Source organism: Acomys minous (genome assembly GCF_964271855.1).
Source record: "Acomys minous genome assembly, chromosome: 6".
NCBI classification, from domain to species: Eukaryota; Metazoa; Chordata; class Mammalia; order Rodentia; family Muridae; genus Acomys; species Acomys minous.
This window is the reverse complement of record NC_140487.1, coordinates 14,347,896-14,465,381: the sequence shown is the minus strand read 5'-3', so window position 1 is coordinate 14,465,381 and position 117,486 is coordinate 14,347,896. Positions and strand designations below refer to the sequence as shown.

Genomic DNA, 117,486 nt, shown 5'->3' with positions numbered 1-117,486 from the left:
ATAATGGCAAGAGCAAGTGAGGCTCACAGGGGCACTAAGCTTTAATGACTCAATATTTGTGGAACCTTTTGAGCACCTCTGAAGTTATGTAAGCATAAATGAATAAGTAGAGATGTCATATACCACGGTTATTTCTGCATTAAATCTTTCCTGACAATTTTTACTACCTTATAAGATGAGTACTATATGAAAAGTTTTGGGAGAAATAAAATATGAAATAATATGTAGTAGTAGTTTCAGGAGAAATAATTATACTATCATATTAGTGAATGAGAATGAGGTCATTAATTCCCCCTCTAAAAAGTAGTTTTTCTATGCTGTAAAAACTAAGATTCTGGAATGAAAAAAAATTATATAAATATCTGTAAGACCTTGAAAAACCACGTGCTTTATTTTTCTTATGAATGAGACAAGAAGGCTGTCCCCTTTTAAGGCAGTTTTTGCCTTGAGGGAATTTTGTTTTCACTGTTTAATTGATATCTTGATTTAACTTTTATTTATTTTCCTTATGTGCCTTCCACCGTGCTTCTCTATCCATCTTCCATCATCAACACTGTCCATAACTACACAGTCTTACGGTCTCAAAAAGTGCTAGAGTTTACAGAGGGTTGAGGGATAACTGAAGTGTAGGACTCTTAGTCTATATAGCTATGGGAGAGAGATTGTTCATGCTGGCGTGAGAGGTTTTGGTGGTGTGTTTTGAGGTTGCCAGTGCTCCTGTAGGTAACCCGTTATCCATTCCTTGTGTGCAAGCCTAATAAACCCATATGATCAACAAGTTGGACTCGGGTGGGATTTTGCTTTAGTCTGCCCATTGGAGCGCTATCAGCAGTGATTAGATGTTTGCTTGTATCTCTCCAGGAAAATGTCATACAACAGGAGGGGCAGATGGGAGGACATTGATACAAAGTCTCCCTATAGTCCCAAGATATGTACAGACCTCCACAGCTACGTTCTGCCTTTTGAACCATACCATCAGTGCTTAGAATGACAATTATCTATTCCCCACCCCCCAAGTTCAATTCCCTCCCCAGCCTCTTGGGGCTCGTCCCTGGAGTCTCATGGCTAGCTTGCATGCAAGAGGGGTCTGCATACATAAATCCTAGCAATATTCAAAAAACAGCTGTTAGCATAGGTGGCCACTGATCTTGGCACTGAGGATGCCCTGCAGCCACTAGACCAAGGTCTATCTAGGATGTGGCTATAAAGGGAAATGAAGAAAGATGAATAAGTGATGAGTGTAGAGATTAGAGGCTGGATGTTAGGAACAAGCAAAAGAAACTTATTCTAAGTACCACCACGTCATTTTCAGACTCCATTTACTCATAGGGAGAAACTAAGTTCTAGGTCCCAGGCCCTAGGGGAGCTGGGGACTTCCCAGTAGCTGAACAGCTTCTGTTGTAAGGAAACAGTTGTTGCAATCCAGTCATTGCAAGGACAACTCAGTCTTGCTGACAAAATCAACTAAGCTCATGTTCCCAGGCCCAGGAACCTGCTCCTATCCTAACTGATGAAAACTCCCTTACTCAATCCCTTATGTCAAAATATGATCGAACAGTGCTACAGTCCATCCAGCTGCCCCTCTGTTTATGGTTTCATGCTTTAAATATGCTGGACAACATCCCTCCAACATCATAGTTCAGCACGGGAGTCTGTGTTGCATCCATGATCACTCAGTAATGGCTTGATTAAAATAAGTTTTGTCATCTTCATTGACCTGGTGTTTGAGTTATGTTGAATTTAAGCAGACTCCTCAACAGGTCCAGGTTCTGTCAGGAACACACTCAGTTGTAGAACAAAGGGATTGGCAGTTGTGAAACAGAGCTTGATTCCCAGATTCATGGTCATCCACAATGTTGAAGCACACACGCCAAGACTGGGTTTTGAAGTGGAGTCTCCTGTTGGGTAGAGGATTCCACGTGTGGACAATGTCAGAAGAGACACACTACAAAGCCACAGGAAAACATTTCTACTCGCCCCTACGTGTGGCTTTGTCCCACAGTCTTTTGGACAAACAGTGAAATTACTTTTGGAATTTTGTTGATTGTTATTGATCCTGTGTTCTTATAAAACTGTATTTGTTCATATGACGATAAAAGGCAAACTATTTTTACTTAATGGTTTGATGGATTATTTGAATCAGACTTGCATATAGCACTAGGCTGCTCCAAATCCTCCTGCTTCCATTTCCCAATGAATACCTCAATACCCAGCATGGTGCCTATTTCACATTCTCTTCGACTATTGTATGCTTGTCTGTTTCTCTAGTAGTGAGGATTGAAACAAGAGTCTCCCGCATGCTACTTCACCACTGAACTGTATCTTAGCCCTCCTTTCCCCTTTATTTTGAGACGCCTTCTCACTACATTGCCACGCTGCCTTTGAATTCAAGCAGGCCTTGAATTTGCAATCTTCTTGCATCGGCTCTGACCCCCCACCCTCACCCCTGTAGCTCTGATGCCAGTCTGTACCACCAGGCCCAGGACATTGTTTTATGTTCTGAAGGGCTGAACCTGATTATGGAGCAGGCATTCTTAGCTTCTCTTGATGCAGGGTTTGGTAGCAGAGAGGGGAGATTATTCCACACTGTACTATGTAAGAGGAAAGGGAGATAGAGGCATGTTACGCAACCTTTGAAGTTTCTCTATATTTTTATTTTAAAATGCATGTATTAAAGTGTGTCTCACTATCCACTGTGAGCAAAGCACTCATCTATCATAAATGAAGAGTTATTAAATTTATAATAAGCCTGTCTAGATAACTGCTTATTATGTAGACACTTGTAATGCAGTAAATTAAAAAAATCATTATGGAACTATATTTTAGGCAATAGAACTTTAGAAAGAACTCTTCATTTTTGCATGCATAATGAAATTGAGAATCAGAGCTCCAAATCTTTCGAGTTAGTCTACATCCTTAATGCTTTGGTTTTTTTTTTTTTTTTTTTTTCAATTTAGTCACTTTTACGCAAAAGCAGAATTTGACTTGTGTAGTGAGAATTTTGGAGTTTGGCTTCTTTTAAAAAACACAGAAATATTATAAGAATATGTTTTCATTTTAATCTCAGGTGTAGAGATATAGGTCTGCTCTATAGAAGATGATGTTGACTTGCCTTGTGCTCTGGTGCGGCATGATTTTGCCAGCTGCAAATAGTTTCTGTGGTTGGGTGACATTTGGTATTCTGGGCACTTTTCAGAGGATATATAAATGCTAGAGCCCCAAGAGATTGGGAGAGGGGGTTGTTGGTTGGTCAGTGGTGGTTTGTTGTACATTGCTGCTTGGTTGTTGGTTGCTGTTGGTCATGGTTTCTTAAGTAGTCATGCACAAAGAATACACAACAAGAAGAAAGTATATATCCTGATAGCAAAGATCAAACTTGTCCCAAGGAGCTCAACTCCGCTAGTGAAAAGGAGATAGTCTTAACAATGATGTTGCCCCTTTCCTCTTTATTTTTTCTCACGTCTCTTTCCTTTCCTCTTTATTTTTCTCATATATCTAGTGTAAGAGGGTTGAAAGGGTGGAAAAAGCATGGAGAAAGGTGGAAGAAAGATGAATCCACAAAGTAGCACAATGCCAGCTCCAGATGTGCATGTTGCAAAAATATGCTGCTTCAAGGACTAAATGTATAGTATAATATAATACAGTCCTGTATACACTATAAATAATTAATTTAACAGATATGAGTGTGTTATTTTGCTGTTATCTCATGGGAAATAGTGTTTAAATAATTTACCGATTTATAAGTGAGTTTTCTCTTATTATTTAATAGAAGGGTTTTAAAATATATTCTGACATAGATCTATTTTTGGTATATATGCAATGTAAATATTTCCTGTGTTTTGACTTCCTACCTCTCCGTCTTTAAATACTTTAATGAATAGAAATTCTTACTTTAATAAATTTCAACATTTCTATGGTTGCTGCATGCATATATTTTGTTGTTTTCTAGCCAAAGCTTGGTGTTTCCTTTCATGATTACAACTCTGCCTAATCTTTAAATAATTTTGTATAGAAAATGAAGGGTCTGGGTCTGTACTTTTCAAAAGTATGATTAGTCCAAGTGACTTAGCACCATGGCCGAGAAAGCTGTGATGCTTCCACTAAGCTGGGAGCCATCATACATTTGCTATGCCTTTCCATTTGTTCACTTGACTGGTCTCATAAAGAGATTTTATGTAATTAACATAACATTTTGACATTAGAATCACATTCATCTGGCAATAACATAAAATCCAACCACTGGAGTTTAACAAATAAGAATAAATTTTAATCCCTAACATTACAGAGGCTGGGAGTTTAAGTGAGCTTCTGGGATGCCATGATAAAGCCCACAGTCTGCTCTTCCTTTCTTTACATGTGCCAGGTAAGCATCCGTTTCCCATTCTCAGGCTTTCCAGCTCCTGTCCTGAATGTGGTTGCTCACAACCACGTGGCAGGAGAGACAAAAATGAAGGAGAATGAGATGGTATCTCCATGGGGAAAGCAAATGTGGTCCACGATAACTCTATGGACATCCGGCAACAGCAGTGTAATATCCTATGCCTGGACACACTGCTACATGAATAAAACCAAGGATTTGTGAGAGGGCAACAAGGGTGGAAATTGGGTAGAAACTAACAATACATGTTCAAAAATATATTAACATAGATGGACACTACTTTTTGCACACAAAAAAACCTCAATTAGTTATCAAAAGTTTCATTGCAAAATAGCAATGATTTACAGTAAAATTAATAATGTATTTTATAAATATATAATGCAAATGCATAAAGAAGAAAATAATAAATCTATAAGTACTACTAACAATGATGTAAAATAAATCACTATGCAGGTCAAATTTAAATTGTCCTAATAACAGATTACACAAAACCAGCTATCACATGGGTAGGGAAAATATTCAATATGTGGTGTGGCAAGGGTACACAAATTTGGGATACTGGATAAAACAGAAGTTTTTAAATACAACTGAAATTTAAAGGAACTTAATTGTTATCATTATTTTTCAATCTCCGTTATCATCCTGGAATATGATTTTTTAATTAGAAGTATATTCTGGGTAATGTACAATTAACAAGAGATAATGCCACATATACAAAATTGACTTTTCCTTAATGCCGCTGTTTCCATGGAAAGCTGTGGTGCAATAAGACTGTAACAGAAAATTGAGGTTAAGCTATTTGTCAGAGAACATCTATTTCTAATTTCAAAGGTTATTAAAATCATCTGAGAAGTTCTCTTTTGCCACGTCCTCTCATTCCACTTCATAGCCTTTCATTGAGCCCACAGGGCCTGGGAGCTTACGCCAAGCCTGTCCCTACACAGGAACACTTTAGTCTTTTGGCTTATTGCATAGTCATTAAGAAGACTGATAATTTTTTCTAAAGTAATTTTCACATTTCTGATTAAACCTTCCACTAACTTATTTAAAAAGTTGTGGGGCACATTGCAGATGTCTGATAAAGTAAATTAATTCTAAGTTGAAACCTCATTGCAACAACTATTTTATATTTTATTTCAATTCACTCAATTCATTAATTTAAAAATTCATTAGAATTTTCACTCTAAAGGAAATTTTTTTTTCATGCGGGTCTCTCTCCAACGCCAGCCTCAAACTCACAAACTTCCTTCCTGGGCCTCCTAATTGCTAGGAGTGCAGGTATAAACTATCATTTTCCACAAGAGGTAACATGCACACACACACACACACACACACACACACACACACACACACACACTTTTGCTTTATTTCTGTTGTTATGATGAGTACCTTCTGGAGGCCTTGACGTACACCTTCTCTATCTTGCCACAGGTTTTTTGCTTCATTCAGAGAAAATAAAAAGCCTAAGACTAGAGAGAAAAAGGAGAATATTGTTAATATGCCCATTCGTTCATTTACATTTTCAGTGCTTAATCTGGTCTTGTCTGTTGCCTGTCCTCAGTCCACCTTCTATATGTAGTTTTCTTCTTCCAGATCTTCAAGGTAGAGCTAGTAAGAATTCACTTTTATTTGGGGATGGGCCGTGTGCTTTACTTCTTGATGCTTTTTCTCTAAACCGTGTATATGGCTACAAATGCAATAATTGTCCTCAGATTCACAGCCAGCTTGTAGTACACACATGCTCCATACAAGAACCCTGCATCATGTTCCTCTTCAGGGAGGCTTGTTTTTCTTGTCTACTCTACTGGCTAAAAACCATTTAATTATACACCACACATGGAAAGCTGAAGTTCTTAATTTTCAGAGAAACACTTTTTTGTCAGATTTTCTTAAATCACAACACACACACACACACACACACACACACACACACACACACACACATGCACGAACAGTCGTTATTATAACTGCTATTATTACGTTATTTATTTAATGTTTCTTTGTCTGCATATGTGTGTGTATATGGGTCAAAGGACAGCTGTCTGGACTTGATTCTTTCCCTTCACCACGGTAAGAGTCAAGCTCAGGTCTTCAGGCTTGGTGCGAGTGCCTTTAAGATGATCCATCTCACTGACCCCTTTCAGTTATATATTAATATCCTTCTGTTGACAACATCTTTACTAACACATACTTTTTTATATAACATAGTCTATATTTTGCCATTTACAAAAAAAAATAGCTGGCTTAGCAAATTCACATAAAACCTTGAAATTTTATTGTTTTTTAATGACTTATAAAGACATTTCTTACTCTAATTTATACATTTATTGATGCCTAATTAAAAATAAAGTAAGCATTTCTCATGTGGTGAATTTTCATATTACTTTATTACTATGATAAATAACATTAAATTTTGTAGTCAACAGCCTGTTAACTTTTGTGCTTGCCCATAAAAATCTTAGCAGTAATGAAAATACGTAGTGATTACCTTGGAAAATAATCAACTCTATTAAAATTTATTTAAGACCTTTTAAAATACAAAGTAATTAATATTTTGTTACTCTAAATAGCAATTCAGTTAAGACATGTGCTCCCAAACTTCAAAAAGTTTTTTTTAACGGATCAAAGAACCCTTATCAAGCATCAAAGACATTGTTTTAACAAAATTTTAGCTTTCTAGAAAGATTGACTTAGTCTGTACTGCTATAAATTGTGTGGGGTATGTGTGTGTGTTTGTGTGTGTGTGTGTGTGTGTGTGTGTGTGTGTGTGTGTGTGTGTGTGTGTTATGCATGCAGGCATGTGTGCCACAGCATCAATGTGAAGGTCAGGGAATGACCTCAGTTTTGGACTTCCTCTTTGTTTCAAACAGGGTCTATTCTGTTCACTGTTGTGTCTGCCAAGCTAGCTGGCCTGCAAGTTTCTGATGATTTTCCTCTCTGTTTTCCTTCTCCTGTTAGGGACGTGATGGGATCACAGGTGCATTTGAGCTACCAAATCTAGCTTGTCACATGGGATCTGGAGATCAAAAGTTAGACTGTCAGGTTTGCAGGGTTTATCCACTCAATCATATCCTCAGCCCTGGCTCACTTATAAAGAACAGAAATCTATGCTTTCTCGATCCTGGAGGATAAGAGGTAAACATGATGAAGTGAACAGCTTATGGGTCTGTGGAGGAAACCCTCTACATTTCCAAGAAGCCACGTTGAGTGGTGTTCTCATCAGGAAGGAAAAAGAAAATAGACATCATCTCCATTAATTCAGCATTTTAACAGGTGAGACTCCGTTCAAGAGGACAGATCACTCAGGACATCACATCTCATTCCCCCAAAGTCCTTATTTTTTTATATTTATACATTATTTATACTATACATTTATATTGAGTATTCAGATTCAACATTAATTTTAGAAAGGAAAGGAACACTTAAATCACTTTAAAGACACAGTTTTAGAGATAAGCAATATATGTTCTATATCAGGTAATGTTCAGCCACTTGGATCCAATTTAAAGAGTACTCTATCTCATGAAGCTTGAGGGAATCTTTGAAAGCTTTCATATTTCCTTCAATGATTTAAATTCCTGTTAAAAATTCTTCTTTTATTTTTCATTTTTCAAGACAATGTTTTTCTGTGTAGCCTCTAATGTTCTAGTCTCACTTTGTAGACTAAACTGACTTCAAACTCACAGAGCTCTGCCTGCCTCTGGCCCCCTGAATGCTGAGACTACAGATGTGTACCACCTGGTCCTGTTCCTGTTAATAAATTTAACCAAACGGAAGGGGTTAGTTTACATCTTGCTTAGAATAAGCTCAGAAAAAGGATAAATGCGAATGATATCAAAGCAAATTGCAAATCCCAGAGCCCCATGTCTAGCATCTGGGACTTTAATGTAATGTTCTGGAGTCCAAAGGGTTTAATAGAACCACCACTGCAGCTCTAGTGTTTGAAACACAAGTAAAATGTGGGAAGGTTTATTACCTGAAGTAGGGAGAAGTTTCCAAATTTTCTAAGCAAAGAAGAACATAGACATTTTAAAAAAGTCTTTTGTGTATGTATTGTGTTCATGTAGGTGTGCGTGCCATGGATGACAAAGGCATCAGATCCTCAGAAGCTGGAGTAAACAGGCAGCTGTGTGCCATCCAAGTTGGATGCTGAAAACCAAACTCAGAGTGTCTAACAGAGTAGTCAGTACTCTTAACTTTCTCTAGTGTTTCAGAAACATGGGGATTTTATTTGAGGAGCCAATACATATCAATTCAGGAAAATATATAGAATCAGCAAACATTTTAACAATATCTGCAGTTTCAAAGTATAGCAAGAAGAAAACACACCACACATCAGTTTCTGGGCCTGTTCATTTTAAGTTTTCCAGACTTGCTCACAAATTTCTAGTTTAACTTCTGATGACCAGCTAGAGGCAGATGTGTAGGAAAATTTTAATCCAGCAACCTGGTTGCTCTGGCAAGATATCACATCTAAAGAAAGGCCTTCTGTGATCCAGTTGATATGCAGACATGCCCTGGATTACAATATGATCTGGCTGGAATACAGACATGTCCTTAGTACACACCTTTACTCTTAAACAATGAAAGAAAGATTAGTTTATAGATGAAAGCAGGCATGTTTGAGGGCTATATCTAATTGAGGGGCAGACAAAGTGAGGAGTCAGAAAAAGATTTGACAAAATAGTCAGAGATAGAAGACGTACAACTCTCATGAGAACAAGACGGAAAAGGGATTGGAGATTGGTACAGTTCACTTGAGTGCAGTTGCATTCAAATAGTCAGTGCAGTTCTGTTTATGGAGTTCAGAGGCTGTTTTTTTGAAGCAGAGTAATTCAGTGAGAATCTCAGAGTAGACAGTTTACATCAGTCAGCTTGGAGAGCAGTTTTGAGCCAGAACAGCTGAGTTGAACTAGCCAGTCAGAGTTCAGGAAGAACTGGAGAGGGTGAGCCTAATCAGCAATAAGTCTCAGAGACTGAAAATATTCTAGTCCTAGGTTAGCACACTGGAAGGCTGGAAGGGGAAGCTGTCAAGGTCCAGGTTTGCAAAAGATTAGACTGTATGAAGGCTGGAAGCTTCCAGGCCTAGGCCTAGGGATAATTGGATGGAAATGCTCTGGGCTATTCACACAACTTGGGTATGGCTCTCATTCCATCCCTTCCTGTGAGGGGATATAAATAACATTCATATCTGGTGCCCAACATGATTGGTGAAGGAGAACGCCCACCAACTTTGCAGGAATCAGAGAACATCTGGCAGAAATGTCAGAGAAGGCAGGAGACATCTGATAGAAAGTTGCAGAGAAGAAATTTAACTCAGATCATCTCTAGAGGAAGCATCGGTTCTAGAGTTCAGCTGGATGCCTAAGAGAGACTCAGGAGCCTCAAGCCCAGAGCAAGGAATGGCACAGGAGCCTCTGAGGGTGTGAGCTGGTGGTGGCAATGGCACAGGAGCCTCTGAGGGTGTGAGCTGGTGGTGGCAATGGATGGGCTGCTGTGGCAGAGTAGGAGAGCTTGCCCCAGTGGCCTGGGTACAGGAGAGCTGGCAGGCTGACTGGCTCAGATACCTCTCATGCCCACATCCAGCACTTTGAATGACCCACGCTAACATCTAGCCAATCAGTGAACTGCTGGAGTGTGTGAAGAAGCTGGTCCTACAGATCCCAAACTAGAGGATCTCCATGACACATGGCAACAACAGGATATCTGAGAGGAGTACCAGTGAGGGCTCAGTATGCATAGTGTAGCAGAAGCCAGGGGCCCCATATTAGACCAATGACTCAGTGCAATGAACATTTGGAAGTAAGGAAACGTGCACAAAAGGTATACTGTGGGACACACTGTGACACACTACAGTTTCCACAACAAAAATATGTTCACTGTTGGGAGGGAAATTTCAAGGGTGAAGGATGGGTATGAGGGGAAAGGGTGTTGAGTGGAACTGGGGCACATGATGCGAGATTCACAAAAGACCAATAAAAAGTTAAAATAAAAATTGAACACTAGCTTCTCTTCAGAGGAGTTAGAGTCCCAGCATGTACATGGTGACTTAGAACTGTCTGTAACTCCAGTTTCAGATAATCTGACACCCTCTTCTGTTCTCTCCAGGAACCAGGCATGCATATGGTTCATAAGCACACATACAGGCTAAATATTCTCACATAAAATATAAAATAAAATTTAGGCTTTAATACTGCAGATTTATATATTTGAATTGTAAAGGTGTTTAATATCTCATAATTACAAGTGTTAAATCTGTATATATCATTGATCCATAACATTTAAATATAAATATAGAGAGTATAAAACAAGTGTAATCGGTCTTTTAGAATTATATCAATTTTTTTCTTTTAAATTATATTGGCCTTAAATGTAAATTAGTTAATGATTTTAGGCTATTCATACTACTACTGACATACTTAGTATTTGTTTTGAAAATAAATGCTGTGGCATTGTGGTAGTTATTTATATAATTGAGGTGTTCAGCTCTTCTGCACTCCTAACTAAAGATGAATATTAGGTATCATTGAAGGAATTGGATTAATTTTTTCCTTCCTCCAGAAAAAAAGGGGTTAGAGAACTAATTAAATGTAAATTATCCAGCAAGTTGCCCCTATGACTACTCAAGCTTAGTCTTGCTGGGAAATTTACACATTGGAGAGTTATATCCTACTGGGTCTACAAGCAGGTCTAATGTATTAATTCCCTGGTATTTGTGGCCTACTGTGTACAGAAGATAGGAATTCAATTGGCAGAGGAAATCATTAGGAGAAAAAAAAAGCATTAGGAACTAAAAATTAAAGCAAATGGAACATGTTTTAAAACAATGAATGCTACACATTATGAACCCCTAGTCAATGTCATACTAAATGGAAAAAATGAAGCATTTCCTCTAAAATTTGGAACAAGTCAGAAGTGTCCACTAATCTCTTACTTGATATTGGGCCAAATCTCTTAGCCAAAATAATAACATGTGAGAAATATTTAAAAAGATAAAAATAGAAAATGAAGAAGTAAAATTACCCCCATTCAAAAATTAATGAATTATTTATTTAATAGATCTTAAATCCATAAATCTCCTAGATTTAATGAACATTTCAAGTAAGGTTGTAGGGCCCAAAATTAGTACACAAAAATCAATATAATTCATTATACCAATAACAGACTTACTAAGAACGATGTGGTCCCTAAGCTTTTGCTCCAGCTTTCATGCCCTTGCTCAGCCACCATCACTCTAACATTCTTCAATCATAAGCCCAAATAAACACTCTTCTATAAATTGCCTTGGTAATAGTGTTTTTATCAATAAGAAAGTCCAATGCAACACAACACACACATACACACACACACACACACACACACACACACACACATACACACAATCACCATCATCATCCTTATTATCAGGGAAATTAAATTTAAAACCAGCTTGAGGTTTCATGTTGTCTAGTCAGAATGGCTAAAATCAAGAAAACAGAAATTAACAAATGCTAATGAGGATATATGCAAACTTGAACCTTCATCTACACTGGGTGAGAGTATAGCCACTATGGAAATCATTATGGAGGTGCTTTAAAAAACCTGAAAGGGGATCTCATATGGTCCAGCTATAACACTTCTGGATATATACCAAAAGGCCTCCATATTCTGTCAGGCGTGGTGGCACACACTTTTAATCTCAACACTCAAGGAGGCAGAGTCAGGAGCCTGGTCTACAAAGTGAGTCCAAGACACCCAACGCTACACAGAGAAACCCTCTTTCGAAAAAAACAAAACAAAGCAAAAAACAAAAATAAAAACAAAAAATCCAAAACAAGAACAACAACAAAAGACTCCATATCCTACCACAGAGATGTTTATTGTTGGACTGCTCATAATAGGAAGAGGAAGGAACCACCTAGATGCACATCAACAGAAAAATGGGTAATGAAAGTTTGTCTCATATTCACAACAAAATTTTATCCAGCTCTTAAGAAAAAAAATTGCAAGGAGGATCATGTATATAACTCGAAAGTATTGTATGGGTTGACCTAGTCTCAGAAAGTCAAAAGTTGTCTATTTTCTCTCATTTATAGAACTTTACTTTTAATGTTTTCATGTATATAAGTCATTGAGTATAGACTGTGAAACAAGACAGGAGACCATGAAAGGGGGAAAGAAGAGTTGAGAATAGAGGAAATAAGGACACACACATAAAACTCACAAGAGACATAAAATTGGAAAAGTGTAGGAAGTCAAAAGGGAGAGTGGGAGAAAGATGGACCAGAGAAGAACAAAACAAATTTTGTTTGACAGGTATCATAAGGAAATCTGATAAACAAAAAAAATTAATTTAAAAATACTTGACATCTGGAAACAACCAAGATTCCCTTTGAAAGCTGATTATATGACATCATGTTGTATTTATAGTATGGACTACTACTCAATACTTAAAAAGATATGATCTCTCAAGTCAAGATAAGACTTGGAGACACCTCAATGGATTTTGCTCAAGCAAAGAAGGCAGTGAAAAAGCTTGCATTTCAAAAATCCCAGCTACATGATAGTTTTCAAAAGACAAACTAAAGACAATGAAAACCTTGTGAGTGTGGTGTGGGGGAAAGGATAAGTAAGTGAGTTTCAGGGGTTTTGGAGAAACGAAACTACCTTTTATGATTCTACAATGATCTTATGCATGCCATTTTTCACCTGCCAGACACCTGTGTAATACAAAGAAAGACCTTGCTGCAAACCAAAGTCTTTGGTTTGTAATAATGGATAATAGTTGTATGAAATATGCCACATGGATAGAAGACATTAGTGATAAAGACATGGGCCAAGAGTGGGGAATGAAAGTGGACTGTGTACTTGCAACCATCATGCACTCTCTGCTTTCTTGTTCTGTAAATACTCAAGTACAAAAACAAAAACAAAATGAAACTAAGCCTGAGGGCACATACCTATAGGCCCACCTACTAAGGCGACAGGAGTGGTTCTTTTATTTTTCTTTTCTTTTCTTTTCTTTTCTTTTCTTTTCTTTTCTGGCCAACAAATACTTTTTATTGTGATAAAATACACAGAACATCAAACTAATCATTTTTTTCATTGTAAAGTACACAGTTCAATGGCCTTATGGTCTTCAGTGCAACCATCACTACCATCCATCTCCAGGCTGTTTTGTGTTTTCAGCCAAACCTCTCCTTGTTTACCCTGCAGTTCCTTAAAGCCCACTACATGTTCTTCCATTATGGATCTGACAATTTCAGTTACCTTAAATTACACAGATCCACACAGTACGTTTCCTGCCAGTTGAATCATTCCACTGGAATAATGTCCTCGGGATTGTCCAGATTTTAACATATGCCAGGACTCACAACCCTGCCTTAAGGCAGGCAGTACTTCATTGTGTGCTTCGATGTGCACTTTGAACACATGCATGCACATTCACATTTTATTTATCCAATCGTCTCTCATCGAATTCTTGGCATCCATGCATATTTTGTGTATTTTAATAGTATTCCTGTGTACATGAGTGCCCAACTACCTATTCTAGTGACTGACTTTTCTTAAGGCTAAACCCAGAAATGGAATTTCTAAGTGATGTCAATTTGTCTATTAATTTCTTGGAAAACCACCAAATTACTTCTCTTCAAGGCTATGTCATTTCACGATCCTCCCATCAAATGTACAAGTTTCCAATTTTTATACTTCTTCCAATGTCTCATTACTTTTGGTTTTGTGTTGGCATTTTTTTTTACTTTGCTCATTTATTCGTTTGTTTGTTTGTTTGTTTATTCATTCATTCACTCACTTTACACCCTGGTCATAGCCCCATGCCTCTTCTCCTCCTAGTCCCTTTCCATGGGTCTAATCCCATACATTCTAAGTTCTGAGGAAGTAACACCATCATTAAATTTATGGATAAAATTACATATTGCATCTCAAAGGATAAAACACAACATCCAATCATACTGTGATTTATTTCTAGGCTAGCATTGTCACTTCTGAGGCCATTCCAAAGTTTTTCATTTTATTTTTTTAGCCTACCAGCTTTGGACTCTGAGATATATAATATGACAATTAGATACCTCATATTGTACTTGCGCCCATTAAATGAGCCTTCAATATCAGTTACAGCCCATCCTATATATAACAGCTAGTGGAAAAATCTCAGTATTTCCTTTGCCTCAGTCAGGCAGTTACAAATGTATGAGTGGCCAGAATTTTCCACTCAAACTCAGAGGAATTTCTCAGCTGAATATAACACACAGCATATGCTAGAGAACTCCCAACCCTCCTTTCATTTGTCTAAATTGAAACAGCTTTACAAGACAGAGAGGGTACTTTCCCTTCTACAGAACAAAGGTGAAATACTGAAGACAACTTTAAAGTCTTCTAGATACAACACAAGAGGAATTTACATTAGCAAGCTTTACTGGCTTGTTCTAGCTGTTATTTATTTGCCTTCTCACAAATTGCTTCCAAAGAGACTGTGTGACAGGGTAAGAGTGCAAAGATTCCTCCATCTTTTATTCCTGCTGAGGCTACTTCAGTCTTAACTAGAATCTAATCTCCTTGATGGAGAATCCCATGGAAAATTACCCAGCTTTAGTCTAAGAACCCACAGCAGGATGTCCTAGCTAATTTAGCTTAGTTTCTGTTAAGCTGCCTGTTTGTAGGGAACCCCTCCAACAGACCACCCTTATGATAGTTTCTGTTCAAACTGTTTGCTTCTGAGAAGTGCCCTGTAGCTGCCACACAAGATGCTAGGATATAGTTACTGTCTCTTAAATTTGATCCCCAAACACTGTGCTGTGGTTCTAGACAGCTGGAGTAAAGACTTTCAATTGGCTTGAAACTGTGTCTGAGTGATCATCTTGGTTGGCATCCTGTAACAACTGGTAATCTCTGTTTTTTGTCACTCTCCTGATCATGCCATTCTTTTAGAAATGGTTACGCAAACAGGAATTTAAAGCTACCTTAGGGAGCCACATATTTCCTGAATGTCACCTGCGTACATATGGGATATATGTATTAGTAAGCTGCTTCCTTTGTTCTTATTAAACTTTTGTTAACAGGGTTTCTTTTCAACTAAGTATCTATAGAGGTTGGAGAGGGGAAATCACATTTATTAAACACTCTGGTGATAACCTCCAAAACAGTTCCCATATCTTTTATTATCCTAGCCTTTTTTCCTTAAAGATATCAATTACTTCTCTCACATGAAATGAAAACTGACCTCTGTCTAGAAACTAAGAGTCAGTAATGTATCCACAGTAGCAACTGCTATCAGGCTTTTACCTAGCTGCTTTTGATTTGAGCGTTACATAAGTCAAGAGGAAACCTCAGGGACAGCTCCTGAATCTTGCTCCACAGACTCTCATAGGATATAACCAGACTTTCCGTTGTCAGCGTATGTGTTTTCTTGCTCAAGGAATTTTTTCTTGCTGCTCTACATTGTCTATATAGACTGAAATGCTAGGGACTAAATGTCTTCTGTTTTCCAAAACATCCTTCAATGGTTAGTGAGAACTTATTGATAAATTCCACTGCTGTTTCCAGTTCTAAGTAACTTTAAGGTGAAAATACAACACTGTGAGCCAAGGCTTCAGAAATTGAACAACAGTCAATTTCTTGGCCACTTTTTGGTTACTCAGAGGGTGCTTCTCAGAATCTCCTTATTATCATTTATCTGTTGTCAAATTTTTATTTTGGGGGACTACATAGAGTAGGAAGAAGTGAAATTTATATTATTGGCAGCCAAAGTAAGAGCCAAATATGGTAGTATATACTTTTACTGCAGCAGCTATATAGGAGAATGCAACCTGAAGACTACTTAAGCCTCAGAAATATAGACTTTGCATTTTTATGGTAAAAAATACTGATTATGGAAACTTAAAGTATCAGGTAACAGAATTGAATAGTTCACCAGCTTACTGCCGTCTACATCCCCTCACAATTGTCAAATAAGATAGCACACAGGTAAGAAGTGATGGATAGGTAATGTTGAAAATGGGAATAATATTTTAAAACAAATTTATTAGAATTAATTGCCTTAAGTTCTAAAAAAAAAATAGAAAAGATTGTCTTTGGCTGTTCAATTCTCCAGTCAGTTCATAATGGACACCACAAGATATTATAAAGATTTTTTCTATAAATTCACTCTGAGCTTTCTTTTTCCTGTCTTGAAATAAAAAAATACTAACAAACCCCAAAGGATGCTCCAACTAAGCATAAAAGTCAATAGGATGCCCATGTACAAGATAAAATAATTTTTAAAAAAATGACCATGCTGGAAAATTTATCTCAAATAGTGTTCTTCATTCCACACTGTCTACCATAAGGAAACAGAATAATTGTTTTCTTTGAACTATAACTTTTGACCTATAAAATTCTGTATATAATCTCTTTGTAATTGTATACCTCTGAACAATTCAGAAACTTGAAATAAACTTCCAATTTTTGTGGCTAACATTTTAAATCATAGGAGTATATGATTCTGGTAGGTTACTTCCATTCTGGTCTCAGAGCTTCTTTAGGACAAAAGTACGCATACTCTTCAACTATTCAGTGGAACCAAGAGTGATGCCCTGAAAGTTGCTCCTCCTTGGGTAACTGAGAGTCCTACTATGTTGAAGGATCCAGAGGATCCTAGAAACCTACAAGAAGAAAATTATGATAGGCAGATTTGGGCCCAGGGGTCCCGCTCAAACTAAGGCACCAGCCAAGGACAACACAGGCAGTAAACTTTAAACCCCTACCCAGATCTAGCCAATGGTCAGAACATTCTCCACTGTTGAGTGGAGAGTGGGGTATGACTTTCTCACGTACTCTGGTGCCTCATATTTGACCATGTCCCCTGGCTGGGGAGGCCTGGTGGCACTCAGAGAAAGGATAGCAGGCTACCAAGAAGAGACTTGGTAACCTAAGAGCATATACAGGGGGAAGAAGTCTCCCTCAGTCACAGTCATAGGGGAGGGGACTAAGGGGAAAATGGGAGGGAGCGAGGAATGGGAGGATACAAGGGATGGGATAACAATTGAGATGTAATATGAACAAATGAATAAAATAAAATTTAAAAAAATAAAATTTGAAAGACATAGATAAAAAATAAATAAATACATATACAAAGCAATATTTGAATCCATGAAAACTAATAGTCATATCACTTATATTATTTCTTCACTATAAAGTTTTCATCTTATAGTGTACATTTTATAGTGTAAGTTTTTATAGTGTGGTTTATAGTATGCTTTAAAACTATATGAGGATGATGATCACCTTTAAGAATGTCAAGAGATACTTTAGCTCACATAGCAATTTATTTTTTAAACCGTATATAAGTGTAGAATTTCGATAGAATGAAGTGATCTTCGACCCTTTCATGAATCCACCAGACATTTCTGATGACCATTTAAATGCAAGGTATGAAAGTTTCTAGCAGTTTATGACACAGTATAACAACAACAGCAGCATAAAATATGCTTAAGTTCAAGGACGTTAATACTTAAACTGATTCTTGGAGTCAACAAGTTCCAATAAACAAATACACTTGGACTAGGACTGAAGGCATTCACGGTGCCTTGGGCTACTTCAGTAACTCAGGAAGCATTAAGCTGAGGGGTGGTCAGTCTCCAAAGGAAGGACACTGCCCCTCGGGACATGATCTTGGAGCAGTACAGATTATGGATGCTGGCTGGCTGCCTGGAGAGCCGATGATCCTTTCGCTCTTGCAGAGCTCCTGTATCATCTTCCTGCAATAAGAGGAATTTGAGCATCCTCCTCCTAGCAGCTTCTTGGGCTTCCTGGGAGGAGTTTGCTTAAGATTTATTGAGACCTAAATAAAAAAGTTGCAGATGTTGCTACCACAGATATTCCTATCATAGCTGCTCTGAGAAATGCTTTCTACTGTCTTCTAATACCTGCCGTTCACTTGACGATGCATTCAGAATGTTTTTTTTTTTTTTTTTTTTGCTTATGTCTTGCTTTGTTAACATGATTTTCCCACCAAGAGGACAATATATTTGCAATTTTGTGTAATGTACTCACTAATGTATACTCCATAAGATAAACAATCTCCATATCCTTACTGACAAGAAATTGTCACTATTAAAGGTGAGATCTTAGTGAGGTACAAGGGTAGGAGGTCTTCTGTGGAAATCAAAATAGAAATGAGGAAGTTCAGCTTTTCTGAAGGGGAGAAAGGAGAAGAAAAAAAAAAGTAAGAACATTTGTTCTGTTTTTGCAAACACAGAGAGAGAGAGAGAGAGAGAGAGAGAGAGAGAGAGAGAGAGAGAGAGAGAGAGAAGAAAGGACAGAAAGCAACGAGAAAGTTGTAGGGATGAGATTTGTGTGCAGTGAAATGTAGACTCAGAGCCTTCAGTGGTAGAACCTCTAGACATAGTTAACAACATACATAGCTAGGTGAAGCTTAATATTAATTAAGAGTAACATAACTAAATAACAAAAGTTCTGTCCTTGCAAGTCTTATATTATTAGTTTAGTTTAAAAAAAAAAAAGAAGAGATAAGGCAATGCAATGTTGGCCTAATGTCATGAGGAAGTGAAGAAATGACAAGAAAGAAATGGTAGCAGCAACAACTGCTATCCCTTCTACCCAGTGACTTGTAGCGAGCGCTTGGTGTTGGTTTGGACTGTTTATGTGTGTACTCCAAAGACTGAGACAATAATTGACACAAAGGCTAGCAAGAGTTGTGATGAAAAGTCTGAAACTATTCTCTATTTGTTCTGTAAGCCAGAAGATATTTTATGTCAATTAATAGTGACTATCATAAATTATTAACTTTCCTGATATAATTATCATATTCTCATATTTTCAGAAGTAGAAATAAATAAATGGTCAGCCAAAGTAGCTTATGCCTATAATCCAGCACTTGAGAGACTGAGGCAGGAGGATTACCATGGGTTTTACAGAAAAACTTTCAGTGTTCAATGAAACAAAAGCTAGCCAGTATCTGAATTATATGTTCTATTTACATCAGAAATAGTACAGATCTGCTAGTGAAATGTCCCCTGAAGAAGCCACACTTGTTTGGAAGATTCTGCAATTTTTTTTGGCTAATTAGAACTCCATTATTGTGGAGGTTGGGGTGTTGCAGACTGAGAACCCAGGTTATTTTGCACTATTGGTTAGCTTGTCATTTTAGTTTTTGAAATGGAGTCTCACTTTCAAGCTCAGTTTAGCCAAGAACTCACTACTTGGGCCAGGCTAGCCAGGAAACTGAACTGGTCCTTTCACCTCAGCCTTCTGCTTTAAGAACTAGGATTGCAAGTGTGAATAACCACATCTGGCTGGGTTATAGTGATACACATTTGTGAGTCATTGCTGTATCTGACCGCATGTTCCCTTGGAGCACTAGGTAAAACATTTGCAATGTGTTCATAAATGACCACTAGCTTCCACTAAGCAAAAGTCCAAGGATGTCATCAGATAGCATCTCAAGCCTGCGGGAGCTTTCCCTGATTTGCTGTACCATGCTGTCCCCACCAGCACTCCTTTGTGAATGCATTCGTGCTTGAGTGTCTTTTGTTGTGATACGGCAAACGTTCATGCAGCTCATTCCATGGTGGAATGTGTCATTCTGGTTACCTGAATCCATAGTCCATGTCATGTTTGATCATGTATGACTCAGAACAAACCAACTATGTCTTTCTTATTCTTTTCTGTGTGAGAGCTGTGTTTGGTGTTGACACATTCACTATTTTCTAAGAAGTTTCTAAAAAACTTTTTAAGGCTTTAAAACCTAATGGCACAGATGGGGCTGATGCACAAAGAGCTTTGTATGGGAAGTAGAAATTTACCCTGTCAATGTCGGGAACATCTGGGGAGACTCAGTTGGAAACAGAATGCCACCGTCAGCTTATAACACAAGCCAGTGCAAATGGATAGAGGCGAGTCTCAAAAAGGAAACCCATTTTGAGAATAAAAGCATACTAAAAACCTACAATTTATTCCTAATGGTGCTTCATTTCTCATTTTCTCTGTGGCTGTATTCCAGCCCAGGGCAAATACTGACAGAATACTCCTTACTCCCTTCATTTTAGCTGTCCCCTTAACTATGACTCTGGGGCTGGAAAGCACAAACAGAACAATAAATCATACTGAATATAGAGAGGATATGATGAAAAAGTCCCTTTCCATGCCTCCTTAATAATTAATAAAATGTATCTTGTTTGCTGAACCCAGTAACACATTTTTCAAAGCGTATGCATTTGTCCATGGTTTTCCATGCTTCTCTGTCAGAAAAGCCAACAGTATTATTTCATAAGGTCACACTGATGTTATTTTCCGGTTCATTTGTTTAGAATGAGAATGAAGTGGATTTGGTTTTAGAAGAATTGCTGCTTGTTGTTTGCTCTGCACTCAGAAAACAACGCATGACTCGGTAGACTTGTAGCAAGTCCTACACTGTTGCATTAGTCAATAAGGGCTTGAATTTAGGGTTGCCTCCTGGACTAATCAATAACTTTTAAGATAGGTTTCACTCAACTCTGACATGTAGGTCTAGGCAGTCTGTAGCTTCTTGGATTTCTTTTGGTCAGATGTCACTTGATTTTCCTATATCTAAAGGCAAAATTGTAACCTACTTAGTTTGAAGATCTTGATTAATTTGTATTCATAATTCTAGAATAGATAAGTCTTTAGCACTTGCACAGATCCAAACAGTGCTAAGAAAAAGAGGTCACATTCAGAGAGTAAATGCAAGCAAGGTGTAGTCAGCATAATTGTCCGCACATGAGTGGGTGTTTATTCTGTTGACATCAATCTAAGATTGGACAAAGTTCATCTCCTATGACTAAAACTCAACTATTTGTACCAGAATTTGCAATCTGGTGTGTGTACATAGGTACATGGGGCACTTAAATAATGCCTGCCTTAACTGCTAGATTCAAGTCTTGCATTCATTGAAAAATGTAGACAATGTCTTTTACATAAGTCATAAGTGACCTTTAACCTAGCACTAGAACTCTATATAAAAAGTAGATTCTAGACATAAGGGCATCATTTACTATTTTTTAATTAATTAATTATGTTTTTATTCTAATTTTTACATATACATTTATATTATTACACATATATACAATAGTGTACCTATAGCAAGAAGAACTATGAAATAATCAGGAATTATATTAATGTTACATTCTTAGTGTTTTGGCTATTTGTATTTGACAGCCTTGAAAAAAACATCTTTCCTATCTTGGCGCGTCTAAAATTTTGAGTGTAAATCAATCTCCATCACATCTTGCCATTGTCAACTTAAAACATCTATCTAGACCTAAAATCATCTTAACCTCTGAACAGCTAAGCTTCATTGTAAAACTAAGCTACCGACTCAGTGTGCAGCGGACAGGTAGAGCCAAATCCTGGTGCCAGGCATAATCCATATTAGCTGCCTCCCGAGAAAGAGTGCAGAGCACCCAAACACATTTACTATTTTATTTCTAGTCTTATATATTTAAAAGTACAGTCAAATCAGGAAGAAAGTACCAGTGGGGGCTATCTAACCAAGTTTAGTGTCACAATTTGCCTGGTACTCTCTTTTCTCATGTATCAGTAACATTTATAGACCTTTGGTATGGATTAAGATTCTGTCCAACAGACAGAAGCAGAGTGGAGTTCCCTGCTGAAGGCCTTGCTACACAGTGATAGCCATTTGTTTGAGTTTCTGAAACATCAGGAGAGGGAAGGTACATGTAAGCATGCGTTTCCATGTGGTCATTCAAAAACTGTGAGATTTCATCTCACCTCAGTCAAAATAGCCAAGATCAACAAAACAACTGACAACAAGTGCTGGCAAGTGTAGAGGAATTTTAATTCAGAACATAGCTGCTCTGGCAATAGATCAAATCCAAAGATCTTCTGGGTCTATGTGATCTGGCTGGAATGTAGACATGCCTTTAATCCCAGGAGACTGAGGCAAGCAGATTTCTGAGTTCAAGGCCAGCCTGCTATAGAGCAAGTTTTAGGTAAAGAAAATTTTAGGTCGTGCCTTTAATCTCAGCACACAGGAAACAAAGGCTTGCAGATCTCTGAGTATTAGTGATTGCTGTTCAGGCAGTTCAGCTGAGTGAGGGAGCTGAGAGGCAGTGCAGCAGATTTGAGTTCATGGCAGTTCAGTTCATATAATTCAGACGCAGTTTTTACCAGGAGAGTTTTACAGAGACAAGTTGAAGAGAGGACAAGCTAGAGACAGTTAAAGACAGAAAAGTCCAGAGAATAAAAAGGAACCATAGGATTAGACCAGATTGCTAGAGTTAATTTGAGGCCAAGCAGAGCAATTCAATGAGAAGCCGAGAGAAGTGAGATTGAATCAGTCAGCTTGGAGAGGAGTTTGAGCCACATCACTAGACTTGAACCAGCCAACCAGAGTTCAGAAAGAACTAGAAAGGGTGAGCTTATTCAGCAGTAATTCTCAGAAACTGAAAACATTCTAGGCCTAGTTTAGATTGTGTGGAGGCTAGACACTTCCCAGACTAGGCCTAAGTTAGCAGGCGAATAAAATCTACCTGAACAGGCAAGGTTGTAGAAAAAGAGGTTCCTTCACTCACTACTTGGAGGATGGGCATTTGTATAGATGCTCTGGAAAGCCCACAAAAAACTAAAAATAAATCTACCATATGACCCAGCTATATCACTCCTTGTCTTATGCCCAAAAGACTCAACATCCTACCCTATAGACACTTGCTTAGCCATGTTCATTGCTGTCTTATTAACTATAGCTAGGATGTGGAAACACTTTAAATGCCCTTCAACTGCTGAATGGATGATGAAAATGGGTGTATATACACAACGGGATACTATTCAGCTATAAAGAAATGAAGTCACAAAAGTTTCCAGTGACTGGATAGAGCTAGAACAGATTATATTGAGTGAAGTAGCCCAGACCCAGCAAAATAAACATAGTATGCTGTCATCTGTTGTTTCTAGCTCCAAATCCTGAGATATGAACATATAACATTGAGTAACTTCTGCTTCTTTAATCAACTTTACTAATATCTCTATTAATATTGTAGCAGATGCATCTAAAGTAATACAAGATTTGAGAAAGAAGGAATGCATTTTTATGATCATCATCTGTTTTATTTGAACAAAGTGAACAAAAAGGTTATTTAAAAATTTTTCCTTCGTCTGTCTACATTATTTCCTTTCTGTAAGCTTTTGATCATATTCTGCAGTTGCTAAACACTTTTCTTTTTCTGTAATCAGTTTCCCCATCTCCATTCAACAATGGTTATTCTGTTTCCAGATGTGGTGCTTCTAAAGAGAATTGCTCTGACTCTCGTTTCAAGTGAAAGGGTTTATTTTTCTTTAACATTTTGAGGCAATTTCATATGAAATAGTGATGATGGGTATGGTAATAGTCAAGTGAAGCAAAAATGTTTCCTGTTTTCTCATTTATTTAAGAAGTGGTCATGATTCTGCAGAATTTAACCCGGCCTTATTTGAGTTAACGTATGGGCATTGCATTGTGTCTTTCAAGTGTTAAAAAATGGACCCAACTTCACAAGGAAGTGTGTGTTAACTCTTAAAGCACAAATGCTCTACTAACACAAGTGAAGGTTAGGACTTAAGAGCTTGACACGTCTTTTCCTGACCTTGTCTTTGGGGACGCTGACACCTGCTCTTCCCATCCTAGGGAAACACAGCTGAGGCACTCTTGAAAATCAGTCTGTAGGGCCCAGGACCAGTATGCACACATGACTGACCTCCCACACAGATGGGCTAAGCAGCACACAACAGGCACAGCCTAAAAACAGTGAGGGATCTGAAAAATATGTGTAAAGAGATTGTTTAGCCAATGTACAGAGTGAGGGATTATGGTGTACTCAGATTCAAGTGGAATGTCTTTATTACACACACACATGCACACACACACACACACACACAGAGAGAGAGAGAGAGAGAGAGAGAAAGAGAGAGAGAAAGAGAGAGACCTTCTTATGCCTCAGCTCAGGGATCTATGGAGAAGAATAGGCTGAAGGTATGGAAGAGCTAAAATACTGATACACTGAATTTACAGAGGCTGTGACAGTCCAAGTTCAGACCAGACAAAAATTCCAGTGTTGTGAAGTCAGTGAACATAAAGGCCCACCCCTAACCAAGAATCTATTTGCAATTGATACCCCTTGGGAAAGGAAAACTCTGTTTTCTCCAATGGAGTGTCACTGGGTATATAAACTCCACTTCAGGTTAAGACCATAACCAGAAGTAGTTGGCCAACACAAAATAGACGCCATGAGGTTTTTACGTGTGTGGTTTTTGTTCACTGGTACTTTATTCATAATAGCCAGAAATAGGAAACAATCTAGATGTCCCTCCACAGAAGAATGGATAAAGAAAATGTGGCAAATTTACAAAAAAGAGTATTACTCGGCTATTAATACAATGACACAATAAAATTTGCAGGCAAATGGATGGAAGTAGAAAAAAATCATCCTGAGAGATGTAACCCAGACACAGAAAGATAAATATGGTATGTAATCACATATTTTTGGATATTAATCATTAAATAAATGACAACCAAACTGTAATCTATTAATACAGAGATGTTAGGCATAGATAAGATACTGGGGGAGACACATGTGCTTCCCTGGAAGGGGGAAGAAGAATAGATTTTATGGGTGTTCCTACTGTGAGATTATGGTTGATGGCATGTCATATGATTTGCTGGCCTCTGGGAAGGTCGTTTTATTCTTGCATATTGCACATAGCCAAAATAAACATAATAGTGCATTTTGAGTCTTCTTTTCAAATACAAATGTTTGTCAATTCATATTGACACATTAATGGATCAATCCTTTTTAAAGCCTTAGAATTTTCATTGAAAGATGCTCTTCATGCTTAATAGAAAACAGTGGTTATGGTTTTACTTGTGCCCATAAGTTTATGTAAGTATAATCTTTCTTCTTGAAATGTTCAGCTATCAATTTCACTATTTGCTATAAATGAAGCCTTCAAACACTAAAACTAATGCAAACAAAATCTTCATTTTGATACCAAAGTCTGTATATTTTCTAACAATTCTCTGCTCTGATATCAGAAACATAGCTCAGTGATGCTAGTTATGATAGAAATGACAATCTACAACTGATGCCTGTCAGGTTAGGCTCACAGGAAAACCAAGTAACTAACTGATGGGTTTATAAGGAACTTCTCCTAATTTAAATTGCAAAGTTTTCAATTTTAAGACTTTTAGAAATAATGTCTAAAATTTTGAGTATAATTGTAATGGAAATTTTGGTTTCTTTAAAAACTCAGATATGCTATGAAACATGTTTTTGTTTTAAGCCCTCATGTAGGATTTTAGTTTTGGCTTTAGCTTGTCTAATAGCTGATAATTGCTTTTTCACAACCCATTTCATGAGCAGGATAGGGAAGAGTTTGCTCTCTCAGTACCTAGGTTTAACAATAGTGATCCAATAAGGAGATGCCGTTAGAGGGTGCTTCCACAGGGAATGTTAAATAGTCTAACTTTAAGTCAATATTCTGTGCAACAATCACTAAAAATAATTCATAGGAAATTTCCTCAATCTTTTATTTATCATTACATAGGTGATATTTTGTTGGCTGACTCTGATTCAGATATTTTAGAAAAAATGTTTAAAGGAAGACAAAGAATTCTGCCATGCTCTAGGTTACAGATTGCATCAGAAAAGATACAGAGAGAAGATTCTATTAACTCTTTGGACCATAAAATAAGTTTTAAAAAAAATCACAAAAGGTAAAGATCCTTAGAGATCAGTTACAAACTCTTTTTTTTTTTTTTTTTTTTTTTTTTTTTTTTTTTTTTGGTTTTTTGAGACAAGGTTTCTCTGTGTAACCTTGGCTGTCCTGGACTCACTTTGTAGACCAGGCTGGCCTCGAACTCACAGCGATCTGCCTGCCTCTGCCTCCTGAGTGCTGGGATTAAAGGCGTGCGCCACCACGCCTGGCTCAGTTACAAACTCTTAATGATTTTCAAAATTAATAGGATATATTAACTAGCTGAGGCCTACAATTGGATTAAGTACTTGTGAATTAAGTAACTTGTTTCAGATATAACAAGGATACTCAGATTTAAACAGCCCCATATGTCTAACAGCTGAAGGAGAAAAAGAGTTAATTCTGGTAGAAGAAAGACTGTAAGATGCCTATGTGGATTGAATTGATCCTAAACATGATTGCGATTTAGTTATTTTCCCTTCAACTCATTCTCCTACTGGGCTAATTACACAAAAAGAAGACAGTACTACGGAATTGATTCCTTTAGCACATAAACAAAGTAAAAATTGAAGACATAAATAGAAAAGGTTTCTGAATTAATTATAAAATATAGAGTAAGATTATGCCAACTGTCAGGAACAGACCTGGCCAAAATTGTAGTTCCTCTAACTAATGCTGAGATTATGCCATTATGGGTAATCAATGAAAATTGGCAAAGAGCTTGTAGTAACTACTAGGGAGAAATTAATAACAAATATCTTAAAAGCAAACATATACAGTTTATAAAAAGAACTAATTGGATTCGTCCACATATTGCAAAGCAAACACCATTTCTTGTGGCATCTACATACTATACTTATACAAACAAGATGGGAATGGTAGATTATAAATAAGACAAAATAAGCAAGGTGATCCACAGTCCATAGACTTCAGTTCAAAAAATCAAAGTTGTATGTAATCCTTATGGTATTATTAGATTTTCCTGAATTTCTTAAGATATTTATTGAATCTCAATATGCTGAAAGAGTACCATATAGAAACTGATGAATTTACTCCTGGTAACTCTGTTATTTATGCAGTTGCAACAGGGCCACCTGAAGTAGAAACTGTCCATCATATATTATTCATGTTCTGTCTCATACAGGTTTACCAGGTCCATTGGCACAAGGAAATAAGGAAATTGACCTGTTTACTAATAGAAAATGTGTTAGAAGCCTCAGAATTTCATGAAAAGCATCATGTTAACAGTAAAGGTTTAAAGAAACAAATCTCTATCACTTAGCAACAAGCCAAAGAAATGATTTTTTTTAAAAACTCCACCCCACAGAGACTGGACAGAAAAAGATCTAGCTAGCTTTTCTAGCCCTTGGCCAATATCCTAATTTCCTGACGACACTCAAATAATTTTTTACCCATGAATGCAAGAAATAATTTTAAGAACACCATGCCCCCTTACCCAAGGGGGTGTGGTGGGTGTTGTGGGTTATTTGGTGGGTTATGGATTGATTGTGATAAGGGAGGAAACAAAATAAAGGTCAAAATCAGGGATCTCTTTCTTTCTTTCTCCCCTCTATACTTCTTTTTCTCTTATTTTCCTCTCCTACCTAGTGTTAGGGGAAAAGATGGAAAATGGGTATAGTAAAAGAATAAAGAGGGGAAATATATGATTCTATAATAAAAGGTAGATTATTGAATCTATTAGTCTCAAATATTTTGCATTGATAGGGACTATTTGTCTTTTGATAGAAATTTAAGAATGTCTTGTTCAACTGGAGATATAGCTCAGTGGTATCTCTCCTGCCAGGAAACATGAAGCTCAAAATTCAATCTTCTCTCCTTCCCTCTCTATATTAATATAATATAAAAATGTAAGCAAACAAGTTTGGAGAGAGATTGTTCTGTAACTCCAGTTCCATTAGATTGGTTGGATTATTCTGACTTCCTTATTAATCAGGCGTCAAGGTGTACATGCTTATACACAGGCAAAGCACCAATACCCATAAAATGAAAAAAATAAATTAGTACACAATATACTACATATAAAGTAGCAAGTGAAGTCTCCTCCAGTTTTCCGTTGTCTCACAGACCTATTCTCTTGAGATAACCAATTTTAAAAGTTAGCCAGATGTCCTTTTAGATGTTGACTATGATTTTAAAAGATTGTATGTGCTTCCATATATGTAAGTGTTCACTTTCATTTTGTGACAGGTTCTCATGTAGCCTAGGCTGATATCAACTTTGTTATGAAGCTAGGAAAACATGGAATTGCCAATCCTCCTGTCTAACTCCCCAGTGCTGGGATTGTGGAATTGTAGATGTGTGCCTTCCCAACTGACTAGACAACATGTTTAAAATTAAAGCTTATTTTCACTATGTCTGAAAACTTTCACTTTATGGTTAGACATCACCTTAGCTGGCTGTGGGGCAACTAGGAGATACACCTCTGTGTGGACATGAGAGGGTGTGTCCTGGATAAACTGAGAGGAGAAGACCCTCCCCAGCAAACACAGCATCTGATAGCTGCTGGCCAGATAGAAAGAGTTCTGGAAGGAAATTAGTGTTGTATTTGCTTACTGGCCTTCTTCCTTGCTGACTAGTGTGTCTGCTCTGCCACCACTGCTGCTGTTCTCTTTTTGTTTTATATATATATATATATATATATATATATATATATATATATATATATTATAATTTATCCACACATTACATCCTGAGTGTTACTTCTTTGCTCTTATCTTCCAGTTCCCCTCTACCCCCTATTCTGCCCTATTTCCCTCCCCTAGACCTCCTACCCTACTGTCTGGCCATAGCCTATTAATTCTCATCAGGATAACCTGCATCCCCTTCATCTGTGTGCCCAATGGACATCCTGCCAAGGGGCAGTGATCAAATTGTGGACACCAGAGTGCATGTCAGAGGTTCAATGGCAGTCTACAACACCCTGCCTTGGAGAATCAGTTGTCCATTGCCTACATCTGAACTGGGGGGGTCTATGTTCTCTGCATGCATTGTCCTTGGTTGGTGCACCAGTTTGTGAATGCTCTCCTGTGTCTATATCCACTGGCCTTGATGATCTCAGTGTGGAGTTTCTGAACCCTCCCGGACCTTCCATCCCCTCATTCTTCCCTACAACTCTCAGCACTCTGCCCAGAGTCTGGCTTCAAGTCCAAGCATCTGTCCTGATCCCCGCTGAGTGGAGTCTCATAGAAGACATCTATGTTGGGTTAATATTACGTATAAGTGAGTGTAGACCATCCATGTCTTTCTGGTTCTGGGTTACCTCACTCAGGATGATGGTTTCTAGTTCCATCCATTTGCCTGCAAAGTGCAGTGTTTCCTTGTTTTTAATAGCTGAATAGTGTTCCATTGTGTAAGTGTACCAGAATTTCTTTATCCATTCTTCAGTTGAGGGACATCTAGGTTGTTTCCTTTTGGCTACTAGGAATAAAGTTGGTATGAACATAATTGAGCAAATATTCTTGTTGTATGGTGGAGGTTTTTTGGGTTTATGCCCAGGAGTGGTATACTGGGTCTTGAGGCTGCACTATTCCCAATTTACCAAGAAAGTGCCAGATTGATTTCCAGTTGGTTGTACGAGTCTTCACTCACACCAGCAATGGAGAAGTGCTCCTATTTCTCCACATCCTCACCAGCAGATGCTGTCACTTGTGTTTTTTATCTTAGCCATTCTGACAGGTGTAAGATAGAATCTCAGAGTTGTTTTGATTTGCATTTTCCTGATGACTAAGGACGTTGAGCATTTCTTTAAGTGTTTCTCAGCCATTCGATAGCTCAGAAGCTGTACTATAGAGCAACAGTAATGAAACCGGCATGGCACTGGCACAGAAATAGGATGGTTGATCAGTGGAATTAACCAGAGATAAATCCACACATGTATGGGCACTTGATTTTTGACAAAGAAGCCAAAACCATACAATATAAAAAAGACAGTATCTTCAACAAATGGTGCTAGTGTAACTGGATGTCTACATGTAGAAAAATGCGAATAGATCTATATTTATTACCCTGCACAAAACTCAAGTCCAAGTGGATCAAAGACCTCAACATAAAAACAGGAACACTAAATCTGTTAGAAGAAAAAGTGGGGAAGAACCTTGAACTCATTGGCACAGGAGAGAACTTTCTGAACAGAACACCAACAGCTCAGGCTCTAAGGTCATCAATTAATAAATGGGACCTCATGAAACTGAGAAGCTTCTGTAAGGCAAAGGGCACTGTCAGCAGAACAAAAAGATGGCTTACAGAGTAGGAAAAGGTCTTCACCAACCCTACATCTGACAAAGGGCTAATATCCAAAATATATAAAGAACTCAAGAAATTAAACACCACCAAACCAAATAACCGAATGTTAAAATGGGGTACAATATTCTTCACTAACATTGAAACCCAACTTTTTTTTTTCACTTCCAATATAGGCAAAATTCTCTCCACAAGCCCATCCAACCTCATGTCAGACGGATGCTCCCAAGCCATGCAGCCTTGTGGCCAGGTTTCCCAGCCTCTCCAGCATGTTAGCCTAAACAGATCATATTGTGTAAACCAGTCTAATAATAAATGCAACATTTATTCATTCTCTTAATTCTGCTAATCTGAAGAAACTCAGATTGATACCAAATCCTTTTCACCTAAAGTAACACAGACCTCTTTGTGTGATCAATGTAGTTTCATGTTAGTCATTATTGTATTAGATGCATTGAAATTCTATTGCTGGATACATAATTAGTTAACTATTTTTCCATTTGATGATTATTTAAAATCTTTGACTATTTGCTTGTCTATTTTCACTTTGTGCTATTTTATATTGCATTACTCTGTGTTATTTATAATAATTTATTTTTAAGTTTTCTTTATAATAAAATGGACACAATAAAGGCTGTTGGCAAAATGATTGTCATTATTATAAGAATAATAATTGAGAGAGTATTTGAATAGACATATACATATATGTAGAGAGAGTTATATCCCCAACCTTTTTTTAAAATTTGTGGTACTGGAGATTGAAGTTGGTGTTTCACACTTTATTAAAGTTTTATTTATTCTGTAAGTGGTAAAGGTTCCCACTGACAGGTCCTTCTTCATAGCACTGAACCTAAAATGGATGTGATCCTAAATTTGTCTGCAATAAAAGATTACAAATCTTGAGTTTAATTTTCAGTTGTCAATTCAAGTACTGGTAAATATTAGCCAAAGGCTTTATAATATTATGACAATTTCAACTCAAAAGACAGCTGAATAATGACACAAAATTGATCTTATAAATAGACCAGCACAGAAATTGTGATACGGCAGCCTCACTGTCCACACAATAAAACATTTCCTCATTTTTCTTTTTAAAGTAATGAGTGGCAATCACTTTAATTAATCGCAATGTGGCTTTTAAGAAGAACTTGGGGCCTAATTAGCTAGAAGTGTCTGTGTATATTTTCAGCACGGGTGTTCTGTGGGAAGTTACAAACTGGTTATTCATTTTTGCTTCAAGCATATTTGTCTTGTTAGCAGTCCCTGAAGGGGGAAGCAGAACATCTTCCTAGCAAGTTCTCCCCATGCTGCTTATAGAGCCTGCCAGAGCTGTGTCTGCACTCACAGGTTTGCAAAGGAGTTCCACAGTGGAGTGGAAATCCAACGCTTATTCATGTGGAAAGCATGGTGATGTAGAAAACATTTAGAAGCCACTGCAAGACTGGCTCAGTTGAGTAGGACCAAAAATTATCGAAAAGATTGCTTTGTATCCTTTTCCCTTCGGACCTACATGTGGAAGCTTCTGCAACCTTATTGAGCATCAGCATTTACCTGCGGTCCGTCTTCTGTCGTCACTGGCCCCGTGATCTTGATGCAACCTTATGGCTTTAGAAAACCCCACCCTCCGTGGCCAGAGCCAAGCACACAGAAGATGGACATCCTCCAAACGACCAGTTTAGGCTTCATGTTTGGGTAGTGCAAACTCTCATCTCTTACAGTTATTTTTGTTCTTTTCAGCGAGGAGCTGAAAATGATACTGTTTCAAAACATTTGCCTCTGAGCCAGAGCGTTCTCAACAGGCTGCCTCACATTTGTCTCCTCACTTCAGTGCCTCAGCCTTGAATCTTCCAAGCACACTGTTCACTACCATAAACTGCTCAGACAGCAAAACCATCTATAATAACCATCTCATCTATAATGGCAATATTTTGGTTCTATATTGATGCTTCAATATGATGAGATGGGTCTCAGATGCAATCCAAAGGAAGAATTAGCCTAGCTCAAGAAAGGGTTTAAGATTTCTCCTTTTGAATGCCTTAGTCGTCAGAAAATTTCAGGCATCAGAGGATCAGCAGGAACACTGACAAGGCACAGGGCAGTTCAACAAGGAAATGCGACATGCGTTACCCCCTCCATTAACTCAGTCAACACAAAGCCAGCTATATGAATTCACCCACAGTTCTCAGTCCCCAAGGACCCAACCTTAGTGCATGGAATATGAGGTAACATGAGAATCTGCTGTTAGCACCCATCAGAGCTGTTGTCCAGGAAATGACCTCAGCTTGAGTAACATGGGTGCAAGACAGTGAAGGAGCATTAGCTGTATGATCTGAGCTCCCACAAGAACAGAGTAAACTAGACAGAACAGCTTTGGACCACAAGAGGCAACAGTTATCTCACTGATGGTTTAGTGAGGATTATTCAATTTGACATCATCACTTTTCATATATTTCACCTATATTTTTAACAGTCCATTATTTCTTTTATTTTATTAATGGGAATTGCACTTATTTCTAACAAAAATGAAGTGATGAAAGCTAGGTACATGTCTTTGACACCTGCACATGGGAAGATGAAGCAGGAGGCTCGCCTTGAGTTCAAAGTCAGCTTGTGGGCTACACTGCAAAAACTATGTCCCAAAAATAAATAAAAGAAGCACAGTGGTGAGAAGGAGGACCCTCGGGCAAGCACTCTGCCTTATAGAAGGTGTTTTATGTGTGTTGTACATAGGGCTTGATTATAGTCTTATTTCTTAATGGCATCAGAAAATATACTCTCAGCTACCTGGACCACTGTCTCTTTTAATTGATCAACATTTCCATATTCACAGAATAAAGGGGAAAATGTATTCTTTCTAACCAAAAAACTGCTCAAGACAAAGTAAACCTCCGATGAATTGTATCTTTACTTGGTTGCAATATCCTTTTATTGACACAATGGGAAACTCCCAAGGCAAGTGCCTACAATTAGCAGCCAATCACCTGATGTAATGGAGACTTCTAGGCTTGTAAATGTTTTTCTTATTGAAAGATGTCATGTTTGCATTAAATGTTTCCTATGCTTTTATCAAAGTCCTCTTGCACTAAAGGTGCATAATATGAATTGAGGCTTTAGCACCATCTGCAGGTCAAGTCTGTTAATTTCACCTCCCTGTTGAAACTAAACAGATTCACCTGAGGAATGACAGACTTGTGTTGTGACTCTCTCTCTCTCTCTCTCTCTCTCTCTCTCTCTCTCTCTCTCTCTCTCTCTCTCTCTCTCTGTCTGTCTGTCTCTCTGTTGCTCTCTTGCCCCGTGGGCAAGCTTAGGTTTTAGGTTTTAATATTTTTAAATGAAATAAAGCACATGACGACAAATAGGCTTAAGGCCCACTAAATCTGCGCAAGTCTTACTTGCAGTTCAGTTTCACTAAATATTACCCAGGGAGCTACACAAGAAGCCTCAAGGATTTATCAACTGAACACTTGTCAGCTATGTGGACAAGCTCAGTTAGCACTCAGCTCCCAGCACTCACTTTTCTGCTTTATGTGCCAGCCCTAGTTAGCTTTTGCCACCTGGTTACCAAGAATTGACTTAAGGATTTGTGATCACAGGTCCTATCTTGTTTAAGTCAAACATTACTGACATGGTGCTTTTTAGGAGTAAATACTTAAACTTGGCAGCAAACTACCTACAAATACAGTAGGTAAAATATAAACTAAATATAGACATCTATGTGCCACTGATGCCCCAGCTTGGTTAGCATGTATTTTAGCAGTGATATTGTTTGTAACAAGAATAACATCCATATGTCAGGCTTTCTTTTTCTTAAGTGCTGAGGGTTGAAGCCAGAGCTTCATGAACATAGACCAGTGTTCCCCTCTGAGCCACACTCTTGCACCATGCTTGACCTTCGTTTGATTGCGGCATGCCACTCACTGGAAAAATGTACAATAACCTCATTTTAACTTTAAAATTACCCAGTATCCCTGTGAAATAAGCAGCTTCACCATTATTTTGCACGTGGATGGATTTGAGAGTAGAGGGAGGTGAATTTCCCTGTACAAAGGGGCATGCTTGGGACAGGTGGAGCCGGGATCTGAAGCTAAATTGCAACTACAGTGTGCTTGTCACAGGCCTCAGCTGGGAGTGTCCTCTAGTGGCCTTCCTGTCAGCTCTGTACCTGTACTGTGGTCTTAGCAATACCTCTTCAGGTGTGAAAAAGTATTCTGCATCTACCGTCGTGTACCCTTTCCAACTGCTACGGTTCTTCCCAGCAAGGTTCCCTACCAATTTTACATCTTCTTGTTTGTTTGGGATAGTCTCGTCAGGATTGCCAATGAGACCTGGGGTCTGGAGCATCCAGTGGAGCATGAGAAGACGACAGTGTTCATGTCCTCAGAAAAGAATGAGTCCCTAGCTGTCTACTGCCGTTAGCTAGTCCGGGCAGGAACTCTGGCGGACGTGAACTTGTGTAGCTTGTGTGCAGTTAACTCCAGTTGCTTTGAGTTTATGGTTGTGATGTCAATGTTGTGTCCAGAAGTCAGCATTTCAGAATAGTCCTCCCCATCCTACCACTTGTGCGTTCGCTCGACAACCTCTGCCTTGCTATTCCCTGGGGCAACTTTTTTTCCCCATTGGTTTCTATAACTATGATCCAGGATAGTCCAAAGTCTCACAGCAGTTCTGTAATACCTGATTCAGAGTAAGCTACTGTGTCTGAGAGTTAGAGCTAGAGTTTGAAGTTTCTCAAGGACTGCAACAGCAAGAACGAAGCTTCCAGAGCTTTGGTTCTCAATCTTTCTGATGCTGCAACCCTTTAATATAGTTCTTTATGTTGTGGTAAACCACCCCCCCGCCCCGCCCAAACATAAAATTATTTCACTATTTTGTAATTGTAATTTAATGATTGGCTACTTTAAAGATTCATAACTTTAAAGAGTCGTGATGTAAACATCTGATATGCAGGATATCTGATGTGCACATACTGTGAGAAAGTCATTAAAAAAGGGGTCGCGACCCCCAGGTTGAGAACCGCTTTTTGGGCCGTTCTGAGTTGGTGCTCTAGGCTGAAATGTTCAGTATCAACCTTTCGAGCCTTTCAGCAGCTGCTTTCCTAACCTCTAGACCCCCATCTTCATGCCCAGTTCTTATAGACGCCCTGACAGTCTCTAATTATGCATTACATGTTGTGTACCTGCAAGTGGCATGTCAAGTGGCATGTCATTTTGAGTGACCTCTGATACAGGCATAGTCACAGCTGGAACTGAGAAAAACACAAATTTTCAAATACAGTGAACTATCAGGAATATCAGCTTCATACATAAATATCAAACAACAGTTCAAAGTCAAATTCCAATTACTTGGAGTTTTTGCTTTTCTCTAAAACTGACAGTGTGGATCATTCCATATTTTACTAGTTTCTTTGGTCTTTATAAAATTTTTATGCAATGTTGAAATAAACTTCAAAATTTATCTTCAGCTCTTTCTGAATAAAATTTCATATCTAATGACAGAGACTTTTAAATAGTCCATGTTTTTTAATGTCGTTTCATCTGTAATAGAAAGAGAAAATCAAGTTTCAATAAGCACTAGAAACTCTTTGACCTTTATTAGTGATTTTTTTCTTTCTCTCACATGACACACACATATCCCTGTCAGTTCTGTCAGCTGCTACATTCAGCACTGTTTTCATAAAAGAGGTCTAAACAAGAGTTACTAGGGCCACTTGGGGCTGGAGCTTGTATATGGTGTGAATTTCACATTAAAATACTCACTGTCCAATAAAATTGACTTTTATAGCATTTGGGAAGGCCTACATATTTCTCTCAAGCATCATTTTCTTTCTTTACCATTCCTCACTTCTCTATTCAACGCAAACACACAGTAGCAGACTTACATAGGGCTTGCTCATATCTAACCAGCTAAGCATTGGACAACTTTGCTTTCTGAATTTCAAACCATGCATCTATTATGTTCTTGCTAATTCCAGGGTGAGATCACATCTTCTCAAGATAAAAAAAAAATGGTACAGGGAGTAAAACATACAGAAATTGACTTTTCACCCAACACAGACTAATCCAGTTTCAAGCTTCAAGAAGAAAATTTCTTAACATTTTAAGCATTATAATATTTCAGTATATTTAGATCTTCATGACCTCTGGGATATTTTGTTTTATTTTGGCATAGTGTCTCAACTACTACACACCTAAAGATGAACTTGAACCCCAGATCTTCCTACCCTCACATCGAGTGTTTACCCCTCAGGCTTTTTGAAGTACTAGGTAGTATGTGAGGATGATTTTTATATTAAAACATAGAATAAGACATGTCTGACGGGCCTGCTGCACGTGCACACATATGTGTATGGTGTGCCATCACTACACGCCTCCAGTATGTATAGGAGTCAGAACTGAACAACAGCTGGCTAGTCCAGAATTTGACTATCGACTGGGAAGGTATAGTGCAAACTTTTTTATGAAGCTTTGGAATAAACTCATTACAGCAGCTGCCTTATCATCAGTCAGGACAAGGCCATGTCTCATACAGCAAAAAAACCTTGGTTCTTTGGCTTCTGAAATACAAAGCATCCCTAATCCTAGTGAGAGGCATATTTCTTTTCCTAGGAAGGGATTTTAATAGACATCAAATAAAGAAAACATGTTTTATTCCAGGAAAAAAAAATGATGAGAACAGACTTGACTTTGTGATACATGGCCATGAAAGATGGATAGGGCTGGGCTTGAGTCACTGAGGTAGCGGCTCATTAACTTAAAGTGGTGGGTATGTTGAGAGGTGTGAGGATGGCATTTGACCAAAGCATAAAGTAATTGTGCCCTATGTCACACTGTAGAGTAGCTCCCCTCTGATGTCTTGTAATCCTGCATGCCACTGCACAGTGGGGCTACACATAAGACATCTGGGTGAGTGTAGAATAACATTAGGTTTTGATGTTGGAAGCAAACATTAATTCCATGTATGCTCTATTTTGGAAATAATATATTAAGAGCAGTTAGTAACCAAGTAGAAGACACACAGAGATGCCTATATCTATTATTTGTGCTTTCAGGTACCTGTATCTTCTTTTCGCATTTGACTCCGGAGTATCCAGTGCGGCAAGAACATACACCAGGAGATGCACATCTTCCTCCGTAAAGACATTTCTGAGTACAAATGGCTGCAACATGCAAATTATGATAGTCATCACGTCTCGGAATAGAATCCTGTAATGCACTGCATTCTACTGGCCTGAAGCCATTTTGTGATTGGAGCCTTTCTCATTAGCCATTACACCATATGATACATACATGGATTGTAACATCACAAAGAGATATGTACAGTTTCTGTGCCACTTTAAAATAAGTGAAATAAGTTATAATTAACCATAGGAAAGAAGTGCATGTGAACCAAATATGTGGTTTAAATTTCTCTGTCGTTACAGTAGAGTAGAAAGGAAGCAGGTGAAGTTAAGAATGTGTCAGTCCAGGAGCTCCACAAGAAGACCAGCAGAGCCCACTAACCAGGGCCCAGAGGAGCTGGTGGAGCCTGAAGCACCAACCAAGGACCATGTATGGACTGGACCATGGCCCACTACACAGCTACACAGATGTAGTTAATGGGTAGCGCAGGCTTCATGTGGGTCTTCTAGTAAGAGGAGTCGGGGCTGTGTGGGACATGGACTTGGTTGCCTCCTTTTTAACCCACCCCACCCCCCACCGCCAGGCGGGGCTGCCTCAGCCTCACCAGTCTACCAGGGAAGAGGATGTGCTCAGTCCTGATGTGACTTGAAGAGCTGGGGTGGGTGGAGGGACTCTGCTCTTCTGAGGAATAAGGGATGGGAAAGGGGGAGAGGGAAAGAATGAGGAAGGGAAGATGGGACAGGGAGGAGAGGAGGGAGGAGCTACGATTGGGATGTAAAGTGAATGAACAAACAAACAAATAAATAGAAAGAATCTGTCAGTGATCCATATAGGCAGCTCTAATCTATGTGCTCTCTCAACTCCAGAACCCATACTCCCAATTCAAGTGATATTTTATTAAATTAAACTAAAAGTGTATTGGTTGTGCTTTAAGTTGTTTGAAATTTATCTGTTTTTAAAGGATTTCAAAGAGATAATTTGGTACTGGCATGTATACGAAGCAATTTATATCCTGCTTTGGACAGTTGCTGGAAACTCTCTTACTTCTTTCCTTCCTTTCTGTTTTTTTTTCCCCTGGAGGCAGGATCTTGCTATTAGCCTTTGTATTTGCTCAAACCCATTGCTGTTCCCTGGCCCAACCTTTCAAGTGCTTGGATTACAAATGTGCATCACCATGCCCAGCTCACCCAGTCACTTTTAAAGCATGATTTCACTATCCATACTAGAGAGATCTTTGTGGAATGCTCTCTCAAGATGACTCTAAAATTATCTATATGTATCCAATATCTGTCTGTGTATCATCATCTATAAAAATGCTTTTAATAAAATAATCACGTGGAAGTATGTGAAATGGTCACCATAAAAGCAAAGGTTATTGAATTTATAAATACCATGCAGTGGCATTGTAGAATTTAATATTATACTTAAAATAATGTTTTAAAGACAAGTAATAGGTTTTTAAATAATACTGAGTAAAAATAAACATAACATAAAATTTTATATATGTAGTTACTTTTCATGGGAGTCACACTGTTGCAGTTTGTAAACTTTGAATGTTTATATAATTCAAGCGTTGGCAAGCCGTTTTCATCATGGCTGCTGTATGTGGTCGGGTGGGAATGTAGCACTCAAGGATTCCACACTGAGAAAAATCTCACTATCTTAGGTATCATGTATTTGAATGGCATTGCCACAGTTCCCCAGAAGATGGCATAACACTTATATTCTATTAACACTGTCAGCACATTAGACCATTTCTGGACAACTGGAAAGAACGCAGTTTAAGGAAGGCAGTTTGTTTTTTGATTCACATAAAGGTCCTGCAGTGTGCAGAAACCATCCTCCCAGCTTCAGGCTGTGCTTTGAGAATATCAGTCTACAACTATGGGAGAAACTTCCACATTCATGGAGGACCATGAAGAGCAAAGAGGACAAGGGAAGGCAGTGGAAGTGAATATGGCCAGACGTTATACATGTGTATGAAAACGTTATAATGAAACCCGTCATTTGTATGATTGGTATGCCATTTTAAAATGGAAATAAGAGAAATGAGAAAATAACGATCAAATAAACTCTCATTTCTTTCAAATGAATACAGAATTGACCAACATTTATTTTTACTTCTAGCTTTTCAGTTATTTTTATTTTGTATGTATATATTTTGTATGACACGTAGCTTTAAACGTCAAATTGGACACAACCTAGAACTCTCTGGGAATAAAGTCGAGATGACTGTTTGCTTGGATCACATTGGTGCATGAACATTTCCATGGGGCACTGTATTGGTTATGTCTTAATTGATGTGGAAACACCCAGCCTGAAAGTGGATGGCACCATTGCCAGTCATAGAGCTCCAGAGTGTGTAAGAGTGAAGAACCTATCCAAACACTGGAGTATTGCTCTCTCTTCTCTTCACTGTGTATATGATGTGGCTGGTTGCTTTGAGCTCTGGCCAGTGTGACTTGCCTGCAGAGATAAAACGTATCCTGTAATTGTAAGCTAAAGTAAATGATTTCTTCCTTAAGCTGCTTTTTGTCAGGAGATTTTATCAGAGTGACACAAGAAAATTAGGATAGTGTGTGTGTGCGGTGGTGGTGGGTAATACACATGTCATGGCTCCTATGAGGAAGTCAGAAAACATCTATGGACATGTGTGGACATCTCACCAGACTTGGTGAGAGAACACCTTTCCTCACCAAGCCATCTTCACTTGAGGGCCCATCTTTATTTACCAAGGGACCAATAATCTGAAATTTTGTCTCTCCTGTGGATTTCTTCATAAGCTACAGATGAATTGTAGCAATAGGTTCATACTCAGAAGATGAAGTAGAGAAAGACTCCTTACGTTTCTCACACTGCACCCCTTCCCAGGTGGAAGGGCAATGGCATGTGCTTGGAGCTATGCATTCACCGCCATTTTTACATTTCTGAAGACAGATTGCTGCAAATACAAAGGTAAACAAGTTACAAATTTAAACTACTAGTCAATTTTTAACATAACTCACAAAAAGAAGGGTTTTTTTTTTTAAAGGGAAAAATTTACAAGTCAAGAATTAAAACATCTTTCCTCAACCAGGAATAATGGAACACACGTGTAATCTCACTACTTTAGAGTCTAAGGCAGTGGGATCAGTAGTTCAAGTCCAGCCTCAGCTAAGTAGCTAGTTCGAGGCCAGTCTAAGTGATATGAGAACCTGTCCCATAAGTAAAATAAAATCAAATCAAAGAAACTAAAAAAATATTTTATCAACACTGTTTCCTAATATCATGCATAGTCTTGAAAACACCTCCCCAACATGTCTGCCTAAGGAGGAGCCGGACAAGGGCAAGAACAGACATGTCAAAGTGGATGGGGGAAAGGCCAGGGCCCTTAACTCTACACAAGGAACCCCAGGCACCTAAGGAATACTGAGAGCGGGACACAGTTTTCCCCAGAGAAGAGCTCACCAATTAGTCTCCAATACCAAATGTCAGCCCTGAGAGCATGCATGAAAGACATATGATATGATACAGTCTGAGTAGGTTATGTTTAGAAATCTACCAACTATGTATCTACACACACACACACACACACACACACACACACACACACACACACACACACATTCATCTAAGGATAATGAATGGAAAAAGAGGCCACGAGTTTCAAAGAGAGCAAAGAGGAGCCTATGGGAGGTTTTGTAGGGAGGAATGGGAAGGGAAAGATGACACAATTATATTTTAGTCTCAAAAACAGAGGGGAAAGGAGGAAGGATGTTATTTTATTGATATTCAGAGCACAAGGTGCATCCTGCTTCTTCCCAATTGTTGGAGTTTTACCCTGATCTTCATTTTAAGAAATATATCATAACTGCTGCTAGTTTAAAATAGTTATTTTAGCTTCCTGGGAGACAGAGTCTCATTATATAGCCCTGGCTGGACTTGAAGTCACAATGTAGACCAAGTTGGCCTTGAATTCACAGATACCTGCCTACCTTGGTTCCGAAATCCTAGCATGAAAGGCATGGACGATCAGAAGCAGATCAAATAACAAGTTAGTACAAAGAATAAGGGGAACACTTGAGTGAAGGGAGTCATCGCCGTCTCTGCGGCTAATCTGCTGGGATGGGTGGAACCTGCCCTGGAAAGACGGGAACTGATAAAACTCAGGTGGAGCCAGGGACGCAGTGAGGTATTTCTAACCTTCTTCACAAGTCAGCTTCAGGCTAGAAGTCCGCCCTGTGGCTTATGCTGGTTAGAAAACCAGAAAACTCTGTGCACTGCCTTCAGAGGCCTCTCTGCCTTTCATTATTTCAAAATGGAATCTCCTAGAGCAAAAATAAAAATGAATGAAAACAAAAAGACGCTGCTGCGCGCCCTCATCATGAAGGGAGGTGTTCATACTCCGAGAGTCACCTAGTTTTACTTACGTGTGTTACACCGTTTCCCACTCCAACCAGAAGCACAGGAGCAAATATTCGGACCCACACATCTTCCACCATTCATGCAGGTAGGCTCACAGATGCCTTAAGGGGCGGGAGGGAAAGATGGGTCAAACAGCAGATTCGGTTTTACCTGTAATGCACAAATACTTTTGTAGTGTCTTACTTGTTTGGCATCTCTTTCCGGTGTACCCACCACGACAGGTGCACACGTTATTTCTCATGCAGAGGCCACCGTTCTTACAGGGAGGGTGACAGAGAGCTAAAAGAACACATGGCAGCAATGTGTGAACAGAACATATTCAATTATTATCTATTGCACATCGCCTCATGGGCTTGCTATCTATGGTGCCATAAGATAGAGGAATGCGCTATAAAAATAATAGATCACAACTGCAAGCCATTACAGCTGTCTTTCCTAAATAATAAAACGCACTATGCAGAGCTGTTGGCTGCTAGGAGGTTAATATCATTAAAATGCCTTAGCTTTGGAGCCATCTTTATTGTCCTGCATGCATTGTGAAATTTAACTTATATTTCATCCATGTGGAAAGCAAATTGTGAAGTGATCTGAACAGAACCAAGAAAGTTAAATCAATGCCTAGCTCAAGTTAGAATAGATTTCCTCCCGTGAAAATTAGATTTATAAATGAAAATAACATTTTTTTAACATTTTTAATAAAAAATATACAATGACATGACATAATTTAATGAGTGGATAGTTTGTACTGATAATTTGTATTGATTTTAAGATTTATAAATGAAAATATCATTTTCAATACAAAATATACAACTGGGTATTTTAATGAGTAGATAGCTTATACTGCTAGATTGAACCTCTTCTGGTTCGTGCTGAGTCTCCTTTTTGGGGTGTGTGGGGGGGTGTGTGTGCCCATGTGCTGAGAGGCATGCAGATCAGAAAAGACACTTTCAGTAGGCAGTTCTCTCCTTCCCCCATATAGATCTGCAGGTAGAACTTTGAAAATTGATAGCAGGCATTTGTACCTTGTGAACCATCTCATCAGCCCTGCTAATAGATTTTTTTTCTAAATATGTAGCACACATAGTTTCTTAATCACGGAAAAGAAAATTATAAGGCGTGTAACACATGTGTGGTGTGTGAATGAGAACGGCCCCCATTTGGATGCTTAGTCACCAGAGAGCAAAACTCTGATAGGATTAGAAGGATTAGGAAGCATGGCCTTGCTGGAGGAAATGAGTCACTGGGAGTGGACTTCAAGGTTTCAGAAGCCCATGCATGCCAGACCTAGTCTCTGTCTCTTTCTGTCTGTCCTCTCCCTCACTCAATCTCTCTCTCTCTCTCTCTCTCTCTCTCTCTCTCTCTCTCTCTCTCTGTGTGTGTGTGTGTGTGTGTGTGTGTGTGTTTGTGTGTCTGTCTCTCTCTTAGATAAGGTTTCTCTGTGTAGCCTTGCCTGTCCTCTGGAACTCACTATGAAAACCAGGCTGGCTTTTAACTCTCTCTCTCTCTCTCTCTCTCTCTCTCTCTCTCTCTCTCTCTCTCTCTCTCTCACATACACACACACACACACACACACACACACACACACACACAACTCTCTCTTTTTAACTTTACAGGTATTTGGCATCTATGTTGTGGTGCCCATTTTGTTGTTGTTGTTGTTGTTTGTAATGGGATTTCTGTGTTCGTGAATGAATGTGTATGTCTCTGCATTTATATATTTTTTGTGCTTTTTCTTTAGATCTTTTCCTTCTGTTTCCCTGTTTGCTTTGTCCTGTTCAGGTATGTTTTTATATTATATTATAATATAAAATTATTATATTATATTATATTATATTATAATTTTTAGATGTCTGCCTGTTTTCTAATTGGAGGGAGAAAGAAAGGGTGTGAACTTAGGGGAGAGATAAGGGGGAGAGATCAGGAGAAGTTAGGGGAAGGAAACTATAACCAGTTTCCAGTTTATATATTGTATATAAAAATATAATGTATGAAAGTGTATATTGTATGAAAATGCTTTCAATAAAAAATCAAAATGTATTACATAAGAGTGGTAATTTTAGAAATTTAATTATGAAGTTTTCAAACATATTCTAAAACTATGTTTGGTATAAATCTAAGAAGAAACATGTAGAAAATATTTCATGCATTTAATTTACTGACAGTAGTTCATAGTTTCTACCAATGTGCTCATGCCTGAGATGTTTTGTTACTATTGATTGGAAGAAAAAGGGTTTTAACACCATGAGAAAAGGTATTAAAACATGGTACAGAAAAGAAAACTGATTCTTATGTCTCTACGTCATCTTGCATGGAGTTGTATATAGATGCACTTCACAAACATTTAATGAATGCAAAGTCAGGAGAGATAACAGGCAAGCTTTAGTTATTAGATAGATCATCTGTCATAAGTTATTGGGTTGGAAGCAATGGAAACACCACCATACATCATGAACATCAGTAAAAGGATGTACATTTCTTTCCCATCTTGTCTTGACAGCACTTCACAGACCATGCCCAGGTCGTTAACCTAACATATGCTGAATAATTAGCAAATCTGGTACAGTTGTGAAAGCTAGTGTTTATGGCCATATCTACATAATGTGAGGAAACAGGGAAGGAACAGAGTCTCTGTCCATCTGAAACTCAACATATGCTACTGCAAAACTCACTTTCCTGAATTTTATTGCGAGTTTTCCACTTGCCTTTTTTGCTTATGCAGAAGGAACGCTTACCATTCTGGCAATGTGTACCGAAGAATCCATCAGGGCAGAGGCAAGAGTTTGGCCTATAGCAGGAACCACCATTGAGGCAAATGGGATCACACAGAGCTAATGAACAACAGCAGAGAAAGAGATCACAACTTGCTGTTATTTTACAACTGACCATGGCACAAATGTACACAAGGAAGCACTATGTCATATTTTAACTTGCACTGAGAATGCAAAAATGGCCTTCAATATTTTAGACTTTACCAAACAAAAGGAAGCAAAACAGCTTTCTAATTACTTGAACATATGTTTATTGGTGTATTAATAATGTTAATAATAAAGCTAAGAATGTAAAGTAAGTGCAATTGAAGTTCAGAATGCTTTTGATTGCAGGCTAAGAAAGGCCAATTCAACTAAACAAGACTGACAAACGAATGTGGCTATGCAAACGTCTTTATCACTTTGCAAATAAAACAGCGACACTTCATTCATACCCTTTTATGCCCGAATGGCTGATGTTTCTTAGCCTTTGTTTTGCTTTGAAAGCACTTCTAATTCTACTCTCAGCTTAGATTTTATCCTGTCTCCAAGGTGTGCTACAGATACAGTTTTCTTCCAAACTCCACTTGCCGGAATTAATTAATGTCCTTGTTTGTAATATGTGATTTGTTTTTATTTCTTATCATAAACCAACTTGCTTCACAGTCATATTTTTAAAAATGCATCCCTTGTTTCTTTCACTAATGATATGAGACTGGAAATAAGGGCAAGAATCAACTTGATTTTTGTTTTCCTTTGCAGTGGGCTCCACATATAGCCAGCACATTATAAATGGTAGGTTAGATTTTTCTTGAGAAAAGTCATTAGAAGACAGTAAATTAGATTAAACAGATGAACTGCAACCATGTCTGCTAAAAAAAAATTAGATGTGATCCTGATAAGTAAATGGATTGGCATGACAGCTATGCCTAACATCCAGAATTGAACAAATATTTAATAAAGTAGGATATCTATGTCCTGGTTAGAAAAAGAAAGAAACTTAAATGGAGAAGTTGCAACTAACGCAGGTGTTCTGAGTCCATCACATGTAAGTGAATGATGGAAACACGAAGACAAGAAGGTGTCGATTAGATGGCATAACGTGTAAGGCAGCATAAGGTTCAAGATAACAGGAAAACATGAAAGGTAAGAATTTTTTAAATGTGTTATACACAACCACCTCATATCTAGCCTGTCGGCTCAGTTTTGTCTCTTAGGGACATTTGGAGTTTCTTTTCGTTGATAACATTTATTGTACATCGTTCTGTTTTTACCTGTACTGCAGGTGGGTCCGTACCAGCCAGGCTTGCACTGGCAGATATCTGGTTCAACACATTCACCTCCATTTTCACAGTGCCTGTTACAGACCACTATACAGACCACAGAACAAAAACAAACAAAAGGCAGGCTGAGCTCATAACTGTCAAATACGTCTAGTAATGAACCTGGTCCCAGAGAAAGACCAGGATGTTCATGCTCGGGCTCAGGTGTCCTCCAGTTCTTATATTCAGTTCTGTTCTTGCTGATAGAGATGGAGAAAGTAGAAAATTCTTAGCACTGAACACGCGTTAGTTACTTGGGGGAAATTATTAGTAACTGGTGAACATAATCAGAGATAAATGAAATTAAAACAAACTTATAAGCAAATTAATACGTCTGACTTCCACTTATTTCTAAGAATGAAATGGAACTACTCGGGAGTAAACGTCTTTATCTATTTTTTCCTTGAGATGGGGTTTCACTATATCTCTATAACTCAGATTACTCAACTCCCAATTCTCCTCTCTTAGCCTCCCAAATACTTGGATTACAGCCACACCCACCTTAGCTCTTTACCTCAATTCTGAGACCCCCCTGGTTTCTTAAATGCAATGATGTGATTTAGGGATGGGTTTGTTTTACTTAGCATGAAAGCCATCAACTCACCAAGGAGATGTTTCTCATAGAAGATTGCAAGAGAGCTTTACTTACTTGTTTCACACCTTGGTCCTACAAAACCATAAGCACAAGTGCAGAGATTGCCTGGCAAGCACGTGCCTCCATGTTGGCAAGGGGGGCTACAGTGCTCTGAAAACACAGATGTTAAGTCAGGTTTCAATAATCGGTATACATGCGTATGCTTATCTATGTGTACATAGATGCAATAAAGTCCCATTGTAAGTACAATTTAGGGTAAAACTCAGCTCCCTTTACTGCATCTCCCATTCTCTGTGGACCCACTACAGGAACTCTCAGTTCCAAAGCACTCAGCACTTAGCACCATGTTCTGGCTTAGACATGTAAACTACAAAACACAGTGTAGGTGTGTGAAAGGTTTTTAAAAATGTTGGTTAATTGGATTAAAATGTTTGACCATCAGGGTCTCTAATACGCACTTAGACTTACGAATTCCTGTCCAGAAAAAATAGATTTTTATATTTCCATAGCTATTTTCATTTGCTATTAGGGTTAAGGATTTCTTTTAGTTCCAAATGTATTTTGTTACTTTGTAGCTTTCTTCATCCAAATTAAAGCATCTGACAGGACTCTAAGATCATTCAAAGTTATATGCATTATCTGAAATTCAGTATTAAAAACTGTTTTAAAAATAGCAAATTCAGCCGGGCGGTGGTGGCACACGCCTTTAATCCCAGCACTTGGGAGGCAGAGGCAAGGGGATCTCTGTGAGTTCAAGGTCAACCTGGTCTACAAAGTGAGTCCAGGACAGCCAAGGCTACACAGAGAAACCCTGTCTCAAAAAAAAAAATAGCAAATTCATTTTTAAAAATCACTTATTTTTTCTCAGTTCTATCCTGTAGATTCCTCACTTAACTCTAAACCATGCAACATGTCTGTGGCTGCAGGTGTATTGTATGGTCACCTTTTAGCTTTTTTCTACTTTAAACCCTTAAGGTTTTCATTTAACACAAAAGTCATTTTAAATAATTCTCTTTTCCCCAGGATCTTTAGAAAAACTAAACAAAACAAAACCCAGAACAAAGAATTTGTAAGACAAATAATTGCTCTTTGGACCTATGATTTCTGAAGTTTTAGTGTTGAAAATTCCAAAGCTAGGGGCTGGAGAGATGGCTCCATGGTTAAGAGCCACTGGCTGCTTTGCAAATAACCCTGGGTCCGGATATTCCAGTGTACCCACTTAGAAGCAGCTTACAATCTTTTGTAAATCTAGTCCCAAGGCATATGACATTCTCTTCTGGCCTCTGCAGGCCCTGCAAACATTGTAAGCAGACATACATCCAGGCAAAACACCTGCACAATTAATATTTTTTAAAATTAAAAACAAAGCCCTCTAAGAAGAATTATTATGACTATTTTAAAACCTGTGAGCTTTAATCCCAGCACTGATGAGCACTCATTAGCACAGACACAGCAAGACAATTATCGTTTCAAAATATTTTCAAGGCAATGGCACTGCGTTTAGTTCTATATTTGAGACTGGCATCAGAATTTTCACCTTCACTGCAGGTTGCACCACCATGCCCGGGAGAACAGTCACAGATGTTGGGCTTGATGCATTTTCCATGGTTTTTGTAAACAGGGTGGCAGATGGCTACATAAAAATAAAGCCCATGGCTTAGAAATATTGATTATCAAATAAGATTTATTATATAAACTAATGAATCATGTACCTACCAGTTTGGCAGCTGGAACCAGAGTAACCAGGTTTACATTTGCATATGTTTGGGCCAACACATTCCCTGTTTCTTCCACATGAGTGTCTGCAAAATGCTGCAAAAGTCAAAGAGGAAAGTATGAATTATAGCTATGTTATATTTATATATGTATATATAAAACATGTACGTATATATAAAATGTGTATATATATAATCAGACTACTTAATCATGATTCTCTTCTCTTAGCCTCCCAAACCTCAGATTACAGCCACACTTATCTTAACTTCTTTACCTCAATATATATTGATACAAAGTGGAAAATACCACTCAAGATGTGAGGTTGTTTTATATTATATGATGATTAAGACAGAATGTTACTGTTGAACTTAGAATAGGGTAGCCATAACTATATTATTAATACTTATATAGTCATGATAGTTTGTAATCATAACGGTGTTTTGAAACATCATTCAGAAAACTCACTTTTTCCAAAACGCATTAAACAGAAGGAATAGAAGTGAGCAAGCAGAGAAGGATAGCTTCTTAGTTACTTAAGTTAGTTTTCATTATATGTGCTGAAAATTTTTCACAGTACCTCTGCAATTGATACCGTCTCCATAATACCCAAAGGGGCAGCGTCCACACTTGAAGTGATCACCTGTGGTTGGCACACAGGAAACACCCAGGAAACAAGATGATTCTGTGCAATTTGATTTTTTTGTTGATCCAAGCTTTTCTGGCAGTATAGTGATTGCTGTAGTAGTCAATGATATAAATTCATGTCCAGCAAAATTTTGGAACGGTTTGCTAATTTGAGCATTATGTCCACCCATCTCAGTTTGAACAGTGCTCTGCACAGCGTCTCTTACATGACCAAAAGAACTATTAGGACTGATCTTTAAATATCTACCATTGTGTGCAGAAGTTTCTAGCTCATCAACAGTAAGATTTGTATTGAGAACATGATCTACAAACTCATAAGCTGGTGTCTGATGAGAAACACCTTTTCTTGTATAATCCCTTTGAGTTGTAACTGATTTTACTGACAAATGTGGGGTGCCTATTGATTTTAAGAACTCTTTGAAAGTTGTTGCAGGACTCTGGGTGAAGCTTGGACTCATTAGTAAATGCTCCTTGGATGATGGTTGCAAGCTCAAATCTAAACAACAACAAAAATGATAAATAGAAATGTATATTAGAATGTATAGCATTAATGCTCTACTCTATCCACATTTTGATGCTGTTATTTATACTTTTATGTGGGGTTTATAACATGTAAGACTAGGAATCAGAAAGTAACAAAAAGTCATCATAGTGTTCCATCCTTTTAGGACAAAGAAAGAACACAGAAAGTTTGAAAGCTATGGAATATTCACTAATAAGCTTCCCTAAAATTTCCTTTGCTCATTTTTACTATAATATATACCCAAAGATTCTGGAGATTAGCAGAGATAATAATATATTTCACACTGCTTCATATAGCCCCTAGGTTATGTTTTTAAAGTAAAAATAATTGCAGTACAACCTGTTAGTCTTACAGAAAAGCATTAGGAAGCACTCTGTATTAGACACGATCCAAGATTGTGACTTATTGTGGACATTTTCATCTATTGATCTAACATGATTATTATGTGTTTGGAAGTTTTACAATCATCTTCTTCAATAACACTTTTGTCATACCTCATGAGAACCATAGTTTTTGGTAAAAAGTATTTTTAAACTCTGTTTCAATAGTAAATTACTACATTAAACATATCAAAGTTAAACTATTGCAAACCAAGCCCATTAAGTCATAGTCTAAAATTCATGAATCACTTGGACTTAACTCTTTGCAGCTAAGATTAAAAACACAATAATTTTTTTTACAAATCCTCAGATGTAGAGTGAATTATGTGCCAGAAAATTCATCTGTAAAAATGTGTTTGAAGAGGGGGCCTTGTAAAATGAATTCCAGTTAGACAAGGTGAGAAAAGTAGATATCTGATCTAAGATTAGAAGGAGGTACCAGGAAAGCACACACAGAAGAAAGGCCTATTGAGGACACTGCTGTCTGGCAGCCAAGACAGTTCTCCTGAAGCCAACAAAACTATGCCCTTGCTCTTGAATTTGCACAGTCCAGAATTAGAAGAAAATTAATTTCCAGTGACTGAGCCATTCACCCTCAGTGTTCTGTCATAGCTCTCTATGCTGACTATAGACTTTTCTTTGTGGTTATTCACATAATCAAGTTATTTTTGTCTACCAGAGTTCTCTCACAAAATATTCTCTTTCAATAGATTCAGATATGATCCTTTACCCTACTAGTTACCAATAACCTCAACAGAGATAAATGTGCTATATGTCATTGCATGTTCTTCAACATGTTTGCCCATATGAACTTACATAGCTGTTGACAACTGAGTTATTTTATACTAACAAGACTCTTCCCTAACATACACAAATGGCTGACAACCTTCAGAAACGTACTGTTTACTCGCTCCTGGGCAGCATGGTTTTGTTCAAATTTACTTTCCTCATAAATTTACTCGATAAACTTAATGACCCTCTTCCTCATGAAAGAAAGCTATTAGTCATAAAGGGGAAAGTGTATGAGGAATCACATACTATGAGCAAATGTAGAGCGCTGAAGCACAGGCAGTCTCCGTGTGCTAGTGTAAAAGTTGAAGTATCTACTTTGCTTGTTCTGCTGGCTAGTTTTACATTAACTTGAAACAAGCTAGGGTCATTGTACGTTAACTAGATACAAGCTAGGGTCATTGTAATAGTGAGAATCTCAAATGAGAAAAAACTTCCACAAGATCAAGCTGTAGACTAGCCTGTAAGGCATTTTCTTAATTAATGATGTAGGAGGTCCCAGCCCATGATGGATGGTGGTTCTGGGTTCTATAAGAAAGCACATTGTGCAAGCCATGAGGAACAAACGAGTAAGTAGCACCCCTCCATAACCTCTGCATCAGCTCCTGCCCCCAAGTTCCTACCATGTTTGGGTTCCTGTCCTGACTTCCTTCTGTGATTAACAGTGATGTGGAAGTGTAAGGCAAGTAAACCCTTTCCTTCTCAAGTTTCTAGGGCCATGGTGTTTCATCAAAGCAGCAGTCACCCTAAATAAGACACTTCCTTTTCTGTAATTTAAGCCTGAAGATAGAAGAAATTATCAAAGAAAAGAACATATTTTGTGGTGTTTTATGTAATCCTTGTCTTTCTACAAAACTCCCTCTCAGACAGCATTTCAGTGCTTTTTACAGCCACTTCTAATGACCACTGAACTGTTTGGTCTAATGAGTGAGAAGACCACAACATCTTCATTCAAAAGTCACTAATGATAATTGCCACCTATCACCTCATTCTCCAGAGCCCTGAAGATACCTCCACAGATCCCTATTAGCAACACTGCAGGTCCACAGCCCCATCTTCCTAGTGTCTCATAATTAGGTCTAATTTATATCTGATCCAAGAACGGCTGTGGTAATTTGTGTGGAATTCATGTTTTCAGTTGTGTGTCTGATTATCACTCATCTCTACACAATTTTCTGTTGAAAAGGTAATAAATTTGACCAGTGACAAAATTAATGTCAGTGGATATTAGTAACTCTATTTATACAGTTTGGAGTTAAGAATAAATAGTAGAGAACAACAAAAAAAAAACAAAAAACAAAAACAAAAACAAAAACACCCTAAGGATAATTATTAGTCTTATGGAAAACAAATGGGAACGTGGCACAGGCTTTTCCACTTGTTAGCTTGACATATAGGCCTACCATGATATAAAGATTGTGTGATCAATATCCCATCAAAAGACGGTCTTTATTCACTTAATTGTAGTACATATATACTTCTTTAATGCTGTCTCCTAGAACTCACTTTTAAAATATTGATGCCCCCTCAGTTTCTTGTGTGCCCCTTCATCTAAAATCCCTGTATCCTTGGAGAATAACCATATGAATGTGTCTCTAGCCCCACCTTCTTTCTTAACCTTCATATGGATATTTCATAGCCTTCTCAGTCTCTCTCTATTCATGCCTCTTTTAAGGTTATCCTTCCTGGAAGGAGTGACGCCCTGTGTGTTACTCTTGTGTTCCACTCGGGCACCTCTATCAAAATATACAAAACATCTTTTTGGCACCATGGGTCTACTAATCACATTTCTTGATAGCACATGCTAATCTATTAAGTGGGAGGACACGTGTGATATACTTATGTGTCCTATGCATCTAAGTCTACATGTAACGCAAAGCAGATATACTGAGATAGCATGTGAATAGAAGAAACACAACTGAGTGATGTGAATTAGATAAACACAGCACAAAACATAGCAGCAGCAAGTGGTGTACTTACCATGACATATTTTTCCATCACCATGAAATCCTTTTGGACAGGAGCCACAGTGATAGGAGCCAAAGGTATTGAGGCACTCCACACCAGGGAAACAAGGCCAAGATTCACACTCATCAATGTCTTTCTCACAGTTCTTGCCTACAGAAAGCATAGACCGATAGTTCAAATTATTTAATTTGAAATACATTATATGTCTAACATCCAATTGCTTGGCTACCTATATTCTTGTTCTATTCTGCTGAATTTTTAGAAAGAGCTTAGAACATAGACAAGGTAGGCCTTGTACTACCTATGTAGCTCACATTAAACTAAAATATATGATACTTCTGACCTTGAGTTCCAGAATTGCAAGCCTATAGATTCTCCTGCTCTTTACTTAGCACATCCAAACCTCTACTGAAAAAATACAACTGCTATTTATTTTTAAATGACTATAAAGTCAAGTATAAAATCATTAGACTTCTTTTAATAGTAAACTCAAGTCTTAACACACATCAATTTGTTTTTTCTAAATTTTTAAATTTTGTACTTTTAAAACTAATTTTTGAAAGGTTATTTAGGATGCTGCTTGCTTACATTAAGGATGACTTATTTAGTGAGATTACTGAACTCTGAAATTTTTAATTTTACAAGTTAAAAAGTCAAATTTTCCTCAGTAAGTTATTTTGAGATGAGAGAGTGCCCTTTCATATGCTTAGCATCTCATTTGAATAAATAAATTAATATTATGACTAGAAATTGTTCTTGTTATGCACATATCTTTTGAGACAATAATATTTAAATACTTTCAAATGTAGTCTGTAATACAACACAAACCAGATATCTAAATTTGTATGTCTTAGTGATAATTTTAAAATAATAATAAGATGGAAGGACAAGTAATTTTTCTACTTTGTTCATCTATGTTAAAAGAGATTTATTTCAGAAATGTCAGCTCAGTGACTATAGATTTATCTAATAATTACATCTGTATAACTGGAGAACTGTTCATATAAGACTTTCAAATCTTTGATAAATTAAAGGCTTATTGTTCTCATACATTTATTTCTGAAATCAGACATTTTAGGACAAGTAATGAGTTAGTTAATATGCAAGCATGTTATTTGTTTCCAACTTTGATTTAACCTATGGTATCTCGAAGTTAGTAAATTATTAGTAAAGCATTTCTTATGTGATAATATTTTTATTCTTCTGAAATATTTTTATTATTCTACATTATATTTCATTTAAAATATTTTAGGTGAATGTTTCTCTTTTTACCAAAATAAAATATAAAAATATAACACAAAGACAATTATATGGAAGTTGGAGAAGGTAAACCAACAAAAGTAAATGAGCCTCAGGAAAAGGCACAGGAATCAGAGATCCACTCATTCACACATTCAGGGATCCCATAAAAATACTACACTGTTAATCCCAGCACTCGGGAGGCAGAGGCAGGCGGATCGCTGTGAGTTCGAGGCCAGCCTGGTCTACAAAGTGAGTCCAGGACAGCCAAGGCTACACAGAGAGACCCTGTCTCAAAAAAAAAAAACTACACTGGAGGCTGTAATGTAACACAGAGGACTGGCACAGGCCTGAGTAGGCACTGTGCTTGCTGCTTCAGCCTTTATAAGTTCGTATGAGCTTTGCTTAGTTGATGTAGAGGACCCTGGTCTCTTGGTCTCCTCAATCCTCCCTGGCTCCCACACTCCTTCTGCCCCATCTTTCATGGGGTTCCCTGATTTATATCTCAATATCAATACACTTACATGTATTTTTCACTTGCCAAATAAATGTAGAAATGTCTCTAAACATGCAATTGTGTTTTCTTGATTGCTGTCAGAATTACAAAATGGACAAGATTGCAAGAATATTTGAAAGTAAGTCACAATTAAAAATAATCAGATGATATAAACAGTATATAAAAAGCCTGTGATATTTTGCCAGACTTTTAAAATATGCATGAAAATCTTAAGAATATAGATATGTACAGCTCCACAAAAGAATAGTCCAAGGAATTTTTCTTTCTAACTTATTACCATTTTCATTCAGTTCATAAGGAACCCCAAACTGACCTGTGAGCTCTGGAGGGCAGTCACAGGAGTAACTGTGTAAGCTGCTAAGGCATTTGCCAAGGCCACAAGGGTTTGACTGGCACCCACTGGCATCAACTTCACAAAGACCACCGTGGAAACCAGGCAAGCAGAGGCACAGGTATGCTCCACTTCCTGTGGGAAATTTTCTATCAGGTACACATGATCCACCATTCAAGCAGTCACAAGACTTCACAGTCACCTACAAAAATAAAATAATAGATGTTTTAATTAGGGCAAAATTATGTTTGGTTATTGCCCTATGAAATTGTGACAGGCAGGGGGTGGATATGTACATGTTTAATCAAATTGTGTATCTTGTCAAAATGCTTGTTTAAATAACTATGTCCATTTTAAGAGCAAAATTAAAATCCAGGTGCTAGGGAGAACAGATTTAGAAATGTTCTGAGTAGAACAATTTATTTTTGTTTTCTAATTTTAAAAATAGGGTTTATTTAGTTTAAAGTGGCCTTGGACTTATATTCCTCCTTCCTCATCTTCCCAAGGACATATTTTAAAGCAAATAATACCATACCCATTGATAGAATCACCAGTTTCTATAATGCAAACAGAACACCTGGAAACAAAACCTCAAATGTGGAAGCCAGTCAGCCACCCATGTTATCTCCAACTTAAGAGCAAAGTTACTTCAAGTACCAGGCTAATATGACCAAACACAATTACCTTTCATCACGTGTGTATGTGTGAAAGTGTACATACCAAACTCTAAGCACACATGCATATCACAAATAGTTTATAATAATTCAAGCCTCATGACTGACATACTATGCATATCAATAAAGGAAAATTGTCAGTTAGTTCCTTCATGTCTTCCTTTTGAATCTGTGGTTTCTAATTCAGCATCGAAGATGCTCTTCCATTTGAATAAAAAAGGTATAATTATCAATTTTATTTTATCCAGGATTTATATTAAGTGCAAATGAGTAAGAACCTTATCCATGTATGTCAAGCACTGAGTATACTGTCAACTATTAATTTAAACCATGCTTCAGGGCTTAAGAGTGTCTCTAAGGTCCTGGAAACCTACAAGAAGAACATTATGACGGGCAAATCTGGGTCCTGGGGCCCTGCTCAAACTATGGCACCAGCCAAGGAAAATATAGGCAGTAAACTTTGAACCCCTACCCAGACCTAGCTGATGGACAGGATATTCTCAATCATTGAGTAGAGAGTGATGTCTGACTTTCATACAAACTCTGGTGCCCCATTTTTGACCACATCCCCTTGATGGAGAGGCCTGGTGGCACTCAGAAGAAGGATAACAGGTCACCAAGAAGAGACTTGATACCCTATGAGCATATACAGGGGGAGGAGGTCCCCTTCAGTCACACACATAGGGGAGGGGAGTAGGGGGGAAGCAGGAGGAAGGGAGGAATGGGAGGATGCAAGGGATGGGCTAACAATTGAGATGTAATATGAATAATTAATAAAGTATTTTTAAAAAGTGTCTCTAAGGTGCTATGCTGCTACAAGCAACAGTCAAATATGAAACACTTAATGACTTCATTGCTCTTTGATATTAAGACTATGTCTTGTGCTGGGATTTAAAGTAAAGTAGTTGTATTTATAAAAGGCCCAGTGACATTCATATAATTATATCTATGACCTGCATTGTGACTCTGGTTTCAGCTTCACAGTCATCCGTAAGACGGAGAGTGAAATTCTGAGGAGTCTTTGACTTGGTTTTCCATGTAAGGAGTCCTTCAGAAGAAACGTTTGCTCCATCAGGGCCGGAATCCAGTGTAAAATGTATCTCAGAGCCCTCCAGATCCCAGGCCGTGAACTGATATTCAAAGTCTTCCCCATAAAATGCCTGTAAGTTGTCTTGAAGTGTTTGAATCACGGGAGGCTGGTTATCTGTAACAGAGAAAGCATTTAACCTTGTACTGTGTAGAAAGATGTATAATTCTGGGAGTTTCCATGGACAGGAGTAGCTAATAAGGACTTAACTCTGCGTAAAGCTTTATTAATTGTTGTGTGTGTGGTAAAAGTAACTGGCAGGTTCAGGGCAAGTTTTGCCAGACCAGAATGTAAACATTTTGGATACTGCACAAAGCATCCAGGCAGCATTGCCCTCTTCCTAAAGAAGGTTGTTTTACATAACCTGTGTTGACTTTCTCACTGCTGAGGTATCCTAAGATCTCCAGGCCTCTCTCATCTCTGTGTACTCTCCCTTTCAGCCTCACTTTCTCCTGCACCTCCCATTACTTTCTGTGATTATACCCCTCATCCAAACCCTAAGCCTTCTTCACTGCACTCATTTCCCCAGTCATAACAATTGGGAGTGAACCCGTCAGACCACACTCCTGCTCCTCTGAGCTGCTTCCAGGGGCCAACCTCACACACACCCTAGTGCCAGTGCATCCGGAATAGGGAACACTCTCTTTATACTCAGACAACATTCTAAAATATACTTAATACCCTCTTATATTATATTATGTGTACATCCCTTGCCTGATGGCTAACCACAAGTAAGAGGACAATCTGGGTTACAAGTACATTGTATGTACACATGAGGCACCAGGGGCCAGAGAGCCCAAGTTCAGCTCTCCATCTGTCCCTGCATACCTTTGAAAGAAGCCTCGCTAGTGATCTTGTTTCCCTCATCCTCATCCACAGGAGGTTTATTTTAAGACTCTTTATATCATTGAACACTATAGCTTATTCACAAATCACTCATCCTATGGCCATTAAAAGAAAGACTCCAACTTGGAAGTTAGTCTCCATTTTCTTTATCACTTTCACTATTTTCTCTCAGATTTTAAATGGCCTTGGATATATTATGTTAAACATGTTCCTAAGCAGTGAATATTACAAATTATCTAACAAAATAATAGAATTTACATTCACAATAACATTTGATATAAAGTTTTATTATTTATAGATAAAGTCGTATAGGCTCATGTGACACATTGCATGCTAATCCATATAGCCAATAACACTTGATCGCCAAACGAGGAAAGAAGTCAGACACACATATGAAATTACCATACTACTTAGGAAAGTGAACGAGTTATGTCATGCGTCCACAATTTGTGGTACCACTTAGATGGAACAGTGGATCCTGAATTTATCTGTATACCAGATTGTATTCACACAATCACAGAAAAAAGAGTATTGAAAGTCACTTTAAAGAGTATTAGGTCTAAATATTTTCAATAAAAATGGGAAATTCATGCCCACTGGAGCTGAAATAGCTGAATTCTTTGCCATAAACCTGAACAAACTAAAGCTAGATATAGGAAATAGTGTGTCATGAATTAAAAATTCCATTTCTTTCTCCCATGAACAATTCAAATATTCCATTATTAAATATTAAAATATATATCCTTATATCCTATTATAGTATGAAGATATAAATTATATATATTCATATATTACTTAACATTAGAATAAGTTCTAAGAATTGCATCATTGGTCAGTTTTATTATAGTATCATCCTGGAGGGTATGGTCACAAATTATGACAGCTATGAAATCACTTGATGATATAAACACATGTGATGTCTTTTTTATTTTTTACATATACAGTTATATTATTACATATATATATGTATGTAATATATATGTGTACATCCCTTGCCTGATGTATATATATATATACAATAAACTACCTATATCAAGAAGAACCATGGCACAATCAGGAATTATATAAATGTTACATTCTTAGTGTATTGGCTATTTGTATTTGGTAGCCTTGAAGAAAACATCTTTCCTATCTTGGTGCATTTAAAATTCTGAATGTAAATCACTATCATATCTCATCATTATCCACTTAAAACATCTAGCTAGACCTAAAAACATCTTAACTCCTAAACAATTAAAGTCAATTGTAAAACTAAACTATCTGGTCCTCAACCCCATCAGAGACTTGAGAAGGAATAAAATTGATTACCTGAGTATACCAGGAGTGCAGGTTAATAGCTTTCCAAATGAGAAGATGACAGAGCCATATTAGTGAGGCAGGAACTATTGAGGACATACTTACCTTGTTTTAGAAGAATTTGGACATCAACTCTGCTTGCATCCAAGCTTGCCCTTTTTTAGGCAGAATTCTGTCTATGGTAGAAACAAGGACATTTTGCCCAGTGTCTTGTTTGCCACATTTGAAGCCATCTCCATAAGGAGGTTCTTTGATGCTCATCATCCTCTTTGAGGGAGGCTGGGTGTTGCCAGGAGTTAACCTGTCTCATTGCCAGTGAATCTTTAAAATAATAAAAACATTTCTAAATACCAGATTCTGTATGTTTCTGAGGTTTTTGAAGAAGACCTTATCTATTTTACCTAATCTTTCTATAGAATCATATCTATCTGATACACCTAAGATATATAATCTTGTGATAAAAATAGACTAGTAGTTGATATGACTATGATTTGATCAATTAACTTGTATAACTTATTTATCCTAAACTACCTTCACTAGCACTTTCAAAGTATTGGAGGTAAACCTCACTTTGTAATTGAGTTATATGGGTATAATATTTCATATTAGAGTAGAAATATGTATAATGTGTGTGAAGAATAATCTTACATTTGAATTCTATGCCACTGTATCTACAATTAAACTTATTTTGCATCTATATACAAATTTCTATACCAGTGAATTAAAAATAATCTTGTGAGTGACAATTGAGGCATTAAGTAAGGAGTAGATTCATTAATCTACTATTTGTTCTATCTTCCCTATTTATTTTATTTCTATATTCCCCCTTCTTTCTTTTCAACCCCTATCGCCAGACCTAAGAATGGAAGATAAATGAAAAGAGAGGCATCGCTGAGTCCAACCCTTGTTTTCTCTCTAAATAAGACCAATAATAACTTGTAACCAACTCGTATTGAAAATAACCATCTATAGCCCAAAAAAGCAAACAAAAACCTACATGACCCCCTTAAAGGAAATGGGGCATTGTTCTCTTATGGTTTCTTCCAGCTGATTTGGCAAAATAATACCTTCGTAGGGGTCCAAATAAAATTGGAGAAATGGTTGAACACGCTAGGAAAAGCATTTGCGGGCCAGTATCTAAAGGTTGAGAAATTCCAGGCTTAATTAGAGTCTTCTGTAAGACAATCTGAAATGATGGACCAGTTGGGATTGGAAGCTTTCTGTGAAGATGTCCTGGGAGCTGTCTTGTTCTGATGAGAAACAGCAATTGGAGCACTTGGTGCTGGAACATGAAGGATGTAGGATGTCAGTGTCCAGCATGCTGAGAGGAATGAATCCTGTCAGGTCTGCTCCAGTGATCTAGTCTAAGAAATAGTTGGGCACACCTCATACATTTATAATTTTAAGACTGTATAATACTTGTGAGAAATTATATGTTTTGAGAACAAAAGAACCCAACACTGATGCTGGATCAGACCTGACAGGATTCATTCCTCTCACCATGCTGGACACTGACATGCTGTATCTTTCACATTCCAGCCCCAGGCTCTTCAGTTGTTGTTTCCCATCAGAACAGGACAGCTTTGAAGAAAGCTTCCCATCCCAACTGGTCCAGAATTTCAGACTGTACCACACAGGACTCCTATTAATCCTGGAATTTCTCAACATTTAAAAACTGGACCACAAATGCCATCCCTCGTTTAACCATTTCCCCCAATTTTATTTGGGCCCCTATGAAGTTATTATTTGGCCAAAATCAGCAGGAAGAACCCTTAAGAGAAAAAATACCCCAATTCCCCTAAGAAGGGTTGGGTAGGTTTTTGGTTGTTCTCTTGGGCTACAGAAGCGTATTTTCATTAGGAGTTGTTTGTAAGTTATTATTGGTCTTATTTAGTGGGAAAATGAGGTTGGACTCAGGGATGTCTCTCTTTCCTTTTGTCTTCCTTTTGTAGTTATAGAGATTGGGGTTTAAAAGAAAGAAAGAGGAATATAGAAATATATATGGATGATAGGACAAAAATAGATTATTGAATCTACTCCTCATCTTAAGGTGTTAATTGTTACTCACAAATAAAGTTATTTTTAACTCATTGATATAGAATTTTGTATATTGATGCAAAAATATGTTTTAATTTTGATGCATTGTTATAGAATTCAAATTTAAGATTATTATTTACATACATTATATATATTTCTACTCTAAAATGAGGTATTGTATCCATATACAATTATAATATAAGGTTTACTTCCAATAGCTTGAAAGTGGTCTTGTAGGCTGCTTAGGATAATTAAGTAATATAAGCTAATTGTTAATTGATCAAGTCAGAGTCATATCAATTACTAGTCTGCTTTTATCACAAGGATATCCATCCTAGGTTTAACAGATAGTTAGATAAAGTGCTCAAAAGCCCCAGAGAGCTACAGAATATGGCATTTAAAGATGTTTTTATCATTTTAAAGATTCCTTGACAACAAGACAGATTAACTCCTGGCAACACCCACCATACCTCAAAGAAGATTATGAGCATCAATGAACCTCCTTATGGAGATGGATTCAAATGTGGCAAGCCAGCCACTGGGCAAAATGTCCTTGTTTCTGCCACAGACAGATTTCTGCCTAAGAAAGGACAAGCTTGGATACAGACAGAGTCAAAGGCCAAACTGCAAGACAGAATAAGAAAGTCATCAATAGTTCCTGCCATACAAATATGTCAGATACATTGGGCCAGAAGGCTGAATATGATGCTCCAACATTATAGAGAATTTTGAGTGAGTGTTCAGGCAGTAAACTGTCTCCCTCATTTTGAAAGCTGCTAACTTGCTCTTCCAGTTTACTCAGGTAATTAAGTTTTATTCTTTCTCAAGTCTCTGATGGGGTTGAAGACCAGATAGTTTAGTTATACAGTTAAGCTTAATTGTTTAGGGGTTAAGACATTTTTAGGTCTAGATAGATGTTTTAAATTGATAGAGATGAGATATGATAGATATTGATTTACATTCAGAAATTTTGATGCACCGTGATAGGAAGGATGTTGTCTTCAAGGCTGCCAAATACAAATAGTCAAAACACCATGAATGTAACATATATATAATTCCTGATTGTTTTGTAGCTCTTCTTGCTGTATGTAGTTTATTTTATTTATGTGTAATAATATTAAATGTATGTGTAAAAAAGAAATAAAATAAAAAATTTAAAAACAGAAATAGTTGAATAAGAAAGAACTTACTGTCTAAAGATGACCATGTAGAATTTGAAACTTGAGGTCTACAAATCAAACAAGAACTAGTAGGATTTTTATCGCCCTCAGTGTAGCAGAGACCATCAATGACACAAACATTATCCTAGTGGAATTTGAAAAAAAGAAAATATCAAAATTACATCCTATGCCTAGTAATAGAAACTATAATCAGGAGGACATCATCATATATATTTGGATTTAGAGAGAGTTTCCACAAATTCACCATGAATACATCTTTAAAAACAAACTTTTCATTGTATATAAAAAGCAATAGAACTCATTAATTTGGAAAAATAGGAAAATGCAGGAAAGCCATGAAATACTATAGAACAGCTTTTGAGTAAAAGGAAGTATGCCCATCATTTTTGTCTGTCAGGTCATCCTGGAAGTGTTTCAGTAATAAGAATGTCATTTCTCTGTACATGGGAAAGGATGACATTAATTTGTAGTTCTCCTCTGTTTGCCTTTGTAACCTACTCTGTCCTTTAAATTCTACCAGTAGGCCAATTCCATGGCACAGTCATCTTCATTTCATAATAGACAGTTACAAGACATCCTTGAAAGCGATGAGTAATGAGAGATAAGTGGGGTGCAACAGTCCCTTAACTTCCTCAAAAGATTCCAATTTCTTAATAATTGTTGCTCATTTTGAAACCACTCCTTTGATACCACTTACAGTGCTCTACGAAACAGAATAGGCTGAAAGGACAAGACAACCTTGAAAGACACCATTGAAAATATTTTTAAACAAGCAGAAATAAAATATTTTAGATAAAGTAAAAACCAAATTATTTTTCAACAACTAAGCTTTTTTGTTTTTATTCTGATATTCTGAATGCTTCAGAAAAAGAAGTGTATAAATTATTTCATTTTCCTATGTGTGAGTACTAGTTTTATGCTCTTTGGTTTTGAAGAGTCAAATAATATTAGGTGTATGGTATCTATCAAGTCATAAATTTCCATGTGAGGAAGCCCTTTAGGTAACCATAAATAAATAAATAAATAAATAAATAAATAAATAAATAAATAAGACCAGAAACCAACCAAAAATGATAAAAAAAAAAAAACATTAGATAATCTCATAAACCTCTTTCAAATTCAAAGCATTTGCCACAAAAAGAACTACTTGATCACAAAGACAAATATTACTAAAAATTATGTATGTAGGATCATATGAGTGAATTATTTAATATGAGATTCCTTCTATGACTCTTTGTGAAGGGTACAGAGAGGAGGGGCAGGGCCTCATGTGGCCAAGGCTGTCCTCCAGGATGGAACAACCTTAAACTTCTGATTCTCCTGTCTCCATCTCAGAAGAGCTAGAATTATAGAGGTATGGTACTTTAACATAGCTCTTGCAGTTTCAGGGAGAAACATTTCTGCTACTTTAATATGTTAAAAGAATAAATAACTTCCTTATTACATCAATGAGAGTTACAAGAAATTAATTAATTTTAACTAGACTAATACAAATGTGAACTTGTCTGTGTCGTTCTAGCATAAGGTTGGGAAAAGCACAATACTATGCCAAAGTCATATGAAAAGCATGTATGTATCATATTCTATGGAAAAGTAAAAATACATACCTTCACAGTGCATGAGTCATTTTCATAGGGACCACAGATTTGACAAGCACCATCATATACGGTCATTATCTTGGGATTACTGAATACATAGCCATCATTGGATACCTGTGATATATAGTTCTATCACAAGATTATTTCTTTTAAACATTGCCTCATCAATTCACTATGAAACATTACATATGCATAAAATGATATCTTTTATTTATTACCTTTAATTGTAACTTTGTCAAGGGTTTCTCCGCCATCAGATCCATGGCATCATAAGGCTGGCCATCTGTGAGCAGCTGGCAGTCAACCACTCTGCTGTTTTGAAAGACTGTCTGTGTGTAGACACTTGCTCCAAGCACCCATTGACTGTCACTGTACTGAAGGAGTAATGAAAAGTCAATTAACTGCTTCTAAATTTTGGATATACCTTTGTTACTAAATTGTATATAGTCAACAAAGAAATTTTAAAATATAAAGCTCATATGATATATATTTAGATTACATTAAAAGTTAGTTTTGTTTAGTACAATAGAAAAGTATACACAGTAATTTTGATAATTAAAAAAATAAAAGCCACCCCTCTCTCAAAGTGTGCATTGCTGACAGGTTCAATTTTTAAAAGGTTGCCAAGGTTAGTCTTGTAGAATTATTCAGCACACAATGGATTTCAGAGCAAGAGGGAAAGCAACAGAGTGCGTGGCTGGCACATGGTAAGCAGATTGTTATATGTCAAAATTCCCACTTTCATCCCTGGTACCCACAGGGCTTTGATTCTTGACTACTCTACAGAAATAACTAAGATGGGTTAGTGCTTCAACTGTTTGAAAATTTTTACCCCTGTGCCAGAGGACTTGGGGCCAGATGACCCATCATGGATTACATTTCAAGATATAAAACTATGGGATGGTGGCCACGTTTTTCAATAAAGTAAAGTATAACAGTGAAGCCTGCAAAGAACAATAGGACTAAAGCCTGATGTGCACAGATATAATTGTGCCCATACTAATATTTCATGGCTCCCAAGTCTCAACTAAGTTGGAGATTTTCCATGAAGAATATACTATCCTCAGTAAACATATGTCATTTTGACTAAACTAGTTTATGTCATCTGAGTAGAATATTCTAGCCTGTTTATCCTACTTAATACCAGCAAAATGTCATGCTTAAGCTACACTTTAGGCATTACTCTATAGTGTTGTAAAATATCATGGTGTGTCAAGAAAAAAGGCAGAATAATTTTCTAAGTACTGATAAACATATTAAAATCTAGAAGGCTTTATTTTGTTGACAGCATTATAATTCATATTTATAAAAATACATTTTGATTGCACAGGGTTTTTCAAATGTGATTTTCAAATGTGTAGCATTAGTCATACAACTTGATAGCACTGCAGCATTGTAGGTGTTCAGAAAAGGCAAGGTGAGTGACATCACCCCGATGTGTGGAATAAAGTTAACCAAGTTGTAAAGACATGGTGATTGACAGCATGCAGTTACGCAGATATCTACAGTTATGAAGGGGCAGTCTGTTATAGCAGATATGTCAATAGGATCCTCCATGAGAGGAGGAATGAAAAGAATGTATCAAGGTTGTCATTATAGCTACACTTACGTAGAATCTCATGTTTTCCTGTGTGAAATCAGGCTGTAGCCAATGATTGGTCCTTAATGTGGAGTTCTATGCCTCTATGAAAATGTTGACCCAAAGTTATGAATAAATATGATTCTACATGAATAAATATTATCATCCTTTATATTCAATGTTGTGTCTATTATGTGTATATTCTTTTTAATTTAAATATTTTAATTTTGAGAATTGTATACATGTGTACTGTATTTAAAGCATGTCCATCCAATTCCAAACGGTCAGCTGTATACACATATACATACCAGCCACTGGTATTTTGATGAGGGATTAAATAACAGAAAAGACATAGGATATAACTTGGCTGTGATAAGTGAGGTTGAAATAAGGTATAATACAAAAGAATCCGCAAGTCTAATGTAGTCGAGGAAGGCTTAAGAGGAGGGGGTCATATTTCCCTTCTTGGAGGATAAAGGGTGCTTCTATTAGGATACTGAAAACTGAGACAGAGAGAAGCAATCCAGCATGGCCAGAGAAATCAGCATCTAAACAGCAAGGCAGAGCTAGGTGAGGAGACATGCGCCTTTTATCCAGCACTGGGAAGCAGGGGCAAGCAGATCACTGAGTTCAAGGCCAGCCTGGTCTACAAAGTGAGTCCAGGACACCCAAGGCTACACAGAGATAACCTATCTCAAAAAAAAAAAAAAAGCAAAGCAAAATAAAACAAAACAAAGGAAAAGCAAGCAACACAGAATATTGTGGTCTGTTTTAGTGCATGAGGAAGACAGGGATTTTCAAGCTGCCGACAAGAGGATACAAGAGCTAGGTGAGAAAGAGTCCATGGCTTACATAGAGGACCACTGCTTGGACTTAATACTGTGGATCAGCAGCTTAAAAGCTGGACTTGTCTTTTAGAGGAAAGAATTAAAGAAATGTATGAGTAGCTGAATTTCTAGATTATGAATTGCTTAATATTATTACTTTAACAGCAAGAAAGAGCTATAAGCTGTGGTATGTTTCTATATAGCATAGGAAATATGTACATGTGCCTCGGTACAAATGAAATATAGTGAGGATTAAGTAGATAATGATGGCACAGATGTCAGGGTATGGAAAGAATACTATAAAATATGAGGTAATGGGAAGCCTTTACTCAGGTCAGTAAAAGAGATAATAGAAAATGTGGGTGATATGGAAGAGAAGCAATGAACAACTCTCTGTAAATACCTTTCACACGGATCAAAATTTTAGAATTACGAGAATATTTCAGATGCTGTCTAAATAATTTTAATGCAACTCAACCAGAATGTGAAGGAAACTCAAAAAGAAATAAAAACATTTAAACTAATTGTATTACAATGAAATACATAAGTCAAAGAAAATAGTTTATGTCATATTGGGAATGTCATTTGCTGTATCATTTTATGTTATAACATTTTATGTTATGTCATTTTATAAATTTGCTTTTCTTTTTTGGCCATTCTTTTTTTCCTTTTTTTTTTTATTTCAGTAATTTGTTGAGATTACATCTCAATTGTTATCCCTTCACTTGTATCTTCCCTTTCCCTGCTCCCTCCAACTTCCATCCTATTCCCTTCCCCTGGGTCTGTGACAGAAGGGGACCTCCTCCCCCACCATATGATCACAGCCTATTACGTCTCATCCTGGTAGCCTGCTTACCCTTCCTCTGATTGCCACCAGGCCTCATCACCAAGGAGAAGTGGTCAAATAGGGGTATACTAGAGTTCATGTCAGAGGCTGTCCCTGATCTCCATACAACTGTGGAGAATGTGCTGTCCACTGGCTAGATCTGGATAGGGGTTCTAGGCTTACTACATTCATTGTCCTTGTTTGGTAGTGTGTGTGAGCAGATCCTCCTGGGTCCAGATCCATCAGCCTTGATGGTCTTCTTGTAGGTTTCTAGGACCCTCTAGATCCTTCTACTTTCCCTTTGCTTTTCAAAGGTAGAGAGTGAAAAATCTGAAAACATAGGTATATTCAAAGAATGACAAAATAGATTTATATATTGTGAATGAGGAGGATTGGGTTTTTTTTTTAACTTTTGAAAAAAGGAGAAACAAATAAGGAAAGGAGACTAGAACAAACCCTGTGCTAATCCTTTAGCATCAGAGACACTGCTGTCAGCTCCTGAGGATGGTACATTAGATAGAGGCTAAATATATAGATAAAGATGAAGAATGCAGATGATAGAAACATAGATGATAGACAGAATGATGGATAGATGACAGAGTTGTGTGTTCCTGCTCTACCCACTGAGAAGTCTTAAAAGCAAAGCTAGATTGTAATAAATAATGAAGCCAGGACAAGATATTCACTTAGTGGAAACTTAGTACCATTAATGCAAGTGAAGCCTAGGGCTTCCAGCAACCCCTGTATGACTAGAGTGCATGATTTTAAAATTGTGTCAAATTGTGCTTGATTAAAAAGGGAGTCGAGAAAGCTTTTAAAATCCACTTTAGACACTTTTCGGTTTAGATTTAAGATTAGGCCTAGGTAAGTGTTCTTTCCAATGCCAAAGTGAACAGCCTTATAAATGTATACAACACTAAATGAATGCTTATGTGGTCATACATATGTAATAATAATATTTTTAAAATGAGGGACATGTGTAGTGAGAATTTTGATTTCTTTAAAAACCCAGAAATGTTATGTGAATATGTTTTCACTTTAATTCCAGGTGTGGGGTATGGGGCTGCTTCCTAGCAGTTCTGTGCTTTGGCAGGGGTGTGATTTTGCCAGCTGAAGATAATTTATGTTTGGAATTCTGGGGACAATTCAGAGGATACATACATTCCAGATCCCCAAGAGAGGCAGCAATTGCTACTCCCCCTGCTGCTGTTGCTGGTTGCTGTTTGCAGCTGTTGCTGTATAGAGGGATTTTAATTCAGAATATGGTTGCACTGGCAAGAGATCACATCCAAAGACCTTCTAGTTCTGTGTGATCTGGCTGGAATACAGACACGCCTTTAATTCGGGAGGCAGAAGCAAGCAGATCTGAGTTCAATGCTAGCCTGGTATAGAACAAGTTTCAGGTATATAAAAGCTAGAATGGGGAGATGGGATCCAGAGGGTCCTAAAAACCTACAAGAAGACCATCCAGGCTGGTGGATCTGGACCCAGGGGCCCTGCTCAAACTACTGTACCAACCAAGAACAATGCACACAGTAAACCTAGACCCCCTATGCAGAAGTAGCCAATGGACAGCACATTCTCCAGAGCTGTGTGGAGATCAGGGACTGATTCTAACATAAACTCTGGTGCCCCCATTTAACCACTTCCCCTTGGTGGTGAGGCCTGGTAGCACTCAGAGGAAGGATAAACAAGCTACCAGGATGAGACCTGATAGACTATAATCATATGGTGGAGGAGGAGGTCCCTTTCTGTCACAGACCCAGGGGAGGGGAATAGGGTGAAAGTGGGATGGAGGGAGAATAGGAAGATACAAGTGAGGGGATAACAATTGAGATGTAATCTGAATAAGTTACTTAAATTGAAAAAAAAAAAAGAAAGAAAGAAAAGATTAGATCCATGGCAGCACATGCCTTTAATCTCAAACAAGGAAGGCAAAGTTAGTTTGTAGAAGGAATCACCTGTGTTTGAAAGTCATGTTTACTTGTGTGGCAGAAAAAGTTACAAATCGGAGAGAAAGATCTGACAGGATAAGATAAGCCCAACTCTCACAAGAAGAAAAAGGAAAGGAAAGCTGCTTACGGGGCAATGCAAAGAGAGGAGGCAGTTTTACCAGGACAGGTATAGAGGCAGATTGAATGAGGGAACAAGCTAGACACAAGCTTGTGAAGACAGAACAGGCCAGAGAAGGAGAAGGAGCCGGAAGATTAGAGTAGATTGCTGGAGTTAGTTTGAAGCCAAGTAGAGCACTTTGGGTATAGAGAGAGAAGCCATGTTGAATAAGTCCACCGGGAGAGGCATTTAGGGCCAGAGCAGCTGAGTTTAAGCAGCCAGGCCAGAACTCAGTAAGATCAAGAAAGAATGAGCTTATTAAGCAGTAAGTCTCAAAGGCTGAAAGCGTTCTATGCCTAAGTTAGATTGTTTGGAGGCTAGAAGCCTCCAGGACTAGGCCTACACTAGCAGATGGAGGCAGTAAGCCTCCCAGACAACAATTGCAACAGGTGAGTGAAAGATCCTTTTCCATTGCTGCTTCTGTTTGCTGGTTGCTTTTCTCGGGTTGCTGGTGGAAGATATCCTGAGGATGAAAATCGAATTTGTCCCAAGAAACTCAGTGTGCCTAATCAGCAGGAAATAGTCTAAGCATGTTGATGCCCCCTTTCCCCACAAACCTGCTTTCTCTCTTTTCTCTCTTACCTATTACTGGGGAGTTTGAAGGGATGGGGTACTAGGGAGGTAGGAAAAAGAACCCAATAATGTAGCCAAAAGTCAAGCTAAAACCATGAATTTGAGAAGGAGCAGAAAGGGGCACACTGGACAGGAGGATGAGGAGAAGGAAAGGTTTTGTTTTGTTTTGTTTTTTAATTAAGTATAGCATGGACTGATTCAACTTCAATATAACATAAATATTTGCTACTTAAGCCAACTTTGGGCTTGACAACTAGATTTCTTTGTTTCTTTTCTCCTACTATTAAGTATAATATTAGGGAATTCCAAAATTCCCTGTCAGATGCTTGGAAGGGAGAAAAGTTAATCACAACACACAAAGTACATCTAAAGTACACAAGATGTACTTTCAAAGAAAATATAAATGTGTGAAATTGTGTTCCATTGAGTCATTTACTGATACCATGATCTCATGGTATCAAATCTGCCAAGGCCACATAGCTAATCTCTGCTGATATTGAAATCCTATGCATAACATGATGCAGCGAACATACTAGTACGCAGGGAAATTATATGCAAAAATTATTTCCTCCAGCAAACTCTCAGAATCAGATTCACACTTCACTTCATCAACTTAGAAATAAAGTAAAAACGCAAAATTATGATCGGTTCAAGTTTTCAACTTGTCCAGATGAACATCTAAATTTAAAAACACGTCCTTAGACAAAAGTTTTACTTAAACAAAGAAAAAGAAGATCCTGTATTTCACAAACTAGCGTATGATTTGATGTGCTTGCATTGAAACTGAATGACTTCTCTGCTTTTGTAATCTTGAGGAACCGATGTGGGAGGGGCTGAGTACGCTAAAGCCTGCCGCCCATGGCCAGGGGATGTGAGCAGTGAGCGCTATTGGGCCCGCTTGCTTCTGCTTTTCTAAGGACTTATTCAGGCATCTCAGTCGCCCGCACTCCATGCCACATACCTCAGCTACTTAGTTACTTATTGTACTTCATAGCTCAAGGAAGGTACACGCTTCTATACAGCAAGCTTGACATTCTTTTAGTTTGTTTTTTGTTTTTTGTTTTTTTTAATCATGACTGAATACCAGGACACAATGTCTCAATGAAAATGATGTAAAATACTTAGTAATGTGTAAAGGGTAGTTGTTTTGTTTTTTTTTTCCTGGAAAAGCAGCTTGACCATTTTCCTGTAACTCTCAGTGGGTTGAACACTCTGAGATCATGTTGATGTCTGAAAGACAAAATTAACCTAAACAACTCATAAGCTTGCATGCCTTTAATCCCCGCACTTGGGAGACAGGGTCAGGCTGTTCTCTGTGAGTTCAAGGCCAATCTGGTCTACAGAGTGGGTTCCAGGACAGCCAGGGCTACACAGAGAAATCCTGTCTCGAAAGCAAACAAACAAACAAACAAAAAAGCAAAAGAACAACAAAAAAATTAAAAAAAAAAAAAAAGGCAATCGTCTTAAACACTGCACCGGAAGCCTGCCTTAGTGCTTTTCATACCTCCAGTTTAGTGACTTCACACTTGATGGACGATGAATCTTTGAAGCCTCGACCAAAAACTCTCACTGTGACACAATTTTGCCTCTGAATATCACAGAATCCAGCATTCTCAAGCTCTGTAATTTCAGGAGCTATATCTTTAGAAAAAAATGATGATAAACAACACATGCTTTGTGAATTACAGAAAAAAAAAACACTCCATAATTATTTTGAAGGTCTAAATTAAATCATAGTTCAAACAGCATTTCAACATATTATTTATAATAATTAATAAATTAAACATTGAATAATCTTGTTTTAAAAGAAGTATTGTTAACCATCAAAAGAAAAGCAATGTCATAATGGATAAGGCCTAAACACACACCTCCCTGATGTTTCAGTGATACATGTTATCAACTAAGGGCAAATGTTGGTAACTTACTGTTAGCCTAAAATACATCTTGATTTTGCCACATCAGTTTGTGCCAAATAGGTGGATTACAAGTAAAATATGTTTCTGTAATATAATAGTTTAATTAGCATGCAATATTCACATTTCAATTTTATTTTAGCATTAGAAAAAATTACCAAAGGTTATATGCACTCCTATTCCAGTATTGCCCATATTTTTGGTGTCCAATGAACATAGTTGTGACTTTATTAATTACTGGCAGGGAATATCTCTTTTAGAACTCACAGTTAACTTTCATATGGCCCTCTTTCTGGCAGTGGTCTTAGTGAGCACATCTTACCCTTATTGGTGAGATCCGCTTGTTAAAATGAATGTGTTCATGTGAAAGGGCAGGCCTCTGCCTGGCAAAGACTAAACAATCCTAACATAGCCTAAGAACCGAGCCTTAGGGGACAAATCATAAGCCTTTGATATCAGCATTCTCGAAATCCTCATGAAAAAAGTCATATTAGTTTATCCTCTCACATTTGTATCAAGCCTCTATTTACCAATGTATTTGTACACAGTGTGATTACATGAGGCATAGGGTTAAACAAGATGAAGCCTCTATGTAACTTAAATTTAATCATGGGAGGACAAAGACTGGTTAAAAAGTGAAAAAAAAAAACATAAATGTAATAGTATGCTTGGAGTAATGTACAGAATTTTTATATTAATTGTCTCATTGGAGATAAAAAATAAATATAGATTGTGTGAGGGGAAAAAAAGTTCTACAAAAGATCTAAGTTAATACTGAGACCAAAGATCTCCCAAATTTGATTTAGAGAAAAATGATTTTAAGCAAATTAGTATACTTAGTAAACCAACATAAAATAGTGACTAAAATAGTTACTAAATATGAGGTCTAGGCAAAAAAAAAAATGCTATTTTCAGTAGACAGGGGCACCAACTGTGTGCAAAGGCCCCATGACTGGGTGGGCCTGGCACTTTCAAGGAGCAGCAACAGAGATGAAACCAATTGGATCGGAGCAACAGCTGCCAGAGAGAGGCCATCAAATGATAGGTTTACAGATGGGCAGTTACAGGGACTTCAGCTTAGAGTTTGAATAAGATGAAACATCCAGGGGAGGGGAATCATTAAAACATTAACTAATATAGTTTTTCACTACAGACTTAATAAACACTAAGGCCAAAGACATGTCCATAATCAAATACCGTCCTGAATATAAATTCCTCAAGGAATGTGCATACCGTATGAATCACTGCAGTCATAGAAACGGTAGCCTGGGAAACACACACAGCCCCAGTCCATGCACTGACCATGTCCGCTGCATAAATTGGGGCATCTTAACACTTGGAGAATGCCCTCTATTGACTTCCTGTATTCTTCAACGTTGTGTTTTCCTTCCTCTAAAACCCGCCTCTCACACTCATTTTCTAACAGGGCCACTCCCGCTTCTGCCCAGCTCACGTCGTCCTTTAACAGAACATCTTTCACACACATGTCCACCACGTGGCTTAGTGTCCTGCCAAGGAAGGGAAGACAGAGCCTTCCAATGCTGGAATTGGCTAGAGTCTGCTCACAGAGAGCCAAGGTGCTGAGTTCAGTGAGGCCGGATGCTGTGGGCCACGATGGATAAAACTCCTGCTGCCTGTCCTCAGTGTGGTCCTCAGGGAAAAAGTAAGAAAACTCTTCCAGGTTGGCTTGTCCGAGGCTCTGCACAGTAACTACGGGAAGAAAGCCCTTTAAGTTTTGTCCTTTCCATCTGTTTGGTAGATTCCTCCTCATTTCCTGGTCCTGTGCGCGCCTCTCGTTGTTCAAATGTTTAGATGGATTTTGTGTCTCATGCCCAGAGTGCTGTAAATTTAACTCCAGTTTTGTTAGGTTTATGTGGGAATCTTCTTGTAGTAAGAAATTCAAATTATTTTCTTCCTCGGGTACGTGAGTGCTTATTTCTCCAATGAGAGCTTCTGGATGGATGTATTCAGAGGTGATATCTAGGTATGGTATCAAGGAAGCGAACTGCGTGTGCTTGATGTCTTTGCAGCTGGCAGCCATGTCTAAGTGAGATCCGCTGTCCAGATGGTTAGAAAGCAGATGCTGCAATGCGGTACCCAACCAGCAGCCACAGTAGGATGGTTTCGATGGAAACTGTGGGGAAGCTGGTGTTTTGTCAAACATGCTGCTTCCTGGCAAAAGCCTTCCAGATGAAAAACAGGATAGTTATTTAAACAAGAACATTTACCCATAGATAGGCTCTGAAAAGGCAGAATATTCAGTGAACACTGCTTAAGCTTTATAGTAACACACACACACATACACACACACACAAGTACATACACACACAAATTTGAATAATATCTTAAGTCTCACCTCCATTCATCGATAAAAGCAATATGATTGTTGATATTGTGATCAATTTTGATGCCGTTCTTGTCATGGAAATCATTTTCTGGGTTTTCATCGAAGGTACCACAAAGCCCCAATGTGCTTCTGTAGTCTAAACTAGGGGCTCTCAGTGTTATGCTCACTCCCCGCTCACTGAGGTCAGCCCGGATGAATGCTCCAGAGGAAAACCAAATCTGAAAGCAGACGAACCCACCATGAGCCAGAAGACACTAACTTCAGTGGGTTACAAAAAGACGTCCCCTGGAGGGGGAGACCTGGTGGCACTCAGAGGAAGGATAGCAGGCTACCAAGAAGAGACTTGATACCCTATGAGCATATAAAGGGAGAGGAGGTCCCCTTCAGTCAAAGTCATAGGGGAGGGGAGTAAGGGGAAAATGGGAGGGAGGGAGGAATGGGAGGATACAAGGGATGGGATAACCATTGAGATGAAATATGACTAAATTAATAAAAAATATTTTACATGAAAAAAACAAAACAAAAAGAGCGCCATCTGAAATATAAGAAAGGTCCTTTTCTATACATACAATGAATAAAACTTTTTAGATGAAAACTTTCATTTAATATTATATGTAAAAGAAATCAATCTTTATATTATGGTGCTTTGAAATTTGGTCACAATTTCAATTCTTTTCATTTTTCTTTTGTAGGCATGGATGTTTTGCCAGCATGTATGTCTGTGCACCATGTGTATGCTTGGTACCTGCAGAGGTTAAAATAGGGGGTCAGATCCTACCATGTGGCTGTTGGGAATTGAATCTGGGTCCTCTGGAAGAACAGCCAACGCTCTTAACTGTGGCGCTATCTCTGCAGACCCCAGTACTTCAACTATTTGTTGAAATAAATGGTTTGTGACCTCTTTAATGAATAAAAACTGGTATTTTATATGATTGAAGCAGCTAAAACTAGTAGAGCTAATGGTAGTAAAGCCACATTTCTGATAGTAGTAATGTCATGTAGAAATGTACTCTTAAGTCAATACTTTACACTAATAAACAAAATTCAAGAGGCGTGTAAGTCAGTATTTTCTTATTGCTCATAGGCAAATAGAAGCAATAGCCAAGTTATATAGGTTGCCTGGAAAAGTAGCAAACATAACAAGTGGAGACTCAGTGGCCCTAAAGGCCTCTGCCATCTGACAATGAGCCACTGTTCCTTGTCCCAATGATGTCCTGAGGCCAACCATCTGGAAGTATAACTTAAAAAAAAAAAAAAAAAAAAGACTTTTCCTGAAAGCTCTAAAGACACATTACGAGTGTTTGTCTTTTCAGTTTAAACATAAGCCTTCTTGTCTCCTCATTGAAAAAGAAATAGCGTGCACTAATTACAGGAATTTCTTTTCGAGTGTAAAAAACCTTACATTTCTACTCATTAAGGTAGTTAAAATTATTCCAAAGCCTTCAACAAATATCCACCCTCCAAAAAAATTTTTTGACTATAATGTCTTCTACTATGTGTCACATTTTATTTAGCTTTTTAAAAATGATCCTGTGGTGACTTGTAACTTCCCCCTTACAGGGAGAGATGCAGTGAGCATCATTGGTGTTACCTATAATTATTTCATTAGAACACATTCCCAGTTAAAACTTCTGATGAAATGACATATAAACAGAGTCCATTAGAAACACTAACTTTTCCCATTATCTTTACTCTTGGCAAGATGATAGGAAAGGCAGTGCTCTTTCTTTATTTGATCACTGACGAGGTATTTCAACATTTTGCTGAGTACTTGTACATTTAGACATATTTTAAGTGTTATTCCTTCGCAAATTGTCTTTTCCTTTGTATTTATTTATTTTTGACAGAGCCTGTTATGGAACCCAGGCTCACCCTGAGCTCATGATTCTCTTGCATTGAGTACCAGAGTGATGGGATGGCAGGCATGGGCCACAACACCCTGTGCCTTTTGATGTTGTTCAGGTTTATAATTGTCTATTGATTTTATATATAAGATATATATGCACATATATAATCAGATCTACAAATGTTTTACATATTTACTGTGTTATGCATTTAGCAACATTTTTCTAATTCCAGATTCACATTTTGGCTGTGGATGACAGATATCAGATAAATAATGTTTTATTAATGAATTACTATTCAGTAAATATTATAAAACCATAATGCATTGAAATTTTTAATTTAAATTTCAATATATTTACCAAGAATTTACTTCTTGAAAGTTGAAAAAGCAAACATGACCTTAAGATATAAACATTTTGCTCACTGATATGAAATACTATATTTTAAAAGACTAATTATAAAAAAATATCAAAATTTGAAATCTGTGGCCTTTTGCCTGATTTTTTAAAAATCTTTTTCTTATATCTACCAGCTTCTTCCTAAAGTAATAACAGACTGTATTCATTTAAAAACTGTTTAGCTATTCCTAAAAAATCTATTTTTAATTGTCATTTTGCCTAATATACATTTATTAGACATTGTCAAATAATGTTGTGAGTAATCAACAAAACTGTAACTTTAAAAAGTTTTAAAGAAATAACTTAGGTATGTTAAAGGTATGTTTCACTTTAAATAGTAGGTCAAAATCTGAGCTTTCTTTCAATATCTGAGTGAATCTAATGCTATATCTTTTCCTTTTACATTCTCATACACGTATATAATGTATTTTGACCATAATCATCCATTTCCTTCCTAATGCTATTTTCTTCAGCAAACTAATATCAAAACATAATAATGCCTAGTTTGTAAGGATGAATAGAAGTTCGTCCAAAATTACAGGAGGAAAATTATTTCTAATATTACATTTTTACCTCTGTTCACATACCGTGATTTTTCTTCCTAAATAAGATTCAGTTACTCTGACATTGCTTGATGATGAATCTTGGCTTTTTACAGATAAATATGGTGGTGATTTATGTAACTGTCCACTGCACATATCAAAGGTAACAATGTCACCTTCTTCTTGTGCAACAAAGCCACAGTTACATGACACAGGAGAGTGAAGGCTCCCACAGTCCCACTGGCGTACATGGATTTCAAAATCACGTGACATGCTTTTATAAAGCACAAATGTTCCAGTCTTGAAGTTATCATATACCCTATTATGAGCAAAGGTCAACCATGTTAAGAATCGGGATAAAATATTATAGCAATATAACTGTAGTATAAAGATGTTCTTTTTTAATTAATTAAACATTTTTATTTTTTACATATACATTTATATTATTACACAGATATACAATAGATTACCTAAAGCAAGAAGAACCATGATATAATCTGGAATTATATAAATGTTACATTCTTAGTGTTTTGGCTATTTTTATTTAACAGCCTTGAAGAAAACATCTTTCCTATCTTGGTGCATCTAAAATTCTGAATGCAAATCAATCTCCATCACATCTTGTCATTATCAACTTCAAACATCCATCTAGACCTAAAAGCATCCTAACCCCTAAACAACTAAGCTTCAAAGATGTTCTTAAATGTATGTATAAACAATATATATCTGAGAACAAGAAATTTATATTTTCATCATCTTTATTGGTCTGAAGATTGATTTGTGTCTGAAAACGTCTCAAAGTGACCATAAACACTTTAACTTTTCCCCACAACTCTATTTTTATTGTTGACCACCCAGTAGGCTAAATTCTTAAAGGAAAGCATGCTTGCTGAGGGTGCATGTGGTTGGCTGTCTTCCTTACCAGAAAGAATTGGTCCCATATGACCATTATTTAATGTCTTTCAATAACCAATCTCTTGTAGTAAAGTCATGAACTCTACTTCACCCTTATTTTATACCTGTTTTAATTCCTGGCATGTATTTATTTCCAATGGTCTTTTATTGGTACTACTGTTGTTGTTAACTGTGCTTCTGTATCTCTTCTCCTATCCAAAGTTCAGCACCAGGGCAGAGAGTTCTTGACTTCATTCACTGCCTTACCCTCCACACTGAGAATAGGGCTTGTCATCTAACATTTTACAACTGATCTCACTGAAAGAAGACAGATTAAGTACATCACCACTGTGCTTTCTTAAGTACTCCTCACCGGGGCCTTTAAATCTCCAAATGCAGCCATAAAAGACTTCTGCATTAGTGATCAGACCTGACAACTTTTCAATACTCATTAAAGTGTGTGGGGTGCTATTTATAGTGTAGGATTCTACAACTATTCACTCAAAATAGTCTTACTGACAGTTATCACATTATGTTTAAAACACCTGTCAGGCACCAGAAGAAAAATTTACTAGGCATCTTCTTCTTATAAGTGTCTTAACATCACAAGGCCCTCAGAACAGTAACACTAAGCCTAAATCTTCCTATGAAGATCTTAAAAGCAGTATCATTTTGATTCCCTTTTCATCATGTTGAACATTTTACTTAAATTTCAGAAACAACCATAAAAGCTTTTGTAGTAGAAAAAAAGTCAATTCTAAAAATGAACATTCTAGCCTGGAATGGTAGTGCACACCTTTAATTGCAGCACTTGGGAGGCAGAGGCAGGTGGATCTCTGTGAGTTAGGCCAGTCTGGCCTACAAAGCGAGTCCAGGATAGGAAAGGCTGTTAAACAGAGAAACCCTGTCTCAAAAAACTAAACCAAAACAACAACAACAAAAGCTAAATTTAAAAGGAACATTCTTATCATCAACCAAAGGTAATTAGTGTTAAAAATGTTTAACAAATTAGTTTAGTCATTTTGCACAAATCTCAAAGATTATTTTGTAGTCCTATAAATATACAACACACTAAATACTCTTAGTGAAAATAAATTACGTATTATCAAAAGTAAGCAGATAGTCAAGCAAAATTGATTATGTTCATTTGTAATAATCTTCATTACATCTTCACTTGTAATAATCCAAAATTTTAGGCTCACTAGTTGTCTGCATTATTTAGCAAGGACTGGAATTCATGCAAAAATATTCAATACAAATACACTAATGTCTAGATATAAACCAGCAAAAGTACAGATCATTGGAGTGTGGCATTTAAAACAAAACAATGGTAAAAACCAAAGGAAAAAAGCCAGAAGGAAGTAAGGTTCAGAACATTACCTGCCATCAAAAGTAATTATGTGGGGGTCGGTAAATGAATAGCAGTAAGCAGATGGGACATCCTTGACTTTGATCTGCAGAAGAAGGATATATTGAAAGATTAGCATTGCTTATTGGTTAGCGATATGCAATAAATTATTTAGCAAATGCAATTAATATCCAATAAATTCTTATTTTATAGTTACTGAGAATGGAATTTTAAAAATAAAAAAATTAAATAATTTAAAAAGATTATTTATTTATGTAATGCATCTGTCATATGTGTATATATGCCAAGTGTGAGCAAGTGACCAAAAAGATCAGAAGAGGGCATCAAGTCTCCTAGAGCAGACATTACAGGAAGTTGTTAGCTGTCCCCCATGGCACTAGGAACCAAACTTGGGTCCTCTAGAAGACAAGAAAGTAAACTTAGCCCTTAAGCTATCTTTTCAGCCTCATCAAATAATTTTTAAATAAAAAAAATTGACACAAATGTATTTTTTTAATAAATCTTAAGTAATAAAGGTTATTTTTCTGGTTAGTCAACCTGGATGCTGTCTGGAGTGTATCTGTCCCACAGGTAAACATCATTAACTATAGGTTCCACAATGATGTCTGTGATTCTTTCTCCATCCCGGGAAAAGTCTGTCACAGCAGTGTAGAACACTACAGCATGGCTACATATTCCGTTGGCGCAAGAACTCTGGTGAAGGTCCACATGGCAGGAAGACAATGCCAAATTTAAACCTAGGTGTTCTTCACCTATTTAGGGGGAAATCTTTTTAAGTTTTTGCAGATAAATACAAATCAAATGTAGTTGCTTGATCAATATTTAACATTAGACTAAAATATTATTATTAATATTTTTTCTTTAAAAATTACTGTAATGTTTTTCCAAATCAAGATAAAGCTGCTGAATCTACTTTATCTTTATAGATATTTATTTTAAACATATGTATACACATACATACTAATATTTTCAATAAAATTATAAACACATGGGCATTTAGATAAAATTTAAAGGCAGAAACTCAGATGAGATAAAGTAATAAACATTTTAGTACCATGACTTCATTAAAATAAATGTACACATGTTATGAAGTATAAATATAGACATTTAGTAAGAAAAAGATGTGAGTCTCTTGAAGGCGATCATGAGTAAAAAATTTATTTCTCATCATAAGTGCCTGAATATAATCAGAACCTCAAAGTGATCTTCTGCGTAACTAGCAAAGAAAATAAGAAAGAATTTTGAGAGGAAGCGGTTATAGAAAATGAAAATAGAGCTTTAAAAAGACTTTTAGAGTCATTTGCATATTTTCTATTCTTCCCATAAACAGGAGATGATGCCCCAAAACGGCTAAAAAGGAGGCGATTTTCAAATTCAACTCTAATCCAAAAAGCCCCCCTGAGATAATATTGTCTTCTTTTCACTCCCATGGATTTACAGTGGTCATGTAATGGTACTGTACTGGGTTCAAGATCCCGGGGGACAGGTTTGTTTCCCCCTTTTTGCTGACTTCAAGACAGCATTTCTCTGGAACCCACTCTGTAGACCAGACTGGCCTCAAACTCAGATATCCATTCTGCCTCCAGAGAGCTCGGATCAAAGGTGTCATCACTGTCCCTTTATGTTTTCATTTTTATCTTCCTAGGGACACACTTTCCTCATACACATGAAAAACAATGGAAACATCCACATTCCTCAGCCAGCTCCCTAAGGAGAATGCGGAGCAGTCTGGCTCAGGTACAGTCTGTGACTTCATTTCCCAAGTTTACTGTATGAGGGTCAAGGTTGCTCTCCTGGAGCCTGGGCAAGAGCTGCACAGCGCCTGGACAAGCACATGAACAGTGTGTTCCTAGTGAAGACACTGGGTAGAAGAGAAGTGAAAGAATGCCCAGAAGGGAACCAGAAATTTCCCTCTGGAAATAAAGACAAGATTTTTAATTGACAAAGCATAGAAACACACAAACTCCTAAGATTTAAGAGCATATTTAGGCTGTCTTTGTCTATTTATAGCAATATTTGCCTGACTTAACAAAACTGAGAGGGTGCAAGCATTTTTGAAAGTATGCTTCTAATCAAGAGAAATTTTTGCTGAACAAAATTGGATGGCATCAGTAGTATGCGTCTCTGTGCTTCCCAGAGGTAGCTTAATGTGGAATTGTCTCAAAGGGTTTGAGTTGAAAATTCACTGATGTCACAGGCCCACAGAAGTCTAAGTGCCCAGTTAGGCATCTTCTAAGCATATGTAACTGTCAAGTACCTTTAATGTGACATCTTTGAGTTCCATTTTATGCCTTTTGACTCACCTTTGTATGCATCAAGCACGAGACTAACCTGGACCTGTTAATCTTTCACCTCTCTGATTCAATTAGGTGATAGAAGGCCGTTTACACCTAGATACACTGTGTTTGAAGGTCTACTGAAAATGTTATATTCTATAAAGAATATATGATATGAAAACAGAACTATAGCCTCTCTTTACAGATGCTGTTTTAATAAGAAAGTCCCTTGCTTTGGTCAGAGGCATAATTGGGGAAAAAACTCAACCAACCCAGCTACAGCTCTACATGATTTGCTCTCTTGGCTGCTCTCTTACTCTAGGGAGAGATTTCCCTCTCTCTATTGCCTTACTAGTGGTTTATAAATGGTCATGCATCATGATTCTCATGAATCAGTCATTTATATTAAGACAAAAGATCCCACATGAAGCTTACATTGGGGAAAGTACTGTGAAGATGCATTATGAGACCTGTGTTCCATAAGCTTCAACTCTGAGCACATCACACATCCCTCAGGGAAGATGATTTGGAAAACTGTAAAGAGCTGTTATCCTCCATCTTTAAAAACACGGCAAAAGAAAAATAAATATGAAGCAGAGACGGGGAATGATCAATTAGGAAGAAGTAGAAAAGAATGATGACAAATGACAGCAAAGAGAATATAGTTCACTAGTAAGCCTGAGCCCAGAAAAAAAAAAACCATGAGTCACTTTGCTAATTGGCAGTTCAACCTTATATATCACATCATTAATACAACGACGCTATTGTTTGATGTAAGCATGAAACATATTTTGTTTGTGAGTCCAGCTTAAGGACTCACTATAAAAGGGAAGAGGGATCAGTTTTCATCTGAAATGTAAGAAACGAAAATGGGCTTGGTGCTACCTTGTTCGATGGTTTTCAGTTTCAGTGAGATTTTGCATCCTTGATCAAGCTCAGTAAATTCAGAGCAAACAACGGGAACTGTGCTCTCTATCCTCAGCTCGTGTTCCTTTCCATCTTCTAATATGGTGCTCAGTTCGGGTTGTAACTGGTATGAGAAAATGCAGCAGTTAAGTTCAGACAGAATATATTTCTAAAGATTAATTTTGAAAACACACTTTTCTCAACAAATTCTCTTTTGCTTATTGAGCCATTATTAATGTAACCACTCAGTTATTTTTAGCTAAACAAGGCCAATTAACATCAAACCAGTAAAGAATAGAAGCTACAGACACGCATTCTGGCAAAACATCCATTCTCACAAACAGAAAAATGTAAAGAATTGGAATTGTGACCAAATTTCAAAGCACCATAATATAAAAATGGATTTCTTTTAAATATAATATTAAATGAAATTTTTGTGTAAAAATGTTTCATTCTTTGTATGTATAGAAAAGTACCTTTCTTTTATATTAAATTGTGCTCTTTTCATAACCCACTGAAGTCAGCATCTTCTTTCTCATGGTGGGTTTGTTGGCTTTCAGATTTGGTTTTCCTCTGGAGCGTTCATCTGGGATGACCTCAGTGAGGTCAGGGGAGTGAGTGTAACACTGAGAGCCCCTAGTTCACACTACAGAACTGGGATGCAGTGTCACTACAAGCCAAGGGGAATCCCAAATTCTGCTCATTCACACCTGTCTTCAAGATTTGTTGTACATGAAAATTATTCAGGTTATTCTTCAACAATGCAGATTATTCAGTCTAGGCTTTCTGATCCAGTCTGCCATGAGGCCCAAGAACCATCATAGGCAAATCACAATAAATAACTTTTCTAGCTCGTACTCACTGCTACACACACCTTAATTCCTGCAAAAAATTCCTGGCTTTCAACAGCTATACTTTGCACATCCGGTTTCTCCAAGAAAAAGATGGAAGCACTGCAGAATACCTATAAATAGAATTAAGAAATAATCACCTAGTTATGACATTATGAAGAAACATGAAAATTATTGTCTTTCAATCTTTAAGTGTTAGTAAATGATAAAATTAAGAGCCAGGGGCTAAAGAGATGACCAGCGGTTTAGAGCACTTGTTGCTCTTGCAGACGCCTCAGGTCTCATCCTCAGCACCCACATGCTGTTTCACAGATATCCATAACTCCAGATTCAGGGGTTCCAACATCCTTCCTGAACTCCATGAACATCAAACACATACATGGTACACACACTTGCAGGCACACAAGATAAAACAAATAAAATGAAATTTAAAGATAATAAAGTAACAAACATTCACATACTTGCTTAAGATTTGAGAAAAATTCTATCATAAAATATTAGTTATTTGAGCCTCATTATAAAGTACAGTGTGCTTTTTTCTTAAAAAGTAGGCAAAGTGATATTAGCATTGAAAAATGAGATCATTGCTTTCCAATATGTAAGAATAAGATCTTAAAGCCTGAGACATATAATCTTAAAGATTCATTGAAAATCGCAGATTGCTTAAAGAAGATCCTGAAACATAGTCACTGTTAACTACGTGTTAGCATAGTTACTAGTTGTTAACATTTCTAGCTGTTACCAGAATTAGCACAATTACCAAGTAAAAGAAATGAAAAGCCCGGACCCTACTGCTTTATATTCTGAGAACAGTAGCAGCTTTCATTATTTGGTTTAAAATCCATTTTTTAAAAAAAAGTCAATATATTCGTGAAAAGAAAATACAAGATTTGTTTACATACCCGATCTCCAAGTCTGAGATTAATGCCATCAAGTTCTAAAAGCGAGAAAGCCTGGACAGTGCTCTCTTGTTTCAGCTCTTCTTTGATTCCTTGGAAGGAAAGCCTAGACCAGGCTATAAGAAATCCTACTGAGGTGTTTTTTGGGAAAACATCAAAAACACACCTACAAAACACTCGGGAGCCAAAACTCTCTACTGTGACCTTTGGCCTGCCGGGAGGTGGAGGAGGCGGAGGAGGCAGAGGAGGGGGTACCATGGCGAGCTGGCCTGGAGGGAGAAAGTGCAATGGGTCAGTCAAACATCTTGAAGAAAGAAAATAATCTTTTCAAAAAAGAGGTCCAAAGACTATCAGTCTGGGACTTACTTTAAGAAGATGGGGAAGCAAGTTTTTTTCGGGGGGTGGGGGAAGAGATTATTTTCTAGCAGGCAACAAAGGGAAACACTCCTGTTTAAACTGTGATGAATATTGATTGACATCAGAGTAACACCTCAAGCTTGCATTACTCATGCGAAACCTCTGCAAAGCCTGGATTGTGAAAAGAAAAGTGATTGATATTCCTCAGGCAATCACCATTTCTAAAATACAGAATAAACATAATTTAGTCACTAGACTTTGTGATGTCTTGATTTAAATGTAACTATTTACCATAGCATCAAAACAAGTATATATTTTATAATTTACTTTTAACTCAACTCATAAGTTTGGGGTGAAAGAGTTGTTCACTGTGTAGTTAGGCTGTCAGTGAGCCATATAATGTGCTTGGCAACTGCCTTATTCTTTTCATTTTTTTTCCTGAGGCTAAAGATATGGCTGATATTTCTTCTAGGATCTGTATGAAGATTCATAGCTTTGTTGTTGTTTACTTGTTGGGTTTTTGTTTTGGCTTGGTTTGGTTTTTCGAGACAGGGTTTCTCTGTGTAACCCTGGCTGTCCTGGACTCACTGTGTAGACCAGACTGGTCTCAAACTCACAGAGATCCACCTGTCTCTGCCTCTCTGAGTGCTGGCATTGTGCCACCATGCCTGGCCACAGTTTGTTTTTTTAATTCCAAGTGTTTGTAAGATTAAATACAAGGATCTGTAAAGATTGTTTTGTTTTAGAAATAGAAAAAAATATCTGACTAATAAAATTTAATGAGACACTTTACTATATTCTGAAATATACATCTTTCTATTACATACATTATTATTTTGTGACAATCACAAAGTTAACTTTCTGGCTCTGTGGCGAAGACAATGGAAAGATCTAAGAAAACTTGGGCCTTTTCTGTAAGGAAACTTACTTTCAGATTAATTAAAATATCATTTTGTTAGACACAATATCCCCAAAACCAGAGGCAAAGGGACTGTTTTGCAATTAACATAATAACAACAACCATGTCGGGGTCTCTTGAGGAAGCGTCTTGTTATGTAGCTCATGCTGACCTCAGTCTCTGGATCCTCTTGCCTCAGTCTCCCAAGTGTTGAGATGAAGGTGTGCCTAGCTGCAAATAGGTTAGTAACCCTTAAACCAGGTGACCATACTCATAGTGAGGTTTTCACTCAAGTTACTTCAAATTGTGTACCATTTTGTATATATATATAGCTTAAATTCTAAATAATTGCACAGATGTTTTAAATAATCACAGATTGCTAAAAATAAGTAAGTAAAGAAGCTAAGCAAATTCATGTGTCTGTTGTTTTCTGTGGTTCTGGTTTTAAACCTGGGGCTTGATACAGGATAGGCAAGCTCTGCATCCCTTAGCATATCCCGGTACCAATTGAAATGAGTTATTTATTTAAGAAGAAAAATAGATTATTTTTTCTTTAAAACAGATCCCTACTTAGGAAAATCCATGCCTAGTATGCATAATAGACAAATAATCATACTATATGCTTACTGCTACAATGAAGGAATATTGTTTTATTCTTTTATATCATAATCTAAAAACATTACAGAAATAATAAAAGTTTAAATGACAGGTTCTAATGAAGCTGAGACATAGCGACAACATGGTGCTTTAATAGCAGATACAGTGGGAAAGTGCCTGCAAAATCAGTCTGCAACTGGAGGAGAGCAGAGAAGTAACTCAGAACCGTTCATTACAGTAACCAGATGAAAACTCCACCTCCTAATTTTAGGGAATCATATTTGCTATAGACATGATGAAAGGTGTAATTTCTTATCTGTTTGTTTTCAAAGAGGGTCATCCTATGAAGCCAAAAGCTTATAAAAATCCTCCAACTATGATTGAAGATGCATACTACTCTGACTGGCTTATTTGTAGTTTTAAAACACACCCATATTGTATTAAAAATGTGGTTATAGCTACAATGCTTCACACTTCCTGGAACTGTTCTAAAAGGCAGTTTTTGGAAGTAAAGTACAAGCACAAGTACATGTAAATTTTTATGAAAATTAAGATCAATTGCCAAAATTTCTTGTCAATGATTCTGCCAATGTTTACAGTTAAAAAAAAAAACAAAACAAAACAAAAAAACAAAAACAAAACAAAACAAAAAACCTCTGTTCTGTACTTCTACCAACCACAGGGATGTGTTCTCCACACACAATAAAGAAGTTATTGCTACTGATTATTCCTACCAGACTGGTGATGCTTGCTTGTGTAATTCAACATTTAAAGCCACAGAACAAAAATATTTTCAGAAGTCGCTATCATATAACTATATCATATAAAAATCAATGTCATACACACCTATGCAGCCACTCCCAGTTTCCATTTCTCCAGGGCCACAAGAGTCTAACTTCACATCAGAAATAGCTGCAAAAGGTTAAAGTTTGCATTTTTATATAAATGACCACGAATGTGTAAATCTACATGTATCTAAGGGCAGTTCTTTGGGAAAGTATGTTTTAACATGAACTTAGGATTTCTTGGTTGTTCTTTCTGAGATTTTTCATAAGAATCCCCCCCACTTTCAGTAAAAGATCAAATGGAGATTGTGGATGGTCAGGTTTTGCATTTTGAAGTACTTATAGCTTTCATATCTTCTTTGGGGTCTGCATTATTAAATATCAGAACACACTGATAATTTCAGATGTTTTGGCTACACAAGTGTTTTTTTTATAGAAATGCAAAGTGGTACAGTCACTTTGAAGGTAATTTGCCATTTTCGTATGATACTAAATACACTTATAATCAATTCTGCCACTTTTCCTCTGATGTTTACCCAAAAAAACTTTCTAATAGACTTCCTCAAGAAAAAAGGAAAAGAGATATTTATAAGAGCTTTATTCATAATTGTCCAATTTATAGGGATTTTGTGCAGACAATAATTTTGGTATATTGCTTAGAAGATTTTTGTGACCGGGTCTTAATATTTTCACTCTGGAGATAGGGTTTCACTTATTAGCCCAGGCTGGCTGGGAGCTTGCTATGTAACCCAAACTGACCTCAAAATCATAAACTTCACATCAGCTCAGCCTCCCAATGATGCTGAGACCATCACTGAGTATTTTCACCCTAAAGCTTCTAAAATACCCTTTTCTGGGGTGTCTGTGTTTGGCTGGTTTGAGTACACTGGCCTCTCAGAAGCTTAGCTCTAGTCTTTCAGGACTCATCTTTACTCTTTATCTTTCCATGAGATTTTGTATAAAATTGCTATTATTTCCACTTAATATGTTAGAAAAGTTCCCAGTCGACATGGGCTGCTGAGTGGATGCTCCTTTTGAAATAGTATTGAAATGCAAATATAACTTCTTGAATAGAAATAGAGACATTGTTTTTAAGTGATTGTGACTGGGTCCATATTTTAGGTAACTTGTCAAGTTCCTCTAGAATGTCAAAGTATTAACAATTATACCTTGTTCTTGTTTTTATATTATCTGTGGAATAATTTTTCTGGATTTCTTTCCTCTTACTTTTATTTCCCCCTTTCTCATTTTATTGAAAATGGATTTTTTTCTCATACACTATATCCTGATTATAATTTTCCCTCTCTCTATTTCTTCCAGTTCTGTCGCACATTTCCTCTTTTCCAGATCCACTCCCCTTCTGTCTCTCATTTAAAAAGAAGAGTCTTCTAAGACGTAACAACCAAACATGACAAAATAAAATATAATAAAATGAAACAAAAAAATATTGTATTGAAGTTAGACACAGCAATCCAACAGGAGGAAAAGACTCCCAAGAGTAGGAACCAAGACAGAGAACCACTCATTCTCAGTCAGAAGTCTCCTACAAATACTCAACTGAAAGCTATAACATATACTCAGAGGACCTGGTGCAGACCACCTAGGCCCTGTGCATGCTGCTTCAGTCTCTGTGAGGTCATAGGTGCCTTGCTTAGTCTATTCAGAGGCCTTGCTTTAGTTGTATGCCTAACACTCTTTCCCTCCCCCACTCTCTTCCTCCCTACCCCCTTTCTTCATGAGTGTTGCTAGATACAGGACCTCTGCCTTTCAGCATCCTAAGCACACAGTCTACCACTGGCCCTACACAGCTGGTCCCAATGTTCTCAACCAAAGTTATGGATAGAGAATTGTAGCTTTCATTGAGTTACTCAAATAAATATGTTTTGATTCAATAATCTGTCTGTTGTTTATGTGAATTATACCTTACTGATTTCTATTCTGTTCATCTTCTCATCTTATTGTTTTGAATCTCATCTATATTTCTTTTAGCCTCAAAATGTGTAAATTGAGTTACTTAATTTGTAACTTTTATTTTATAAAATAAATGTTCTGTGAATGCTTATTTTAATTAGCTTAATTTTTAGTTTTCCATTAACTAATTAATAATTTAATTTATATCTTGATCAGAGCTTTGCCTCCCTCCTCTCCTCCCTGTCCCTCCATACCTCTCCCCTTCCCCTATGCTCCATCTCTTTCTCCTCAGAGAAGGGGAGACCTCCCATGGATACCAACCCTCCTTGTCATATCAAGTTGTAGTAGGACTGAGTGCATCTTTTTCTATTGAGGCTAGACAAGCCATATAGTTAGGGAAAGGGATCCAAAGGCAGACAGCAGAATCTGCTTCTATTGTTAGAGGTCCCATATAAGAACCATGGCTTTGTTTTTAAAACATCTAGGTTCATCGATTTAGGGATCAGGATAATGTGTATCATGGTAAATATTGCCCATCCTCTTACAAAAAGCATTTATTCTGGTTCCCTTGTGTGGCTTTGCCTTGAATGTCATTTAGATTAAGTTGGTTTACAAAGTTCCTCTAGTCCCCTTTGCTCCTGCTGCCTTCATCTTGTTGCTCAGAGTGGTTGGTGATGTTCAGTCTAAAGAGCTACACATTTTGCATCACACAGTGTGCATTTGGTTCTAGCTCAGTACCTAGAACTGTTATGTCTTACTATGAAACTGGTATTTTATCAAAAGAAAAAAGCTTGTTTTTCCTGTAATAGCCTTCACCCTCTACTTCCTCCAGTCATGTTGTCACCACTCTCAATTTCTTTTAATTGGTGTTACACAGTTATAATTGCTATATGCCTTGTCCCATGGAACTTATTATTTTTTATATGAGGTGTGTATGTTTTCCAAGGTTTTCACCAGTAGTTGTAGCTGCCTTTTTCAATCTAATTGGATGATGGAGCCATACCCTAGAAATCTTCCTGTGCTCTCCATTGCTCATGTGCACCCAATATTTCTGCCCTGCTTTCACTCTAAACATGCCGTGCTCATTCCCTGATGGTCTACTATTTACTGTGGCAATTAGCTGATACTGACCCACTTGCTCTGACTATGGACTGTGCACCCTCCGGCTCTCAGTGTCACTGCCATCTGATCTGAAGATGCTTTCTCTATGGTCTCCTGATTGCAAACTACAGCCTTCCCTTGGCTGCAGCATTTTTTTACAATAGCAATTTTTAATCTTTCCACTAATATGATTAATTGCTATTAGTAAATGCATGATTACCCTGTGGCGTGATGGAAGACTTTAGATTTATTTTATCATCTAAACTATACTAAGACATGCGTTATTGCTTAGGTTAATATGATTCCAACAATATTAATACTTTAAGTAACTTATGCATGTTTTGTCTGAAATTTACATCTAAGCTCAATACTCTCTTTGCTTTGATGTTAGTACAAGCCATTTCTACCTTTTTCATGTGAGCCACCCATGCTTCTCTATGGAACTAATGCAAGAGTGTATAGGAACTATTCTCCCGGAATAATGCCTTTAGCATACAATCCTCAGAGTGCCCTGTCAACCTACTGAAAAATCCCCTAAGACTGTACCATCGTTCTGATCCAAGCTAAGTTCTTAATTAAGCAGCTTTATTACCTCTGATTCTCTGAACTCATCTTCTATCCCTCTACTCTGTTCCCATCATATTTTTTTTCATGTCTGCCTAATGCTCCTCATTCAGATGTCAGTTCAGACTCATCAGCTGTTCAGAGAGCATTTCCAGGGTGAACTTTTAAAGACAGCATCTGTTAGCCAGTCTGTGCCTGTTGCTCTGCCTGGTTTTCTCTAATTAATAAGGCAATTGACTTCAAAATAGTTTTTTTGTCTCATTTTAGTTTAAAATAGTTTTAGATTTACACACACAGAAAAATCTAACATACAACATATATATATATATACATATATATATATATATTCAACCATCTTCTGCAAGTGTTAGCACATTATAATGCTAGAATATATTTGTCAAACTTAGAAAGACTATCGTAGGACTACATTAGAAAAAAACAAAACACAGCAAAACACAAAATTTCCCCCCACTGCTGTCCTCTTCTGTTCCAATATCCATTCCAGAAAAATCACAGGGTATTATTCAAAATGTTTTTCCTCAGACCATGACAATTTCTCCTTCTTTTCTGGGTTTTTCTTGCTCTTGTTATTTCTGAAACATATTACTCTCATATGTTCTCTAGACTATTTCTTAACATGGGTTGATACAAACTCTTTTCATAGTTAACCTAAGAAACTGGCGTCTGGGGAAGGTTAACACATCTAGGTTCCTCACTTCAAGTTCGTGGAGGATGCATGATGTCCTCTGGTCCATCTTCAGGGACGTTAGCATTGATCAAGCGTAGCACATGCCAGTCTTCTTTCCCATGGACCCACTGTTGTTGTTTTTACACACTATTACTTACAAGCTAGTTGTAAAGTTCAGACCACAATCAAAATAAAGGGAATTATCTAGGTGGCACAGAAGCTGCAAATACGATTTGATATAGTTTTGTCTGTTTCTTCTAATCTTATAGTTGTTGTAGCACTGGGTTAAACTATGTCAATGCTAAGCAAGCACTTTAACGTGCAAGCGCGTTACCAACACAACTGCCATCTCTTCTTTGGGGACACTTTGCATGTGTAATGCACAGATACTCGTTTTCTTCTGTGCGAGCCCTGTCTAACTTGTTTCAGTGACTTGTTTGAGGTTTCCTACTAAAGGAGAGATCACACTTATCTTGGTTCTTCCAGAAACCAATGCCAGAGACTAAAGTAATTCTTCACTCTGTATAAGTACTCAATAAACAGTTAATGAAAAACAAAATAATACAGAAGTCCAAATTTTCATACATTTGTTTGCTATCTGCCATATCTTAGTTAGAAAACAAGACAAGAAGAAACAAGGTACCCACACACACTTATTTATTTATTTATTTATTTATTTATTTATTTATTTTATACCTTGAACTCAATCTTCTCTCTCCTCTCCTTCCAGCCCCACCCTCAAGTCCTCCTCACCTCATTCCCCTCTCTCCTTCTTCTCAAGGGAGAGGAGGCCCCTAAGGGGTACCAACCCACCCTGGCATTTCAAGTCACAACAGGACTATTAAACAGCTCAGGCTTTAAATACAGTAAATATGCTGTGATACTTTTGAAGCAAAATAGATTGTTTTGAGCATTTTAAGAGATGAATAAATATCCTAAATAAATCTGGTCAATTTAAGCCAGAAAGTTAGTATTGATTTAGCAATAATGATAGAGCAAGTCTCCTGCAGGCATTAGCTCTCAGTACAACCTATTCAGAATACAAATGCACTCACAGTCTGGCAGTGGTGTATGTGCCTTTATCCCAGCATTCGGGAGGTAGAGGTAGGCAGATCTCTGTGAGTTTGGGGCCAGCCTGGCCTATGGAGTGAGTTCTAGGACAGAGACCTAACACAGAGAAACTCTGTCTCAAAAAGCAAAATAAACAAAACAAAACCCAAAACCAACAATAAAAAAAGCACTCATACATTTCTAGAATTAGCAGTTCAACGTGTTGCTGATGGTTTCTTACCTTCAGCACAGTAGCCCATACATCCCTGAGTAGGCTGTAGTAAGTACACAAAAAAGTCCCCACAGTTTCTTACAGACACAGGGAATTGAAAGAGGCAGCAATCTTCTTCAGTGCTGAGCAAAAACTGCCACGTGGCACAGGCTGTCAGTTTCTTCATTTCTCCAGGAAGAGGCAGTGTTTCTGAACTGCTCAGAGACAGCCAGATGGGGGCCTGAGTTCCACAGTGGTTCATCTTTTATGTCAGAGAAAACCAAAGTTAAAAACCCAACTAAGATCATACAAAGAAAAAACCCCTGCATTTTCTTCTACTAATCTTCAAAATAGTAAGTTATCAATTAGATTACAAATAAAATAATGTGGGGCTGGGGGTGTGGCTTAGCAGTTAAGAGCACTTACTGTTCTCCCCGGAAGACCTAAATCTGAATCCCAATATCCCTATAGTGGGTCATAGGCATTCCTTAACTCCAAATCCATGGGATCCAACTCCCTCTTCTGACATCTGTGGGAACCAGTCACGCCTGTGGCATAACTACATACATGCAGGCAAAGCACTAATACACATAAGTAAACCTTTAAAAAAAAACTTTAGTGTCTGCATGAGAAACTAAATTTAAAGAACACCAAATTAACTTGATATTAACCAATACTAATATTACCTCTTCAATGTGAATACCCTTATTTTACATATATACTATAAGTGAGAAATTCAACTTCAGGTAATATACTAAAATAGTTGACCCATTATTTAAAAAAAATCATTAAACTGAAAGTGTATTAATATGTAGCCTAAATATCAACTGATCTTGGGAATTTTTGCATAATTGCTGGAGATAATGTATATTTAATATTAATTTAGAAACAAGATGAAACAAAAACCAGGTGAGAAAAATGTTTTATTTATGATCTAATATAATTGTTTTTGGTAAGATGGCCATTTTTACTATGAGAATTCAAGCTGTACTATAGAGCAACAGTAATTAAAACAGCATGGTACTGGCATAGCAATAGGAGGGTTGATCGATGGGATTGAATCAAAGACCCAGAAATAAACCCACACACATATAATCTAATATAGAAAAAGTATTTAGTAACTTGGGAAAATAGAGTTAAAATGTTGTTTGAAGCCTACTGTCAACATTTTTTCTAGGTAGAAAAGTATAATTCAATGACAAATTAAGCTGGGAAAAGACAAAATTTTGAGAAAAGCCAAAGGACACACGACTTTGGACAAGGTGTCCAGAATCAATTTCTGGTACAAAGTAGACAGTATTATGTGCTTAAAGAGCTACTTTAAGTGTATAAGTGAAAACTTTGCAATATATTGCCAAAAATAAGCAATAGTCACCAACCAAGCTATAGTCATTAGTCATTTTATCTTCATATTTAAATGCAAAGGAAAATCATAAAGGAGAAGTTGCTAGATGTGATTAGTTAATAATCATAAAATAAATAATAAGTAAGAATTAAATGAGAAAACTATTTGCATGTAATCTTTTTAGTATGCCATTATTTATTACTACATTATTGCATTTATTATACTTTACTCAGGTCATTTTATTTATTTATAAACTCTAAAACCACAAATTCATAATTCTCTGAATACAAATGTCTAATGGATATGTGAGAATATGTACTATCAAGAGATGTATTTTTACCTATTGCTATGGGAATTAACAATTATAATTATATTTTAAATTACTTAAGGATATATTTCACCACTTTAAAGGATACATCTTCATTAATTTTACTTATAAAAATTCTATTAATCATACTTAAATTACAGTGATTATACATATCATTTCTAAAAATCACATAAAATCATTGGTAACATAGGAACATTCTAATGATGTAATTACCTGTGAAAATATGTTGTAAAAATTAAATAAGAGGAAATGAAGGGAACATGTTAATGATAGCTACAACTGAGGTGGATTGTGGAAAATTCTTTCTATGTTCCCTGTCTTTCCTTTGCTGTTTCTTATGATTCATATATATTACTTTAAGCCAAACAAGCAGAAACTTATCTTAACAAGCTTGTATCATCCTGTGGACAAAAGAAAAATCTATTGACTGTCCACCTAAATGTTAAGGCTGAATAGACAGTGGACACTTCCTCACCACAGACAATGTGAGGACATGTGACCATGTGCTCAGTGTCAGGAAAACACAAAAGAAGCCATTTCAGCTTCATATTTCTATAAGGGTCCAGAATCAACTAACTTAGCCAAAGGAAGAGAGCACAAACACTTAGGAACATTGTGATCTGTCCTCCAATTTTTTCTCAAGCTTTACTCTTAAATTCTGATGGCTGCGTTTCCTTTAAATAAAATGTCACAAAAATGATAAAAATAAAAGTAGGTAAACAAAAAAGAGGAAATAGGACAGCCATGAGACTTAAGTTAACATTAAATATTGTTTAAAATTGAATACTTTTTACGAGGTTGTTTTGATTTTACATTAGTGCTGGGAAAGGAAAAGCTTACGCCCATAAAACCCTCAGAATATGAATGATAATAAGATAAACAAATGTTCTGATAAGACATAGTTCTATGTGCTGCTTTCTCACTCCAGGTTTTAATTAGTAGCTCTGTGTCTTCTAGGCTGAACAATAAGAACAACACAGTGCACAAGGATGCAGTGCCAACCATTAGTGACGATTACAGACTTGGACATAGTTCTAGAATATTACGATCTTTATCCAAAGCTTTATATTTTAGCGAAAAACCACTTGTGTGTGCCTCACCAGTCCTTGAAAGCCATCCACTGAACTATGTGTAGGCTTGTGACAAGCCAAAGGAATCATACTGTGGCCACATGGCATGTTATTCTGCCTCTAATAGTAATGACTTTGGTTACATGATTAAAACGCTGTCTGCCTCCACATTTTTATAATGAGGTTTATTGGCTACCACAAAGTCTTACTGTAAAATCAAATGAGGCTATATACCTACAATACAGACAATACAGGAACATATTAGTTGCAAGCTAAATGCCATGTTCAAATACTTGGTTACTATTTTGATACAACAAACAGAGATTCTGAAGTAATGGATTTTTACAATAAGTAAACTTAGTCTTAACCCTTATGTTATGTGGACAAGATTATAGAACAGTAATCGGGAGGAATGAAACACCAACTAGTCACAAATAACGTAAGTAGAGACATTTATATTATGTCAGCATGATTAGCTGGATTACTGGTGACTTTTCATTTGAAAATTACTCTTCAGACAACTAGAGTTCTCAATGAAATTCATGATGAGGAATATTCAAGAAATAGTGTTTTACATTAATTTTCTTATGCTTACTCTTTGAGGCAATCTGGAAGAAAATGTTCTTCTCAAAGCTTCTTATTTGAACAAATCCATCAGGGTTAACTGACTAGGCAAGGCTCTGCCAGGATGAAAAGCACCACAAACTGTGTGGGAGTAGTGAGCTCAGTGAAAAGTTGACTTGCGGAAAACCAGACCTGGTGTGATTTTATGTACAGAAGATCTTAACTTTGGTTAGAGATGTATTTCAGTGGTGGTGTGCTTGCCTGGTATACGTGTTATCCGGGGTTCAATCCCCAGGACAGCAAAGTGAAAATGTCAAAAGTAGGTATTATGGAAATATTAGATATTAAGTTAATCTACTAAAATTGAAGAAAACACTTCAGTGACAGAAAAAGTACCTCAACACATTTGGTAGGCATCTCAGCAGGTTTGTCAAAAAGGAGAAACCGATACCATCCAGGGGTGAGCGAATGGTCACAGATCAGGTCTTGAGCAGCTGACTGCTGGAGGTACACTGAGTCAAAGTGGACGCTTCTGTAAGGACTCTGAAGAAACTGGTGGCCCCCAGGAAAACACTCCTGAGCTAGACAGAAAGATGAGAAGTTTTATGCCATCTGTTTTGTTCGCCATCTTAGTTAAGTCTGTGCTTAAAATTTTTACTCTCCTTCCCATGCTTGAATCTCTCTGAGAAGAGGAAATAAAATAGACATCTGAAATAGATGGAGGGAGGAAATTGGGTGGGAAAAGGGGTGAGGAAGGTAACCAGGGTGAGGATAAGAGTGAGGGGGAGGAAGAGTACTGGGAGAGAGAGCATAGCTGGTTGGGAGGCAACTCTGGGACAGGTGAGGCTCCCAGGAGTCTCTATGAGTGACCCTAACTGAGACTTCTAGCAGCAAGGGATATGGAGCCTGAAGTCGCCACCTCCTGTGTTCACATGGGACTTCCAGTGGAGGGAGGGGGACACCAAACTACCCATTAATCCTTTGACCCAAAATTTGTCCTGTTTACAAGAAGTGTAGGGATTATGTTGCAGCAGAGATTGAGGAAATGTCACAGCAATGACTGGGCCAACTACAGACCCACCCCATGGGAGAGAGTCAACCTCTGTCACTATTAATAATACTGTGCTAAGCTTGCAGACAGAAGCATAGCATAACTGTCTTCTGAGAGGTTTCATCCAGCGCCTGGTGGAAGCAGATGCAGAGACCCACAGACAAATAAGAGGCTGAGCTCGGGAGTTTTGTGGAAGAGTGGAAGGAAGGATAGAGGGATCTAGAGGGGTCAAGGACATCACAAGAAGACCTACCAAGTAAACTAACCTAGGCCCATGGTGGCATACAGAGATTGAACCACCAATGAAAGAGCATGCCTGGGCTGGACATAGACCCCCTACACATATGTAGCAGATGTGCAACTTGGTCATCATGTACATCCCCTAACAATGGGATTAGAGGCTGTCTCTGGTTCTGGTGCCTGCCTCTGGATTCCTTTCCCCTATCTGGGCTGCCTTATCAGGCCTCAATAGGAAAGGATGCCCTTAGCCCTACTAGGACTTGAGGTGCTAAAGTGGGTTGGTACCCCTTGGGGGCCTCCCCTTCTTTGAAGAGAGGGAGAATGGGGAGAAGGGTGTGTGGGACTGGAAAGAGAGGAGGGAGGGGGCTGGGATCAAGCTCTAAAATGATTAAATAATTTTTTAAAGTATTCTCCCTTCCAAAGAAAACAAATATAGTCACTATTGGACACACACACAAAGGCCATCAAAATATCAGGGATTTCCAGCAAGTCAAAGATGACTTATCTTGTACTTCCTAGAGATGCAATAAGCAACTCACATCCTGTTACACTGTGATTTTGAGATGCTGAAGCATTGAGGTTTTTATTTTCATTTGACTTCGGCCAAGAGAACAACAGAGCTGGGTGCTCTTGACTTAAGATTTGTTTATTGTGACTACAAGTCAACAATCCTGAAAGAATTCCTCTTGGGTCTAGTCCTCTAGATTTCAATGTCATTAGTGGCCTTCCTTGAGCAAAGTTTCCCTAAAGTAGCCACTAAAATCCTATCTGTGCCAGATAGCAGAATGCACTATGCTCAACTAATTTTAACGCCCTTCTTATTTTTGTAACTGTGAAGTACCTGCCATTTAAATTTTAAATTTCCTACCATATTTTAGAGTCAGTACAAGAGCCTTGTGCCTCCTTAGATATGCATTTTCTAGGAAGAATTTCACCTCCATAATTAAAACAACTTTGATAATTATAAACTTTAAGTAAAAGATAAATATCTTTTTCAATATATATACTAACATTTCAATTCATTTAAAAAGAATTCTAATATCCTCTGATGTAAGAGCACTGTGCATGGTTAAAAATTAAAGAAATTACAGGGTGTGATGGTACACGCATGTAATCCCAGCACTCAGGGAGGCAGAGGCAGGTGGATCAATGTGAGTTTCAGTCCACCTTGGTCTACAGAGTGAGTCCCAGGACAGCCAAGGCTACACAGAGAAATCCTGTCTCAAAACAAACAAACAAACAAACCACAAAAAAATAAGGATGCTATGTTAAAAGGGTACTAGAAATGGAATTTACATGGATTAGTGAAATATTTTTGGTGGTCTATTATCTCCAATAAAATTATCATTAGGGAAAAGTCATTAAGTTCATTTTCTTTCTCATGTGCATATGTGGTATGTTCATGCATGTTAGCATGTTGTACAGACATGCTTATAGGGTATTTACATGAGTCCTGGGCATCTGAATTCAGTTCTTCACATTGGCATAGCAAGAATTCTAACCACTGAGAAACTTCCCTAATGCATAAGTCTATTCTAATTTTATGTATTACTTCTCCTTTGGTGTCTTTATACTCTACACATTTATTCTTATTTTTTTTTTTTGCTTTAAAAATATTCACTAATCCAAAACAGCATAAGGAATAATCATAGGGGACACTACAGTGTGGCATTACCAATATCGAAGGAGTGTATAATATTTCAATGAGACTTTTATTTCACTTATTTTATTTTATTGAGAAAAATACTAAGTAAATAAAATTAAAATTAATAATAGTTCCTATTTTATTTCATTATTTCTTTCCTAAAAAATATGCTTGTCACTTATGGAATGTTAAGAGTAGAAAGTTTAAAAAATATTAGTAAGGGAAAATACACCCTTTAAAAAGTTGTGGGGGTTTTGTTTGTTTTTTCTTCTCTCATCTATTACTCACATGCAGACTACAGTTTCCCCTCCCTCCCTCCAACTCTCCTTGTCCCTTCTCCCTACCACACCTTGACTCCACCCCCATCCACTCCTCCTCCTTTTCCTACCGAAAAGTGCAGCCCTCCCAGAGATGTCAACCAAACATGACAAGTCAAGTTGCAATAAGATAGGCACCTCCTCTCATATTAAGGCTGGATGAGTCAACCCAGTAGGAGGAAAAGGGTCTCAAAAACAGGCAAAAGACTAGCATTGGCTCTAAAATATAGTATACAGTTAAGTCAACATTGTGGTGATGTTTAGGTGTTGATGTAAGGACAAACTTATCTTTGTCAAGAACTGAAAGAATAGCTCTGCAGTCCCTCATAGTCATCAATGCCATGACTTGACATGCTTTCCAGAAAAGCCTCAGTATGTTGGAAATTCCCCCCAAATGAAAACTCATATAAACTTACACCAGTTTGTTCATCCACTTTCTGGTGTGATTTCTGTAAACTAAACAACATATAATAAGATCTGTAATGCTTGGATTTCAAATACTTTGAGAGAATGTGTCAGGTTATAGATGTAGGTGCATAGTGACAGAAGATGCAATGGGCTTTCAGTGCTTGTTACTTATAATACATTGCTTCTTGGTTTACTGCAATAGGCAAGAGCATAATTCTCTAAAGCTAAGAATTAGTTGAGAAGTTATGTTAAGACAGTAATTAAATAGAAATCAAACTTCATTGAAAGTTAAAGTCATAAACTCAGTATAGTGGTGCATGTCTGTAACCCCAACATGCTGAAGAGGAGGAGTAGTAAATGTTTCAAGCAAGCATGGGCTGTACAGTAAAACCTTGTCTCCAAAAATACCAAGAATTTTGTACTGCAAAGCATAGGGAAGACAAAGGATAATTCACTGAACAGAATGGGGAAATAATTGCCCATTATTAAGTCTAACATAGGCAAACAACTCATATAAATCAACAAAAAGGCCAAGAACTTATTTGGGTTTTGGGGTGGGGTGAGAAAAGATTTAAGTAGGGCTCTTTCCCAAGAATATATGAAAATGTCAATAAGAAATGAACAAGACATGCTTAAGGCCATTAATCATCAGGGAAATACAAATCAAGCCACAATGAAATATGCCGCCTGACATCCACTAGGTTGGCGAAGATAAAAATGTCAGATAACTCTAAATGTTAGCAGGTATATGAATAATCTGAAACCTTTGTGTGTTTCAGGAATATACAACAATGCAACCATTCTGAGAAGACACTAGCTGTTCTGCAAAGGGCCAATCATAGCCAACCTCTGACTCAGTAAATCTCTTCCTAGGTAAAAATAAAAACATGTCATCACACAAACATTTATACAGAGATGCTCATGGCAACATTATCTATAAAAACAGAAAGACAGAAGCAAACAAATCCATCAACAGAAAAATGCATGCACAAAATGTACTGTCTCATTACAGTCAAATACTTTTCAACCTTAAAAAAATAGATGAAGTTCTGATCTATACTGTATCATGGTAGATCTTTAAGAGATTACTTTATATGAGAAATGATTCCTTTAATATGATCCCATTTATATAAAATACACAGCCTAGGCAAATACCTAAAACAAAAGGGAGAATAGCGGATACCTGTGGCTGGGGGGACAGAGACAGGGTAGAAATAATAGCATTAACATCAAAAGGCATAATTTTTGGTTTGGATTGTAAACTTGACTATGAAGTGGCTGTACATTCCTGTGGATATACTAAAACCACAGCACACTTTAGGGGAGTGATGTGTATGATCTACATTATCATCCTAATAGAGTTGTTAATGCAATTTACAGTAAACTTAGAAGATCTTCCTATTATTTGAATATATTAATAAATATGTTTAGAAGCATGTTCTGGAAGCACAACAGTTGCATATTTAGTACTTATTGAACATGAGTTTTAAAAGTTCTTAATGGCATTCCTTCTGTGGGTTAGGAGGAGAGGGAAAAATTGATTGAATACCAACAATACCTACAAAGAATAAGCTGTAATGTTCTACAACACCATGTGATGACTACATTTGACTAATATATTTTCTATTCTTTATAAAGGACAAGAAAGAGAAGAATTCAGAGAGTCTTTTTAATAATGATAAACCAGCTTTAAGAAGACAGATATAGTAATGGCTGATCTGCTCTTTAGACCCTGGATACCTGGATCCAATCACACTGTTCTGTGTCTATGAATGTGTACAAGCATCACAGTAGCTTAAGAAAACCTTTTCGAAAGAAAGAAAGAAAGAAAGAAAGAGAAAAAAGAAAGAAGGAAAACCATTTCTGAATACCTGGTAAATCTAAAAAAAAAAAAAAAACCCTAAGAAATCACAGATGAATGACACCTGGTTAAGGAAATTCATTTCCAGAAATGAACTGAATGTTGATGATCTTTTTTAAAAAATTTACATGGGAAATGCCTGCTTCTCCCTCACCTCTGCTTTTTAAGGCCAAATTTATGCTAATAAAACAGAGTTCAAGATTGACATGATGGTTGGTACAAAGACAATTATATCTTCAACCTTTAAAAATGTTGCATGTGACTTCTTCAAGCTGCAGATAGCTGTACACGTCATTTATGTTTTTAAAAAACCGGTAACTTACAAGACTAAGTGACCTTTTGTTTAATATTCTTATCATCGGTAGGAATACAAAGACGTTCAGAAAGGCTAAGGGGGAAGTGGCTTTGTTTTGTGTCATTAACTTCTTTCTCTCATGTTTTGATCAAGTGAGAAAGGGTAGTCTGTGCATCAAGTTAGCTTTCTCAGAAAACTGACTGTACCAAATGTTGGGGAAGCTATCACACACAAACTAACCCAGTGGAGTAATTGGAGATGCAACTTTCACCAATTGTTTCCAGAGGTGGCCTGGGAGTGGTGATCATTAGTTTCTAATTAATTCGAATCCACTTGCCTGTAGAGTGCCTGGCAGATTCGGCAAAGGCTCTTGTAAAAATTAAAGGAGTTTAAGGAATAGGAGGTCTGCGGGGAACAAAAGAAACCAAAACAGGGCTAAGGGGTTTCTAGAAGAAGAAGATGAAGAGGCTCTGGCAGCCTGAGCTGTAAAGTAAATTCCGGGAGCAGCTGTGCTAGGTCAGGGGCTCGCGGGTCAGAAGCAAAGCCAATCCTCACTCCCAGGTCCCGGCAGCGCCTCTATGCTGCCCTCTTTAGTCACCTACCTTGCTGGCCTTCTCCCACGACCAGGAGCATCAGCGCGGTCACCAGCCTTTCCCAGGCTCTGCCTGGCATCACTGGGGCTGTGCTTGCGTCCCAGCGCGTGTCACACAAATGGGTAGAACCTGGCCTCAGCCCTCCTCTGCTCGCTGGACTTTTCTCAGTCTGTTGCTGTCAGTTTTCAGGGGGAGCTAAAGGGAGTGCTCTGTCTGCAGCAAGCCAGTCCTTCTAAGGGAGACTTCTGGTCCCCTAGGGCGAGCCCCAGACTCCTCCTCCCAGCCCTGGCTATCCAGCTTTCTGAAAGCCACGCCCAAACTGTCCCTGGGGACCAAGAGCACCCAGCAAGTCTTGACTCTCTCATCACCTAGGATGTCATCTGCATTAGCATAGCCTGCCAGGAGCTCTGGGATATAGCGCTGACACATAATACTGAGAAACTGCTCCAATGCACTCTCTCCAAGAAGTCTAGACTGCTCTGCTGAGATTTGGAGTGGGTTTTTTGTTGTTGCTTTTTGGCCACAGGGTGCTGCATCTTACTTAAGGCTGCTTTTGAACTCACAATTCTCCTGCTTTTGTCCCTTAAATTCTGGGATTACAGGAAAGAGATCCGTGACTGGTTATAAACGCACTCCTGTGTGGAGACCAGAGGTCAACCTAGGGTGTCTTTCCTCTGGCACTGTTTACCTGATTTTAAGGTAGTCTCTCCCCATCCTAGAGCATACAAAATAAGATAGGATGGTTAGCCATCAAGGTCCAGGGATCCCCGCCAGTGCTACAGTTACAAGAAGGTTTACTTGAGTGAGCTCTGAGGATTGAATTCAAAAATAGCAGCTACTTTACTACCTAAAGCATCTCCTTTGACAGGGTAGATATGTTCTTAGTGTCCCACCTGTTTTCTGCTGCTTTACTTTGCTCCGTTGAGTGAGCCCGTTCCCTAGACGATACCCTTGTCATCTTGGGACTCACTGATGAGTTGTAGGGGCAGGAAGGAGAGAGAAACGTGAGGACAGTGTGGGTCTCCCTGCTTGTGAGCAGAGGGAATGGGTGTGTTTGTAGGTAAATCCTATAGCTGACTCAGTTATCTAGTGCTGACCTGGGATTCTTCAGCAAATGACCACAGGGCTGTCCCGGCTGCTAGCAAACCTGAGAGTGCCTTCCCATCCTTTGAGTCTTCAAAAATGCAGTTGCCTCTGCAAAGAAAGAACATTTGAAAAAAATTATTTTTTTCTTTCACTGGAAGACTTAAACCCAAAATCCCCTGATCTATCATCTAGGGCTTTACCCTGACAGGTTTTTACCTAAGGGGGAAAAAAAAAACCATTGGTGAACAAAAGGTTTCCTAGAGGAACATGCTGGAACCTGGATTCAGATCACAATTCTCCCCACAGAACTGCATAGACAATGTGGGACTTAATGGTGAAGACAGAAGATGCACAGGCATTAAGAAGTTCTGTTTTAAATTGCGCACATCTTTAAAAAAAATAATAAACTTGAAAGGGAAATTGTCCCTTAATAGTTTAAACTATCAGAAAAACATGTGAGTGACCAGCTTGCTGGGAGAACTGCCTCATTGTCTGGGCTCAGTCCTAAAGACCCAATTCCGTTACCCACTCCCTCCTCACTGCTTGCCTCATGGTGGGGTCCTGCCCCCAACTCTGGTGGACTTCCTTCGCTCAAGTGCAGCTCAGAAGAAGAAGTGAGTGACCTACCTGCCAGCTGAACTGCACCAATCTTTAGATTCAATCCCAAAGACCCATTTCCACTGTCCTCCCCACACCCCAACAACCCCACCACCACCACTGCTGGGCCTTTGCCCCCAACTCTGGAATATGTCAACTATTCAGGTGCCACACCAGACCAAAGAACAGAGACCTGTGCTGCACCACGGGTCAAGCCTCCAAAAGTCCAACGCCAACCTGGCCAGAGACTCCCTTCTGGATTAGAGGTCATGCAAGCCGCCAGAAATCCAGACCAAAAAGAACAAAAGGCCAAAGAGGAAGCAGAAACCAAGGAACAAAACACCCATCCAGCAAAGACAAACTCAGAAATCAGCACTTAGACCTATGATTATCCCAAGCCCAGATGCCTAAATGGCAGTGTAAGAATACAACAGCAGAAGAAAAAAAAAAAAAGAATACAACAGCCAGGACAATATGTCATGACCTGAGCACAGCTACTCTATGACAAAAAGACCTGAATATTTCAATGCACCTGAAACACACAAAAAGGAAACGGCTTTATTTTTTATTTTTATTTTTTCAAGGCAGGGTTTCTCTGTTTAGCTTTGGCTTTCCTGGACTCTCTGTGTAGACCAGGCTGGCCTCGAGCTCACAGCGGTCTACCTGCCTCTGCCTCCCAAGTGCTAGGATTAAAGGTGTACACCACCATGCATAGCAAAAGAAACAACTTTAATCCGAACTTTTAAAAAGATGATTGAGGCCCTTAAATAGGAAATTAAAAAGCAAAATCCCTTAAAGAAATTGAAGAAAAGACAAATAAAAAATTGTAAAAAATTAGTACATCCATTAGAGAATGTCAAGAAAGCCAAGAACAAACAAACAGGGAAAAGCATGAAAAAGGAAATAGAAGAAATAAAGAAACCACAAAGAAGCTGGGCATGGTGGTACACACCTTTATTCCCAGCATTCAGGGAGGCAGAGGCAGGTGGATCAATGTGAGTTCCAGGCCAGCCTTGTCTATAAATTGAGTCCAGGACAGCCAAGGCTACATAGAGAAACCCTGTCTCAAAACAAAGAAAGAAACAAACAAGAAAAAATAAAGAAAACATAAAGGGTGGGAATTCTGGAAATGGAAAATCTGAATGAGTAAACAGGAACTACAAACTCAAGCATCTCTTACAGAATACAGGAGATAGAAGAGAGAATCTCAGGGTTTGAAGAAATGGTTGAAGAAACAGATTCAGTTCATCTGTCAAAGAAAATGTCAAATCTAAAATATTTCTAACACACAATATCCAGAAAAATTGAGACACTATGAAAAGGCTAAGCCTAAGAATAATAGGGAAAAAAGAAGGAGAACAATCCCACTCAAAAACCCAGGAAAGGGCTGGAGAGATGGTTCAGAGGTTAAGAGCACTAGCTGCTCTTTCAATGGTCTTGAGTTCAATTCTCAGCATCCACATGAGGGCTTACACCCACCTATAATGAAATCTGCTGCCCTCTTCTGGTTTGCAGATGTACATGCAGGCATGAACATTGAATATGTAATAAATAAATCTTAAACAAAAACAAAAAAAAACAGGAAAATATATTTAACAATATTATAGAAAAAATTTCCTAACCTAAAGAAATACATACCTATACAGGTACAAGAAGCTTACAAACACCAAATAGATTGGACAAGAAAAGCAAGTCCCCATGCCCCATAATAATCCATCACTAAACAGACAGAACAAAGAAAGAATATTAAAAGCTGCAAAGAGAAAGATGAAGTAATATATAAAGGCATACCTATTAGAATTACACCTGACTTCTCTATGGGAACCCTATAAATCAGAAGGGCCTGCACAGATGTCTGCCAGACTCTAAGACAGCACAGACTACTATACCAAACAAAAACAAAAACAAAAAAACAAAAAACAAAACAACAACAACAACAAAACCTTTCAATCACCATAATTGGAGAAAGAAGATATTTCTTGACCAAGTCAGGTTTAAACAATATCCACAAATCCAGAAAGTACCAGAATGATATCTCCAACCCATGGATGACTACACCCACTAAAATACATGAAATAAACAATATCAGACCAGCAAAACCAAAAGAAGGGAAGCATGTGCACACATGCAATCACCACCACCAACAACAAAATAACAGGAATTAACAATCATTGGTCATTAATATCTCTAAATGTCAACAGACTCAATCCTCATCCCCAAAAGACACAGGCTAACAGAATGGATACAAAAACAGAATCCATTTGCTGCATACAAGAAATACCCTCAACACCAAAGAAAGATGTTACCTCAGAATGAAGGATTAGAAAAAGATTTTCTAAGCAAATGGACCCAAGAAGCAAGTTGGTGTATCTATTCTAACATCTAACAAAATAGATTTCCAATCAAAATTAATGAAAAAAGATGGAGGACATTTCATATTCATCAAAGGAAAAATTCACCAAATTGGAGTCTCAATTCGTTTGTTGTTGTTGTTGTGTTTTGTTTTCTGTTTTTTGTTTGTTTGTTTGTTTTAGTCTCAATTCTTTTTTTTTTCTTTTTTTTTACCTCCTTTATTAATTTATTCTTGTTACATCTCAATGGTTATCCCATCCCTTGTATCCTCCCATTCTTCCCTCCCTCCCAATTTCCCCTTATTCCCCTCCCCTATGACTGTTCCTGAGGGGGATTACCTCCCCCTCTATATGATCATAGGGTATCAAGTCTCTTCTTGGTAACCTGCTGTCCTTCCTCTGAGTGCCACCAGGTCTCCCCCTCCAGGGAACATGGTCAAAGGTGAGGCACCAGAGTATGTGAGAAAGTAATATCCCACTCTCCACTCTACTGTGGAGAGTGCTCTGTCCATTGGCTAGATCTGGGTAGGGGCTTAAGGTTTACCGCCTGTCTTAACATCTTTGTCTCAAGGGCAAAGGCACCCACATTTGTAAAGGAAACATTACTTAAATCATACATCAAACTTCACACATTAATAGTGGCAGGCTTGAGTTCCCCACTCTCACCAATGGACAGGGCACCCAGATAAAAACTAAACAGAGAAATAATAGAGCTAACAGACTTTATGACTCAAAGGGACCTAACAGTCATCTGCAGAACATATCACCCATATACAGAAGGATACGCATTCTTCTCACACCTCACAGAACATTCTCAAAAACTGAGCACATATTCAGCCATAAAGCAAGCCTCAACAGATATTAAAAAACTGAAACAACTGTCTGTTCTCTATCCAACTACCATAGATTAAAGCTTGGTATCAACAACAGAAACAGCAGAAAACCCACACACTCATGGAAACTGAACAGCATTCTAGTAAATGACTTCAGGGTCAAGACAGAAATAAAGAAAGGAATTAAAGACTTCCTAGAATTCAAAGAAAATGAAAATGAACACACAACATACTCAAACTTATGGGACATAATAAAATCAGTGCTAAGAAGAAAGTTTATAGCCCTAAGTGCCTTCATAAAGGAACTGGAGGGATCTCACACTACTGAGCTGAAACACAAAGAAGCAGACACGCCCACGAGTAGAAGACAGGAAGTAATCAAGCTGAGAGCTGAAATTAATAAAATAGAAAGAGAGGAGAATACAAAGAATCAATGAAACAATGAGTTGATTTTTTGAGAAAATTAACAAGATAAACAGACCTTTATTCAAACTAACTAAAAACAGAGAGAGAATATACAAATTACCAAAATTAGAAAGGAAAAGAAGGACATAACCACAGATAGCCAAGAAATTTGAAGGATCATTAGATCATATTTTTAAAATCTGTACTCCTCAAAATTGGAAAATCTAAGAAAATGGACTATTTCCTCAATAGATACCACTTACCTAAGTTAAATCAAGATTAGATAAACAACTTAAATAAACCAATGAGCCCTAAGGAAATAGAAGAAGTTGTGAAAAGTTTCACAACCAAAAAAACACAGTGTCAGATGGATTTAGTGCAGAATTCTACGAGACTTCCAAAGAAGACCTAATACCAGTACTACTCAAACTATTCCACAAAATAGAAACAGAAGTTTTATTCTGTTTTTTTATGAGTACACAATCACCTTGGTAATAAACCACACAAAGACTCAACAACAGAAAAAGAGAATTTCAAACCAATTTCCCTCATGAACATTGATGCAAAAAATTCAATAAAATACTCAAAAAACAAATCCAAAACATATCAAAAAGATCATCCACCACGATCAAGTAGGCTTCATCTCAGAGATGTAGGGATGGTTCAACATATGAAAAATCTGTCAATGTAATCCACCATATAAAGAGAGAAAAAAAATACATGCTCATCTAATTCGATGCAGAAAAGGCCTTTGACAAAATCCAACACCCTTGCATGATAAAAATCTTGGAGAGAGAAGAGATACCTAAATATAATAAAGGCAATTTACAGCAAGCCTATAACCAACATCAAATCAAATGGAGATAAACTTAAAGTAATTCTGCTAAAATCAGGAATAGACAAGGTTGTTCACTTTCTTCATATTTACTCAATATAGTATTTAAAGTTCTAGCTAGATCAGTAAGAAAACTAAAGGATATAAGGGGGATACAAATTGGAGTCAAAGAAGTAGAATATCTCTTTTTGCAGATTATATAATAATATACACTAGTGACCCCAAATATTCTACCAGAAAACACCAACAGATGGTAAATACCTTAATTGAATTGATTGGATACAAGATTAACTCAAAAAAAGTCAGCCCTCCCATATAAAAATTAAAGAAATCAGGGGACAACACCATTCGCAATAGCCACAAATAATATAAAATATCTTCGGAAAACTAACCAAACAAGTGAAAGACCTATATAATAAAAACTCCAAGTCAACTTGAAGAGATGGCTCAGAGGTTAAGAGCACTGTCTGTTATTCCAGAGATCCTGAGTTCAATTCCCAGCAACCACATGCAGCTCCTAACCATCTATAATGAGATCTTGTGCACTCTTCTGTATACATAATAAACAAACAAACAAATCTTTAAAAAACAACAAACTTCAAGTCTTTGAAGAAGGAAATTGAAAAAAAATGAGAAGATGGTAAGATTGCCCATGCTCATTGATCAGTAGGATGAGCATTGTAAAACTGGCCGTTTCTTAAAAGCTATCTACAAATTGAATGCAATCTCCATCAATATTGCAACACAATTCTTTACAGATCTTGAAAGAACGGTCAATTTCATATGGAAAAACAAAAAACCCAGGATAACTAAAACAATCCAATTCAATAAAAATTTTCTGGTGGTATCACTGTCTCTGATTTCAAGTTGTACTGCAGAGCTGTAGTAATAGTAAAATCCACATGGCATTGACATAAAAACAGACATGTTAATCACTGGGATTATATAAAAGACCCAGATATAAATCCACACACTTATGGACATGTGATTTTTTGACAAAGAAGCCAAAACCATGCAATGGAAAAAGGGAAGCACCTTCAACAAATGGTGCTAATCTAACTGTATATCTGCATACTGAAGAATACAAATAGATTTCTATCACCCTGCACAAAACTCAAGTCCACATGGATCAAAGACCTCAACAGAAAACCAGATATGACAAAAGGGTACTCAATATTACAAAATAAAAAATAAAACCTAGCTTCTTAGTTAGGCTATTATAATTGGCACTGTAATTATTAACTTAATATAGGAAGAAAAACACATAGTTTCTTAATTTATTAAACACTTTCTTAAGTTTTGTTGTTTCAGTGTTCAAATAAATTGAGAAAGAAAAATTAACATCAATCATCTTTGTTTAGTTTCTTAAATCTTTAGGAATGTTATAATAAATGTAATCAGGATCAAATCACAGCCAGCCTTTTATGATTTACATTAGCAAATCTGTAAAATAATTTTTGATACTTTCTTAAAGAAAAATACAACTTGTATGATTTCCAGCAAATAGTTTTCAGTACAATAAGTCTTTATTTTTCTCTCACCGTAGAATTTATGACTGTCAGTCTATGAGTTTAAAATAGACATGTACCAAAACCCAATTATTCTCCAACTAGAAATATTAACATTCAGAACACTAAGCATTATTTGGGGATGTTTCTCACCCCTCAGTGAAAAATTAATCCTAGAATGTCAGGCACATATATAAGGGTGTCCTGAAAGAAACCAAAGAGCAACAAAACATTTTGTCATGTGTCATGGTATTAATAAAACAGCATAAAATTTGATTTATTACAGTTTTATTGTTGAAAGGGTGAAATAATAATGTAAATGTGATGCCCTCATCAGTACTCATGCAACTTGTTAAGTTTATTAAACATCCCTGAGATTTAAAGAATAAGAAGCAGAATCGCACCGTGAGGGTGGGAGCGCAGGACACCTGGCTTCCAATTACAGGTCTGATAGACACTTCTTGTCTGTGTAACATTGAACATCATGGTCATGCCCACCTAAGTTCATTTTTTTCTGTACAGCAGGAATGAAAATAATACTATATAGAGTTTAAGAATCAAAAGGGTATGTCTGTTTGTGTGTGGGTAAAGCGATGGGTGGAAGGGGTACTTTGACTAGCACCTGGTTCAGAGTAGCTATTATGAATAAACATGATAATTTACTGTTATTTAAACAAGGGATAAAACCCATATAATTATGTCTTCCTTTATCTCTTATTACATAAAGATATGTAGTTTCTCACTATTACTCTATTATAATATGCTGCATCATTTGGAACACATTGAAAAATCACATGTTTGTATTATATGAATTCCATATGCTTTACTAAATAAAAGCATGGTCAAAAAAGGCAGAGAAAGAAGAAGACAGAGATAAATAAAGACAGAGAACTCTCATAGTTCCTGGTAGGAACATTCTCTGTTCTGTGTTTACTCCCCCATACACATGGTTTTAAGTTTGGGCATTTTGTTTCTGTTGCTATTATTTACTTCTAATAAAATGTTGTCTGCAGTCAGGAGAAAATATAAATGACACAATTATTAAACACTTTGTTGCTCTTATGCATTTTGCTAGTGGAGGAATGGGAAACTATTGCCATGCTTTATAATTAAATACTTATCTGTAGAGAGGCAGGTAGACCAGTTATCAGGCCACAAAGAAAATGTTAAAAAAAAATATTTCAGAGACAAGAAAAGTTTGGGTCTTTGCAATGTAGGGTGTTTTGACAATCTATAAGTCATTAATAATGATAGTTAGTCAGTTATAGAAAATGTAACTGAAATACCGTAAGAGAGATAGCCCAACAAATTTCACTCACGGGCTGTTTCCTCTCTGTCTTTTTCCCACATTTAAAGTGGTTCCTTTTTGTTAATTCCTTAAAATTTAATGAGAAAAATGTGGATGAATAACAAGAAGACCAGCTTTATCCCATTAAAATATATATTAATGAAGAAAAGCAGTTGGTACTTAAAAAGAGGATGCCCTGGAGCCTGCATTATAAAATGTTTCAGTCATGATATTCCTGCTTCATGTAAATCTAAAATTGTGTAGTGCTGCAATTTTTAAAAGGAAAAAGCTGAAGCCACTCACTTATTTGTCCTGTAAATTTATATTTGGGTCCCCTTTTGGTCTTACTTGCAGTACTTACCGTACTTCTGACAAACTACGAATGACTCAGTCACTAGCTCTTCCACACTGTGTTTAGCCGTTGACAAGATTTGGCAAGAAACTCAATGATACCTATTGCTTTGCTGCTCCCCTGGTTCAGATGCCACTACATGCCCTTGTGAGCTAGTACAGAAAACCCCACCAATGGCCATTATCTATCCTTGGGCCAATTATGTCATTTTTAGAAGTTAAAGCAAACCCATTACTTAACCTCTATACTACATATTTTTTCTTCCAGGGAACAAAGGTCTTCTTCACGTGTGCATCTGTAGTGAAAATAAGTCCAACTTTATGATTTTGAGAAAATGTATTTTACTCTGTGTGTGTGTGTGTGTGTGTGTGTGTGTGTGTGTGTGTGTGTGTGTGTAGTGGTGTAGTTCATGTAAGAGAGAGATACAGAAAGAGAGATGGAGAAAGAGAGAGAGAGAGAGAGAGAGAGAGAGAGAGAGAGAGGGAAGAAGGGAGGGAGGGAAGGGAAGGAGGGGGAGGAAGCACCTCTATGAATGTTTGTTTGCAGAAGAGCACACGAATGTGTGGCCAGGTCTGTCAGACCTAATATTATTGGCATTTCTAATAAGCCTGGCTTGTTAAGTGAGTGCTGGGATCTGAACTCAGGTCTTGATGATTATGCAGCAAGCTTTCTTGGCCACTGGAAATTTTCATAGCCCCTACCACAAAGATTTTTTTAAGAAACAGCAGATGGATACTGTTTACTTAGGGTGGAATGATGCTCTGAGTGTAGTTTTGTTTCTTTAAATTAAATATCAATCCATGCATTACGTCCAAATGACTTGTATTGTTATATTTTTCAAAATAAGAACAATAATTCTCTAGCTGTTTCACAAATTACAGATTTAGTGATGTCAAATAAGATAAAATTTTAATATAATTATTTCATCACATTTTTTTACATTTTTTAAAACAGAAATATAAAATCAATTGCTCTGTACCTGGCATTGTTGACTTTCATTTTTATTTCCCTTCCCCCAACTTTAATGATGTACAATTGACAACTTAAAATATTTAGTTAATAAATAGAGTATGATGGCCTTTTATTACATTTATTTACATAAGAGAAGTTGGCATGTGGTATGGCACAGGTATGAATGCCAGAGGACAATTTTCAGGAGAAATATTCTGTACACTCTCTAACTCAGTGGTCATCAAAGGTGCTTGCTGCCATCTTCCTTGGCTAGCATAATGTTTGTTTTGATAAAAGTAAAACTTATGATGTGACTACATTTTTGTCATAATTTTTCATAGTTGCCTTCTTCCTTACAGGGAGAATGCTTAAGATGCACTATAACAAGTTCCAAGCAAATGGTACAGTGTAATGAATGCTAATGGACATCGGATCTTATAAATTCTCCCATTGCACCTAGCTGAGACTTTTTTCCCTCTGACCAACATCTTCCAGTTTACTCTGAGCCTGATTGGTACCCATTGTTCTGCTTCCTTGATTCTATCAATTAGACTGGCTTTTTAGATTTTTTTTCTGTGGAAGTGAGATCATGAGATATTGTCTTTTCTGTGTTTCACTTAAATGATGTCATCTAAATTCACTGACATAAGTGACAACATTTCCTTCTTTTAAAGCTGCAAAATACATACAGATATAATATTTTTTTATTCATCCATCCCTCAGTAAATACTTGGATCCATTACATGCTTTAGCTATTGTGACAATGATCATGGGAATACAGACCTCTCTTTCAGTTTTTTTTTTGTTTGTTTTTTTGTTTTTTTGTTTTTTGTTGTTGTTGTTTTTTTTTTTTTTTTACCAATGAAACAAACATAACTTTATTTGTGAGTAACAAATTAAGGCCTTGAATTGAAGAGTAGATTTAATAATCTACCTTTTATTCTTTTTTTTCTTTTTTTTTAAAATACATTTTTATTAATTTATACATATTACACCTCAGTTGTTAGCCCATCCCATGTATCCTCCCACTCCTCCCTTCCTCCCACTTCCCCCCTACTCCCCTCCCCTCCCCTAAGTCTGTGTCTGAGGGGGACCTCCTCCCCCTGAATATGCTCATACGGCATCAAGTCTCTCCTTGGTGACCTATTATCTTTCCTCTGAGTGCCACCAGGCATCTCCGTCCAAGGGACATGTTCAAATATGGGGCACCAGAGTTTGTGTGAAAGTTAGATCTCCTTCTCCACTCAACAGTGGAGAATGTCCATCGGCTAGTCCGGGTAGGGGTTCAAGGTTTACTGCCTATTTTTTCCTTGGCTGTTGCCACAGTTTGCGGAGGGCCCCAGGGCCCAGACTCGCCTGTAGTTTTCCAGGACCCACTGGGTCCTTCCATTTCCTCTTTCTCCCAGGCTTCTCACACCTAAAGTTTCAATAGGATGTCCTCCCCTCTTACCCACTATTCTGGTAGGTACAGTTTTTCATGGGGACGTACACCTTGGACTAGTGTCTCGATATAAGTGAGTATATACCATTTAGCTCTTTTTGCTTCTGTGTGAACTCACTCACCTGCATTGCTGGTGGGAATGCAAACTAGTACAACCACTTTGGAAAGCTATCTGGTGCTTTCTCAGAAAAATGGGAATAGGGCTTCCTCAAGACCCAGCTATTCCACTCCTTGGAATATACCCAGAGGATGTACTACTACACAACAGGGACATATGCTCAACCATGTTCATAGCTGCCTTATTCATAATAGCCAGAACCTGGAAACAACCTACGTGTCCCTCTATAGAAGAATGGATAAAGAAACTGTGGTACATTTACACTATGGAATACTACTCAGCTATTAAAAACAAGGAATTTCCAAAATTTGTGGACAAATGGATTGAACTAGAAATTGTCTTTCAGTTTTTTTATTTCATTTCATTTTGAAACACATAGTTGTTACTGATATTTTTACAAAACTGTGTTTATTTCTCAGTTTCTCTCTTAAACTGGCTATCACACACATAATTGAGACTCTACTTTATTATTTTAACAAGTTTCACAGCACAAGAACTGAGCAATTTCACTTCAATTCTATTCCCAATTTTCTGAGGAAGTACAACACTGATTTCCAAAGTGATTGTGCAAGTTTGCACTCCCACCAGTAACCCTCCAAGTAATTTGGTTTCCTTTCAGTGTACATTCCAGAGATACTTGCACTTTGTAGCTTTCCTCCTCCAGCACCTCTCTCCTGATGTCTCCTGGACCTCTGATCCTGGATGAATCCCCTACTTCCTCTTCTAACTTCTCCTATCCTGGTTGGCAGGGAATGCAGCCTTGTTCGCTCTGTTTCTTAATAATTAAACTTTAGGTATAAACTCTTGTGTATGTATCTTACACAAGAGGGGAAAAAAGTTAAAGGGAAAAAAGAGTGAACCTTCCAGTATCTGTTCCATGAGACAGGTCCCTAGGTGTCTCTGGCCTGTGCACTGGTCCGGCCTGTTTGCTGATCCTCTTCCTGATCCAAGTGCGCTCAAGCCCAGTCTTAACCTGCTGCCCCTATGGTCCACTCCGCCTGCCTGTCTCTCACTCCTCCCATCGAGAGGGTCGATTAGAAACACAATAGTCCAGTGCAGTGTCCATGTCCCACTCACCCACCCCCATCCACTTCCTGAATTCCTGGACCAGGATGGCTCCACCTAGTCTATCTCAGGGTTAATCTCAGGGAGTATCCATGGTATGTCCAAGGACAAAGCCAGCCAAGACTGCTTTCACCTGTGACAAAGCTTCAAAGTTTACAATCCTTCCTACATAGCCTTATTCTATCCCCAACTCAGTGACTGGCTGTAAGCTGCTTTAATCGCATAGCAGGGGACACTTGAGGAGCCATATTTATAAAACATTGAGACAGGAGATTCTCAAAACAAGGATTGTAACCAGATATTAGGGGTACAGAAATCAGCATTTGAATTACACAATAACCTTATACCTACACCCAGGACTGGGGTTGCTAAGTCATATGGTGGTTCTGTAATAAATTTTTGAGAAACTCCCATAATGTTTTTCAGAATGGCTGTATCAATATTGTATGAGAGTTCCATCTTCTCCACATTCATACCAAAATGAGTCAAAACTTTGTCTTTTTCATGACAGCCATTCTAACAGTTGTGTGATGTTAGCTAGTTTGTTGTGGGTTTAGATTTGTATGACATCATTTTTTTCTATATGCTTCGTACATATATTTCATGTCTTATTTTAAGACTACATTTTTTTTAGTATTACCAAGCTCCAAGAACTAATTTTAAAATGTGACTATTCTCCTCTATGATTACGTTGGGTTCTAAGAATGGCAGGAGTGATCAATTAACATCACTGTGGCAAGCAATGGTATACCTCACAGAACAAATCCCCCCATGATGGAAGCCATAACCCAACTGTGGCAAGCAGTGATATACCTCACAGAACAAATCCCCCCATGATGGAAGCCATAACCCCACTGTGGCAAGCAGTGGTATACCTCACAGAACAAATCCCCCCATGATGGAAGCCATAACCCCACCGTGGCAAGCAGTGATATACCTCACAGAACAAATCCCCCCGTGATGGAAGCAATAACCCCACTGTGGCAAGCAGTGGTATACCTCACAGAACAAATCCCCCCATGATGGAAGCAATAACCCCACTGTGGCAAGCAGTGATATACCTCACAGAACAAATCCCCCCGTGATGGAAGCAATAACCCCACTGTGGCAAGCAGTGGTATGCCTCACAGAACAAATCCCCCCGTGATAGAAGCAATAACCCCAAGGAGTTGGAGCAAGCATCTCTAGAAACTACACTACACTACTCCTCACAAAGGATGAAAAGGTAACACCTGTGAGGAGCTTGTGGAAACAGAGCTGAGGTTTTACTTAGTCAGACTACTGGTCTGGCCAAAACTCTCTGCTGTCAACTGTGTGTGCCCCAAACATTCCCTTTGTTTTTTGTTTTCTATGAAATCTTAAAGTTCCTTCCAGTGCCTTTAGTTAGTAGACATTGGTTACACTGATAGGCCTTTGCCTATATCCTCACTACAACTCATCTCCTTGACAAGTATACTTAGACTTCCAGAGTTCAGGCCTTTGTCCTAGAAGTCCAGTGGGAGCCCCACCATTCAGAATGCTGAGGAAAAATGTTATGACTTGAAGACCAGACTAGGCAATAGAGCACAACCATGTTAAAAAAAAAGAAAATCAGAAAAGGAGGGAAAGAAAAATAGGAAATCCATTTTAAAATCAACTTGTAGCCAGGTATGGCGGCCCACACCTGTGACCCCAGCACTCCAGAGGCAGCCTGGTCTACTAATCAAGTCCGGGACAGCCAAGGTTACACAGAGAAACCCTAGCTTGAGGAAACAAAACAAAAACAAAAACAAAAAGTAAAATAAAATGAATAAAAATTACATGAAATAAAATAAACTTGTTTTATATTAGACCTAAATTCCTTTTGGAGATTCAGTGGAAGGAAAAAAATGAAAAACAAAAAAAGAAACAAACTTTTGTGAGCCTTTTCCTGCTTGAAGAGACCTGCTACATTCCTTGGCATTTCTGTCCTGCAATCACCCAGAGAGGTTTTAGGGCAGCCACATTTTTCCTGTCAGACCTCAGCCTCACTCCTTAAATCTCTGATCATCCTGACTCCCCATTAAAGAAGAGGTGAGATTACAAAGGTTAAATAGGATAATCTTGCACAGTAATTTAATTTCTTTTACAAAGTTCCTTTAGCATGCTAAATAAATCACCTGTGAACTAACACACAAATCTCTGGAATAGAATCTTGACATATGGGGTGTGTATGTGTAGAAGTCATTATTTCCTTCTGCTACAGCTCAGATTTCACAACTTCAGCTATCTTTCTCAAACACACTAATGTGTGACTAATAGCTAGTCCCAACATAGAAACATAACTTCTACATTGGTTAAAAAATATCTATAGCAATTTTTAGTGCATTGTTTTCAATATAATTGTTTACTATATAATTCCTGTGAATTCTTTTACTATCAATCTTGAACATTTAAATGTGGAAAGATAACCTAGTATTAACAAATACATTCTGGATGACTAGTAACTTCTTTTCTTTTTTTAGTTTTTAAATTTTACTTCATTATAATTTATTCAGATTACATTCCAAATGTTATCCCCTCACTTGTATCTTCCATTCCCACTCTCCCTTCTTTTTCTGCCCTATTCCTATCCCCAAGATCTCTGAGAGAAGGGGACCTCCTCCCCTACCATCTGACCACAGCCTATCAGGTCTCATCTGGATAGCCTGCTTCCCCTTCCTCTGTGTGGCTCCCCACCAAGGGAAAGTGATCAAATCAGGCATCAGAGGTCATGTCAGACGCAGTCTCTGCTCTCCTCATAACCATGGAAAATGAGCTCTCCATTGGCTAGATGTGAACAGGGGGTCTAGGTTTACTGCATGCATTGTCCTTGGTTGGTGCAACAGTTTGTGCAGGCCACCCTGGGTCCAGATCTGCAGGCTCCTGGTAGAGCCTAGGAATTTACTTTCAAAAGTACACTTTTAGCATGTAAATAAATTAAATGCTAATTTAAAAATGGTTAGTGTGAAATTTAAATTTGTTCCAACAATATGATTTTAACATGTGACTGCAGGACCCAGAAGTGCTTGCTGAGACTGAAACAATCAAGACCACGCATACACACTAGACCTAGGCCCTCAACACAAGTGTAGCTGATGGGCAGCTCAGACTTCATGTGGGTCCTCTAATAACGGGAGCAGAGGCTGTCTCTTCCATGGACTCTCTTGCCAGCTTTTTGATCACCTTTCCCTGGAGGGACTGCCTTGCCAGGTCACAGGAGAAGAGGACACGCTCAGTCCTGATGGGAAGGGGGGGGGTCTCCCATTT

At 37.5% G+C, this 117,486-nt stretch overlaps 1 protein-coding gene across 1 annotated transcript; it reads right to left on the bottom strand.

Moving 5' to 3' along the window:
• Positions 1-35,619: 35,619 nt before the first annotated feature.
• On the bottom strand, positions 35,620-101,562 carry VWDE (von Willebrand factor D and EGF domains). The gene is made up of 30 exons (XM_084786316.1): positions 101,399-101,562; positions 95,376-95,560; positions 91,703-91,934; positions 86,209-86,274; positions 83,514-83,779; positions 82,635-82,724; positions 81,740-81,884; positions 79,116-79,330; positions 78,590-78,663; positions 76,361-76,634; positions 73,540-73,748; positions 72,417-73,366; positions 70,775-70,911; positions 63,572-63,727; positions 63,363-63,467; positions 61,765-61,879; positions 56,262-56,512; positions 54,617-54,836; positions 52,560-52,697; positions 48,820-49,383; positions 48,243-48,338; positions 48,064-48,159; positions 46,581-46,676; positions 45,884-45,979; positions 44,595-44,690; positions 42,046-42,141; positions 41,868-41,963; positions 40,304-40,399; positions 37,393-37,496; positions 35,620-35,874 (listed from the first exon to the last, which is right to left on the bottom strand). Exons 1-30 carry the CDS (start codon positions 101,466-101,468, stop codon positions 35,860-35,862), a joined length of 5,349 nt encoding a protein of 1,782 aa, XP_084642442.1. The 5' UTR covers positions 101,469-101,562; the 3' UTR covers positions 35,620-35,859.
• Between the last annotated feature and the right edge of the window lie 15,924 nt (positions 101,563-117,486).

What these genes read in the sequence shown, in the direction of transcription:
- VWDE (XM_084786316.1), bottom strand. Translation starts at nt 101,468, where the DNA reads ATGCCAGGCAGAGCCTGGGAAAGGCTGGTGACCGCGCTGATGCTCCTG. An exon ending in TGATGGAAAAATATGTCATG is followed by an intron (nt 49,384 to 52,559) that starts GTAAGTACACCA and finishes GTTGTTGTTTAG; the next exon opens with ATTTGAGCTTGCAACCATCA. An exon ending in AGGGGTGCAGTGTGAGAAAC is followed by an intron (nt 37,497 to 40,303) that starts GTAAGGAGTCTT and finishes TGCATGTTGCAG; the next exon opens with CCATTTGTACTCAGAAATGT.